The following is a 124,085-nucleotide window of genomic DNA, read 5'->3' on the forward strand; positions in this document are numbered from 1 at the left end:
GTCTTTGCGGGAGGTGGAATTGCCCTGCTCTTGTCGCTCCGGGCTAAGCAAGCTGCTTGGGTTTGCTCTCAGGAGCTTTTTTCCCTGCAACTTTTGGTACAGCTTTGGAGGATAAGAGTGAAAATGGCGGCCTCCCAAACTCTGCCCAGGAGGAGCTGAGAACTCGGGTCCCGCTCCTCAGTGTGCCCCTAGAGCAAAGCAGTCAGTCACTCCCGTCTCCCCGGTCTCGGGCCGCACTCCGTGCTCACCCGGCCTGTGACCGAGCATTCCTATCTCTGGCACCCGACCCGGTGTCGAGTCTCCAAACCCAGCAGATCCCTGTGGTGCGCTCCCGTGCCGTTCCTCCCGGGGGAGGGAGGGGAGTCTCCCCGGATCTGCCGCTTGTTGGGTCCCTGCTGGAGGAGTAGTGGCCCGACTGTGTCGTGGATAATGGTTTATGGCAACCCCGAGCTGAGAGCCCACTCGTGGGCTCCGTCTCTGCAGCTGGCTTCCCCGCTCCGATACCTGGGAGCTCTGCCGCACGCGGGCACCCCCGGTCTTTCTGTGACCCCAAGGGTCCTGAGACCACACTGTCCCACGAGGGTTCCACCTCCCGCTTAGCCACTGGAGGGACGTCCCTCAGCGGAGCCAACTTCTAAAAGTTCCGATTTTGTGCTCCGCGGCTCTAGCACTTGCCAGAAGCGGCCGACGGAGGCCCCCTCCCCCGCCGTCTATCCTCCTGAATATCGCCTCGGATTCACTTCTCCGCATGTCCTACCTTCCAGAAAGTGGTAGCTTTTCTGTTCAAAGATTTGCTGCTATTTTTTTCTTTGATCTCCTGTTGAGTTCGTAGGTGTTCAGAATGGTTTGATCCCTATTCAGCTGAATTCCTGAGACCAGACGAAATTTTGGTCTCCTACACCTCCGCCATCTTGCTCCTCTGTCCCCTAGCCCTCAATTTTTAAAAGACACATCATATTCTCCAGTTATTTTCACATGGACATTTGTTTCTGAACTCTTTAACTACATACACTTTTTCTCCCTCTTGGTTTTTCCTTTTCCATCCATCTCTCTTATTACACAGGATTTGAAAGCGTTTTCAACAAAAAAGGTAAGAAAGTATTTATGTAGGGCAAAGGACACTATGTGATCAAAATTTTGCTGAGTTTCCTGCTAGCTATAGCTTAAAGGAAATCCAGTAAGTTATTTAAATTTCATTATCAGAAAGGAGGAACCATACCAAAGCTTTCCCTGAACTCAAACCTAAAAAAAAGTTTTAATGTGGGGCATAATAGAGGATATTGTAAGTGACGTAACACTACATTCTTAACATGTTTATAGCATATATCAAATTACTTGTGGTTGTTTTTTGAGAAGGCCTCCAATAAAGCTGAAGGCAAAACAGTGACATAAAACTAGGGAAGATGATGCTTTAAAAATTTCACCTATAGTTCCCCGCAGAATTTTACACATTCTGTAGATGCTAAATAACGACTTGTTTGACCTCTTTAAGGGAACTTTCACAATACTGCTTCTTAAAACCTACTGATGGAAGTCTGTCATGTTTTTTTCCTTAGGGCACCTAAGTAATCAAGGAGAACTGGGGATGTAGAGAAAGCCAGCTCTCTAAATTCATAAAGTTTTAATCATTGGTTATGTATATGGTTTTATTTTTCCTCCACAAAAAAAAAAAAACAAAGTATCACATTTGGAATTCCCACTGACAGGAAACAAGAATTTGGTTCTTAGGGGAGCCTGGGTGGCTCAGTGGGTTAAGCGTCCGCCTTCAGCTCAGGTCATGATCCCTGGGTCCTGGGATTGAGCCCCACATCAGGCTCCTTGCTCCTCGGGAAGCCTGCTTCTCCCTCTGCCTGCTGCTCTCCCTGCTTGTGCTAGCTCTTTCTGTGTCAAAAATAAATAAAATCTTTAAAAAAAAAAAAGAATTTGGTTGTTAGGCTGAGAAGATACTGGTTACACTGCATTAGAAAAGATTTTGAGATCGATCCTGGCCTTTGGCAGACCTCTCAGTATGTTCAAGTACCAACCTAAGTCACTTTGGTTCCAAGGCCAAACAGCGTGGTTGAACCCCCCTCTTTTCACATATTTACTTAGACCAGGGTTTCTTAACCTCAGCACTATTGACATTTTGGGTCAGATAATTATTTTTGTTGGATATTTAGCAGCATCTCTGGTCTCTCCCCACTAAATGTCAATAATACCTCCACTTACCATTGTGATCGTTGGAAATATTTCCAAAAATATTTTGGTGGGCAAAATCACCCCATTTTGAAAATTATTGCTTTAGAATATGCTGAGACAGCTACCAGGTGGTACCAGCTAAGCCACTTTATGGCCAGATTTTAGTTGTTAGGATAAGTTTGTATTGTCATTTCTACACACTTGCCTTAAAATTCCTGTTTGTATTCCTTTTGAAAATTTAAGTTTGTCTTCATTGAACTAAAAAAAGGGAATTTCCTTGATTTAGGTGGGGACTTCAGCACTTCAACGGACAGTAAGAGTTACCACAGAGAAGAACCCAAGGTACAGAATAAGGAGATACAGGGAGAGCTGTAGATGCTGAAGTTCTCTCTTAAAAAACTCACTACTTTTTCTCCCTGAAATTTCATATGATAGTTATATTTTCTTTGAAGCCTCATATAAACTTTCTCTTGAGCTCCAGATTTGTACACCCAAATAATTACTGAACACAGCCTCTGAATTTTCAAGACCACTCAACATCAACATAGTGCCTTTGAGCCAAGTTGGGAAGCCTGGCTACAAATCACATGTGTCCTGTGAGCTTTAGGCTCACATGAGGTGATGTGCCCCAGAGGTATAACAAGACAGAAATAAAAATGAAAAGACAAAGATTGTTCAAGAGGTCCCGTGAATTCAGAGAAAGAGAAAGCTTAAAGGAAAGCACAAATATACTAGCTGAGATGGGACATTTTATTACTTTTTTAAAAAATTTATTAATTTATTTGAGAGAGAGGGAGAGAGTGAGAGAGGACACAAGCGGGGGCAGGGGCAGAGGGAGAGGGAGAACTAGGCTCCTGGCTGTGCAAGGAGCCCAACGCGGAAGTGATGCGGGGCTCTGCTCGATCCCAGGACCCTGAGATCATGACCAGAGCTGAAGGCAGTTGCTTAACCGACTGAGCCATCCAGGCGCCCCAAGAGATGGGACAGTTTAAAGATACTGAATGTATAGAATTCAAGTAAAGCTAGACAGGGACTATCAGTACAGAAGAAATCAGTAGTTGTTAGAAGTTTCAACAAGGAACACATGGTTCCACTTGGCTCTAATAAAAAATGAAATTACTTCTTCAAAGAAGCATACTAACCTTATGAGTTTGTGTTTGAAAAGTAACCAGTAACTGGAAAGAGAATAAGGAAAGGGACTTGTATTTAATTAATTTCACTATAATAGAGATCTTATTCATATACTGTGTATATCTCAAGTCGCTTATATGTTAATATGTTTAGATAAACTTGACAAGGCTTTGAACCTTTTTAGCATGCTATTATGGGGGATGCTAAAGGGGGATGCTACTATGAGGGAAGGTAAGTTTGATATTTGAAGCAGAAATGGAAATCTTCCTTCAGCTTCTTGATATTAAAGATGGTAGTACAAACATCACACCATGCTTTGTTTGCCTCTGCTTTGTAATAGAAGGATTGTCAAGAATATGACAATAACTAATGCTTGATCCTGAGTATGTAGAACATAATTTCATATCTCTTTGGCAATTCAGAAGGTCCTTGAGATTATGCAACATCTCAGATCTTTATAAACATCAATTATCTTGGTATACACTAAACATAAATTCCAGTTATTTGTGCTTCCAATTTTTTTAAGTTCCATAATTACAAGGAAGTGTGACATAGCAGGTGACTTCACCTCATCTCATGGCTGACATAAAAATCCTTCTAATAAAACTTTCAAAAAGTTCTTGGTAATTTTAAGTGTTAGTGTTTAGTCACAAGAATGATAGACAAAAAACAAGCAAGGAAACAAAACAAAACAAAAAAATGGAAGCTCAGAGGAGTTGCAAATTGGTAAAGGTACTGTGATGAAAAAATATAGAATAACATGACGCCTTCCCTTCTGTACAAACCCATAATGAAGTTCCCTCTGTTTGGTGTATGGTATCCTTTCTAAAAACTGAAGGATAGAAAAAAAAAAACAAAACAAACAAACCAGAAAATCATGCAGAATGATGGTTAAGTACCCAGAATTATTTTATTATTTTTTAGATTATTTATTTATTTGACAGAGAAAGAGAGAGAGCACAAGTAGGCAGAGGAAAAGGGAGAAGCAGGCTCCCTGCTGAGCAGAGAGCCCAATGCGGGGCTCGATCCCAGGACCCTGAGCCAAAGGCAGCCACTTAACCGACTGAGCCACCCAGGCACCCCAGAATTATTTTAAATAATACAATGCCTTCAATATACCTCAAAGAAAATATACACGTATTTTAATATACAAAGTACATTATAAGATATGTATCAAAATATGAGGTATAAGGAATGCAAATTTAAAAAGACAAAATATTCAGTGTATTACAAAAAGGTAACAAAATAAAAGTCATTCTCAAAATCTGACATTTTCCTCTAAGCACTTAATGTTGATTGATAGACAGTTTTTATGTTAGTAGAACATTTCATATTGTTGGTTATAAAAACACAACTAAAAATGGAAAAATATTCCTAAAACTAAAACAAGTTCAGTTTCAAATGTCAGTAAACATGATGAAATATAATCAGGAAGATCACACACAATTCCATGGTAACCAGTTTTTCAAATGACTTTCAAAGTTAGATTCTTGTTTAGTATACGTGCTGCCGAAGCGAGCACCAAAGTTAGATTCTTGATAATACTATTTGCCTTGTAGCCTACGGCCTGATGATTGGCCCTAACTGATGTTTTTCTAGAGGGCTGACCACAGCACTTTCTTGGTAAACTATAGTTATTTAAAAACTAAATGGAATAAGACTGGTGTCCTTTTGAGGATACATATACATTATTTCTATTATCTTATTTCTCTTGTTTCTCTTATTCTTTATCTGGGGAAAGATCCCCTAGATAGCCATTAACATGAATATTATGCCATATATAGATTATAAACCTAGTGTTATTAACAAATATTCACATTAAACTTCACGTTTGTAAATACCTTTTTCTTCATAACAATTGTATAAATGGAGATATAGCTGCATGATACTGGAAAGAACGAAGAACACTGGTATTTCCAGTTCACTAACTAGATTAGATTGGTTTCTCAGAAGCATAATCTAGATGAAAAGTCAATATATATATACTAAATCAAATTTGGTGTATATTCTGGTGTCCCTAGCTATCCTGCAAAATGTTAGGTCCTTGGAAACACGGAAATCCCAAATAGCCAAATCGATCTTGAAAAAAAGACCCACAAAGTCAGAGAACTCAGACTTCCATATTTTAAAATTTAACTGTAATAATCAAGACAACGTGGTACTGGCATAGAATAGACACATAGATGAACAAACGAGAGTTGAGAGTGCAGAAATAAGCCTTAACATTTATACTCCATTGACTTTTGACAAAGGAGCCAAGCCAGTTTTACGAGGAAAGAATGTTTTCAACAGATGATTCTGGGACAACTGGATTTCCACATGTAAAAGAGTGAATTTGGACCCCTTCCTCACACCACACATAAAAAGTAACTTACGGTGAATCATAGGCATAAGTACAAGAGCCAAAATGGTAAAACTCTTAGAAGAAAACACCCGAGTATATCTTTATGATCTTAGCTTAGGTAATGACTTCTTAGCTACACTGTCAAAATTACAAGTGATATTAGACTGATTAGGACATCATTAAAATTAAAAACATCTGTGGTTCAAAGGACACTATCAAGAAAGTGAAAAGACAATACACAGGATGGAAGGAAAATATTTGCAAATCATTTATCTGATAAGATTTATATCCAGAATATACAAAGAACTCTTAAAACTCAACAACAAAAAGACAAGCCAGTTTAAAAAAAAATGGGTAAAAAATCTGAATAGATATTTCTCCAAAGATACACAACTGGTCAATAAGCACAGGAAAAGATGCTCAACATCATTAGTCTTCATAGAAATGCAAATTAAAACCACAATGAACTCACACTTCACATCTACTAGGGTGGCTATAACCAAAAGGACATACAATGACAAGTGTTACTGTTATATTATTACTGTTTTTATGGTGTGGAGAAATTGGAACCTTGATTCTTTGTTGGTGGGAATGTAAAATGGTGCAGTTGCTGTGGTGGAAAGCAGCGTGGCAGTTTCTAAAAATGTTAAAATAGAGTTAGTATATGACCCAACAATTCCGCTCCTAGGTATGAAAACATATGCTCACACAAAAACTTGTACAGCAGCAGCATTATTTTGATAACCAAGAGATAGAAACAATCCAAATGCCTGTCAACTGACAAATTGATAAAATGTGGTATATCCATACAATGTGATATCATTCAGCCATAAAAAGAAATGAAGTACAGGTAGATGCTACAACATGGATAAATCTTGAAAACATGATGTGAAGTGAAAGAAGCCAGTCACAAAAGGCCTATGGTATGATCCTATTCACATGAAGTGTCTAGAATAGGCAAATCTATAGAGACAGAAAGTAGATTAATGGTTGCATAAGGGGGAAGGTAGGAGTTGGGGGGTTGGTGAGGAATGACTGCTGATGGGTACAATGTGCTCTTTGGGGAGTGATAAAAATGTTCTAAAATTCAATTATGGTGACTGCATAACCCTGTAAATACAGTAAAAGCCACTGATTACATACTTCAAATGGGCAAACTATGGTATGTAAATTATATATTGATAAGGCTTTACATTTTTTAAAAATGTTATGTTCTGTTTAGTAATAAGGAATTTTATATCAGATATAAAACATCACAGTTACCTTAACTCTTCCCCAGGATTCTGGTGGTAAATTTTTATATACAGTAAATATCATCAAAGGCAATCCCAAAACAATGATCAGTGCCAAAAAGAGGCCCCTTGTGTGTTCATCTGTCGTTGGTAGTGGAGTTAATTTTTAGTCTCTGGTTGGTCTCTTTGCATCCAGCATGCTTTAGTTTGCTGTTGGCTGCTTCCCAAAATGACCACCTTTTTACTGTCCTCCCCATTAAAAATAAAAGATCACATAATTATCTCTTCAATATGTTCATTTTATGCATTGGGATGAAAGTAAAGATCTATCCCATAGATTAGAGCTATTTATACATTACGTCATTACTTCTTAGTGATGGAGGCAAGCCATGTCTGAGGACCCAAATAGGGTCCCATGGGAAAAGTGAAGAGGGTCCTTGGCTTTGTGCAGGATAGAAATAAAACCCAAGCCAGGAAGACATGAAAGCAGAGTTTAATGAATAGCGTAAGTGATACCATATAGTAGATGGAGTGTCTGGGAGGCTCAGAAAAGGAGAAGTGAATTTCTCCATTGAGATTAGGGTTTTATACTGGAAAGGGGTCCAGGGTATGGTTCCTTCAGGAATTCAGGTTAGGCTCTCTTCCTCAGCGCTGCCTGAGGAGGCGGCAGCCATCTGTTACTGGGCATCATGGATGCCCTCAGACCTCTGGTGAAGCCCAAGATCATTAAAAAGAGGATCAAGAAGTTCATTTGGCACCAGTCAGACCGGTATGTCAAAATTAAGCACAACTGGTGGAAACCCAGAGGCAGTGATGATAGAGTGCATAGAAGATTCAAGGGCCAGATCTTGATACTCAACATTGGTTGTTGAGTTGCCCAGTGGCTTCTGGAAGTTTCTAGTCCACAGTGTCAAGGAGCTTGAAGTGCTGCTGATGTGCAACAAATCTTAGTGTGCAGAGATTGCTCACGATGTCTCCTCTGAGAACTGCAAAGCCACTGTGGAAAGAGCAGCCCAGCCGGCCACCAGAGCCACCAATCCCAATGCCAGGCTGCACAGTGAAGAAAATGAATAGACAGCTTATGTGCACCTCATATTTGTGTTAATAAAGCCATAAAACTACCACACACACAAAAAAAAGGAATCCAGGTTAGGGTCCCATCAAAGGTGAGTGTCCAATGAACAACAGGTATAACTCCGTAAATCACTGAAGAGGCTACTGGCACCAGCGTCCACTGCAGTTTGTTCTTAAGATGTTATAAGGTGTATGGGGGCCCCAGACAAAACTCAGAAAATGATCACCTTTCTTGCTTCCCACCCCTGGAGTGGGAACATAGCTTCTTCGGTTTACTCAGATGCAAGATGAAATATAGAACATGAGTAAATGGGGCCTAGCAGAGAAACAGCAGAGATAGAGCTTTTCTAAAATGGAGTCCCTTCAGTTTTCTATCTCATGAAAGTTACAAGTCTTAGCAGTAAGCTAGATGTGCAGATGGAAATGCAAACTTCTCGTAGCTTTGTACTTTTTATTATGGAATTCATCTAGACTTGTCCATAAGGGCTTTTTCTGTTTGTAGTATAGTGAGAAAAAGCTATGTAGGACTAAAAATGAAAGCTCTTTTATGGCGACTTAAAAAAACTTATTACCACCACTTACAGTACCTACAAGTTTTTGTCCAGAAAAGTATTTTGATTCACAATCAGTTTTTAATCTTGGGACAACTTGTTATCAATGTACTTCATGTGCCTGAAACATCGTCCTTTTAGCCAATATCACCCACATCATTCTAGGAAATGCAAAGTAGTTCAGGTTTAACCTGAACATAACATAATTTGGAATCAACCATTAAAATACATATTACTCATTTTGAAGAAAAATCACTTATATGCTTTTTAGGCTCTGGGTACATACACTTACCAGTATAACATATTTTAAAAGGTTACATTTTTTGCTCTACACATTCAAGTCTCTGTTCCTGTCATTTTCATTCAGTCCACATTTTTTTCCCCTTCCAAGAATCCAGGAATCTTTACAGAAAAGATTCCTGGATAAATCAATATCCAGGGTAGGAGACAGTGAAGGTAAGAGACCCTAAATTCTATGCCACCAACAGGCATTAAACATGCACAAACTTTTTAAGAGGTGCCAAAACTCAGCAGGAAGAAGAAAAAACTACAATGAAGTCTTTTGAGCAGTTTTTAAAAATTACTCTGTTTAAGAATACTACCTTGTGGGGCGTCTGGGTGGCTCAGTCGATAAGCGTCTGCCTTTGGCTCAGGTCATGATCCCAGGGTCCTGGAATCGAGCCCCGCTTCGGGCTCCCGGCTCTGCGGGAAGACTGCTTCTCCCTCTCCCACTCCCCCTGCTTGTGTTCCCTCTCTCGCTGTGTCTCTCTGTCACATAAATAAATAAAAATTTTAAAAAAAGAATACTACCTTGTAAGCCAATTTTAACGTTATCCAGAACACAGCATTTACATACTTTGAGATATGTTCTTTATCACAGCTTCAGAAATAACTACTACAAGTAATTTACAATTTCGTATCTGAAGACTTTTTGGCCTGGTATATCTCAGAATTCAGAACTTTTATTAGAAAGGTGTGCAGTCATATATTATGCAACACCTCCAGCAAGGGTTGGAGCTGCTCTGTAATTAAACACGTTAATAGTTCCGTAGAAAACTTACGACTATTCACACCAAGTGAATATCCGATTATACACGGCTTCAATTGCGTTCAGGTCAGATTTAACCAGTAAGGGAGTTAGGAAAGACAGATAAAGGACTGGGACCTGTAAAGACATGTTTATCTGAAATCCGGTTCTTTATAATTGATACCTGGTTCAGAGCCAGTGTAAACGATTGGTCTTTTCTTCCACAAAAAGGAAACAATGTATTTAAAATGAAAACCGAAACAGTATCTTTTGTTTCAAAAGGGAAATGTAAAATAGACTAGCCTGTGAAACTAAGTTAATTACATTATGATCCTCTTGAACTTGTCTAGCTCCACTTTGGTTAAAAACTCCCATTTTTTGGCACAATAGGAAAAGATTAACCCCAGGCTTGTAGGGTGAGCATCCCTCGGGGCTTCACGGAGCTTGGGATCAGGAAGAAGTGTAGAAGGGTAGGGAAGCCAGGCATGCTGCAGAGTGCTCCAGCATTATCTACGCTGGGCCAACTTCAGTCTCAGCTGGATAAAGGAAAAGAGAGTAAGTAGAGATCTTTGCGGTTACTGCTCTCTTGCCAGCAGGACACAGAGTGAACAAGATTCTCTTCAGAGGCATTAGTATAAATTCTTGCTTGGGGTTGCAAAAGAGTCTCACTGTTACGGGGGAGGAGCGACTGGTAAGCCAGAGCTTGGGGCTAGAAGAGGAAGGGAAACAGGGCGCCGGGTCTTGCACAAAGTGGGTGAAAACGAGTCTAAGCCACCAGTTCCTGAATCGGTCCCAGAGGTTTAAGTGTACCTGCGTGGGTGCAGCACTGCGGGACCCGAGTCTCCGCGGTATCCCCTGACCCGGCCTGGTGCTCCACCTGCAACAAGTAGTTAACTGCTACGCCGCAGGGCTTGGGCAGTTCCTCGCGCGTCCGGGAAGCCTTTCCCAGGCGCGCAGCCTATACCCGACCTCTCTGCGGAGGACGCCCACGGGAGGAGGGGCTGGGTCCTCCCAGACCGCAGGCCCGGCGGGTCCCCGGCTTCAACTACCGGGCGGGACCCTCGCGGCTTTCCATCCAATCGTCGTTCTCCGGTGACCGCGGGGCGGGACCCTCGCGGCTTTCCGTCCAATTCCCGCTCCTCAGCTAGCGGCTGTGGCGGAGTAGGTGGAGCGCAAGCGGCGAGGACCCGCAGGCCCAACGAGACAGCGCTCTCTTCCAACCCGAAACCTTGGGCATCGTGGGAGAAAGTTAGGTTGCTTAGAATAGAGTTAAATAGAGTACAACGGCGGAAGTGCCAGGGCTCGGCGGGAGCGTCGTGTTGTCAGGCATGTTGCCTGCGGGGGTCGGAGGTTGGGCCGCTGGGCTGGTCCGTAGCGCTGCTTATTTAGATTTCTCTCACTTGGCTTCTTGAGTGTCCAGAGCTGCTCTTGGTGTGGTGGGAGGAGGCTGAGCTCTCGTCGCACTCTGCACCCCCGTTTTCTCCAGCCGAGCTTTGAACTCCTTGTCGCCCTGAGACCGGGCACCGGGAGGCACTTTGTGTGATGAGAGTGTGGTTGTCCGAAGCCTGGTTAATCCTACAGTAATTGTTAGCCAGCTCTTTTTAGCAGATGAAGTTTGTACGTGTTTGCTGTGATTCCCAACAGTTTAAGTCTTGGGGTTCCCAGTCTCTAGATTTTTTGTCTTCCACCAGTTTTTGTTAAAATCCCCCGCACCCCCTGCAGTTGTCAAGCTTGTTTTTTCCTTTCCACGGTCACCAGCCTAGTTCAAACCCCTGTGTTCTCAAAACAGGATTGTTGCAGCAAGCTCCTGGCAGTCCTAAGCAGTTCATCTTGGTGTGACGGTATGTGACACTATGTTTTACTTACTTTCCTGATTCTGTTTTCCATTTTATTTTCATGGTTTACATTTTATTGCCCCGAGGAAGCCTACTGTAATTAATTCCAGTGGCATCATTTTCTTAATGCATATGTAGGTTCTTTTGGAATTATTTAATCTTCGTGGTAGAGAATTCAGAATAATCCTTCCTGAACGAATCAGGTAATTCACATTTTCAGTGTGTACCTTTTGGTGAGTTAAGACTAGTAAGCATGGGATTGGTAGTCTTGGTATCAGTTTTCTAGAGTCCATTAAGTAGTAGTAGTAGTAGGGAGGTATACAACGAATTAGGGTATCTTTTCTATATATATGTATTAGAATCTTGTTGCCAACGACAATTTATTACAAACTTAACAGTTCAAAAACAAAATCACAAATTGGTTATCTCACAGCTTCTATAGATCTGAGGTCCAGGTAGGTTTAGCTGTATACTCTGCTTAGCATCTCACAAAACTGAAATAAAGGTTTCTGTAGTTCCGGGTCCTTTTCTGGAGACTTTGGGAAAGAATCCACCTGTAGGCTAGTTGAGGTTGTTGGCAGAATTCATTTTCATGCAGTTGTAGGACCGAGGTCCCCATATCCTCACTGGCTTCCAGCTGGGGGCTTTCTCACGTCCGTAAGACCACTTGTATCTTCATATCCAGACAGTGCCTTCATTCCTTTTCGTGCTTTTAATCTCCCTGGCTCATCTACAGCCCGCTGCTGGAGAAAGCATTCTCCTCCTGAGGGCTCCAGTGATTAGACCCACCTGGATAATCTATTTAAGGTTACCTGTGCTGTATAAGACAACATGGTCACAATCATGAAGTGCTGATCTCCTTATAGTCACAGGTTCTGGGGAGTATAAGGGTGGAATCATGGGAGCCATTCCTGGAAATTTTGCCTAGCATAATATGGTTGTCTCAACTAGATTATTTTTATAATGTGTTTTTGTAGGCATTTAAAAATAGTCCTAATAACACCTCTTTCTGATTATATGATTATCCTCTCTACAGGTAAGGAAATTCAGTTAAAGTTAGTTGCCCAGAAGCTCATGGCTAGAGAGTGGTGGAGTTGGTATTTACCTGTATTTCCATTGGGTTTAAAACTAATATTTATGGATGGTCAAAATAAAGTACAGCCAAAGTCATTATATGGGAAGAAGCTGAGGAATTAGGAGATCTTTGTTGTGTCTTGCTTTTGGATTAAATCTTTATTTTAGTGTTATAGGTTAAATTCTTTTACCCTGACAATGAAAGCCCAAAATACAATGACATGAGTAAGTGTTTTATCATACATCTAGTGGGAGGAGGCTAGGGCTAGTAGGAAGATTCTGACAACCTCAATATGTGGCTTCCATAAACAGTTGCAAGGTGCTGCTTCAGTTGGTCCTACCTGTTAGGCAGTGAGGAGAGAAAACACAGGGAGAATACAAATGACCTGGCATGACCTGGAGGAGACACATTACAAAGTCCTGCTGAGCTCCAGGGCAGGGTAGAAAAGATAAAGCTGTGTGGCTTTAAAACCAGTTGGAACTCAGGATTCTGTTAAGAAAAAAAGGAGACAATTTATATTGACCAATAACAACCTCTGCCACACCCTAGCTTTTTTTTTTTTTTTTAAGATTTTATTTACTTATTTGACAGAGAGAGCACAAGTAGGCAGAGTGGCAGGCAGAGGGAGAGGGAGAAGCAGGCTCTCTGCTGAGCAGGGAGCCCGATGCGGGGCTCGATCCGAGGACCCCAGGATCATGACCCGAGCCGAAGGCAGCCGCCCAACTGAGCCACCCAGGCGCCCCACACCCTAGCTTTTGATAATGTTTTATTCCATAACCTTCTGTGAGTGGAATATTTTGTTTGGCTTTGCTATTAATTTAAAAAGTGGTATTTGAAAGGCAGGTAATGAGCCCAGCGCCGAATCCCCGCCCCGCGATGGGGCGCGGGAAATGTGGTGTTCGGAAGACCCACTCCCCGGCGCCGCTCGTGGGGGGCCCAAGTCCTTCTGATCGAGGGCCAGCCCGTGAAAGGCAGGTAATTCTTATTAATGTTCCTTGATTTCTCAATTACTATTATAATATATAACTTAATTTTTAAAGGCTTATTTGAGAAATCTCATTTTCCATTTAACATCTGTGTACCTCATTCACATTTTGGGTTAGTTTGATTTCTCTGAGGAAAATTAATAAATTTGTGGTAAATGTTTAAGATTGCTTTGGGATACTTGAAACTGTTCTGTGTAGGCCTCAAACCATCTGCATAAGTAGGCTACAGCAGCTTGTCATGATTTAGGAATTCTGTGATATTCTACAGCTGGAAGAGTCTTAAACTGCTCTTATTCTAGAGAGTTCTCTCTTTCCACCCATCATACTTTTCTTCACAACTGCACTCTACCTACCCATTTAGACCTACCGAGAGATTCCTCATCCACTCTCACTTAGCTTTAATGTTGGGCGAAGATTTTGATGAAAGAGATGTGGATTGGACCTTAGGAAAGTTGCTAATCTCTTGAGTTTTGATTTCTTCATATGCAGACTGGAGGTGACTGTCAAAAGGCAGGGATAATATGAAGATTAGATAAATATCTTCTCTCACACCTGTTGTACTACTTGGCAAATAGTGGGTGCTCAGTAAATCAAAACTACACTAGTTCCACTGATGACTCCTTGAATTCCAGCACTTGGAGTCAATGCTTTTTTTTTTTTTTAATTGATTTTCTCCGACAAGTTTCTTCCTCCAGGGCTAGGACCAAATTCTGGATATACTGTGGTCCCTAAATAATGATTTAGTGAATTAGAACTAGCATATATAAGAATATTTATGATATTAAAACTGTCAGGGCTTTTTTCTTTAGTCTTCCTGTTGTGCTTGCATCATGGAAAATCAGTTGGCTAAATCAACTGAAGAACGAACATTTCAGTACCAGGATTCTCTTCCATCTCTGCCTGTTCCTTCGCTTGAAGAATCATTAAAAAAATACCTTGAATCAGGTATGTTTGTAATCTTCTAGTATATAATAATATTATTAGCAACTTAGAAAACTGAAAGTATTAGAAGTAGATGAAGGTCTAATTGCTTTTTCCTTTAGGCTCATGATAATTAAAGTATCCTTAAAATGTCCAGAACTTGGAGCGCCTGGGTGGCTCTGTCGGTTGAGTGTCCAACTCTTGATTTTGTCTCAGGTCAGGATCTCAGGGTCCTGAGATCGAGCCCTGTGTTGGGCTCCGAGCTGGGCATGGATCCTGCTTAAGATTCTCTGTTCCTCTTCCCCTTCCCTCTGCCCCTCCATCCCCACCTGCTCGTGCTCTCTCTCTCAAAAAAACACCAAAAAAACAAAGGCATTTAAAAATGTCCAGGACTTTTCTGTCTTTATCTCTCAAGTTAATTTTTCCATAGTTTAAAAAGCCTATAAACCTGCTATTAGGTTTATAATAAAAAGTAGTAGGCCTCTGCCTTTTTTTCCACTCCCCACCCCAATCCTACTCCCTCAGACAAATGTTTTCTTTTTTTTTTGTGTATTGTTTATCTCCGGATTTGAAGTAAACTTTTATACTAGTATTTCTTAGGTTTTTTTAGTTGTGGCTATTATAAATTTGTTCCTAAGAAGATGTGGATTTAGCTCTTTCACACCTTTAACCTTCCCACTCTTCACACCCAACATATAGGCAATCCAACATACCCACATTTTCCTTTTCATTCTTTCAGTATAGTTGTACAAAATCACCATTTGGGTTAAATTAGTACTCACCTGATTTAATTCCAGGTTTCACCTGATTTAAATCAGTATGTACCTGAGCTAATTTACCTGACCATCTAGGGTTTATCGTTATGCAGTTATTCACAAGAGAGCCATTCAGTGTAGTTTGAATGCCTTTTTTTTTTTCTTTAAAGATTTTATTTATTTATTTGACAGAGAGAGACGGCGAGAGAGGGAACACAAGCAGGGGGAGTGGGAGAGGGAGAAGCAGGCTTCCCCCAGAGCAGGGAGCCCGATGCAGGGCTTGATCCCAGGACCCTGGGATCATGACCTGAGCCGAAGCTTAATGACTGAGCCACCCAGGCGCCCCTTGAATGCCTTTTTATGGCATTGTTTTGTTTTGCTCATTTTTCATTTGCTTATTTTGCTTTGTATCCTTAAGTAATTCACTCCCAAATACTTCAATACACTGAAAATTCCTGACTACATTATATACATGTTACATAATATGTATGTAGATAAGTACCTATACATTATATACATAAGCTATTCTCTCAGTTTCATTTCTTGGAGACATTCCTCCTGGAGCCCTCTCCCCTTTTGCTCCAATTAGTGTTTACTTTTCTTGAGTTGGCTGGACAGCTGTTACCTTGGAGCTTTCCTTCCCCCATCTCTGGCAGTTCTTTTTACTTCTCTCTCCTGTGTTGGATTCCCTGGTTCCTGTCTTTGTTTTTCTTCCTCTTTTCACTTTTTTTGTGAAGTGCATCTTCAGTAGCTACTTGAGAAAAAGTGTTTCTGGAAAGGAAAGAATGTAAGACTTAAAATTTTATTCTACCCCCATACTTGATTTTTTGGTTGAGTATAAAATATTCTGGGTTGGAAATGATTTTTCTTAAGAGTTTTGAAGGTACTGTTTGTTCCTCCTGAGATGCCATTTTGTTTGATCCTTTATTTGTGACTTGTTTTTTACACTCTGGATATATTTGGAAACCTTTTTCTTTATCCCTACCATTCTGAACTTCTTGATGTCCCTTAGTGTATAGATTTTTTCATTTATTTCTCTGAATATTCAGTAGATTCTTTGAAGTTTAAAAAAATTCATGTAATTTTAGGAAATTTTCAAAATACCTTTTCTTGGGTAGTTTTCTCCTCCTTTCTTTGCCCTCTCTTTCCGGAACTCCTGTTAATTGGATCTGGGGTGTTCTGGACTAAGCTTTTGATTAAAAAATTATTTCCCTCATTATTAGTGCCTTTTCCTTTCTGGTCTATTTACTGTTGGGTGTCACCAATCCTGTTTTTGCTTATTCTGCTCTTTGATTCTCATGTGAGAGGCTTTCCTCAAATATCTGACAATCATTAGTCATTCATTTTTAAAAGGCCCTAAAAAGCTGATTGAGAGTTCTGTGTGCATGGGTAGGGGCTTGGTGACCAGTGGGCCTTCTAGTGAGCCTTGTTGCAGAGATCTAGCAGTTCCACCGGAGCATGCCCAGATATCAGTCATACTTCTCTTGGACTGATCCATTTCCCCAGAGAAGAGTCCTCTTTTATTTAGAAGGTGTGACCCTGGTATCTAGTGTTTTGGAGCTAACTAGGGGAAGGAGGCTGGAAGGCTTATTGTTCTGGGTGTACACTTTGATTATAATCTCTCTTTTTTTCAATATGGGTTAGGATCTATTTATGCTGCTTCTCTGGTTCAATTTGTCCGAAGAGTAGAACTCTAGATTTCTACTCGTGTTGGTAGGAAGTTGCCTGGCTTTCCAGAGTGGAGAAAGATCTACAGGTGTGGGTGTGGGTGGGACTGTTGTCTGCTGCTTCTGAACACCTTTAAGCAACCCGTTTTCAGTCTCTCTTTGCCCCTTTGGAAGTCCATTTGCCTTGAATTTTTTAACCTTTCTGGGATTCTACTGCAGGCATTGGCTTGCTTCCTGGTTTGCACTTAACCCTACCTTGTCTTTTCTTACCTTCCACTCTCCAGGCTTTAGATATTAACTTTCTCCATTCTGCAAATTCAGTTACCGTTTTCTCATCTGTTTTCTAATGTGTGAAATGTTAGCTTAACTGGTCTGCTGCCCTCTCCTTTCACATTCTTTGTCCTTATAGATTTATGCCTTTTTAATTACTGTCATTTTAGTGAGCTTCTAGAAGGATTAGAGATAAATGTATGCATTTAGTTCACTTAGTTTAAATGAAAGTCCTCTGATATTTTTAAAATTTCTTCCTTTTTTTCCTCATTTACTTTTATCTGGGAATTCTAGTTTCTTTTTTAAAAACTTTACTGATTATTTGCTCTATTTTATTATTCATTTCGCTTGTAGTTTTTCTAAATACAGCTATTTAAATTGACTTTAAGACAGTACTTTGAAGAGACAAAATAAAGCAGAAGGAAGATATTAATGTACTTTGATTACTAATTGACTTTTGTCTGTAGCTTAATTTTCAGAACAGTTGGTTTTCATTTTCATGGACTAGAAACCCCTATCCCCTCCCTCCTTTTTTGGGGAAGGAAACCATTATTGATTCTGGACAGGCTTTATACTTAGATTTACATACGTATTGCATTTACATACATGATGTTCAAGGCTCTGCTTGAACATTAGTTGGAAACAAGCTCTAATTTCTCTTATTCATTGCTAAACAGGATTTACTTCTCTGTTGGACCAATAGCTAGAGGATAGTCCTGTCTTTATCATTTTAAATGTCATCATCCAGAATGATTTTAATGGTTATCAGATTACATAGTATCCACCGTTTAATTTTTTTTACAGCATTTTGCTAGGTTGCTTTTCAGTCATTTTCATGTTGTAAACTCTATGATTTATTGGACTGCTATGGTAATTAATGCATACATAATTGTTTTACATAATTGAGTCTACATTATTTGTGTAATAGTGGAGGTGAGTTTGTGGTACTTGATGTCTAAATATTTTAATGCATATTTTTTCCTTGTAGTAAAGCCGTTTGCAAATAAAGAAGAATACAAAAGAACTAAAGAAACTGTCCAAAAATTTCAAGATGGTATTGGAAGAAAACTGCACCAGAAATTACTTGAAAGGGCAAAAGGAAAAAGAAATTGGGTATTTATGTTATTGTACCTAGAATTAGAAAATTGATGATACCTAAAGAATGAAAAATAAAAATGTGAATAGCTTTTATTTTAAAATTATTAGTGTAAATGGCCTTTCAGTCATTGTTATAGTCATATAAAAGACTTAATGAATTGTTTAACTCTAGGGAGTTTTGAATGTTGTGTGTGAGCTCTTTTCTTATATGGGGAACTTGTCAAAATACAGGTTTCCTGGGATCAGTGATTCTGAATGGGGGCCCAGAAACCCTTATTTTAACAGCTGTCCCATGTAGTTCTGATGGAGGTAATCTGTAGACCTTGCTTATGAGAAACATTTTGTTCAGGTAATCCCAGCCTGAAAAAACTCCAGACACTAAAAATGGACCTACCACGTAGGTGGCATACAAATATTTAAACATCATATGGGAGAGAAAGGGCCATTACAAAATTGGAGTGGAGAATGGTTATGAGTATTATGTGTTTTAGTTAGATAGATTGAAGGGGAGATGTTGGTATAATAATTACTGAGGCACTCAATAATTTCCTACAGGGAATCTTTGACTTCTTCAGCTTAATTACTTCTGTAGTATGAACCAGAGGATAAGTTTTTGTAATTAAAAAACATTGCCTTAATCTAGAAATCAGGAGTAGCTATCTTTAAGTTTTTTTCTTTAAGTTTTAGAAATAAAAAGGAAGCTGATCTTTCCATTAGTCATTGATACCTATGATGGAATAATAAAATTTTATACTTCCAGATTCCCTTATTCTCAATCTTGAGACTTGAGTGATTTTAATTAAATCAGGGTAAAGGTAAAGAAGTCTGTATCCTTTTGCTTATTTCTTTTTCTGAACGATTGATTATAGTTTATAACATCAGTTTCTTAAAAAATAACTCCAGATAGTTTGATGAGATCTGCTTACTTACGCATGAAATTCAATTGCATGTTGTAAAAGAGGGACACATAAAGCTCTGGCTCTGAAAAATCTAAATTAGTTTTAAGTGTACTGAAAAGATTTTATATTTTTGATTTAGTATTTCAGTTTTTGCTTGGAAAAGGATAATTGCGAATGCCTTAATAGTTGTTAAAATTAAGTGAGGATTTGTTTTATATTTATTTACCCAAGGTGCTCTGGGAAAACACACCTAAGTACTTAGTTTGGTATTTGTGACTCCAGTATGATCCGTCTGAAAAGATACCTTTTCAGTGCTTTCTTTTTGCCTGTTTTTGATAGTGTAGTTAAGCCTGTTTTTGATAGTGTAGTTAAGCTACCTATTTAAGATCCTGTAGTTCCAAAAAAAAGAAATGATCACAATAGCATTTTTCAATATCTATGATGATTTAAAACAAGAAAACATGTTTTTATTTCTTAATTTTTTTGCTTTCAGAACAAACTTACTGAGGTAAGATTTATGTATAATAAAATCCGTTGTTAGTTTACAATGGATGTGGGTAAGAAAACGTTTTTAAGTGTTAAAGAGTAAAGAGAAAAGAACAAATACAGCTTTTTTTTCCTTGCAGTTACACATTCAAGTATTCTCAATAGCATTAGGTTGATATTCTTAATTTCTTTTAGCTGGAAGAATGGTGGCTGAATTGTGCCTATCTGGATGTTCGCTTACCATCGCAACTGAATGTCAATTTTGCTGGTCCTGCAACCCATATTGAACACTACTGGCCTCCAAAGGAAGGCACTCAGTTGGAAAGAGGAAGTATAAGTCTTTGGCATAACTTGAACTACTGGCAGCTATTAAGAAAGTAAGGACAGTTATGTGAATTTAGTAACAGATTCACCCAAAGTTTGAAGTGGCAACATGTTGAGAAGCTTAATTTATTTATGAGGATACTACAGTTGATACTACTTGGTTTATAAGTTTTATAATGACTTGATCAAAATACTTTTTTTTGTTTGTTTTAATAGAGAAAAAGTGCCTGTTGATAAATCTGGAAATAGTCCTCTGGATATGAATCAATTCCGAATGCTGTTTTCCACCTGCAGGATTCCAGGAATTACTAGAGATTCAATTACGAGTTATTTTAGGACTGGTAAGTAGAAAACATGGGTGTGGTGTTTTTTGTTTGTTTGTTTGTTTGTTTTGGTAAAGGCATTGGGATTTGGGTAGTTTTGCTGCAGTTTCTATGACACTATGGAACATACTATTTTGAATATTTCTTTACTGGATTTTGACTAATCAGGCTTTCTGTGAACCTTTTAGTCATTGTGATTAGTCAGAAATAATTTATGGGAATGGATTTTATAAACTGGTCTTAAATTATTCTGTACAAAACCTGATGCTTACCTTGTGTGATTTGAGAGTTTAAGTTCTAAAGAGCATTATTAATCAGTATTAGGAAATCTGGAGCATAGGATCTGGATTTGTCTGTCTTTGCCCTCTTTGAATTCTCTTTTTGAGTGTGCTTGTCTGTGCTTATCATGCCCCATTTCTCTTTGTGAGTATGCCCTCCCTTTCACCACCAGGCGTATGAGGTGAGAGCTTGCTATCAGTCTTCTTGAAGGCGTAGGAGTTCAGAATGACTCATCAAAATTCCTGTTTTTACTGTCAGCTTAATGACAAATTCTGCTTGGTGTACTAGCATATCTTAAAATGGAAAATTCTTTTGTAAGTACTGGTTTTCAGTTATTTCAGGATCTTTTTCTTTTTTATAAATTTAATAATGTAGTTTGTAGTTACTGTGGAATGTAATTAGGGAAAGATATTTTTCTTCATTTAAAAGTAAAATTTCTGTAGCCAGTTTTGCTTGTAGTGTGGGGAGTTTGAGTTTACTTTCATGTAGAACTCATCTTTGTAAACCTCATTAGATGCTTGAGATATTTAATGTCCTCAAGCCCACTCACATTTATCTTGATGTTGCAAGTGAAAGGCCTGCTTATTTATGGCATAAAGTTTAAAGCCCAAATATGAATGGAAAAAATGAACAGGAGAAAATGGAGAATAGCAGTTAGCAAAGAGAGAAAGATGCCTGTCATTTAGGATCTAATATCAATAGACCTGGTTTTCAGTTTAATCTTTATCACTTCATAGGTCCTTAGATAAGCTAATCCTTTATGTTACAGCGTGTAAAATGTAGATTCATTAATTTAATAATGTGTCTCCTAATGCAGTCCTTTAAGCTGGTTAGTATATTGGTTAGTCATGGTTAGTATGGTTAGTATATTCTTGTACTTAAGACCATGTGAAGAGGTGTAGATAGGGACAAAGCTGAGGGAATAAGTAAACAAAAAAATAACAGAGTTACTGATAAATACTGTATAGAGAATTCAAATAACACGAGTAACTGGATGGCTATTTTAGATTAGGTAGTCAGGGAAAACCTGAGGATGTGAATGATACGATGATCCAGCAGTTTTTTGGCTTTTTATTTTTGTTTTCGTTTAGTTCAGTTTGTTGTTTTATGTGTTGAGGGAATCCCCTAGGCATGAATAAACTTGGCATGTTTGCAGGGGAGTATGGATGGAGCAGAGCAGGCAGGAGACAGAGGGGACTCTTGGAGTGTTGCCTAGAGGCCAGATCATGTAGTATTTTGTAAGCCAACTAAGGTGTATGGCTTTTATTTAAAATGTGAATAGATAATGAGTTTTGAGAAAGAAAGTGGTGTGATCAGATTTATGTTTTAAAAAGATGATTCTATCTGCCATTTGAGGACTAAAATTTTTAGGAACATACCAGGGTAGAAGCAGGAATATCCGTTAGAAAATTGTTTCAGTAGTCCAAGAGAGCCATAATAATGACTCGTAACTAGGGTGATAGCATGAAGCTGGTAAAAAGTTGTTAGATTCTTTATATATTTTGGATTTGGATTTAGTAGAATTATTCATAGATTGGTTGTGAGATGAGAGAGAAAAAGGAGAATCAGAGATGACTTCAACATATTTGGCTTGAGTAATGGGATAGAGAGCTGTGTTGGTTCATGAGGTGGGAAACTTTGGGAGGAAATATTTAGGGAGGAAATTAAGAGGTCCCTTAGGCTATGTTGAATTTAAGATGCCTTTTAGACATCTGAAGTGGAAATGCAGGTAGGCAGTTGGGTACAAAGTTGGGAGTTCAGCAGAGATTTCAGTACTTCATATAGAGATTTAAGAATCACCATTAGTAGGCATAGAAAACATTTTTAAAGGCATAAGAGTAGCTAAAGTTACTTTTGTAACACATACAGTTGAAGATTATCAGGGGAACCAGTACCAAATCTTACCACAGTTAAATAGGGTATTTGGTGAATACCTCCTGAAGAGGAGAACACAGAAAAGAGACCAAGGTGGGAAGAAAGGAAGGGCAGTGGTCTCCCAGAAGCCAAGAGAAGGAAGTGTTGTGTCACATGTTCCAGAAGCCAAATCAGATAAAAATTAAAAGTGACCATTGTATTTATCGACATGATGTGGACAGAGCCTGCCCTGACAAGAGCAGTCTCAGTGCAAGTTGGGGAAGGGAGATCAACTGGAGGAGGTGAAAGCAAACCAACTAGTTAGTGACAACATTTGGAAATAATGCTTACGGAAAAAGTTTTGATGTGCAGGGGGAGGGACTTCATTTAATTAAAAAAAATGAGTGATACTATAACATAGGAATGACATAGGAGAGAAAGAAAAATAATCTTTCAGGGGAAAGAATAAACAGCCAAAGTCATTGAAAAGATAAGAGCTGAGAGGGTCAGGAGTAGAAACGGTGGAGGGCTGGTCTTTGACAGGAGCAAGGATGAGAAGGAATGCAGAAAGTGCATCTAGTTGCAAATCGATGGGCCAATTTTGTTGTGGGAAGGTGAGGAGGTCTATGTATTCTTTGTGTTTTCCTTGGTGAAATGAGAACTGAGGTCATTAGCTGGGGTAGAAGATTAGAGGAGAAAGAAGGTTTAAAATACTAGTCATTTTGGGAGGGTGCCTGGGTGGCTCCGTTGATTAAGCATCTGACTCTTGATTTCGGGCTCAGGTCATGATCAGGGTCGTGGGGTGGAGCCCCACATTGGGCTCCACGCTCAACATGGAGTCTGCTTGAGATTTTCTCTCTCTCCCTCTACCCTTCCCCGAGCTTGCTTTCTCTTTTTCTCTTTCAAAATAAATAAATAAGTAAAATCTTTTTTAAAAAAAATAAAATACTAGTCATTTTGGAAAGTGGGAGAAGCAGATGTGCTAGGGGAATGCAGGGTAGCTGATGAGTGTTGAGTGCCCATTTGAAATGGTGGGTTTATGAATTTAAAGTTAGATTAGACGGTATGTTGTTTTTTCCTTCAGCAACAATCAGGCAGGCATAGAGGGAGAGAGTGAAGGATTCAAGGGTTTTGCAAGGAAGAAATTAAAATGCTGGGCCATGGGATCTATCTTCGAACGGAGAAAATTGAAGAGATAATGCATGTGAAGGCAGCCTGTAAGCCTCTCTGGCTAAGAGGATAATGTCATTAAGGAGACAGTACTTAAAACTATTTTTATTTGACTTACCCACTTAGAGACCATTAAGACTAATTCAGTCCTGCCTTTTACCCTGTTAACCTCATTTTGCCTGAGCAGTTCAACCTCTCAGGTCCTCTCTCATCGTCTAGATTCAGGGATTTGTGCGTAGCCTAATTTGATCCAAGTTTCCCACTACTGTGACCCACCCCCCTCCGTTTCCCAGACTCTTCTGCTATAGTTTCTGGAGCTCATGGTCAGCAAAATCCTTTATATCCTCAACCTTTTCTCTGAGAGTTCCTGTTTCCCTCTTAAAGGTACTATTACTGAAGCTGGCTATTCTTTGAGCTTACTGCATTCCCTATAACCATCTGAAGTGGATATATTTTTTCTCATACTGTGGTACTAAAGGGTATGTAGGAGATGTTGGTGTCCTTTTTATTTCCGGTCGCCCTTGCCCCTTTCGTTTCTTCCTTACAGTTGGAGCTCTTGAAAAAAAGCTATCAGGTTATGTCACCAGTGCTTGTCTTTGTTGTAGTGGGGTTTTTTTCCTTTACTTCTTAAAAAAATTTTTTTTAATTGAAAATCAATTTAATTAACATATACTGTACTATTAGTTTCTGAGGTAGAATTCCCCCATTGCTTTATCACCAGTCTCACTATCTTTCTTTTCATCACTACCTCCTTCACATTCTTTTTTTTTTTTTTAAGATTTTATTTATTTATTTGACAGAGCGAGAGTGAGTGAGCACAAGCAGGGGGAGCAGCAGAGGGAGAGGGAGAAGCAGGCTCCCTGCCGAGCAGGGAGCCTGATGCAGGGCTCAATCCCAGGACCCTGGGATCATGATCTGAGCCTAAGGCATAGGCTTAACCAACTGAGTCACCCAGGCGGCCACCACCCACCCCCCATTCACATTCTCGATGACTTTAGCTTCCAGTTGTAGATGATCCATGACCTCTCCTTTCCTTCACTTTTTTCCTCTAGTAATCTGTACCTCCACTCCTTCTCAAGCAACCACACACTCCTGTGGTCATGCCCTAGAACTTGTTATTGTAAAAAACTCCATGTCCTCTAACATAGAAATTATAAGCATCTCATTCTGATCTCCACGTTCTCTTCATAACTCGCTTCCTTTAGTAGTCTACCTTAGCTATTTCTTTGAACACACTGTGACTTAAATTGAGTTCTTCACAGTTCCATTCCTCCCTCCTCCACCCCCAATCTGTACTTCTTTCTGTGCTCCTTCACTATCATCACTCCTTCGCATACACATTCAAATCTTTGCCCACTTGCTCCCTCATCACTCTATCCACACCTTATCATGGTTTAATTTTCATCTTCTCTCTTGCCTCTACATATTAAAGATACCTACCCTAGCAATTTTACTTGGCCTGAGAAAACCAGAAAACCTCATTTAGTTTTCTCAAACCTCAAATGGATCCACAGCATGACCTTGCCATATTGTTTTGTCATGTTATTCTCTCACTTTCAGAGATACTGTTTCATGCCTTTCTCCTTCCTTATTCTCAGCTAATGAACTCTTATTCTCAACAAATGTAAAGCATTCTTTCCATCACTAAATTTACTAGCCTATCTGTTAGGCGAAATAATGCCTCCCCACCCCCCAGAGATGTTCACTTTCTAATCCTTGGAACCTATTGAATGTTTTAGGTTACATGGTAAAGGGCAGTTAAGTTTGCAGATGAAATTAAGGCTGTTAACCAGTTGACCTAAACATGGGAAGATTATTCTGGGTTATTCATGTGGGTACAAAGTAATCATGAGGGTTCTTATAAGTGAAGAGAGAGGCATAGAGAGAACCAAATTAATGGCAGCAAATTGATGGAAAGTCGTGAACCTCCCTTGATGGCTTTCGAATGGAAGAGGAGAGTCCTGAGTTCAGGACTGTGGGTAGCCTCTAGAAGCTGGAAAAGTGAAGGAAATTGATTCTGCCCTAGAGCCTCCAGAAGGGACAGAGCTGCTGACACTTTCATTTTAGCCTACTGAGACACATTTCAGACTTCTGGTCACCAGACCTGTTAAGACCTGGTCAGTATAATGACAGCAAAAAGAAAAAAAAGTAGTAGTATTAAATGTAAAAAGATACGGAGGTTTTTGAAGGAGAAAGAGAAGAAATGTTTTGGAAATAGCCATGAAAGACAAGGAAAATACATACCACACCTCTTAGGACTTGAGGAGATAGGATATTAGAGGAAAAAAGTGCTGTCAGGAGATGGTGTTTCCTCATAGTTGATGGATTTTATGAGATAATGTGTGCAAAGCCTTTACCACAGTTCCTTGTACATGATATCAACCAGTAAATTTCCTTCCATTGGTAGTATATGTCTTCTCTTTTTCTTTTTTCTTAGAGGGAAGGAGCAGGGATCATATAGGAAGCCCTTTGTTAAAGGGAATAATAATTGAAAAATGAGGCTAAATCAGAATAGTCTGAGATTTACAGCAAAGTAGTAGTTCTTGGGGAGTTAAGGCATGCCCAAGAATCATAGAATAAGTTACCAGTGGCTTACCAGGTATCATTAGAGCCTTAAATAAAACGAGATTTCCTTGCCACTCATTCTCCTTGCCACTCAGGCAAACAGTGCCCTTTCTCAACTGAAAACTACCTTTTTTTTTTTAAAAAAAGATTTTATTTATTTGACAGAGAGCACAAGTAGGCAAAGTGGCAGGCAGAGGGAGAAGGAAAAGCAGGCTCTCCGCTGAGCAGGGAGCGCAGTGCGGGGCTCCATCCCAGGACCCTGGGATCATGACCTGAGCCAAAGGCAGCTGCTTAACCGACTGAGCAACCCAGGTGCCCCTCAAATGAAAACTATTTTATTTAGAAACCATCGCTAGATATTACTGCAGTTAAATTATCTGATGAACAGTCAACAATGAAATAAACCCAAAGAGAAACTTAGTAATTCAAAAAGCTCTTCTCCGGGATTCCTTGCTACCCTTTTCCCCTTGTCATTGCTATCCATGAATAAACTAGAAAGCCCTGCAGTAGTTTGGGATTTATAGGAGTCTCAAGGCATACAAATACTTGAAACTCCATGGATTTTGGATGTTTCACATGGACAGTTTTCAAGAGTGTATATTTATATCATAATTGAAAGTTTATGACCTTATTGTTCATAGGATATATTTGATGAGTATATGTCAAGTATTGCAGCAAGGATTATTTTCTTCTATTGGATGTAAATATGCAGTTTTACTCTTGTTTAACTTTGAGAGATTGAGTTTGTGTTTCTGTTTCTTTTTCCAGAGAGTGAAGGACATTCCCCAACTCACATTGCAGTGCTTTGTCGAGGCCGAGTTTTTGTCTTTGATGTAATACATGAAGGATGTTTGATCACCCCCCCGGAAATTTACAGGTTTTCAAACTACTTTCTTGAGTCTTGAGGTGTTAAGCCTTTGCTTGAGTTTAAAAAATAAATGTTAAGAATTTCCTTTTTCATAAGGTGAGAGTAAGCTAAATAAGAATTTTATGTATGCTGATTTTTAAGAAGTCTATTTTTATTTCATTTCATTTTATTTTATTTTTTAAAAGATTTTATTTATCTGAGAGCAAGCGAGCAAGAGAGAAAGCATGAGCAGGGGGAGGGGCAGAGGGAGAAGCAGACTCCCCTCTGAGCAGAGAGCCCGATGCGGGGCTCGATCCTAGGACCCTGGGATCATGACCTGAGCCGAAGGCAGACGCTTAACTGACTGAGCCACCCAGGCGCCCTTATTTTATTTCTAGTTTTAATTAATTTTTACTTTTACTAGATGTATATGAATATATTCTACTTGGAGAAAAAGGAAAACATTGCAAATAATACAATTTCCATTTCTTGCCCCAGAATTAATCACTCTTACTAGTTTGGTATATTCTGTCCTTCCATATCTGTTGTAATGGATTTATATGCACATAAAGATTTGTAAAACAAATAATGTATTTTTTTATAGCTAGTATGTATTTAAATACATAGTCTATGACTATCAGTCTATGGCTTTAAAATTTAAATTTGATGGTTATCTCACCTTTGGTTAAAATTCTTAAATGGTTCTTTGTGGTCTAGAATAAATCCCGGTTTCTTAGCAGTGGTCTAAATTTGACCTTTGCCTGTCTTTTCAGCCTTGTATTCTCTTCTTCTTCCTCGTGCAACTTCTATTCCTATCACATTTCTGTGTTAGCATTTCTTTCTTTTTTTTTTTTTTTACAGGAGGCAGTAACGTAATTTTACCTCAGCTGCTTACAGTCAAAACAATTTAAACAATATCTCATTTAATGTTTTATGAGTTATTCATTCATATAACTTAACAAATAAAAATTTATATGACAGTGGCAGAAAAGGGATCTGACATTTGCCTCCCATTGTGCAAACTGTTCATGTTTCTTGAAAAAGTCAAAAGATTGACAAATTCTACAGCAGACAGGGGCACCTGGGTGGCTCATTCGGTAGAGTATCTGCCTTCGGCTCGGGTCATGATCCCAGGGTTCTGGGATTGAACCCCACATCTGGGCTCCTTGCTCCTCGAGGAGCCTGCCTCTCCCTCTCCCCTGCCTTCCAGTTCCCCTGCTTGTGCTCTCTCGCACTCTCTCTCTGTCAAGTAAATAAAATCTTTAAAAAAAAATGCTACAGCAGACAGATACAATATGGTATTATAATTACCTATTTACAGAAAAAATGAAATATTTCAGATGTATGTAATTATGTTATAATTTCTATCATTACCTAATATTTTATCTATAAAACTGATTTCCTTAGCTTAAAACTTTTATTTTTTGAGGGTATGAACAAAGTTTTATTTACTTATTTTTTTAAATTTAAATTCAGTTAATTAACATTTAGTGTATTATTAGTTTCAGAGGTAGAGGTCAGTGATTCATCAGTCTTATGTAACACCCAGTGCTCATTATATCACGTGCCCTCCTTAATGCTCATCACCCAGTTACTCCATCCCCCCTCCCACCTCCTCTCTAGCAACCCTCAGTTTGTTTCCTATGATTAAGAGTCTCTTATGGTTTGTATCCCTCTCTGATTTCCTCTTGTTTTATTTTTCTCTCTTCCCCTGTGATCCTGTTCTGTTTCTTAAATTCCACTTATGAGTGAGATCATATGATAATTGCCTCTCTCTGATTGACTTATTTCATTTAGCATAATACCCTCTAGTTCAATCCACATTGTTGCAAATGACAAGATTTCATTTTTTTTAGATGGCTGAGTAATATTCCATTGTATATATTTTATATTCCATATCTTCTTTATCCATTCATCTGTTGTTGGACATCTGGACTCTTTCCATAGTTTGGCTATTGTGGACATTGCTGCTATAAACACGAGGGTGCAGGTGCCCCTTTGGATCACTCCATTTGTATCTTTGGGGTAAATCCCTGGTACTGCAATTGCTGGGTCATAGGGTAGCTCTATTTTCAACTTTTTGAGGAACCTCCATACTGTTTTTTAGAATGGCTGCACCGGCTTGCATTCCCACCACCAGTGTAGGAGGGTTCCCCTTTCTCCACATCCTCGCCAACATCTCTTATTTCCCAACTTGTTAATTTTAGCCATTCTGACTGGTGTGACGTGGTATCATTGTAGTTTTGATTTGTATTTCCCTGATGCCAAATGATGTGGCACTTCTTCATGCCATGATTTCATGGTTTATGGCAACCCTGAGCTGAAAGCCCACTCCTGGGCTAGCTGATTATAGCCGGCTTCCCCGCTCCGATACCTGGAAACTCTGCCGCACTCAGGCACCCCCGGTCTTCCTGTGACCCCAAGGGTCCCTGAGACCACACTGTCCCACCTAGGATTCCACCTTGCTTCGCCACCTCGGTGCCCTCACCAGAGCAGACTTCTAAAAGTTAGTGTTTTGTGCTCTGCTGCTGTATCACTTTCTGGTGTCGGCTGATGGAATCTTCGTCCTCCCATGGTTTATCTTCCTATGTATCTCCTTAGATTCAATTCTTCGCACCTCCTGCCTTGCAGAAAGTGGTTGCTTTTCTATTTGCAGAATTGCAGCAATTCTTTTCTTAGAGCTCCGGTCGAGTTCACAGGTGTTCGGAATGATTTGATAGCTATCTGGCTGAATTCCGGGGACCAGACGAAACTAAGGTCTCCTACTCCTCCGCCATCTTGGAAAGTCCTCTGTGTTAGCAATTCTTAAAGCACATTAGATTATCTGTAATCTTTGCATGTCCTCATGCTTTCTATTTGGAATGCCCTTTCTGCCTTGGCCACCTTTTGAATAAGCAAGCATTCTTTCTCATGCTTTATGTCTCTATTCATGTATCACCACAAAGTTAACTCTTTCCTAATTTCCTGTTCTCTTTCTGATAATAACCATCCAAATAGCTGTGAAGATTTCCTTCTTTTTTAAGGGTAAATAGTATTCCATTGTTGTGTGTGTGTGTGTGTGTGTGTGTGTGTGTGTGTGTGTGTCTGTGTGTCTTTAGTACACTTTGTTTACCCATTCATCTGTCAACAGATAGTTAAGTTGCTTCCACCTCTTGGCTATTGTGAATAATGCTGCGGTGAACATGGGAGTGCAGATGTCTCTTCAAGGTCCTGATTTCAATTCCTTTGGATATATACCCAGAATTGGGATTGCTGGATCATAAAGTAGTTCTATGTTTAATTTCTTGAGGAACCTCCGTATTTTCTATAGTGGCTGCATAAGTTTACACGCCCCTCAACAGTGCTCAGGCGTTCTTTTCTCCACAGCCTCACCAGCACTTATTTCTTATCTTTCTGGTAATAATCATCCAGATAGTTGTGAGGTGATATATTGTTGTGGTTTTGATTTACATTTCCCTGATGATTAGTCATATTGAGTACTTTTTCATGTATTTGCTGGCCATTTTTATGTCTTCTTTGAAGAAATGTCTGTTTAGTTCCTTTGCCTATTTCTTAATCAGATTATTTGGGTTTTTTTCCTATTGAGTTGTAGGGGTTCCTTAAATATTTTGGATATTCTTATCAGATAAATGGTTTGCGAATACTTTCTCATAATCTGTAGGTTGCCTTTTAATTTTGTTGTTAACTGGGTAGAAGCTTTTGGTTTGATGTCATCCCATTTGTCTTTTTTACTTATATTGTCTGTGCTTTTGTTGTTTTTGTGAAACCTGTGGATTTTTGTCCGATGGAAACGTATGTCTTTGTTGAAGAACGCTATTATTTACCTGTCATCTGTTTAAAGATACGTGAAACTCATCAGACTGGGAGAATAGAGTATTTTGGGAGAAAATGCTTTGTCTATATCTAATGGAGTCTTTAAAATATAACGATTATAAGTAACAGCAAATGTGAAAACATTTAAAACTGACTACATAGTACTTCTGTTTTTGGGGTTGCACACAAATATTAATCAGAGTGTAATTCCTTTGTTAAATATATAGGCACAGAGTTTTTAGTTAGATAAGATATGCATAATATTTGTAATATTATTTACCAGAATATTTTTCAAGTTCTCTATTATAAGGGGTATTTATGGTAAGGGGTATTTTTACTTGGACACCAGAAGTATGAGTATATTTTGAAAGTATAAATAATACTAGCCAAACAGCCAATTTATTTACTTAAATTATTGTCTAATATACTTTTGTGTTAATAGGCCACATACTCATTTTTTTTAAGAAAAGATGTGGTGTGGGAAATAAATCCATTGCTGTTGAGATCATCATACCTTTCTTTGGGTAATACATAAAAACATATAAGTACTGATAAATATTATGACCTATTAAAGGCTAAAAGTAGTTAGTAATCCTGCCTATGCTCTTTTTAAATACTCTTTTTTTAATCTTCCCTAAGGCAGTTGACCTACATTCACAAGAAGTGCCAGAGTGAACCTGATGGACCTGGGATAGCAGCATTGACTAGTGAGGAGCGAACTCAATGGGCTAAGGTTATATGGTTTCCTTTTGTTGTCGTTGTTTTAAGATTTTATCTATTTTTTTAGAGAGAGAAAGAGAGCACGAGTAGGCAGAGGGGCAGAAGGAGAAGGAGAGAGAGCATCTCAAGCCGACTCTGCACAGAGCCTGATGTGGGGCTCGATCCCATGACCCTGAGATCATGACGTGGGCCAAAATCAAGGGTTGGACACTCAACCAACTGAGCCACCTAGGCGCCCCTCTTTGTTTTTTTAATTGAGGTATACTTGACATAAAATTATATTAGTTTCAGCTTTACAACATAATGATTAGATATTTGTATATATATATTGCAGAATGATTACAATAAATCTAGTTAACATCCATCATCTCATATGATTACAAATTTTTTTCTTGTGATGAGAACTTTTAAGATGTATTTTAGGGGCACCTGGGTGTCTCAGGTCATGATCCCAGGGTTCTGGGATTGAGCCCCCATGTGGGGCTCCCTGCTCAGAGCAGTGGGGAGTCTGCTTCCACCTTTCCCTCTGTCCCTCCCCTGGCTCGTGCTCTCTGTCTCGCTCACTCTCTCTCAAATAAATAAATAAGTAAATCTTTTTTAAAAAAGATGTATTCTATTAACAGTTTTCAAATATGTAATACAACATTATTAACTTTAAAGGTGTCTGCCACATTTTGAAAGTTTGTGTTATGCCACTTCACTTTTCACAAAGGACCTACATTAGTACTTGTTTTTGCTCATTGAAAGAAACCCAAAGAGGATTTTTGCTTTTATGAAAAAAGGCAAAAAGCAAAAATAGTGTTCAGCATTTTTTTTTTTTTTTACTGCATGCTCCCTGAGGAGCAAGGGTGGCAGCACCAAGCTCCTTCCCCAGGAGCTACCCTCACTATCTCAGCATCAAGCTTTGAACATCTGTGCCTATGAACATCTGTGCTGTATCTCACTTTATTTGTACATCCTCTACCAAAATGTGTCCTACGTTATCAGTAAAGCCTCTAAGAGAGGTTATTTTTTGGGCCCAGGAATGTTTAAACATTTTTCCATATAAATTAATAGTAATTGCTTCTTTGCTTTATACCATTTTGGCTTAGGAATGCTCTACTTCCAGATAGCAGTTTACACTTTCCTTAATGAACCTTTTCCCTAACGAACTATTTTGAGATTTTCTGGATATACTTAATTTGTAACATTTAATCATTAACTCTTTGCCCATTAGGCACGAGAATATTTGATTAGTCTTGATCCAGAGAACTTGACTATATTAGAAAAAGTTCAGAGCAGTTTATTGGTATATACCATAGAGGATAGCAGTCCACATGTAACACCAGAAGATTATTCTCAGGTACGTAACTATCTTGCTCTGCTATTTCTCCTCACAAATTATTCTGGAAGACTCTTCTGTATACAGAAGATGAGAAGATTATTTGTTACATGTAGTCTCTTAAAATTTTTACATAGCTGTCATATATATGTACCAAATTGAAGCTTATACATAAATAATCCTTTGTAAATTCTGGCTTCATTGTTTAGGTAATGTAGATATATCTTGAACATTGTTTAAAGAAGTATGACTATTGTTTGCATGTACAGAAAATTTGCATAGGACACTGGGCTAAATGAACTTACCATGCCAAGGGTGGCATGAGAACCTTCCTGTAACCCACACCAGTGTGTCTTGACACCTTGGTTGGTGGGGTCTGTCCTAAAAATTATAGCACTCTTATAAGTTATTTATTTTAGCGTTTAGTTTTATTAACAAACAGACTTTAGTGAGTTTAAGAGTAAATGTGGCCTTACTTTGTTTCCCCTCCCCCACCCACCCTGGGTAATATTATCATTTCCTGGGAAATAATAAAAGGTAGTAGTCATATTTGTAGAAGTCTCTTAGTCTTTTGAAAACACTTATATTATTTCATAATTCATTCATCAATATTAAATGACAAATAATACAGGATTGAAAAATCTTATAGGTAGAAATAACTTTCCTTTATATAAACTTAGCTGTGTTTTTTTAGTAGGAGAGTTACCAAACTTCTGGAGGAAGAATATATTCTAATGTAGTGTTGTTTGAACTTTTACTGCTAGAATCTACTTAGACTTGTGTTGAGATTGCAGCCCACTACATACACACACACACGTAACAGAAGTTTCACAAAATAGTAATTACTTATAGTATCTGTGGTAGATTCTAATATTTGTATTCTCTTTTGTTCTTTTCTTTTGTAATGAATGTTTACTGTGATATACTAAATCGAGTGTGTGAGAAACAGGCTTAGTGGGATATGAATTTTTAAGATATCTTAATATTTAACATTAAAATATTAAATTAAAATATTATTAAAATATTTTCTTCATAAGTAGACTCTAATGACTAAACTTACCACAGCTTCTTAGATTATACAGGTTGCAAAAGCTTTGTCTTTTCCTTTGTAAGTTCTCTAAACCCCCATGACTATTGAACCAGCTTTCTGTTTTCTGGTAGGATTTCTTGAGATTTTGAGAAATATTTAAAGACAGGGCTGGAACTAGTATTATCTCGAGTGTAATTATTATCATCTTATTAAGTTTGGCTTACCTGAAGAGGAAAAGAGACGTGTGTGTGTGTGTACATTTATATAATATATACATACATATACATATAAGATATAAATACTTATAACCCTCTTAATATTAAAATTCTCTTAATTTTAAAATATATTTATTTTAGGCAACCACAATGACCCTTATAGGAGATCCAGCTGTACGCTGGGGAGACAAATCTTATAACTTGATTTCCTTTTCCAATGGAGTATTTGGCTGTAGTTGTGATGTAAGTAAACTTACTGAAGTTATTTTTCCTTTCAATTGTTCAGGTTAATTTAGTGGCACTAAACTAGCTAGGCTGTTCTGTGGTCATATAAATACATACTTTTGTAGCTCTGTGGCATTATAACTAAAAGGTTTTAGTTAATGAATTCTCAGTGAAAACAGTATAGGACAAGTTATTTTCATTTGTAGTATGGCTAATAGTTTGGTATGTATCTGCAAAGTGGAATTTGTGTGTATTTTATGTGGTTATGGATTTTAAAGAATTATGAAGCTCTTTAAAATGCACTGTTACCTATTTATGGAGAATTACAACCTATTTTTTTTGAAGATTTTATTTATTTTTGCGAGAGAGAGAGGGAGAAGACAGGAGGGAACATGAATCGGGGGGCAGGGCGCAGAGGGAGAAGCAGACTCCCCACTGAGCAGGGAGCCCAATGCAGGACTCCATCCCAGGACCCTGGGATCATGACCTGACCCAAAGGCAGATGCTTAGCTGACTGAGCCACCCAGGTGCCTGAATTACAACCTGTTTTAAAAGATACAGCATTATGTCTGTGTTCTTTGCACAGAGAAGTATAGGTGGATATATTTCTAGATTTTCCCAGTAATTTAACTATTTTCCTAAAATGGCACATGATCTTTGGATCATTTATTTACATTATAGATATTAAAGTGTCTGGTGCTTCTACCATTTTTTACCTTCTTGATAAAAAAAGAAAAAACTTGTTTCTCTTTTATTCTCCTGTGATCATCTTTATTAACTCTACCTTGCCATCTTCTGATGGACATTCAAGAAGTCTGTGAACCAAGAAAATTAAAAAATGAGAGGTTGCAATATACACTTATAATCTCTTTGTAAGATCTTTCATAAAATACGTAATTGGCTATAAAGTAGCATAAGGTAGTTTTTTTTGTTTTTGGTGGCCTTCCTCCGGAAGTATTTAGCAACTGTACAATACTAAAAAGACCTGTCATGTTGATCTGGGCTCAATAGTTGTATTAATCAGTATTTATTCAGTTTTAGGTGATAGAAACCTAAATTATACTGCCATTAGTTTAAGAAGGTATTTGTTGGCATAGGAGTACAGCTAAGTTTGGGTAAGACTGACTTCCAGTGGCTGAATGCTTTCATTAGAAATTTTTCTCTCCATTTTTTGGCACTACTTTCCTATGTTTGACTTCATCTTCAGGTAGAATGTCCCATGTGATTGTTGTGTCCACAATCTCATGTCTTCACAGCTCCTTTCGTAGATTAGTGTTCCCTTTGCAAATGGCCAGCTTACCACCGCCCCCCTCCCCTCCTTCCCCCCAGTGGTTCCAGCACGAGTCCTAGGAATGATACTCACTGGTTGTTATTGGCCTTTGTCTATCATGTGCCCATTCTGAGGAGTCAGGTGCTCTGATTCACCTGGCCTAGGTCACATGTTAAACCTTGCAGTCTAGGGGCTAGAATCATTCTCATCCAAACCATCACAGATGTGTGGTGATTGCCTACAGCAAAAGCTCAGAAGAAGGTGAAGTGGTTGATGAGCAGGTAATAAAACTAGATGTCTATTATAGTAACTCATCAGAGTGAAAGGTTGCTATGAGTCCTTTTAAAGATTTGTTGTCTTTCCTCTTGGAGTTCATTGTTGACAAAATGTTTCTTGTTAATTGCCTCAGTTTTCTTCTCTTGAGTTCTTTCTTTTATTCTTCTTGACTTTCTCAGTCTGGTTTATATCCTCACTATTTCCTGGAAAACTATCCTTTGTAAAGTAGCTAACTGCTTCCTAGCATCTTCCCTTATGTCTCTTCGACCTGTTGCTACAGTCAATTACCCTCCTCATACGTATTCCGACACTGCCTCCTTCTTAACGGTCTTTTCCTATCTACTGATTCTGACCTTAATGTTAGTCTCACTTTCTCCCTCCTGTGCATGTTCTCTTCCCTGGTTTAATAGTTTCATTTACCATTATTATATAGGTAGCTTGCAGTTAGTCTTTTTTTTTTTTTTTTAAGTTTTCGTTTAAATTCCAGTTAGTTAACATACAGGGTAATATTAGTTGCAAGTATACAGTATAGTGATTCAACAATTCCATACATCACCTAGTGCTCCTCACTACAAATGAACTCCTTAATCCCCGTCACCTATTTCGCCCACCCCACCCACCTCCCCTCTGACAACCATCTCTATGGTTAAGAGTCTTGTTTCTTTGTCTTTCTCTTTACTCTTCCCTTTGCTTATTTGTTTTGCTTGTTAAATTCCACATATGAGTGAAATCATATGGTATTTGTCTTTCTCTGACTCATTTAGCTTAGCATAATACTCTCTAGCTCCATTCATGTTGTTACAAATGGCAGAACTTTTTCCTTTTTTATGGCTGAATCATACTACATTGTATATGTATACCACATCTTCTTTATCCATTCATCAGTTGATGGAGCAGTTATTCTTCTCTAATTTTTACCTATTATTCTCATTTTGAGAATTTTGTTTCATTGTATATTGTTCAAAGTGGATGTTATATTGTTACATAAGGTTCAATTGTTCTCATCATCAAGAACTCATCATCTTACTTGCCTTCCTCACTTCCAGCCCTCAACCCCCACCCAAGAAAACCACATTGCACTACTTTGATTTTTATTAATAGTACTAAACTCTTGCTATTTGCTTAAATTCAGGATGCAAATAACTTTAATGATCTTTGTTATCTGTAAATAAAGAATATTGATCCCATAATGAACACATATCTCAGCACAAATGAGATCTTTCTTGTAGTAAGTGTATGGACATGTTTTATGTATATGTATTAACACCCATTTATTTATAAAATTGATTATCTCCCCTAGATAATCTGCTTTTAAAAATCCCATGTTGGTTTCCCTTGTAACGTATGTAAAACGTCATTAGTAAAGTGTATATTGTTGGCCTTTGAACAACGTGGGTTTGAACTGTGTGGGTCCACTTAAATACATGGATTTTTTTCAATAAATGCATATTTTATACTTTGATTGTAAAATGAGGTAGAAGTTGCCAAATGATTAAAAGTAAAGGCAAGGTGGCGGAGAAATGCTGAGAAGGCTGGAACAGCAGGCTCTCACCTGCTTGTGGCACTCCTCACCCCACTACCTGTGCAGAGCTTGGTTCCCTGAGATCTTGAACAAAAAGTTGCAAAGGAACTGACTCTAGAGAGGGATTCTCAGTGAGGTGCCAAGACCAGTCATTGTCCACAGTTGGCCAAGGACTGCAGAATGATAATCTGCATCCCCCCTCCACCCCCAGGGGTCCAGGAGAACACTCGGGGCAGGATAGCAGCAGGTAGTAATGTGGGCTGCAAAGCACAAGGCAGGAAGGAGCACTGCCTGAGGTGCTGAAAGTTCTCTAAAACGGAGAACTACTTCGGGGAGCAGCTTGCCAGCATTTCTCACAAGCAGAAACTGATTTAGAACCATGAGGAGGAGTCAGGTGGAGAAAGCAACCTAGAGAGAAGGATAACAGTGCTGTGCCTTCCCCAGTTCTCTGCCTTTCCCTGGACTCTGCTTGAAAATGAAGTTTCCCACATTCCTGGGTAACTTTGCTAACTTTGGGTGGGGATGAGGAGATGTGTGGTGCCTTATTCTACTCCTGTACTGTACAGTAAATGTATTTTCTCTTCCTTAAGATTTTCTTAATATTTTATTTTCTCTGTAAGAGAAAATTGTAAGAATACAGTGCATAATACTTATAACACAAAACATGTTAATTGACTGTTTTTGTTATTGGCAGATGTTATGTTCTGGTCAACAGTAGGCAATTAGTAATTAAGTTAGTTCTGGGGAGTGAAAAGTTTTATGTGGATTTTGATTGCATCGTAGGTCAGCATTGTTCAAGAGTGAGCTGTATACCGTATACTGTAAAAGTTGGTCTGTTCTAAATGCAGTGCCATGTTGCTGCTCTATTCCACTGGTGCTTAAATATGTACTTTGTGATTATGGTAGTAGTTAATTACATTTCCCTCTTGAGATTTAAAATCCTGGGGTCAGCTATTTTGTCTTATCCATCTAGGGTTTATCATTTGGCTTTGTGAAGGGCACATAGGAAGCATATAATAAACTTAAATAGTAACAGCAGTTACTGATTATTGCTGATTACCCACTTTCTGTAGGAAGCACTTTATAAGCATTATTAAAATCATTTTTCACACCAACTATATGATTATTACCCCCACTAACAGATGAGCCTGTTTACTTAAAGAATTAAGTAACTTCAACATTTACACAACTGGGAAATGGCAGAGTTTGGACACAGGATTGAAGCCCTCATTCCTAAAAAGTATGTTATACATATTGTCTCCATATAAATAAAAAAAAGAAAAACTATATGAACAAACAAAACATCAGGAAAGCATATGAAGTTTTCATATTTCCTAACATTTTTCTTTAAATTGATGACTAGCTTTCCACCATGAGATGGGTGGGTAGAATTACCACAGAGAGACTTTTGTTTTTCAGTTTTGCTCTTTCTTACTGGGTCCAGTAAAAGAGTTAACGATTAATTTTACGGGGTGCCTGGGTGGCTCAGTTGGTTAAGCGGCTGCCTTAGGCTCAGGTCATGATCCTGGGGTCCTGGGATCGAGCCCCACGTCCGGCTTCCTGCTCAGCGGAGAGCCTGCTTCTCCCTCTCCCTCTGCCACTCTGCCTACTTGTGCTCTCTATCTCTCAAATAAATAAAATCTTTAAAAAATTAATTTTGCCGTCTCAAATGAAACAATACGTGATATCTGTGCACATTCTTTGTAAAATTGTAAAGATGCAGTTAGAGAATGGGCTTGTCAATGACCTGTGAGTCTCATTATTATATCAAAGGAGAGATGGGGTGAGTTGCTCGTGCATCTTCTTCTGACCTCCCTCAAGAGTCTTTCCTGATGTTGTGGCTGTTATCTAGTTGGTAACAGTGTTCATACTATACTTCTAGGCTCCACTGGGCTGTGAGATAGGCCAACAGTACTCTGTAATGTTAGGATAATACTAAGACACCTAATTTACTCCTCTGAACGTGGACCCAAGTATGCTAGTCCGTATCTTAAGCCTCCCTTCTTTCTCTCCAGGGCTGGTAGTGCCACATTCAGTTCATGAATGGTAACTGTTTAATGTAAAGTGATAGCAGTAACATGGAGGAAAAAAACTGTCTGATGTAATTGTCACCAAAGGACATGGAGAAAAGAAGGCAAAAAGTTTGTCCTCCAGAATAAATGATGGAAAAATTCACTAGCTCCAGTTCCTTTCTCTCAGTATAGCTGTCAAACCTGTAATACTCCTGTAACTCAGACCATCTTTCCAGCATTCTTTAAACGTTGAGAATTATTTCTGCCGCATCTGAACACTCTTCTAGACAGAAACACAAACTGATTACTCACCTAGTGGCCTATGTGTTTACCGATAAAGTTCATATGAATGCTCAGTTTAGCCTTCAGAAAGTCTGTCATGCTCCTTTGCTTGTTGCACAGTGCTCTTAAAATTTCAGAACATCTTAGCACTGCATACATACACCTGCTTTCATTAGGTGCTTCCAACTTTAAGTATTTGTTCTTTTGCAGCAAATAAAATACATCAGTCACTTACTATGCTGCAGGATATCCGTGTTGTTGTCTTTAGGTGAGGCATTGTAATTCTGCACCTTAATATGTATTAAGATTGGAGCGGAGGGAAATTGAAAATAAAATATTGGGTCAAGTTTTAAGTTGACATAAAGCATTCAAAATCTTGTGTATTTTCATTTTAGCATGCTCCTTTTGATGCAATGGCTATGGTAAACATCAGCCATTATGTTGATGAGAAGGTTTTTGAGAATGAAGGAAGATGGAAGGTATGTTAGAAAAAATATTTCATTTTTTTCTTTTTTTTTTCACTCTTCAAAATTTATTTGGTCTTTTAGTTGGTATGACACTTAGGATAGTTGGTTGCATTGTCTTTACATTATATGGCCATGTATACTATATTCTGACATGTACACAAAATAAGATCCTTTAGAACAGTTACGCACAATTCATGCAATATTGAATTTATACATTGGATCCCAGGATGTGACTGACTGGAAAAGATGGACTAGGCATGTCGGTTGTTGGGGGAAGGAACCAGAAGTGACAGAACACACAGTAAATACACATCCGGTGTTCAGAGCAACCGCAGCTCTGGCAGTGGAGCCTCTCAGACGGTGGGGCTAACTTACATTAACCAATTTAGGGCTACAAAGCCAGGTATCATCCAGCATCAGGATACAGCTGCAGGGTTTGGTGAACCATTCCTATTTGGAACTTTAGGAAACGGATGTTTTTTCTTAGGCCATTTTAATATTACTTGAGTAACAGATCAGATAGTAAGGACAATATATACAACCTCCAACTAAAATCCTGCTGTAGTCTAGACAGTGAAGTGGTACATTAGAAAACTTTAAAACTGCAGCTCCTTTTGGATCCCCCAAAGTGTATCTGCACTCTTCTTCAAACGGGCCTCCTCCTCAGGAGTCAGAGTCACCTTCACAACATCTGAAATTCCATTCCGTCCCAAGAGGCAAGGAACACTAAGGAAGACATCACCTTTAATTCCATAGAGACCCTTAATCATGGTGGAAATTGGATGCACCCGCCTAAGATTCTTCATTATACTTTCTGCCAAATCTGCCACAGACAGTCCAATGGCCCAGGAAGTGTAGCCTTTCAATTTGATCACCTCATAGGCACTGTCAACCTCCTGTTCGTGAACCTCTTTCCACTGTTCCTTATCTGCATCAGTGCCTAAGTCAGGGTGCATATTCTTCAGAGAGACACCAGCAATGTTTACTCCACTGCATACAGGCACACTGGAGTCTCCATGGTCCCCAAGGACCCACCCATGACAGCTTAATGGGTGAACTCCCAGTCTTTCCCCCATTAGGTAACGGAACTGGGCTGAATCCAGATTGCAACCGCTTCCAATAACACGGTTTTTGGGAAAGCCACTTATCTTCCAAGCCACATAGGTCAAGATATCCCCTGGATTGGAAACGACAAGCAACTTGCAGTTTGGGCTGTATTTTACGATATTAGGAATGATGAACTTAAAGATGTTCATGTTACGCTGGACCAAATTAAGACAGCTTTCTCCCTCTTGCTGATGTGCCCTAGCTGTGATAATAACCAGCTTGGAGTTTGCAGTCACGTTATAATCTTTGCCAGAGACAATTTTTGGTGTTCTAAGCAAAAGGCTGCTATGCTGGAGATCCATCAGCTCTCCCTTCAGTTTGTCTTCCATGACATCAACAAGCGCAAGTTCATCTGCCAAGTCCTTCATTAAGATACTGATGGCACAAGCCATGCCAACAGCACCAACCTCAACAACTGTAATCTTATTCTGGGGGTTATGTTCTTCCTTAAGAAGATTTTGAATCAGCTGCTCTTTGAGAGTTGTCATTTTGGACTTAGAACCAAAAGGAATTGGGAGTGCATGTCCGGTGGGCGGGCCTCAGACTTGGCGGCAGCGGCTCCAACACCCATTTTTTTTTTTCTTAACAGTTTTTTGATTTAACATTTTTAAGTCTTTTCCCTGTTTTCAGGGTTCAGAAAAAGTACGGGATATATCACTTCCAGAGGAGCTTGTTTTCACTGTGGATGATAAAATACTAAACGACATTAATCAAGCTAAAGCCCGGTATCTCAAGCAGGTAGATTCTTTTACTTTTTTTCTTAGATACTAATGCTTTTTCTTTTAACTACCACATAAAAATTTTGGCTATCATCCAAGCATGATAACATAAAACATTTTACTTATTTATTTTTAAAGATTTATTTATTTTAGAGAGCACGAGCATGATGGGGGTGGGTGGTGGCAGAGGGAGAAGGGGGAGTAAGAATCTCAAGCAGACTCCCCGCTGAGCACGGACAGATATGGGGCTTGATCTCACGACCTTGATATCATGACCTGGGCTGAAATCAAGAGTCTGATGCTTAACTGACTGGGCTCAGGTGCCCAAACAACATTAAAATATTTTAAATTATAGCTTTGATACCTTTAATTTTTTTATATGTAATGATTAATGCAAATGATGATTTGGTTATCTTTGGGGTGTTCTTCTTGGCTGATTTTTCACTTTTCCCATTTAATTTTTTTTTTTGTTAGGCATCTGATCTGCAGGTTGTGGCGTATGCCTTTACATCTTTTGGCAAAAAGCTAACCAAGAAGAAGATGCTTCACCCTGATACATTTATTCAGCTTGGACTTCAGCTGGCCTATTATAGACTTTATGGACGGTGAGGACCATTCATTTTCCATTTTCAGAATCTTGAAGTCCAAGGGTATATCTTTAGCATAGCTATTCCATCCTCACTCCCCAGTCTTTTTCCTGACTTTTTTCCCAAGTGGCACCATGTCCTAATTTGGACTTCCATCTTCAGTGTATTAGATTTTTGATGTGTGACACTTTTACAGTCTTGTTTTTCATCACCTAAAGTGTCCGCTGTCTTCTAAGAGAGGTTTTACTGTTCTTTGGAATTCAAATCACTTGGTTTTCTTGTAGCCTCAGTTTCCTCATGGGTTCATGTTTTTATAGATTATCCAGTCTTTACTAATTTTTAGGATAGGAGAGATGGTATGTTGTGACTTTCTACATCCTAGGCAGAATTAGAGGCTCCATGATCTTGCTTTTTAAATATCCAGTCTGAGAATACGTGTCTTTAAATGGGATATTTAGGTCATTTGCATTTAATATAATTATCAGTAAAGTTGGGGTTAAGTCTACCGTATTGCTCTTTGTTTTCTTTTTACCCTATGTGATTTTTTTTTTTATCTTCTTTTGAACTCATAGTGTTGTTTTTTAATTGTTCCATTTTATCTCCATTGTCAGGTGTACTCTTTTGTTTCGTTTCGTTTTGTCTTTAGTAGTTGCACTGAGGATTATAAAATACATCTTTAACTTACCTGAGTCTACTGTCAAGTAACATCTTCCACTTGAAGTGTAACATAAGAACCTTAAAACAGAACGCTTCTCCTGTTTTTTGTGCTGTTGTTGTTGTATATTATACTTCTACATATGTAGTAAGCCTCACAATACACTGTTACTATTTGCATTAAGCAGTTGATTATCTTTTTTTTCTTGTAAAATATAAGTAAAAAAAAACTTTCCATTTTAGCCATTTTTAAGTATATAATCTAGTAGCACTAATTACATTCTCAGTGTTGTGCAACCATCACAACCGTCTATTTGCAAAATTTTTTCATTGCCCCATAGAGAAACTATATCCATTAAGCATATATAATTTCTTATTCCTCCTTTTGCCTCAGCCCGTGGTAATCTCTAATTTACTTTTACTGTCTCTGAACTTGCCTGTTCTAGGTATTTCCTCCAGGTGGGATCATGCAATATTTGTCTTTTTGTCTTTAATTTATTTAACTTAGGATAATGTTTCCAAGGTTCATCTATATTGTAGAATAAGAACTTCATCCTTTTTTATGGCTAAATATTCCACTATGTAGATGTACCACATTTTCTTTACCCATTCGTCTGTTGATAGACACTTGTTTTATTTCCACCTTTTGGCTCTTGTGAGTAATGCTGTTGTAAACATTCACATACAAGTATCTGAGTCCCTGTTTTAATTTCTTTTGAGTCTATACCTAGGAGTGGGATTGCTGGGTTGTGTGATAATTTTTTTTCACTCTTTGAGCACCTGCCAAACTATTTTCCACCATGGCTATACCATTTAACATTCCCACCAGCATTATACAAAGGTTCCAATTATTCCATATCCCTGCCAACACTAATTTTTTTCATTAAAAAAATTATAACTATTAGTTTTGAAGTAATATCTCCTTGTGGTTTTTATTTGCATTTCCCTATTGACTGAGGTTGTGTATCTTTTCATATGTTGATTGGCCATTTGTATATCTCCTTTGGCAAACTGTCTATAAAAGTTCTTTGTGCTTTTGGTAATTGGGTTGTCATTTTGTTGTTGAATTGTAAGAGTTTTTTATGTATTTTCGATATGAAACCCTTATCAGATATGTGATTGGCAAGTATTTTCTCCCATTCTGTAGGTTTTCTTTTCACTGTCTTGGTGGTATACTTTGCACAATGTTTTTAATTTTGAAGTAGTTTATCTATTTTGCTTTCATTTGTTGCCTGTGCTTTTGTTGTCATATTCAAGAAATCATTGCTAAATCCAATGTCATGAAGTTTTATTTTTATTTTTTTTAAGATTTTATTTATTTGACAGAGAGATTGGGAAAGCACAAGCAGGGGGAGTGGCAGAGGGAGAGGGAGAAGCAAGCTCCCTGCTGAGTGGGTAGCCTGATGCGGGGCTCAATCCCAGGACCCTGAGATCATGACCTGAGCTGAAGGCTTAACTGACTGAGCCACCCAAGCACCCCCCCCCCAGTGTCATGAAGTTTTACCCTTATATTATCTTCTAGGAGGTTTATAGTTTTAGCTCTTACTTTATATCTTTGGTGTGTTTTTTTTCTCTCTCTTTTAGAGAGAGAGCGAGAGTGCAAGCAGTGGGGGAGGTGGAGGAGCAGAGGGAGTGGAAGAGAGAGAATCTTAAGCAGACTCCATGCCTAGCATGGAGCCCAATGCGGGGCTTGATCTCATGACTCTGAGATCATGAGCTGAGCCAAAATCAGGAGTCGAACATTTAGCTGACTAAGCCACCCAGGCACCTGTCTTTGATACTATTTGAATTAATTTTTGTGTATAGTGTGTGGTAAGGGCCCAACTTCATTCTTTTGCTAGTGGATATCCAGTTATCCTGGCATCATTTTTTAAAAAAAATTTATTATGTTAATCACCATACATTACATCATTAGTTTTTGATGTAGTGTTCCATGATTCATTGTTTGCGTATAACACCCAGCGGTCCGTTCAATACATGCCCTCTTTAATACCCATCACCAGGCTAACCCTCCTGGCATTATTTTTTGAAGAGACTGTTCTTTGAATGGTCTAGATGTTCTTTAAAATCAGTTGATTAGAGATGTAAAGATTTATTTCTGGGCTTTCAATTCTATTCATTGGTCTATATGTCTCTTCTTCTGTCAGTACCATACTATTTTGATTATTGTAGCTTTGTAGTAAGTTTTGAAATCCAAAAGTGTGTGTCCTTCACCTGTGTTGTTCTTTTTAAGATTGTTTTGGCTATTTTTGAAATTTCATATGAATTTTAGGATGAGTTTTTCCATTTTTGCAGAAATGTTGGGGTTTTGAATCTCTAGACTGCTTTGGGTAACATTGTCACCTTAATGATAGATAGTCTCCAATCCAAGAACACAGAGCCCTGTTCCATTTATGTTTTTTAAAATTTCTTTAAGCAGTGTTTTGTAGTTTCCAGTGTATAGTGTTTTTGCTTCTTTGGTTAAGTTTAAGCTTGAGAATTTTATTCTTTTTTATGCTATTGTAAATGGAATTGTTTTCTTAATTTTCTTTTCAGGTCATTCATTGCTAGTGTATGGAAATGCAGCTGATTTTTGTATGTTGGTTTTGTGTCTTTAAGCTTTGTTGAATTTGTTTATTCTAATAGTGTTTTGTAGACTTGAGATCAAATCATCTGTCGATAGAGATAGTTTTGCTTTTTTCTTTCCAATTTGGATGCCCTTTATTTCTTTTGGCTTGAACACCCAATAGTACGCTGAATTATTCTTGTCATATTACTTACTTTAGGTGGAAAGTTTTTAGTCTTTTACAATTGAGTATGATGTTAGCTGTGAGTTTTTCATAAATATCCTTTATCATGTTGAGGAAGATTATTTCTATACTTAGTATATTGAGTGTTTTTATTATGGGGGAGTGTTGGATTTTATCAAATGCTTTCCTTTGTCAAGGAGTGTTACATTGATTTTCATTTGTTGAACTACCCTTGCATTCCTAGGATATATCCCCTTTGGGCGTGGTGTATTGTCCTTTTAATATCCTGCTGAATTTGGTTTGTTAGTAATTGGAAGATTTTTGTGTCTTTATTTATAAAGGGATATTGGTCTATTGTGTCTTCTTATAATGTCTATTTTTTAAAGCTTTTATTTAAATTCCAGTTAGTTAACACAGTGTGGTATTAGTTTTGGAATCAATTTAGTGATTCAGCACTTCCACACAACACCTGGTGCTCATCACAGCAAGTACACTCCTTAATCTCCATCACCTATTTGACCCATCCCCCAGGTACTTACCTTCTGGTAACCATCAGTTTGTTCTCTATAGTTAGAATCTGTTTCTTGGTTTGTCTCCTTCTCCCCTCCCACCCCCAACCCTTTGCTTGTTTGTTTTGTTTCTTAAATTCTACATATGAGTGAAGTCATATGGTATTTGTCTTTCTCTGACTGATTTAGCCTAATACTCTCTAGCTTCATCCAGGTTGTTGCAGATGGCAAGATTTCATTCTTTTTTATGGCTGAGTAATCTGTACATACCATATCTTCTTTATCCATTCATCAGCCAATGGACATTTGGTCTGTTTCCATCATTTGGCTTTTGTAGATAATGCTGTTGTAAACATTGGGGTGTATGTGCCCCTTCAAATCACTGTGTTTGTGTCCTTTGGATAAATACCCAGTTGTGTGATTGCTGGATGGTAGGGTAGTTCTATTTTTAACTTTTGAGCACCTCGATACTGTTTTCCAGAGTGGTTGCACCAGTTTGCATTCCCACCAACACTGCAAGAGGGTTCCCCTTCTCCACATCCTCATGATGATGAGTGATGAGCATCTTTTCATGTGTCTGTTGGCCATCTGTATGTCTTCTTTGGAAAAATGTGTGTCTTTGTTTTTGGTATCAGGGTAATGCTGGCCTCACTATGAGTTAGGAAATGTTCCGTCCTTTTCAGTTTTTTGGAGGAATTTGAAAAGGATTGGTGTTAATTTTTTGAGTCTTAGAATTCATCAATGAGGGGTGCCTGGGTGGCTCAGTTGGTTAAGCAACTGCCTTCGGCTCAGGTCATGATCCTGGAGTCCCCGGATTGAGTCCCGCATCGGGCTCCCTGCTCGGCAGGGAGTCTGCTTCTCTCTCTGACCCTCCCCCCTCTCATGTGCTCTCTCTCTCTCTCTCATTCTCTCTGTCTCAAATAAATAAATAAAATCTTTAAAAAAAAAAAGAATTCATCAATGAAGTCATGTGGTCCAGGACTTTTGTTTGTTGGGAGGTTTTTTATTACATTTTCATTTCCTTCCTTACAGTAAGTCCAGTCAGATTTCTGTTCTTTCTTGAGTCAGAATCGGTAGTTGGTGTGTTTTGTCAGAATATGTCTATTTCATCTAGATTATCCAGTTTATTGGTATATGGTTGTTCATAGTATTCTCGTACCCTTTTTATTTCTGTAAAGGCGGTAATGCCCTTTCTTTCATAACTAATTTTAGTAATTGGAGTTTTACCCCCTTTTTTTTCTTAATCATTGTAGCTAAATGTCAGTTTTGTTGATCTTGTCAAAGAACCAAGTTTAGTTAACTTTTAATTTCTATATTTTGGTTATCTCTAGTCTTAATTATTTTCTTCCTTTTGCTAGCTTTGGGTCTACTTTGCTCTCCTTTTTTCCAGTTCCTTAAGGTGTGCACTTAGTCTATTGATTTGTGATTTTTTTTTTCTAATGAGGGTATTTACAGCTATAAACTTCCTTTGAACACTTTTCATCCTATAAGGTTTGATAGGTTGCGTTTTCATTTTCATTCATCTCAGGGCATTTTCTAATTTCCCTTGTGATTTCTCCCTTGACCAATTGGTTGTTCGTGTGTTGTTGGATGTCTTCATATTTGTGAATCTTCCAGTTGTTCTTCTGTTACTGATTTCTGGCTTCATTCCATTGAAGAAGATACTTTGTATGATTTCAGTATTTTTAAATTTATTGAGACTTGTTTTGTGGCCTACTCAGTGGTCTTTCCTGGAAAGTGTTCCATGTGCACCTGAGAAGAATTTGTATTCTTTTATGAAGTGGCATGTTCTTTATATATCTGTTAGGTCTGGTTATTTATACTGTTGTTCAAGTGCTCTGTTTCTTTATTGATCCCCTGTCTACATGGGCTATATCTGTTATTATTATTTTTTAAATTTATTTATTTGACACAGAGAGACACAGTGAGAGAGGGAACACAAACAGGGGGAGTGGGAGAGGGAGAAGCAGGCTCCCCGCAGAGCAGGGAGCCCAATTAGGGGCTCGATCCCAGGATCCTGGGATCATGACCTGAGCCAAAGGCAGACGCTTAACCGACTGAGCCACCCAGGCTCCCCGGGCTATCTCCATTCTTGAAAGTTGGATACTAAAGTCTCCAACTGCCATTGGAGTGCTGTCTGGTTGTCTCTTTAATTCTGCCAGTACTTCCATCATGTGTTTTAGGGCTCTTTTTAGGTGCATATATTTTTATAATTGTTACATCTTCTTGATGAATTAAGCCTTTTATTAATATGTAATGTTCTGTTAGCCTCTTAATCCTATTGACTTAAAGTCTATTTTGTCTGATAACATAGCCACTCCAACTCTTGTACTTACTATTTTTATGGAGTATCTTTTTTCGTCCTTTTACTTTAAACCTCTTAATGTCTTTGTATCTATAGTGAATCTCTTGTAGATAGCACAAACATAGATTATGGGTTTTTTAATCCATCCTGTCAATCTCTGCCTTTGATTGAATAGTTTAATCTATTTACATTTAAAATAATTAGTGATAAAGAGATACTTAATTGTGCCACCTACCTATGTTTTCTTGTAGGTCTTATTTGGTTTTTGTTTCTAAATTCTTCCACCTTCTTTTTTTTTTAATTTGCTTGATTTTTTTAATAATGTACTATTTTGAGTTCCTTCTTTTTCTTCACATTTTTTATCTATTTTATTCATGATTACCTTGGAGAATACAATTCATATTTTATATTTATAACAACCTCATTTGAATAATAATAGCTTAGTAGTATACAAAACTCTGCTTCTGTACATCTCTGTACCCTCTTTATTTTGCCACAGATTACATCTTTATACATGGCCCACTGATAAAGTTTATATTATTGTTTTATGCATTTGCCTTCTAAGTCAAATAAAAATAACTATTAAACATGTTGCTCTGTCTCCCATGTTTCCTATAAGCTCAGAGTTAGATCTAGAGACTTGAGAGTAAGAACCAGTTATTTTTATTATTTTTTTTCAGCAGTAAGTCAAATAATTAATGTCATTTGTTTTCTGTTTCATCCTGTTGAGATTAAGAGTGGATTTGTTAGCCAATGTCCATTACAAAGTTTCCTCCCTGAGTTTTTTACCTAATGGTTTTAGTAAGCATTGGTGATCCTAACCAAGATATATTTCTTTATTAGAGGTTACAGAGCAGTGATATTTTTATTTACGGCTTTTATTTTTAATGTTTTTTTTTAAAGAATTTTAGTGTTAAGTTTTTATTTACACTTTCTCCTTCATACTTTAAAAGGATACTATTTCAGCTCAGGGAGACAGCCATATAGACACACTGGGCAGAAGAGGCTTAGTAATTCTGTTTGAGCCATCTTACTGCCCATGTTCGCATCTTTTCCTCTCATCCATTTGATCTCTTTAACTCTGAATGCCAACCACCAAGAATAAGAATGTTAAGTAAGAGAGCTCTATATCTAAAATTGTGTACATTGTTCTTTAATGCAGTCAGCACTCTGGGGAACTTCGTAGAGAATGCTTTTCCTTAATTCTGCCATCATTCATGTAGTATGTGAAGGAACTAAAGGCCAAGGACTCTGTGTCATCTACTGTAAGTGCGGAACACTTACCACAAACTTAGTGGCAGAAAACAATAGACGTTATTTCCTATTTTCTGTCTCACAGGAACCCAGGTGCAGGCTAGCTGGGTGCCCCTGACTTCAGGTCTCCTGAAGTCGTAGTTAGAGTGTCATTCAGCTCTTTTTCTCATTTGAAGGTGCTCCTCAGCGGGGATCTGCTTCCAAGCTCACCTGTGATTACTAGAAGAGATCAGTTCCCTTCAGGTTATTTTCCAGAGGCCTCCCTCAGTTTCTCACCATCCTGGCCTCTCTGTAGGGCACCTTCCAGCATGGCAGCTGGCTTTCCTCATGCTGAGGAAGTGAGACCAAGTAAGATCTCTCTTTGTAACCTAATTTCAGAAATGATATCCTATCACTTTTGTCCTGTTCTTTTCATTAGAAGCAAATCACAAGGTCCATCTCATACTCAAACTGAGGAGTTACACAGAGTATTACTACCAGGAGGCAAGGATCACTGGGGGTGCATCTTGGAGGCCACCTACCACAGACACACCGCCCTACAGAACCTGACCACAGCCAGGCTTTTGAAACAGCCCATATTGTACCAGGCCCTGTGGATAGAGTACTTTTTTACTCTTGAATTACTGAAAGTAGTCTCTTTGTTATTGAATGTCTAAACAGTGGTCTGTAGGGTAGAACTTAGTCTCTGACCAAAAGCCGGCTTTATTAGGTAAACTTTCTTTGTAATAATATTTGAGCATTTTCTTTCTTTTTTTTTTTTTTAAGATTTTGTTTATTTGAGAGAGAGAGAATGAGAGACAGAGAGCACGAGAGGGAAGAGGGTCAGAGCGAGAAGCAGACTCCCTGCTCAGCAGGGAACCCGATGCGGGACTCGATCCCGGGACTCCAGGATCACGACCCGAGCCGAAGGCAGTCGCTTAACCAACTGAGCCACCCAGGCGCCCTGAGGATTTTCTTTCTTATGACATGTTCTTTTATTTATTTTTTTTTTCTTGTAGCCCTGGCAGCTGCTATGAGACTGCTACAACAAGGTATTTCTACCATGGCCGAACAGAGACTATGCGCACGTGTACAGTAGAAGCTCTTGGGTGGTGCCAGTCCATGCAGGATCCGTCTACTGGTGTGAGTATTGAAAGGAAAAAAATGCACAGTAATTATTTACTTGTTTAAAGGAACCTTAGTCCTTGAATAACTAACTTCTCTGCTTCAGTTCCCCTGGATCAGTAAAATACTTGCAGATATTTGTCCCTCGAGTTTTCAAAGCATTCATTCATTTACCAGTGAAGTGTATACTTGGAAAGAATATGAAACAGGAAAGACATGAGAAGAAGCCCATTTGTGTCACTTTCTAGGCAAAGTATCTTTAATACCATGAATATTTTACTATTATTGATCTACCTTTAGAATAATACCAGTAAAGTGCAGACTGTCCCAAAGTGCCTTCAGAGGAAGTTTTTCTTGATATGGTTGAAAGTTTTTGAGATCACAGATTCTTGTTTTCATGTATTTAGAACCAGAACAGTTGTGTTTTGTTTTATACTTTTTTAAAGCAGTCTCTGTACCCAGTGTGGGGCTCAAACTCACAACCCTGGGATCAGAAGTTGCATCCCTTACCAACCAAGCCAGCCAGGTGCCCCTGTCCTTTTTTTTTTTAAACCATTTAAACAGGGTAGTTCCTTCCCACTGCTGTTTTGGTGTCATATTCTTTAGTTTTGATAGACACAGTTATACATAGGTTCATTTATTTTAATATCATAGAACTGTTTCATTATCATTTTTGAACAGCTCTGTGTTAGTTTTGAAATCCTAGTTGCTTCTGTTTTGACACTTAATGAATATTATTTCACTGCCACCCACAAGTTCCTATTTTCCTTTCCTGGAAAGAAATCATCAAGATGAAGGACAGTATAGGAAAGAAAAGGCAGTAGAAGTAAGGAAAATATAGAGAAGCATGTGTCTTTTTTTTTTTTTTAAAGATTTTATTTATTTATTTGACAGAGAGAGACACAGCAAGAGAGGGAACACAAGCAGGGGGAGTGGGAGAGGGAGAAGCCGGCTTCCCGCTGAGCAGGGAGCCCAATGCGGGGCTCGATCCCAGGACCCTGGGATCATGACCTGAGCCAAAGGCAGACACTTAATGACTGAGCCACCTAGGTGCCCTAGAAGCATGTGTCTTAACATCTTTCTAGAAATCTTTTCTCTCTCAGATTACCCAAATTATGTTCAATTACATTGAATTCAGGGTTTTTTAAATTTGGTTTCTTTATAGTTTACTGAAGTATGTCTTGATTTTTAACTCAGCTTCTTGAGCGGCAGCAGAAGATGTTACAAGCTTTTGCAAAACATAATAAAATGATGAAAGATTTTTCAGCTGGAAAAGGTACCTACATTGGAATTATTCTGACTTTAAAAAAATTGTCATGTTGAAAAATTTTTCATACCTTCATACTTGGGGTTTCATTGCAGGATTTGACCGTCATCTTTTAGGTCTTTTACTCATAGCAAAAGAGGAAGGTCTTCCTGTTCCAGAACTCTTTACAGACCCACTTTTCTCCAAAAGGTAATATAATGTAGTGTTTTGATCTATCAAATCCTTTTTTCTGATGGTTAAAAGCTCTTCAGAAGCAATGTAAGTTTCTGTCAGCCTAGTAAAATATCCTCTCTTTATGCCACACAGTGGAGGAGGTGGAAACTTTGTTCTCTCAACAAGTCTGATCGGTTATTTAAGAACCCTGGGAGTGGTGGTTCCCATGGTCCACAATGGCTATGGATTTTTCTACCAAATCAGAGATGACAGGTAAGGCTATTAGGTATTTAATGTGTGTTTGTTTCGCTGTCCTGTTTTTGGGACACTTGACGAAATCAGTCCTTTAGGCGTTTTGTGCAGAACACCATTTAAAGTTGCTCAGTGACATACCATCATCATCCTCAGAACCCAGTAGACATTTTAACATACTTGTTCTACCCGAGGTGTTTTATGCTAAGTTCAGATAAAATTTGATGGCCTATATATATGTGGTGGTTCGTGTAGTCATAGATAGTACTGATGTGACCAAGATAAGAGACTAAGTAAATTAATTTATGTTCAAAAAAAGAATGTTTTACCAATTTAGATGCACTTCATTTGTGTTGTATGAGGTTTGTGGAAAGAGAAAGAAAATACTATAACTTGGTAGGTGGAGAACAAGATAATATGAAATTGGTAGAAATGCTCGGGAGGTCCTCATTCATATAGTCCAGCCGTCTCTTCTCAGTGGTCTTTGAGAGCTTGGGAGATGGTAGAAGGCATGACCTGTCCCAAGAGAGTTTCTGTCTGGTTTTTCTAGAAACATCTTCTCTCTCCTCTTACCCTTTCTCTATTTTTTTCTTTTTTGAACTGTCTTCAAGTGCTGTATTCTTTTTTGTTGTTGTTGTTGTGTTAAGCACCATACATTACATCATTAGTTTTTTTCCTTTAATTTTTTATTGTTATGTTAATCACCATACATTACATCATTAGTTTTTGATGTAGTGTTCCATGATTCATTGTTTGTGCATAACACCCAGTGCTCCACGCAGAACGTGCCCTCTTTAATACCCATCATCAGGCTAACCTATCCCCCCACCCCCTCCCCTCTAGAACCCTCAGTTTGTTTTTCAGAGTCCATCGTCTCTCATGGTTTGTCTCCCCCTCCGACTTACTCCCCTTCATTCTTCCCCTCCTGCAATCTTCTCCTTTTTTTTTTCTTAACATATATTGCATTATTTGTTTCAGAGGTACAGATCTGTGATTCAACAGTCTTGCACAATTCACAGCACTCACCATAGCACATACCCTCCCCAGTGTCTGTCACCCAGCCACTCCATCCCTCCCACGCCCCAGCACTCCAGCAACCCTCAGTTTGTTTCCTGAGATTAAGAATTCCTCATATCAGTGAGGTCATATGATACATGTCTTTCTCTGATTGACTTATTTCACTCATCATAACACCCTCCAGTTCCATCCACGTCATTGCAAATGGCAAGATCGCATTCCTTTTGATGGCTGCATAATATTCCATTGTGTGTGTGTGTGTGTGTGTGTGTGTGTGTGTGTATACCACATCTTCTTTATCCATTCATCTGTCGATGGACATCTTGGCTCTTTCCACAGTTTGACTATTGTGGACCTTGCTGCTATACACATCGGGGTGCATGTACCCCTTCCGATCCCTACATTTGTATCTTTGGGGTAAATACCCAGTACTGCAATTGCTGGATCATATGGTAGCTCTATTTTCAACTTTTTGAGCAACCTCCATACTGTTTTCCAGAGTGGTTGCACCAGCTTGCATTCCCACCAACAGTGTAGGAGGGTTCCCCTTTCTCCACATCCCAGCCAACATCTGTTGTTTCCTGACTTGTTAATTTTAGCCATTCTGACTGGTGTGAGGTGGTATCTCATGGAGGTTTTGATTTGGATTTCCCTGATGCCGAGCGACGTTGAGCACTTTTTCATGTGTCTATTGGCCATTTCGATGTCTTCTTTGGAAAAATGTCTGTTCATGTCTTCTGCCCATTTCTTGATTGGATCATTCATTCTTTGGGTGTTGAGTTTGATAAGTTCTTTATAGATTTTGGATACTAGCCCTTTATCTGTCGTTTGCAAATATCTTCTTCCATTCTTTCGGTTGTCTTTTGGTTTTGTGGACTGTTTCTTTTGCTGTGCAAAAGCTTTTTATCTTGATGAAATCCCAATAGTTCTTTTAGCCCTTGCTTCCCTTGCCTTTGGCGATGTTTCTAGGAAGAAGTTGCTGCAGCTGAGGTCGAAGAGGTTGCTACCTGTGTTCTCCTTTAGGATTTTGATGGACTCCTGTCTCACGTTTAGGTCTTTCATCCACTTGGAGTCTGTTTTTGTGTGTGGTGTAAGGAAATGGTCCAGTTTCATTCTTCTGCATGTGGCTGTCCAATTTTCCCAACACCATTTGTTGAAGAGACTGTCTTTTTTTCCATTGGACATTCTTTCCTGCTTTGTCAAAGATTAGTTACATATCTCTTCTCCCGAGCTGCTTTCAGGATTTTCTCTTTGTCTCTGAGACTCATAAGTTTTACTATTAGATGTCAGGGTGTTGACCTATTTTTATTGATTTTGAGAGGGGTTCTCTGTGCCTCCTGGATTTTGATGCCTGTTTCCTTCCCCACATTAGGAAGTTCTCTGTTATAATTTGCTCCAATATACCTTCTGCCCCTCTCTCTCTTTCTTCTTCTTCTGGGATCCCAATTATTCTAATGTTGTTTCATCTTATGGTGTCGCTTATCTCTCGAATTCTGCCCTCGTGATGCTGTAGTTGTTTCTCTCTCTTTTTCTCAGCTTCTTTATTTTCCATCATTTGGTCCTCTATATCGCTGATTCTTCTGCCTCATTTATCCTAGCAGTTAGTGCCCCCATTTTTGATTGCACCTCATTAATAGCCTTTTTGATTTTGGCTTGGTTAGATTTTAGTTCTTTCATTTCTCCAGAAAGGGTTTCTCTAATAACTTCCACGCTTTTTTCAAGTCCAGCTAGTATCTTTAAAATCATGATTCTGAACTCTAGGTCCGACATTGTACTAATGTCCATATTGAGTAGGTCCCTGGCAGACGGTACTACCTCTTGTTCTTTTTGTTGAGGTGATTTTTTCCATCTTGTCATTTTGTCCAGAGGAGAATAGATGAATGAGAGAACAAAATGCTAACAGGGTAACAACATCCCCAGAAAATATACTCTACACAAATCAGAAAAGACCTGAAACCAGGGGAAAAGAAAGGGAAAGAAAGAAAAAAGAGAAAAAGAAAAAGAAAAACACAAACAAAAACAAAAACAGAACAAAGACAAAAAAAAAACCAGAGTATGATCAAGTATGATCAGGCTGGTGCATAGATCAGTGCCACACACTAGATTTTGGGTGTATTTTGGTCTGTTAGAAGAAAGTGCCTCCCAAAATTTTAAAGAAAGAAAGACTTGTATATGTACAAAATAAGAGTTGATACGATGAAGGGATGGAATATGACTGTAAAGATGAAAATTATAAAAAATTTTATAAAAGGAGTTGGTAAGAAGTTGTTTGAAAAAAGAAAGAAGAGGATTTAAAAAAAAAGAAAAAAGGTGAGAATGTGATCAGGCAGGAGACTAGAACAAAGCCATACACTAGAGATTTAGGGTATGTTTTGATCTGTTAGAAGAAACTGTATCTCATAATTTTAAAGAGGGAACAACTTATATATATATGCCAAAAATAAGGGTAACTACTATGAAGGGATAGAATATGACTCTCAAAATGAAAAATAAAAATGTTTTTTTTAAAAAGGGGATTGATAAGATGTTGGTTGAAAAAGGGAAAAAGAAAAATTCAAAAAAAAGTTAAAAAAAATTAACTTTGAAAGACTAAAGAATCATGGTAAAAAAGCCATGAATTCTATGTGCAGTATTCCTCTAGCGCTGGAGTTCTGCTGTTCTCATTGATCGGTAAACTTGGTCTTGGCTGGCTGTTCTTGCTGATCTTCTGGGGGAGGGGCCTGTTGCCCTGGTTCCCACATGTCTTTGCCGGAGGCAGAATTGCCCCACTCTTGTCGGTCCGGGCTAAGGAATCTGCTCCGGTTTGCTCTCGGGAGCTTTTGTTCCCTGCAAGCTTTCCGTACAGCTTTGGAGGATGAGAGTGAAAATGGTGGCCTCCCAATCTCCGCCCCGGAGGAGCCGAGAACTTGGGGCACTGCTCTTCAGTGTGCCCTCAAAGAAAAGCAGTCAGTCATTCCTGTCTCCCTGGTCTCCAGCCGCACTCCATGCTCACCCGGCCTGTGACCGAGCGTTTCTATCTCTGGCACCCGACCCCGTGTGGAGTCTCCAAACCCAGCAGATCCCTGCGGTGCGCTCCCGCGCCGCTCCTCCCGGGGAAAAAGGGGGCTCTCCCCGGATCTGCCTCTTGTTGGGTCCCTGCTTCCAGAAAGTGGTTACTCTTCTGTTCAGAGAGTTGCTGCTATTCTTTTCTTTGATCTCCTGTTGAGTTCGTAGGTGTTCAGAATGGTTTGATCCCTATTCAGCTGAATTCCTGAGACCAGACAAAATCCAGGTCTCCTACTCCTCCGCCATCTTGCTCCGCCCCCCACATCATTAGATTTTGATGGAGTGTTCAGTGATTCATTGTTTGAATATAACACCCAGTGCTCCATGCAGTATGTGCCCCCTTTAATACTCAACACCAGGCTAACCCATATCCCCACCCCCCTCCTCTCTAGAACCCTCAGTTTGTTTCTCAGAGTCCATAGTCTCTCATAGTTCATCTCCTTCTCTGATTTCCCCCTTCATTCTTTGCTTCCTGCTATCTTCTTTTTTTTTTAAACATATAATGTACTATTTGTTTCAGAGGTACAGGTCTGTGATTCAACAGTCTTACACAATTCACAGTATTCACCATAGCACATACCCTCCCCAGATAGTTCAAGTTTCAGTGCAAACAGTGGCATGAATTCACTCTCAAACTCATTACATTATGGAATGTTAGGAAGGTTTTTTTGTTCTTGTTTTTAGGAAGAGGTGGGTGAGTTGGTTGAACAGAGGAAGACCTTACTCCAAAGCACTCTTGAGCTCTGGCTAATTTTTTGTTCCTGTTGTCCTTAGTCTCCAGTCACACAGATTAGGTATTGCTAGCATTATGTATACATATGGTTTTACCTTCAGTTGTGTCCAGTTACATTTACCTGATGTAAGCAAGAATTCACACTTGATATGTGAATAGCTAGATGGAGTAAAGGTCATGGCTGTATTCATCACCACCATTTGGAGCCTCTTTGTGTTGTGATTTTTGCATAGTAGTTACTCATTTTTATTTGTGCTTCACAGGTTTGTTGTGGCCTGTTCAGCCTGGAAATCATGTCCAGAGACTGATGCGGAAAAGCTAGTTCTGCTGGTGTTTCAGGCTTTCAATGATATGATGCAGCTGATGAATACTGCTCATCTTTAGAGACTAATCATTTATTTAGCATTTATAAAAATATTAAACTGGGTGTGGAGAGTGGGTTGATGATGTGAGATATGAAGGAATATTTTAAGGAAACTTGTAATTAGTAGGTTAGTAGTAATTAGTAAATTAGTAGAATCATGCTCTAAATTTATTCTCACATAGGAAGATAAAAATAGGATTTTTAAGCTTCCTCTTTTGTAGTAGCAGTGGAAATTGGTATAATGAAATATAGAACTATGCAAAAGTTGAAGATAAGCCTCAACAATGCAAATGTACAAATTTTAATAATGCAAGTCTTACTCTAACTTAGAAGTATTTTTGTTGGTTACCTATATAGGTTATAAATCCTCTCTCTGAACATCATTGTGTAGGGTCTGTCAAGCACTTTAACATTTCCTAGTTGCCAAAGGGTATGGAATACATGATAAGATGTTAACTTCCCTGAAATCCTTGCCTTCCACATTCACCACAGGGATACAAACCTACTGTGTTTGATGGCAAAGACCACTACAATTTAATGGTCATCAAAAGTAGAGCTTCTCTTGGACAGAAGAATTAGAGGGAGGTTTATACTCTGAAGCACACACAGAAAAACCCTAACAAAATTCATTATAGTATATTGAACTTAGTTTTGTGAATGTAAAATTAAAGCACTTATTTTTAAAATTAAAGTTAGTGACTTGAAGATTGCTGAATCAAATTCTCAGGATTTTACAGGTTTTTTTCCTGCTGTTCAAAATAGAAAATAAAGTTCTCAGTCATGTAGCTTCTTATTTCGTGTTTGGATAACTAATCTACTCCTGTTTGACCTTATGCTTTCTGGTCTAAGTTGTGTATTACCCTGTATAAAAAAAACACCCAAAACTTACTGTCTTAAATCAATTTATTATTTCTCATGATTGTATCAGTTGATTGTGCCCAGTTGGATAGTTCTGGTCTTGCTGGAGTTTGTTTATGCAGCTGCATTCATCAGGGTGCTGGACCGAGGCTGTAAAGTTGAAGATGCCTCCCCTGCAGCCTGAGGACTTGGTACCTGGGACTCTGTCCATGTAGTCTGATTATTCAGTGTTCTAGCCTTGCCTTAGGTACTTGGCAGTGGGAGTGTTCTAAGAGAGAAAGGTAGCATCTGCAAGGCCTCTTGAGGCCTAGGCTGTGAAGTCACAGGATATTACTTACTTTGCATTTTAGTGGTGAAAAGTTGTAACAGCAGTCTAGATTCAAGGAGTGGGGGGGGGGGGAAGTGTCATCTCTTGATATGAGAAAACAGCAAAGTCATTTTATAAATGGACTTTTATAAAATATATATTTTTTTTATTTTAATAAAATAAATATTTTATAAAATATATAACGGCATTTACTGGGGGCCGTTTTTGTAGCAATGTTTTATATCAAGATTACAGTGTAGTTACTGGTTGTTTACATCCTTTAAATTTTCCTATCTTCTGAATTTGGTAAGACTGGTTTATTGTTTGTGAAAACATTGAGTTGGCTTCTGTGGCACTTGATATATCCCTAACAGATTTCTTCTTCCCATTCTATACTGTGGACCTTTTTCCTCACTAGTACAATTTTATATACTACACTGCGATGGCTTTTAGAATCATTCGGTTGTGGTTTTTAAATAATGTCTAAAGACGGGTATTTTAGAAAGTGTTCACTTCCTGCCAAGAAACCTCTTCTGTGATACTCTAACATGTTTCCCTAAACTGCCTGAAGTTAAAAATCACCTGGAATGCTTTTTACAAAAAGATTTCTGGGCCTCTACCCAAACCTGTAGAGTTAGTTCCAGAGGCTTTTGAGTCCCTGAGGTAATGTACCCCTTGTCCCATTCTTCTCTTGGTTAATATGAAATTTAGTCCACTATACACATGGTTTCATTTGAAAGCGTCTTTGGTAAGATGTGGTTTGTTACAGATAGAGGAACTTACTAGTTTGGGTAATTTACTGACCTTAAGAACCTGAGATAGTGCCAATTAATTCACTGCTTCAGCGAATTAATTATAAAGAAAACAAATGGAAACGTAAGGAAAAAGAGTGTGTGGTTAGCTTCTAAAGGTGGCCTGGATTTATGTTGTGTGTGCGTGTGTGCTCTGTCTACGCATATTATGGGCAAATTAGTGATAAAAAGCAATGGAGATGCTATAGAACCTCAGCATTTCATTGTTTTTGCCAGTGTTTCAAATTGCAGTTGCGATAATTGAAATTTTTATTGAGTTAAAATTTTCAGAGATATTCAGTGGTATGTGGTTGGTTGGTTTTTTTTTTTTTTCTCTTTTTGCTTTATGGAACAGATGTGTGTCTGTAAAGTTAGCCTAAGGGCTATCTCATTTCTCTTGGACTTTGATGATAAAGCTGGGGAATACATTTATTTCAAAAAAAAAAAAAAACCCTCCATTCCCAAAAGAATAATTTGGAAAGTCAGCAAGGGAGAGAGTAGGCATTGGAACAAAATATTTTTCGTTTGTTCTTGTGAAAATTATTCCCCAGCCATCCTGTCATCTACCCAACTGTTCAGGACCATAAGAAGTTTCCCTGGATCTGTGATTTCTGTAAGTTCTACGAGTTTCTATATCTGAACTTTGCTTTCTCTATATGTTTCTGGTAACTCAAGAGCTAGGCTGCTGTTTTTATACCTCATCAAGACAGGTTACCACTTTTTACTCTTAAATTTCAGATGCTATCATAACACCAAATGGGATGTTCTAAATTGATATGGAATAAGATATACCTGTATTTTATGATTTGTAAAAGATTTCTAGTTTAAGTCAGAAAAAGTTATAATTTGAATTTATTTTTAAGATCTAACAAGAGTTCATAAGTTCTGTGTCCCAGCCTGGACACTGACCATGGAAAAATAGATGCCTTTCTGAGCCAGCAACTGTTGATGCGTGCCATGCTCCTTGACCTTGCCATTCTGAAACACCACTATTAAGTCTGCGTTCTGGATGGTGGACAGGCGGTGAGCGATCACGATGCAGGTGCGGCCTTCTCTGGCTTTGTCCAGGGCTGCTTGGACACTCTAATGGTGAATCAGAACAGAAGTCTTAAACCTTTACCATCCCAGCAAAATGTTACCTTTTATTATGCATGTGTATTTTTACATAAATGGCATTATAGTCTAGTTAGTTCCTTTTTAGTCTAAAAACTAATTCTCACACTAAATCACAAGTATTTAAATTTTCTGTCCATGAATGTATCTTACTAGTTCCCTTGTATTATTTTATCTTCTAGTTTTTCATGATTAAGGTGCTAAAAATGTGAGGTAGGCAGTTTTCTTTTGAATGCTTTTCTTTTGGCTTATGAAATTAAGATCATTTTACAAAATTTGGAAACTACTGGAAGGAATAAGGTTGTTTTTTTTTTTTTTTACTTCAAAATATAACCAGTAAATTTCTATTTTTTTCATGACCAAAAAACTTCTACTGTACAAATGAAATGGAACTTGAGCAGAGAGGCCCCACCTTTTCACTTTCAGTATCCAGAGCTGATGTAGCTTCATCCAACAATAGGATTTGAGGTTGTCTGATGAGGGCTCGAGCAATAGCAATCCTCTGTTTTTGACCTCCTGAGAGCTGAGTTCCCTTATCTCCCACTCTTGTTTCATATTTCTGCAAGTTAGCCATTAGTAAAGTTAATCAAGTCCTAACCCAAAAAATTACTAATGGTATACTGCATAAACTTGTACTTCTTAATATTTGATAGTTCTACTTACACAGGAAAAAACATTTATAAACAAAAGTTGCTATAACAGCTACATAGTGATCCATTTAGTATTTTTCCCACTTAAGAGAATACTCATTTTCAGAGTCAAACTAGAAAACTAGTTACTTTAGTTCTTAGTGGTCTTCTGCAACCAGCAACTTGAGCACTGAATCCCCAAATTCCTACCATTCTCATAATGCCAATTGATCTTATGTGTTGGGTCCTAAAAAGATTAGAGATATTTAATGTGAAACATTCATATGACCCACATGGAGCCTAGTTTATTATTATACCAAAAACTTTAAGAAATACAAAAATTCCTACCCTGAAGGAATTTATAATGCGATGAGAAAAACTGAATGTATCACATTCAGTCTAAAGTCCAGTATGTACCAAATGAGAGGTATATGCAACATGCATATGAAAGATCAAAAGAAGCAAATAAAAATTATGGAGATAAGGGAGGAACAGAAGGGAGAAATGCATGAAGGAAAGACAGCTTTGTACATATGTTGGGAAGCTGGATCATGAGAAAGAACATTCTAGGCTGAAAACGTGTAGAATGAATAAAGAGCCAAAGAAGTACTGCAGCGCTTATGTAGTAATGTGAATTAATGTCCTAAAGTCCAGTATCAGCACAGTTTTTTTTTTAAAGATTTTATTTATTTATTTGAGAGAGAGCACGAGAGGGAAGAGGGTCAGAGGGAGAAGGAGACTCCCTGCTGAGCAGGGAGCCCGATGTGGGACTCGATCCAGGGACTCCAGGATCATGACCTGAGCCGAAGGCAGTCGCTTAACCAACTGAGCCACCCAGGCGCCCCTCAGCAAAGTTTTTCTATTAATCAAATCCTATCCTTGAAGTCCGTGACTACCTGTTAAGGGTAAGGCTAACTAACATGGAGGGTTTGAAAGGTTTGTTTTTCATTGAAGATTTCTTTCTTTGAGAGAGCACAAGCAGGAGGGGCAGAGGGAGAGGAACAGAGAGAATCTCAAGCAGGCTCTGCACAGAGCAGGAAGCCCGACATGTGGCTCCATCCCATAACCCTGAGATCATGACCTGAGCAGAAACCAAGAGTCGGACGCTTAACTGACTACACCACCCTGGTGTCCATAGGGTTTGAAAGTTTTTAAGTGTGATTGCTCATTACAGCAGAATACGAAGCTAGATCAGTACCACAAGATTAATGATCACTGCCATCACTTTTAGTGGCTTCAGATCATCTTTGCAGGAGTACTCACCTTTACCCATTACTGAAGAAAATCGTTTCACTGAACTTTTCCTTATTTTTCAAATCCATATTGACTTCACTGCACTTTGGCTACAGACAGAGCAGCTATAACAAGCTATCAGGGGAGAATTGGGACCATAACTGGAGAGTATATGTCCTCTCCAAAGGAATAAAATGCAACATGAAAGAAAAACCTTATACAGAAAAGAACTTAGAATGGATCATGGACTAAAATGTAAAATCATAAAACTTTAAAGGAAAAAAAAATGGAGAAATTCTTTAGGACCTAGAAGGCCTAGGCTAGGCAAGAGTTCTTATATTTGATACCAAAAGCACAATCGCAAAAGGAAAGATATTGGACCTTATCAAAATTAAATGGCTCTGCATATGACCCTGTTAAAGGATGAAAAAAGCTATCGACTGGGACAAAGTATTTGTAAACTATATATCTGACAAAGGACAGATATATATAAATTTCTCTCAAAACTCAACATGTAAAGAAAATTAGAAAATGGGCAAAAAACAATGCATTTCACCAAAAAGGAAATACAGATGACAAGTATATAAAAAGATGTCCCGGAGCTCCTGGGTGGCTCAGTCAAGCATCTGAGTCTGGATTTCGGCTCAGATCGTGGTCTCAGGGGCATAAGATTGATTCTTGCATCAGACTCCACGTGGGACACGGACCCTACTTAAGATTCCCTCTGCCCCTCCCCGTGCTAATAAAAAAAAATAAAGTCAACATCATTTGCCATTAGGAAATCCACCACAATGAGCTTTACTGCAGTCTATCAGAATTACAACAGCAAATGCTGGGGAAAAGGCAGAGAGTTTCATTCATACTTATTGGTAGGAAGGTGAAAGATGGCACAGCCACTCTGGGAACCAGGTGGGCAGCTTCTTAGAAAGCTAAACATGCAATTACCATATGGCCAGCAACTGAACTTGTGGGCATTTATCCCAAATAACTCAGGTTCACACTAAAACCTGTACAGAAATATTTACAGCAGCTTTACTTTTAATAGCCAGAACCTAGAAACCTAGATACATTTCAACAGGTGAATGGTTAACCAAACTGTGGTACAATCCATATCTATCTTACAATCCTAATCATCCTACTAAAAAGAATGCCACTAGGGGCGCCTGGGTGGCTCAGTTGGTTAAGCAACTGCCTTCGGCTCAGGTCATGATCCTGGAGTCCCGGGATCGAGTCCCACATCGGGCTCCCTGCTCAGCGGGGAGTCTGCTTCTCCCTCTGACCCTCTTCCCTCTCGTGCTCTCTATCTCTCATTCTCTCTCTCTCTCAAATAAAATCTTTAAAAAAAAAAAAGAATGCCACTAAAGAAGTAAAGAATGAACTGTAGATACAAGAACTTCAGGGAATTACACTGAGTGGAAAAAGCTAACCTCAAAACGTTATATATTGTATGTGTGCTTAATGACATTCTTAAAGTAAAAAATTACTGCAATGGAGAACAGTTAGTGGTTGCCAGAGGTTGGGTGGTGTGAGGACAAAAGGGAAGGGGGGGGTTGTGACTCTAACAGGGCATCATGAGGGATTGGAGTGGTGATGGAAATGTTCTCTATTTTTTTTAATAAGAATTATATTTATTTACAATGAGCTTGGTAAGTGCTAAGTAAATTCCATCTCCTGATAAGCTCATAGACTAACCCAAAGAACAACCTTGTGTAGAGGACCTGATAGGAGATACTTTTATTGCCTTGGAGAAACACTCAGAATACAACCTTGGGAGTATTAATCAGATTGTTCTAAGTTCCAGTAAGTCAGCAGTGGTCTCTCACAATTGTTTACACCGTTGCAAAATGGGGCCTGGCACAGAGTCAGCATTCAGTGTATTGGATGGATGATTTAATTTTATTTTTGCACTGCTAACAAGGAAATGTTCTGTATTGTGACTGGTTGTGGATACGTGAGTCTACACATGCAATAACACTGCACTGAACTAAATACAGATGCAAATGATTACAAGGAAAACTGGAGGTCTGAATAAGATCAGTGGATTAGATCAATATCAATATCCTGGTGGGGATATTGTATTACAGTTTGACAAGATGTCACTGAAGGAAACTAGGTAAAGAGTATATAAAATCTCTGTTCCTTACAACTGCATATGAATGTGTATCTCAGAATAAAAATAATTAAAAATCCAAGTACTATAAAGGATAAATCAAACATCACTGCTATCTGAATGCAGCCCCAACCACCAGTTTGCAACCAGAGATATGGTGCCTACAATTAATACCACTTCATTTGCCTCTCACTACATTTATCACATCTAGACCTGACACCTGATAATCTCAGTTGCCGATAAGGAACTTGGTATGCAGTTCAGTGTGTTGTTCAAGGTCCTAGTGCTACTACATGGAAAAGTTTTCTTGTAAGATTTTGTTTGTGTGCAACTAACTTTAGGAATGGTTTTCAGAATGAAAAGTTTGTAGTTCATTGTGATTTCATCGTAAGAAATTACCAGTTAACTTACATGGGGTAAGGTCTCAATGAAGGGATGTATGTTGGCTGCTTTGGCTGCATTCACAATTTCATCCTGTGATACAACCCGACTGTTGTCTCCGTAGGCAATATTCTCAGCAATGCTGCAGTCAAACAGGACGGGCTCCTGGGACACAATTCCAAGGTGGGCTCTGAGCCATTGGATGTTAAGTTTCTTTGCTTCTTGACCATCTAGGAGCTGAAAACCAAAGTCCACAAACTATAAGAAGGGCTTAAAAAGAAAAAAAATGCCCTAAATCATAAATTAACAGATTAACCATTTGGAGGATCGTGACATGGGGGCATCATTGGTTTGGGAAATACCAAGGCTCACAGCCTCTAAGCACTTACAGTGCTGGAGGCCAAAAAAAGGATTTTTATAGTGATTAGGCCATCCTTTCTTCATGAAATGATAGCCCATTTGGCCCTGTCTTTCCACATTCCTCTTTGTCCTTATTTACTCTCCGCCAGGCAATTATACCATCTTGCCTCTAAGAAGTCTGCAATTAGGTGTCCTACTCGTATCTGCTGTTCCCAGAATGATTCCAACATTTCAACTTGACTTTATTCCCCCCACCTCCAGGCAGCCAGATAAAAAAGCTCATCAGTAATATTGCCCCAGATTCTCCAAGCTGGTTACTTCCAGCCCTACCTCTACCACTCCTTCCCCTGAGAAGTACCAGCCTTAAACTTCTCCCATTTCTCTTTTTGACAGCACTGAGGACAAGAGTTCAATGGAAAGTGAACAAGCTCAAAGGACAGGGTCTTTGGGAACATAGTGGTGGTGGTGGTGGTCTTATTTTTTTTGTTTGCTTTAAGCAGGAGACATGTTGCTTCTAGAGGAGTCTTGGGATGTATCAGCTGAGAATGCAGCTTCCTTCTGGGTGAAGGAATAAAAACAAGTTCGGTTAGTCTTGATCTCTCCATAAAGAAAGAAATTCTAGCATGGTATCAGCACATCGTGTTGTCAAGCTGGTTTGCCTGTATTAATACCTGCAGAGTAGTTTTAATAGTGGAGGCATAAGATTTCCTGAAAAGAGCTAACTACACAAGGTTTAACACTTTGGTGACCGCCTAAATGGGGAGGGACTCCGAGGGCTTGGTGAGTGGGTGCCATCCCAAGGTAATGGGAGATGCAGGCGTTATCAGTAAAAGCCCAGAGTTCACTCATGGCAGAGAGCCAGAACCTAGATACTAGGAAATCACTGAGGAGAGCTAAGTATGAAAGGGCTGGAGATGAGGGTCCAAGTCAAAAAGCCTTGAGTTCCATGTTTGAAAGAGAGGGCAGAAGGAGGCAGGAGGGAGTAAGAAGGTACTAGCCTGTCTTGGGTGTCTGCCTAGAATTCTGGCCAGAGTTTGTGGCTCACCTTTACAAACCAGGACGTGAATATTTAGGAGGATCAGGCGGGCTCAAAAGGCCCAGGGCAGGGCAGAGGGTAGCTTCATATTGGGTATTTTTGGAACTGTACTAAACTCCAGCTGTTCTACCCTCTTGTCCCCATAACTTTGCCTGAGTATGGGTACCGGTTTGGTTTTTTTAGAATGTGGTCATTGCATCAACTAGGATTATAGGCCTTTATTTGTCCTAGAAGAATATTGGTTTATTAGCCATTTGAAATAAAACCTTGTATCAGGTGACTGACTTAAATCGTGCTCACCACTGTACCAGCCAGGGGGTCATAGAACCGCTCCAGGAGCTGGACCACCGTGCTCTTCCCACAGCCGCTGCTACCCACCAGAGCCAGCGTCTGGCCCTTCTTCACCTCGAGGCTCAGCCCCTGAAGCACCGGGATGTCTGGCCGAGTGGGATAGTTGAACACGACTTCGTTAAATGTCACGTTTCCTTCAAATTTATCCTAAAACAAAGTTTAATGTTGCTATTATGATTAGTCTGATAATAATTGGAAGAAGAAGGATTTCACAGAAACTTGACCAAAGAGTGTAGGAGAGGAACATAAAATTCACATTCAGTCTAAGTGTCGGTACAAGTAACTACTGAAAGCAAGCTGTTGTTCTATAAAATGAAGATGGGGGTAAAATTTAGACCAGACAGAGTCACATTAGAGAGAGATGTTATCCAAACTCAATTTCTGGTCTTTTAGACAAATATTTAGATTTCCCAAGTGATGGTTCTGAGGCTAGAGGGAAGCCAGTGGCCCAAGGCTCAAAGGCTTGGGAATTTGGCACAGCATCTACCTGAGGTCTCAGGGGACAGCCCTTATCTCAAACCCTGGCCACCTCTTTAGCTTATTCACAGGGCACAGGAATTTTCTCAGCACACGAAATCCACGATAAAGTCCCAGAAAAGCTGTCTACGTATCCCGCTGCTCATGCATTAATACGGGCAGCAGCTTGTGTCATACAAAGAACACTCAGATCTAAATTTGAGTTAACTTTGGAGATAGCATAGGATTATTACTCTTAATGTGAATAAAGTTGCTTTCTTACCATTTATAACTTGGTCATTACAAAATGTGATTAAAGCCACATTGCTATTTGCCTTTACATACAGAGTTACATGCATATACCTTCATGCAGCAATAATTAACATTTTTCATGGAAATTACTCAGTTCTAGTACATCTGGATTTTTTTTTTTAACTTTTCTTGAAGTTTATTATTACGGGGGCGCCTGGGTGGCTCAGTCTTTAAGCATCTGCCTTCAGCTCAGGTCGTGATCCCAGGGTCCTGGGATCGAGTTCCGTGTCAGGCTCCCTGCTCAGAAGCAGGGAGCCTGCTTCTTCCTCTCCCTCTGCCTGCCGCTTCCCCAGCTTGTGCTCTCTGTCAAATAAATAAAATCTTTAAAAAAAGTTTACTATTATGATTTTCATTCAATACACGTGGTTTTAGTTTTAAATTTAAAAAAAATTAGGTAATAAACTTTATGCCTAACGTGGGGCTTGACTCATGACCCAAGATCAAGAGTCACATGTTCAACTGACTGAGCCAGCCACATACCCCTTTCTTTACTTTTGATGTGCTCAACTTCAGAATCCTTGAAACCCCCTATGAAATTTTATTTTTTTAAGATATTTATTTTTATTTATTTATTTGACAGAGAGAAAGCACAAGCCAGGGGAGCAGGAGCAGGAGAAGCAGACTCCCTGTCGAGCAGGGAGCCTGACTCGGGGCTTGATCCTGGGGCTCCGGGATCATGACTTGAGCCGAAGGCAGACGCTTAACCCCCTGAGCTACCCAGGTGTCCCCCACCCCCCGCCCCCATATGAAATTTTAAAATGTTAAGAACGTTGGCCAAATATTAGGCCTATAAATATCACAGAGTAAGCTAAATATAGGTCAGTGTAATCATGACAATTTTTTCCTGTGGTGATCATGGAGCAGATAGCAAACCTTGAGGAAAAATTAACCAAGCATTCGTCAGGCGGCAGAACTCACAGGCCTCAGGCCTTCTTCACTGTAGCTGTCAATCAGAGGTGGTCTCTCCAGCAGCATGAATAAGTGGGCTGCCGACAGCTTGGCTTTAGCATAGTCTGGAGCAAAGGAGCTGGCGTGTCCTAGAGCCACTGCACCGAACACAATTGCTGAGAACACCCTGGACAGAAGTCGGGGAATTAACAACTTAGCTTCTATAATTAGCTCTGTGAGGTTCCAAAGTCCAAATACGAACCGCTTACCAGTGCCCATGTTCTCTACTCCCACAGGCACCCCTCCAATGACCCCCTGCCAAAACCACTACACACATTTCCATGAAATTCCATTAACCAAAGAAACCTAGAGGAGAGGCCAGAGTTCCTGCAACTTTCCACAGTTCTTGTCTTTCGGGAGGTGGCTGGTAACTAACTTGTGACCTCCAGCAATTTTAGTGACTGGTTCTATACTCTCTGGACTTGAGGGGACTGAAGCACAGAGTGCTGGAGGGCCCTCGTCAGCGTCGGACAAGGAGTGACGCTTCCTACTGCATCGCTGGCCCTGACTGCCAGTTCGTAGTTTCTCCTGTGCTCCCACACACCCAGTACTGCGCGCTGCAGTTACAGAACCTGCTTAGGGAAAATGAGCCTTTACTACAACCCGTTTTTCTCTTACAATTAAGGGAACGATTGGCGCTACACTGAGAAAAACATTCGTCCTCAGCTAAGGTTCTGTTTTCCAGTGATACGCTCTTTGAAGACTGGAAAGAGATAACATCTTTTAGGAAGGGCTTCAGATTCTGAGATCTCCATCTCCAGGAGGCTATTTACTCCTGAGACCTGAGCTCCCCGAGAACAAGGGGAGGGGAGGAAATTGTTTATCTAGTAATACTGGAGAACTTAAAGAAATGTTTCATTTCCCAAACTTCTAAATCGAAGATAATAAAATGTGTTTTAAGTACAGGGGAAGGGGGGCAGGAATGGTGGGTATAGTAAGGCTCTCCCTTAAATACTTGGTTAAGGTTGGTTACCAAAAATTAAATTTTAAAATAGTGATGAACAACCCACATGTTGCTTGCTGCCTAACTTTCTTATATAGCCTATCATCGAGATTTAACAAAGAAGACTAAAAAGTTGTCTTCCAATTATCTAGAACTTAATTTTTTAATGGTAGAAACAAAAAACAAAAAAAAGCAGGGCCCATTTCCTCAGTGATACTCTTCTAGACAATAGAAGTACTCTAAGCTGTAATGCCCGGAGCTGGATATTGCCATTTGTCCCTCCGAAACCACTCTCTGCTCCCTACCCACCTCTATCTTGTCCCACCCCACTCCCTGCCTGAGAGGCTGACCTTCCTGACCTTCCTGGACTGCATCAAAAGGTTTTTCCTGTCCCCTGGCTTCTGAAGGGGTTTGGCAATGACAGGCACCAGCCGGAGGTGAGGGCGTTTGTTGGCTTCTTTCTGGTTAGATTGTGCGGGTGGTGTCCCTGCCCCAAGGACCACAGAAGTCCCCTATGCTGGGTTCTGAAAATCCTTCCCTCCTCTTGCCCTTTAGGCTGAGGGTCTTACTGGTTTGTAGCTAGGAACTGCTTGGTAGTTGACAGCTCTCCTGGGTACTGCTCACCTTAACACTTCTCACACTTTTGTAAACAGACCCTTTAGCACTCTCCTTAGTTACCCCATCTGAAGGGATATTTGTTTCCTGCTGGGATACTGAATGATATGAAGATTATATATACTTTTTTAACAGTTATTTTCATTTTGGATGAAAACACTTTCCTTGTCCTCCCCCTGTTCAAAAAAGAGGCTGTCCACGACTACTTTAAGATCATTCCACCAGAGCAGAAATATGCCAAGCGGTCTTAAAAAGAATGGCTTCCCTTTCGCAAGACAGAAACACAACCTAACTGAATGTAGTTAGCATATTTTGAAAAGACGAATGCATCAATTAGAAAGACCACTGGTTAGCCTTGGAAACCAAGACAAAAGGAGAGGCTACTAACCCAAATGTTGGCAGGGTCATCTCAGGCCCAGTCAGGGGAAGAGGGCTTTGCCAGATTTCAGTCAAACATTCCCATCCCTTTATCAACACCATCTTGTGGTTGCAGATCAATAGTAAGCTATTTAACCCTCTGGTTTGAGTCCAAGGTAACTAGCAGTTTTCTCATTATGATTTATTTCAGCCTACACTGCACAAAGTTTGCTATCCTCCTGACTGGAGTACTATGCATTACTACAATTCTGGTTTATGATCTTTTTTTATGAACTTGGTTTAGTCCACTTGGATTATGCAACTGTACTTGTACTATTATTAAGATCAGATTTCTGTGGTAGATTCAACTCTGACCTCATTTTAGAACAAATGAGTCCCCCCCCAACTCTCCAATTTTGCATAGACCTACTAAAACCACATAGAATCTTTTATTTTTAAAATTACTTACAGAATAACATCTCTAAAGTGCATATGTCCATTCACAATGAGGTAGGCGCCAAATCGAAAACAACCAGCATAGGAAAAATACATAAATGCTTGTGAAATACTAAAAGTGATTCCATAGATGTGTGCCTTCTGCACAGAATTCCTGAAAGGCAAATTAGTATATTCATAATCATCTCTTTGGCCTCTCTTAGCACAGCTTCTAAGTGTGGTGGACCTGGGTATATATTCTGCCTCCCTTCTGTTAGTTTGAGTACATGACAACTTCTCTGTGTATCAGTTTTCTGATTTATATAATGGGGATAACCAATATGATGCAGAATTGAGAACTAAACAAACAATATAAATGTCTAGCATAGTGCCTCATATTGATTTTTCAATTGACAGTTGCTGATATTATTACATGTTAATATCTAGTCAATCAGAAATTCAACCCCTATGATATAAACATGACTGTTGAATAAAAAAATATGGAGGATGTCAAAGTGAGAACTAAAGTTTGAATTGTCTGAATGCGATTTCTTAGGTATTACCTTATCTTCTGTGACTAGTTATAGTCTCATGTCACAATTCATGTTTCAGATTCAGAAAAACAGGGTCACTGAGGTACATACAGACACACATGAGAAGTTCTTCCCTGAGCTAGATCCCACCAGTCCCAATACAGTTCATTTTGCAATATTTTCTAATTAGACCACATGCTATCCTTTATCAGTATAGCTACTTTATTATACTTTGTATTGTACATCCTCCAAGAGAACAGTGATTTATTTACTCCCAGATTAGAAGGAAGGCATTTGGAAAGACTTTGGAAAAATTCAAACTATTAACTGATTTGGATATTTTAATTTACATGCTGTGAGAATGGTCTTACCTTACTTAAAATTATTATTTTGCAGTGCTCTTCCATCTTTGAATTATAATCAAATTAAAAATTAGCTCTTCCTTAAGTCCCTTGAAGTTCAAATTAACCATAAGTCTTAGGTAATGGCACATATATATTTACATGATGCACATATATTTACATCAAATGGAGAGAAAAATGTACTTTCATTAAGTATATGTAACTAAGGAGATGGAATAAAGTGAAAATCTCACTTTTCCCTTCTCAAATTTGTAAGCATTCAAGCTACTGTTCTAGTCTGCAAAGCTGTATAGTCTAAGTTGTGTTCACTTTTGTTAGTGTTAAAATATATTCATTTATAAGAACAGGTCCTGGTTGGAAGCAAGTAGCCAATCATGCCACTGGGAGTTTCTTAAATTGCTCAATTATGAACCAGTGAAATAGACTAGGCATGGGTTTCATGAGGAGGTTGGATCTGGTCCTCATCCAGAGAAAAAAAGGGATACTCTAGCCAAATACTAAGTCTCATCCTTAGTTCAGTCTACACAATTCCAAGAAAATGCGAGTTTGAAGAATTCCCTGCAATATTTTCCATCGCCCAGAGAGGTTGTTGACGCTGCCTGCACCGAGGAGCACACACTGGCACAGTCGTCTGTACCTGTTCAGTCTCGGAGACCCCCCCCGCTCTGTTCTTTTCACAAGAGATGTAAAAATCTGGGAGGAGGAAAAGATGGCAGAGGAGTGGGGACCCTATTCCAACCAGTCCCCAGAATTGAGCTGGATATCTACCAAACCACTCTGAATACCCACGAGATCAGCCTGAGATATAAGAAGATAGATCTGGATCTCTAGAGAGTATCGCAGTTGGTTGGTTTTGAGCTATGAAGTGGGGAACCATGATTCTGTGGGCAGATATTGGAAGATAAATGGAAGGAGGGAGCTGTGGCGATCCTACACCACTGGTGAACACTAGCCTCCCGCAATGGGGATGGGGCACAGACTTGCAGACGGGTAGCGATGGGGAAAGGACTTTAGGGTAGTCCCCCGGACTGAAACCAGGAGCAGTGGGACCGCACATGTGAACTGAGGGCGGCTGGCAGTTTTAGAAGTACAAAGGGCGGAGACGTGCCCCAACCTGGAGGCGTTGGGGCGAGGACTGGGAGCACTGCTGAGGGGCGCACAACCCAGGACACTGCAGTTTATAGCAGCACAGACAGAAACGAAGGGATTGTGGCCTGGAGAGCTCACTGGAGAACAGACTGCGACCTCTCTGCTCTGAGGCAGAGGGTTGGAAACGGTCTCTTCTGCTCTCTCAGAAGAGACGCAGAAAACCGCCAGGGAAAGCTGCCAGAGAACAAAAGCCCCCTAAAAAGCGGTTTTCACTGAGCCCACCCCCCCCACAGGGGGCAGGGCAACTCCGCCCAAACAGGGTTGCTTGAGTAACAGCATGGCAGGCCCCTCCCCCAGAAGACAGGCTGGGAGAACAAGAGGCCAGCAACCCTAAGGTCCCTAAAAACAGGTGCATCTTGCTTGGGTTGTGTCAATAATTTGGACTCTGTACACTCCCTCAACCACCCCTCAACAGAATGACTAGGAGGAGGAACCCCCAAAATAGGAAAGACTCAGAGACTATGACTTCTGCCACAGATTTACAATGGAGACAGATATAACCAAGATGTCGGAGATGGAATTCAGGGTAGCAGTTGTGAAGACGATAGCTAGAATGGAGAAATTGATTAATGGCAACATAGAGTCTCTAAGGGCAGAAATGAAAGCTGAGCTGGCACAATTTAAAAATGCTGTCAATGAGATCCAATCTAATCTAGATAATCTAACAGCTAGGGTAAATGGGGCAGAAGAACGAATTAGTGATCTAAAAGAACGAATTAGTAATCTAGAAGAACAAATTAGTGATCTAGAAGACCAGTTGACAGAAAAGAAGGATAAAGAGGAGGCCAGGAGAAACAACACAAAATCCATGAAAATAGAATCAGAGAAATAAGTGACACCATGAAGCGTTCCAGTGTCAGAATTATTGGGATCCCTGAGGGGGTGGAGAGAGAGAGAGAGAGGACTAGAAGATGGTATTTGAGCAAATCGTAGCTGAGAACTTCCCTAATCTGGGGAATGAAACAAACATTCGTGTCTTAGAGGCAGAGAGGGCCCCTCCCAAAATCAAGGAAAACAGGTGAACACCCCGGCATGTTATAGTAAAACTTGCAAATCTTAGAACCAAGGAAACCATCTTAAGGGCAGTTAGGGGGAAGAGATTCCTTATGTACAGAGGGAGGAACATCAGAATAACATCAGACCTATCCACAGAGACCTGGCAAGCCAGAAAGGGCCGGCAACACATATTCAGGGTACTAAACGAGAGGAACATGCAGCCAAGAATACTTTATCTGGCAAGGCTGTCATTTAGAATGGATGGAGTGATGCAGAGCTTCCAAGACCGGCAGAAACTGAAAGAATATGTGACCACAAAGCCGGCCCTCCAAGAAATATTAAGGGGGGTTCTATAAAAGGAGAAAGACCCCAAGAGTGATGGAGAACAGAAATTTACAGAGACAACCTATAGAAACAAGGTCTTCACAGGCAACACGATGACAATAAATTCATATCTTCCAATAATCACTCTCAATGTGAATAGCCTAAATGCTCCCATAAAACGGCACAGGGTTGCAGACTGGATAAAAAGACAGGACCCGTCCATATGCTGTCTACAAGAGACTCATTTTGAACCTAAAGATACATCCAGACTGAACGTGAAGGGATGGAGATCCATCTTCCATGCCAGCAGACCTCAAAAGAAAGCTGGGGTAGCAATCCTTATATCAGACAAATTTGATTTTAAGTTAAAGACTGTAGTTAGAGACACAGAAGGACACTATATCATTCTTAAAGGGTCTATCCAACAAGAAGATCTAACAATTATAAATATCTACGCTCCCAACATGGTAGCAGCCATCTACATAAGCCAACTTATTGAATAATATGTCGATAATGTGTTAATGATTGATAATGATTCATAATATGTTAATTGTAGGAGACCTCAATACTCCACTCTCATCAATAGATCATCTAAGCAGAAAATCAACAAAGAAAAAAGAATTTTGAAGGACACACTGGACCAGATGGACAGAACATTCCACCCTAAAACAACAGAACACTCATTCTTCTCAAGCACACAGGGGACTTTTTCCATACTGGGTCACAAATCAGGTCTCAACCGATACCAAAGGATTGAGATTATTCCCTGCATATTCTCAGACCATCATGCTTTAAAACTGGAACTCAATCACAAGAAAAAATTTGGAAGAAATTCAAACACTTGGAAGCTAAAGACCACTCTGCCCAAGAATGTTTGGGCCAACCAGGAAATCAAAGAAGAACTTAAACAATTCATGGAAACCACTAAGAATGAAAACACATCAGTCCAAAACCTGTGGGATACTGCAAAGGCGGTCCTAAGGGGGAAATACATAGCCATCCAAGCCTCACTCAAAAAAAACCAGAAAAATCCCGAATTCATCAAATAACTCTACACCTTAAAGAACTAGAGAAAAAGCAACAAATGATGCCTAAGCCATGCATTAGAAGAGAAATAACTAAGATCAGAGCGGAGATCAATGAATTAGAAACCAGAAACACAGTAGATCAGATCAATGAAACTAGAAGCTGGTTCTTTGAAAGAATAAGATTGATAAACCACTGGCCAGACTTATCCAAAAGAGAAAGGACCCAAATTAATAAAATTATGAATGAAAAGGGAGAGATCATAGTAGAAACTAGAAGCCAGTTCTTTGAAAGAATTAACAAGATCGATAAACCACTGGCCAGACTTATCCAAAAAAAAGATAAAGGACCTAAATTAATAAAATGACTGAACGGGGAGTGATCATGACTAAAACCAAGGAAATAGAAACAATGATTAGAAATTATTATCACAACTATATGCCAATAAATTTAAAAAAAATTTTTTTATTTATTTGACAGAGAGAGACATAGAGCATGAACACAGGCAGGGGGAGAGGGAGAGGGAGAAGCAGGCTTCCTGCCAAGCAGGGAGCCCGATGCGGGGCTTGATCCCAGAACCCTGGGATCATGACCTGAGCCGAAGGCAGACGCTTAATGACTGAGCCACCCAGGTGCCCCCATAGGCCAATAAATTAAGCAACCTGGAAGAAATGGATGCCTGGAAACCTATAAACTGCCAAGACTGAAACAGGAAGAAATTGACAACCTGAATAGGCCAATAACCAGTAATGAGATTGAAGCAGTGATCAAAAACCTCCCAAAAAACAAAAGTCCAGGGCCTGATGGAGTCCCTGGGGAATTCTAACAAACATTCAAAGAAGGAATAATAGCTAGCCTCCTGAAGCTGTTTCAAAAAATAGAAACAGAAGGAAAGCTTCCAGATTCATCCTATGAGGCCAGCATTACCTTAATCCCCAAACCAGGCAAAGACCCCATCAAAAAGGAGAATTTCAAACCGGTATCCCTGATGAATATGGATTCCAAAATTCTCAACAAAAATCCTAGCTAATAGGATCCAACAATACATTAAAAGGATCATCCACCACGACCAAGTGAGATTTATCCCCGGGATACAAGGGTGGTTCAACATTCGCAAATCAATCAATGTGATAGAACACATTAATAATAGGAGAGAGACGAACCATATGGTTCTCTCAGTTGATGCAGAAAAAGCATTTGACAAAATACAGCATTCTTTCCTGATTAAAACTCTTCAGAGTATAGGGATAGAGAGAACATTCCTTTAGTTCATAAAATCCATCTATGAAAAACCCACAGCGAATATCCTCCTCAATGGGGAAAAGCCGAGAGCCTTTCCCTTAAGATCAGGAACACATCAAGGATGCCCACTCTCGCCACTATTGTTCAACATAGTACTAGAAGTCCTAGCAACAGCAATCAGACAACAAAAGGAAATAAAAGGTATTCAAATTAGCAAAGAAGAAGTCAAACTCTCTCTCTTCACAGATGACATGATACTTTATGTGGAAAATCCAAAAGACTCCACCCCCAAATTACTAGCACTCATACAGCAATTCAGTAATGTGGCAGGATACAAAATCAATGCACAGAAATCAGTTGCTTTTTATACACTAACAATGCAACTGTAGAAAGAGAAATTAGAGAAACGATTCCATTTACAATAGCACCAAAAACCATAACATATCTCGGAATAAACCTAACCAAAGAGGTAAAGGATCTATACTCTAGGAACTACAGAACACTCATGAAAGAAATTGAAGAAGACAAAAAAGATGAAAAAACATTCCATAAGCATGGATCAGAAGAATAAACATTTAAAAAGGTCTATGGTACCCAGAGCAATCTATACCTTCAATGCCATCCCGATCAAAATTCCAATGACATTTTTCAAAGTGTTGGAATAAACAATTCTAAAATTTGTATGGAATCAGAAAAGACCCTGAATCGCCAAGGAAATGTTGAAAAAGAAAAACAAAGCTGGGGGCATCACATTGTCTGATTTCAAGGTATATTACAAAGCAGTGATCACCAAGACAGCATGGTACTGGCACAAAAACAGACACACAGATCAATGGAACAGAATACAGAGCCCAGATATGGACCCTCAACTCTATGGTCAAATAATCTTCGACAAAGCAGGAAAGAATATGCAATGGAAAAAAGTCTCTTCAATAAATGGTGCTGGGACAATTGGACAGCTATATAGAGAAGAATGAAACTCGACCATTCTCTAACACCATACACAAAGATAAACTCAAAATGGATGAAAGACCTCAATGTGAGACAGGAATCCATCAAAATCCTAGAGAAGAACATAAGCAGTAACCTCTTTGACATCGGCCACAGCAACTTCTTTCAAGATACCTCTCCAAAGGCTAGTGAAGCAAAAGCAAAAATGAACTTTTGGGACTTCATCAAGATAAAACGCTTCTGCACAGCAAAGGAAACAGTCAACAAAACAAAGAGGCAACCCACAGAATGGGAGAAGATATTTGCAAATGACACTATAGACAAAGTGCTGATTTCTAAGATCTATACAGAACTTCTCAAACTCAACACCCAAAAAACAATTAAGTCAAAAAATGGGCAGAAGACATGAACAGACACTTCTCCAAAGAAGACATCCAAATGGCTAACAGACACATGAAACAATATTCATCCTCATTAGCCATCAGGGAAATTCAAATGAAAACCACATTAAGATACCACCTTACACCAGTTAGAATGGCAAAAACTGACAAGGCAAGAAACAACAAATGTTGGAGAGGTTGTGGAGAAAGAGGAACCCTCTTACACTGTTGGTGGGAATGCAAGTTGGTACAGCCACTTTGGAAAACGGTGTGGAGGTGCCTCAAAAAATTAAAACTAGAGCTACCCTATGACCCAGCTATTGGACTACTGGGTATTTACCACAAAGACACAGAGGTAGTGAAAAGAAGGGCCACATGCACCCCAATGTTCATAGCAGCAATGTCCACAATAGCCAAACTGTGGAAAGAGCCGAGACGCCCTTCCACAGACGAATGGATAAAGAAGATGTGGTCCATATATACAATGGAATATTACTCAGCCATCAGAAAGGATGAATACCCAACTTTTACATCAACATGGATGGGACTGGAGGAGATTACGCTAAGTGAAGTAAGCCAAGCAGAGAAAGTCAATTATCATATGGTTTCACTTATTTGTGGAACATAAGGAACAGCATGGAGGACATTAGGAGAAGGAAGGGAAAAACGAAGGGGGGGAAATTGGAGGGAGAGATGAGCCATGAGAGATGATGGACTCTGAGAAACAAACTGAGGGTTCTAGAGGGGAGGGGGAGTTGGGGGGATGGGTTAGCCTGGTGATGGGTATTAAAGAGGGCACGTTCTGCATGGAGCACTGGGTGTTATACGCAAACAGTGAATAGTGGATCAGCACATCAAAAACTAATGATGTAATGTATGGTGACTAACATAATAAAATAAAATTTAATTTAAAAAGAAGAGATGTAAAAATCCAATCCTATAGCCCAGTTGCATCAAAAAGCTACTTATTCTCAGTGAGCTATTGAAAAAATGTCATCCTTACAGGCTTTTTTTTTTTTTTTTGGAGAAGTTTTATTATCTTTTGGGAACAATTTTTAAGCCTCAGGAAAGCACTGGGTTCTTAGTAAAAGTCATTTATGTTCGTTACCTGTAAGCTCCATATAATTTTTCAACATACATCGATTCAAATTTTCTTTCCTGGGTTAAGGACACAACTGTCCTAATATTTTCTATTGCTTCTGTTGCAATCTGTAACGTAGAACAGATCTTGATTAGAAGTGGGGTTTTACTCCTGGATAATGAAAATTACAAACTTTGGTGGAATCCTGAAGTTTATGTTGACAGGTTTTTAATTCCTTCAATTTTGAAAGCAAAGGCATAACGTGTTTTCAAGATGAGCTCTATGACAGAACTGCCCATCTTAAAAGCAAATCTGGTTGTACCAGATATGGCAGGCGAGTCTTCATATGCCCGGGGAGACTGACAAGCTGAGACCAAGCATGGTGGTCTGGACACCAGAAACCGAATTTTATTCCCAGCCCTGCCACCAGTCGGTTACTTTAATTACTGGCTTTTGTCACAGCCTTTGGTGGCTTTGCTTTCTTCACAGGGTAGGGTCCTAAAAGAGGGCATTAGGCTACGTGATTTCTAAGGACCCATTGGAGGTGCCAGTCATTTCCCCCATGCATGTATCCCTCCTTAGAGACCGGTCAGTCACAGCTAGAACGAAGATCCCAACTATAAACAACATGACCCTGCCTTCAGTCTCCGCTTAAACCAGGGATGGACACCAGACTCATCCACTTCCTGGACTTGGATGGAGGCCACGGCTGGGACAGAGAGGTTGTGTGGATCCGGAGAGGAAGGTCTCCATTTGGGGAGCGCCACTGGGCATGTGGAGGCAGCTGGTCTGAATCCTTAGCAGGTGAGGAATGGAACAAAGGTGTAGAGAGACTCCGACACAGGGGAGCGTGTGGCTCTGAGAGCCTGCGACTTTACAGGGACATCCTCCATCTGTATTCCCTGCAGTTCTGTGCCTCCTTACCTCAAATCCCTTTTTACCCAAACTGGCCGGAGCAGTTCTCTGACTTTTCCGGCCAAACCACCCTGGACTCATGTTAATAGTCTGTGACTTAGCTATGAAGGTTAAAGCCTAGTTCTGCAGCTGACTTATCTAAATCCATGACCACAAAGAGCATCAGATTTTAGTTTTACGTTTTTGTTTTCTCTGCTTTCAGACTTTTTACCTCAGTTCTTTTGCAACCAGGTGAAGGCAAGATATTTGCTACCTCAGGCTGACTAACCTCTCTTTAGTTAGAAATGAAAAATCTAGCAGGAATGATGGCTGGACTGGGGCACACTAGTGAGTTTTTATTCTGTGCCAGGTGGTGGTACTTCCTGTCACTGACAGGCTCCCACTTCACCTCACACAACCCTGTGAGGTCAACAATATCCTCTTGTCACAGCTGAAGGAACTGAGACACGGATAAGTCAAATGACTTGCCTCAAGCCCTAGAGTTAATAAATTAAGTAGGCAAGGATTCCGTATCAGGCTATCTGATGCCAAGTCCTGTTCTTAACCCTTTATGCTTTTCTGCTTCCCCCTCTTTGTAATGTATACAGGGAGAAGCTAGTTGTTAATGACTTCACACTCAACTCGTGATTTTCTGGTCATGGATTAATTGCTCTGAGGCCTAGTCCTGGTTCGGCAGGGCTGTAATCTCAGTCATGAGGCAGGGCCTGAGTCAAGAGGGTTAAATGCAGACTCTCCCTACCTCCTTACCAGCCAGGGAGTCAACACCCTCATTACCAAGCCCTTTATGAAAAATGAAAATGGGAACGTATCCCAAATCCTGATGCAATTTAACCATGATTTATCTGCACCCGGGTTAGTAAGAGTTTTCTTTTTGAAAACAAGAACAAAAAACATAGGACAGTGAAGGGGGTGGGAGAATTCCAGGACCTTCTTTCTAACCCTCATTCTATGTTCTATCAAGAGTTGACTGAGTAAACAAAATTGAATTATGATTGATTGCTAACAATTAACATCTAAAATTTCTAATCTCTCACACTGTATTTTTAAAAAAGCCTTATTAGGTTTAAGTGGCTATTAAAAATAATTTTGGTCACTCTGAGTTATTCTGATTCCTAGAATAAGAGTATTAGCTGGGAGGAACACAGGACATTATCTGATACAGGTTCCCATTTCATTCAACTTTGAAGGGAGGATCAGAGAAGTTGGGGATCTTCTTCAGTATCCCACACCATGACTAGCAAGACCAAGACTAATAATCCAAGGCGCTAAGTTTAATTTGCCATAAGCTCATTACTCACTGCCCTACTCCTGCCAAAATTCTGATACCTTTCAGTGTTATTAGCCTTCTTTAATCTTAACTAGATTCAAGATTTTTTTTTTCATATAACTAGTCTAAGCAAACGTGATCTTCATTCTGTCTACTGACAGTGCTCCCTTCTGAAATGTGGAAGGACCAGGGTTGGGGGAGAAAGGAAATAAAAATCACAGTGTTTTTTCAGCAGTTAGTTGTGTCAAATAGAAGACCAGGAAACGATGCCCTCAATTATACACAGCCAGCAGCCAAGAGGATCTTCAAGCCCTGTGAACACCCAGGGCTTCTCAAGTCCCAGACCATCAAGTGGCCTACAGGCCTCTGGCTCCAAGGAGGGGGGGACACGAGCTGCACACCAGGAGTAAGCGGGGGACCGTGGCGGGGAGGGGACACCGACACCACACTGCGGCTGACGTGGGTTAGGAGACCAGGGGAAATGGCTTCACTGGACATAACTGGCTTAGTGCAAACACGCTTGGGTGGAATTTTCATCTCACTCCTGACAGGACACACTTCTGGAGCAAGTCACGGAAGCTCTGAATGCCATCTTCCATGGGCGGGGGGCCTCCTACCTGCCCCACCTCACATAACCATAGCGAAGGCCTGTTGCCCTCATGTGCAAAAGAGCTTTGCCTCGTGTGGTGCTGCAGAAACTCTATCCCAATTTTTATCACTGTCTGCTTCCTCTCCTAATGTGTCAATAAAGGATAATATTGACACAGGTAAAAATATTCCTGGCTGTAGTTTCAATAGTTAAATGCATGTACATGTAAATAAAATGTTTCTGTGTAGATTTAGATGAGCAAGAGACTGCAGAGTCAAGAGCTTTGAAATCAAACCAGAACTTGAATCCCGGCCATGCCTTTACCTAGTTCCTCATCTATAAAATTGGGATAACAGTAATAGCTGCCTCATGGGATTACAGTGAGGGAGTATACTTAACACAATAATGGGCACAGAGGAAGGCAAAGGAAATGTTTGCCCGATTGCCACGATAGTTGGAGCCACAGATCGAAGCATTTACTGCCATCTGGTGGCTACCCACTGTAATTGTAGAAATCACAGCCAAGAAGGAAAGATCTCCCAAAGTACCAGCAATTAAACAATTCACTTATAGTCTCTGTCCTAAGGACTACTCATGTAACAGAGGGGTGATATTTGTCTCAACAATGACACTGGGCTATTAAATGAAAGGTAAAATGTACTTCGGATATTCAGAAATTCTAAAAACCACACATAAAGTGCTGTTTGACAGGCTGAGAGTCTTCCATTAATTATCCCATCATCAAGTTACCGGCATTAATATAACAGTAAATATTCCATGCAGCGGTGACAGTTGTCAGCTGTAGGGAGCACATTTAGTTTATCCAAACACGCACTTTGGACGAAATCAACTAAAACACATGTCTAAAAACACTACTTATACCCACTGAAGCCTTATTTGACCCACCTTTCCAGCAGTCTCCAGTTCTTTTTTATCTCTTTTGGCATTTCCGGCCAACATTTTCATTTCAACAATTCCTGATACAGCAATGATGGGAACAACTGATAAAAGCAATAGGGTCAACTGCCAGCCATAGATAAAGGATATGATAATGCCAGTTCCAAGGTTAGCCGTGTTCTGTGCAATTAACGCCAACCTCATCCCAGTGGCCTGCAAGAGCAAAAGCAAAGGGGGAGCTGTGTTTTAAGTTGCAAATGCATAAGGTGCAGTCTGAGGCTTCTGGGTCAGGAGGAGGGGAGGGCTGTGGGCCCGGCTTATGTTTGCTTCCTTTCCTTGCAGTCAACCCAAGACACTCATGCCTCCCTCATGAGGCTCTGCAGGTTTTTCTTTGCTCATGCCCTGCAGTTCTCCTTCCTGGTCTGCCCACACCAATACAGCCTTGCAAAACCAGGTCAGTAGCTTGGGGAGAGGATGTGGGGCATAGGTACTTTGGCACAAAGGCAACATTTAACAGAAAACTAACCCTAGTATACTCTGGTCATTTTAAGAACCCTTTGCTGCACATGGCTAAGAGGGACATTTACACACCGGCAAGAGACCATCTGCTACAAAGCGCATCTATCTTAAGAGACCATCCACCACCAAGCATGCATGGAGCTGAATTACTGTTTGTAGGACTCAGAAAAGGAGGGCAGGTGCACTGGACACTGCGAGTGACTCTCCCACCACTTCTGCTTCTGGCTTGGGTGGAAGCTGGCAGCTTCAAAGTAACAGCCCTCAGCTCTAAGGCTGGGGACCTCAGCCAAGGAGAGCGCAGCTGTCCCCAGAAACAGTAAGCTGCTGAGGCTTGGACAGATGACCCAAAGTAGCCAAAAACTTAGATTTAAGGGAAGGTGGTGGTTTGTGGTTGAGATACGGATGGGTGTTTCCTCACTGGACTGTTCCATTTGCGGCTGGCAGCCATCCCGTGGCCGCGAGGCAAGGAGTATTAGGATGGAGCCCCCTCGGAGGACTCAAAGCCACTCAGAGCCACACACACACACACACACACACACACACACACACACACACACACACACACACACACACAGGAAACTTGTGTCCTTCATGACATTTTTGAGTCAATGAATCAATCAAGCCTGAAGTCCAGCCTTCCTCTTAATGTTTAGGTCCGTTTGAGTTTTTCTGTCATTTGCAGCCGAAAGCAGCTTAACTGACGCAGCTATGCTGTATGTTAATTCAAAACCACAATGAAGGGGCACCCGGGTGGCTCAGTTGGTTAAAGCGTCTGACTCTTGATTTTGGCTCAGGTCATGATCTCAGGGTTGGGGATCAAGCCCAAGCCCTGTGCCTGGAGGGCTCAGAGTTCAGCGAGGAGTCTGCTTGTCCCTCTCCCTCGGCACCCCCCCACCCCGGGGGCTTACTGACTCTCTCAAATGGATAAATAAAATCTTAAACACACACACACACACACACACACACACACATTAAAGAAAAACAGAACAAAGTCTACATACTCCTTGGACCCGGGAGGCATCCATTGCAAGTCTTGTAGAAAGCACACCAGTACTATTTTTATGATCATCAAACCAGCTCATGTCCTGTGGCACAAAACACACCTTTAAATGAGTTCAAAATTAAAACAAGCAAAGAAAAGTAGATGAAACCTCCACAACCTTCAGTGCTGGAAATATCTACACCTAACTTGGCCCTGGAGTTAGGGGAGAGGAGACGTGCAGTGCAGAGCCCTGGTCCCTGCCATGAGCAGGCACCCTTGGGGTCCACTAGGACCCCAGCTCCAGGCTGCTCTGCTGGGGGCCAGGGGACGGGGTAGGGCTTCTCTAGATTGCAGCTGTGCTCCACACCAGCTGCACCTGAGGTGGGGGGCACAGGCAGGCATGCCATCACCGAATCCTTACAACATACACTACGGACACTTCCTCCCTGATGGAGTAATGACCATCATAAAGGGGCTAGAGTTGTGCTCAACACAACTCTTGAAAATCTACGCATGAGAAAATCAGCCCTGGTTTTTCACTGTGTTTTATTTATTTTTTAAAACAAGAATTGAAAGGTGTATGTTAAAAATGATTTTAACTATAGGCTACTCATCCATAGCATCTTTTAGTTTCATAGAAAGTAATTGTCCCTACCTAGCGACACTTAAAAGATACTGGAAAAAAGTTTGTAAACTCAAACCTGCCCAAAATAGGATAACTGTTATGGGCTCTTTTGTGAACAGGAATATAATCAACTCCTGTGAGGGGCATAGATAATATTCTGGCCCTCTCTTAAGCCTCCTCTATAAAAACAGAGAATTGAAATTTGTACATTTTCCCACATGTTCCGCACTAGACTGTGGACTTCTCAATAGGGTAGATAATGCATTTTATAGTCCCAGCTACCAGCACACTAGTACATAGTTGGTAATGACTGAGTGAATTAACAAAGGAATTAATATGAAAACAGAGCTCAAATAAGACAAAACCAAAAGAGTTACCAACATTGGGGAAAATCATTAGCATAGTCAATCGTGAAGAGCACCTACCACCTTTTCCTTTGTTTAAAGGAATCCTGGAGTCTCAAATGCCTTGCTAGGGCCTGCATAGAATCCAGAGAAGAGCTACAGGTCCTTGAAAGGACAGTATCCACATGCACAGAAATAGTGGCAAAATAACCCCTCCAAGCTATCTCAATCAAGCCTACTCCCCTGAGATCCCTGAGAAGACTCTGGATGTTCCAGAGACTAGGACAGTGGGCCGGATGCTGGCCAGACCCTGCAGGAACGCATGGGTGCGGCAGGCAGGTACGAACATGAACTAGCACACCCAGAACAACAGAAACAGGCTTCAAGCGAAGGAAATCCAAACAGAAGGCATTCTCCAATGCGCACACCTACCTGTCTTAGCATTGCTCTAAACGCCAACGAGCGAAGCCTGGTAGTGAGGATCTCACCAGCTTTCCCAAACGTGAAGCCCTGGTTGGGGGGGGGGGGGGGGTGGGAAAAAGCTATTGTGCCTTTTTGATCATTAGTATTCTGACTGAAGCAGGTATATTCACATTGATTTTTACGTTACTTACATATTAATCTGCTATTCAGGTAACACAAGTCTACGACCACACGCTAATTCCAAGTCCCAACTTCAAATTCATGTACTGCCCGATCATTAGCATGCAGAAAGAATCCTAACACCAGAAACCTGACAGAAGTCCAGTTCTGGCTTTGGAAACATTCTAAATCTATTTCCTCTTCCAAACTTTCAAGGACAACATCTCAGTAAGAACAATACCATACGTAATTGTAACTCTCAGTGTGTTCCTGATACTTCAGGCAGTCGAAAACAGAAGGAACATAACTCTGTACAGGGATACATTTTGGCTCCCGCAGTGGAGAGGGGAGGGCAGAGGGAAGAGGATGCCTGTAGTAACAAGTTCCAAATGAGTTTGCTGGCTCTCTGTCACAGCTCCACCTACTCTCAGGTTGGGGAAAAATTAGGCTATTCTTTATCCCCAAGCATCCCTGCCAGAAAATTTCCCTCTTTCTAAGCTAAACCGTGTTCCAACTGAAGAGCAGCCCAGATGTCCACAGCTAGGCCTGCTTCCAGGGCCCCTGGGATGGGCGAGAACCTCCAGGCACACTGAGTGTTGGTGTAGGTATGGAGAGTGTGTTCTGGGGAGGACACATGAGGAGTCTTTATGAAACCAGGAGGACGGGTGCTCAGAGCCTGGGGAGGTGTCAGCCCCAGGTGCCAGAGACTGGCCTGACGCCTCTGGTCTCTTCCTTCCTTGGCGGGCACATCGCTCAAGGACCGTGTGGGCACCGCCGTCATATGGGTCATCCCACTGTTGTCCCAGCCTCCAAAACACATTTATAAATCCAGCTCCACTCCCTAAATACACCGAGGCCTGGGGCTGGACTGCAGCCCTGAGCTGCTACTAGTAAGGCAACGATTTCTGAATAAAATGCTTGCCTTGCTTTTACCATTGGTTCAACAATGACAGAAGACAAGCACGCTGGACGGGGCTAGGAAAGCTCATTTTGCTGACTTAACGGACGGGGTTAGAAAGGTCCGCGTGGTGCTGAGGTACAGAGACAGAAGAAATGTACTAGGAGTCTAGGTTGAAGAGGACAAACAGAGCAGGGCTGACTAGTTCACTCTGGCCAGGGCCACAATGTCTAAATGCAAGAGGACACATGTTTTTTCACAGACTTCATCCATCAAGCCTCCTTGATGAAATCAGAGAAGTTACTTCATATTGTATACAGAGTCACAGCAGAAAAGAGAATACTGTTGTACTGCCTTTTTTTTCTGGTTTATCATGAGTTTAACTGGAACTTCTGTTCTCCTATGAATTCAAGTCTCTTTTTTCCTTTGTAATCAATGTTTGCTGTGGGCAAACCTGGAATGTAATAGAATTTAGCACACAGGGAAGTCACAAATCCTTCCGCTTAGGGACACTGCTCTCTGAAAAGAGCCTCACACACTGCATTTGCAATTCATTTTTTTAAGCTTTTATTGGTCAGAGAGAGAGACAGAGAGCACAAGCAGGGGGAGCGGCAAGCAGAGGGAGAAGCAGACTCCCGACTAAGCAGGGAGCCCCGTGCGGGACTCGATCCCAGGACTCCGGGATCATGACCTTAGCTGAAGGCAGATGCTTAACCATCTGAGCCACCCAGGCATCCCTGCAATTCATTTCAATCTAAGACTTGCAAGCTCTGTTAGGTTTTGATTAACTGATAATTAATGTGTATTAATAAGTAATGAAAATCTAGCTAATAGATAATTTATATTCTCTAACAGAATGTAGACTTGATGAGAAAATGAAATCATAGGTACCTACCTGAAGGAAGAAAGTAAAAAAGGAAATAATTCCCAGACCTAAAAAAAGCAATGAGAACATGTTGCATTTCTGCTGCTTCACTTCATCATCCCCTGGTCCAAAAACCTACAAAAGAACATTAAAAATGCCTACTTGGATTATATGATCCTGTTCACTCTTCCCATAAAAAAATGGCTTGAGCATCACAGTTGAAACATGAGGCTTTGAACATGTGGGGGGGGGTTATTGTAATATATCTACAACAAAAAATTTACCATTGTAACCATTTTTAAGTATCCAATGCAGTGGCATGAAGTTCATTCACAATGTGGTGCAACCTTCACCACTCCCCACATCCAGAACTTTCACATCGTTTCTAGTAAGTTCCTATAAATATCCCCCATTGAAGTTAATAATTGGATAGTCTGAGTCTTCTAGGTCTCCGACTCCCCAGGCCTTGGAAGGATTGCTCAAGCAATGATGTACTTGCTATTGCTTTTTGAATACTTACTTCAAAGCAGACACTCTTAAATGCTTCACCTGAGAGTTATCTATATAATCTCCTTCCATCCTCAGCCATTCTGTGAGGTACGTTTATTTTAGAGATGAAGGAATGGAGGTACAAGGAGGGACAGCATCTAGCCCAAGTTTTGCACAGCTGGGAAGTGGCAGTCCAGCCTGTGCCGAGCACCTGGCCTCTCAGAGGCTGTGACTTGAGCCTGTCCTTCCTTCACCCCCCAGCCATGCTGTGAGCATGCATCTCGTCTCCACAGGTGGGAAGGGGATGATTGCCTGACCCCAGTTTCACCCCAATGAAGAGACATAATTAAATGCCTCCATCAGTGATTTTGACTTATAATATCATTAATATCCTAACTTGGAATGGGTTGAAAGGCTACTTTTTCTTTTGCCTCACAGCTTTCCTCACAAGGGAATTTAAAATTTTGGCGTACTTTAATATGAGGCTGCTTTACTTCAAAGTGGTGAGGGTGGGATGAGAACGGATTTAATTCAAGCTGCTAAGCGATGTCTGCAAACTTACCGCTACCATTTCTGAGAATATGATGGAGAACGCCGGCTGCAGCGCCCCATTAGCAATGGCACACAAAGTGCCGACCACAAAGTACGGCCATTCCGTCTTATTCAATTTCAAGACCTTCAGGAAAGACGCCGGTGGCACATTTTCTTCCTAGAGCACACACACACATGCACACAAATATACATGTATCAGGACCAACTGGTGATGACACAACAGTTACCAGAGTGTGCAGACAAAGACAGCATTGCCCTCAAGGAACTTGCAGGCGAGGTGCAGAGAATGACCTGTCTACGTCCAACTACTGAAGAGTGAGACATTCTGTTATAAAATCCTAACAAGGGCCACTGATTACTCGGCGTAAGCTGAGGGAGATTTGTTCACCCGAGAAGCAGTTTCCATGGTGTCATCGGCCCATCTCTGTTCCAGCTTCAGCAGAGGGAGGCGAGGCAGGACAAAACGCTCTGGGATTCAGGTCGCAACTCCACTCAGGGATGATGTTGGGGTCAAAGGAAACAATATCCATGAACAGATGGATAAAGGTCCTTACAAATGTGGGACACCATAATTAACCTGAGAACACGGGCCTGGTCTCCTCACCCCCAGAACCCCATCCAGTGCTACCCTTTTCTGGGACATGGTCCTCACTCACAAAATCAACTTAATTATGCCCATTTTCTTTTATCACTATTCCTTGGCAGGCTTCTCCTATTTCAAAGCTTAGCTCGTTTTGTGATTTTTTTTTCTTATGTATTTACATGCCTCCTTCTAAAATATGAGTTTTGTTCTTAAAGGTGAAGAGGGTATGTCTTTATATCCCTAGAAACTATCCCAAAACCTGGCACATACCAGATTCTCAGCAAATGTCGAACTCAATGTCTTCTCAAACATGAAGGATTTAAGTCACATAAACTACCTCTATAGTCAGAATATTCTCCTTTAGAATTAAACTAGATACAAAAAGTGCCTATGGAATCCCATAGCTTTACGGTCGTTTACAGAGATCACGTTTGGGTCTCTATGAAACAGAGCACATAGTGGTAGGTTCTTCTCAGCTCTTTTTTTTCAAGCCACCCATTTTCTTTGTATTTTCTCCTCTTCTCTTTTCTTTGTATTTTCCTTGTATTTTCTTTTCTTATTTTTTATTTTTCTTTCTTTTCTTTTCTTTCATTTTATTTTATTCCCTAGTTAGCGTTATCTTTAAGTCCTAGTCTCCAGCCTGATAAATGAACCTTTTCCTCAGACTACTCTCTTTAACACAAACAGGTCTCCCCAGGTCCCTCTCATCAGGCTTAATTTCTCCCTCTCCTTGGACACGTTGTCAAACCCTCTCTGATGGTACTTGGGACAATCTTGTTGATTGTGGCATTTTCTGCCTCCCCCTCTTCTCTGTGCAATTCTTCAAGAGAAGTGGTCCTCTCAAATGCCAGACCCTAAAGACTTAGCAGCATAGCTCTGAAGATAAACGAGAAAATAAAAAGTGGATACTTCCATGGCCCAAAGGGGGGTAGGTTGGAATTCTTTCTCTTAAGATAAAGTAACTTCACGATAGTGTAATTGCTGTCCTTCTTTCCATAAATATACCAAGATTAAGACCTCTAAGAGAGCCCTTGTAACTTCTACAGTAAATAATACTGTGGGCAGAGAAAAACAGATGCAATCAACTCTCAGCAGGATTAGTTTCTTCAGGCCAACACAGGAGTAAAAATAAACCACATTTATCAAGTAACATCCAAATGTGTTTTCAATTTCTTGAAATAAGAAAATACCTTCTCTTAGAATGGATTCCCTCACAATTATAAAAGTTTCTATTAACTTGAATTAATGATACCACAAGTCTTCAGATGGGAAGTGTTAAAGAACATACAATTTTGCTATTTTTGGACATTCTGCCCTTCTAAGAGAATTCCAATCTAATTCAGAGTGGCAATGCGTAGAGTAAAAAGATTAGATTTTTTTTTTACCCTCCCTTGTAGCTAGGTATGGCCATGGGATTAAGTTATGGCCAGTGACATGTAAGTAAAAGTATTGTCTGGGAACTTCTAGAAAATCTTTGTTTCTTCCTGCTGCTTGGACTGTGGATGTTATGGCTGGAGCTCCAGGAGCCCTTTTAGATCCTTGAGGATGGAGTCACAAGCAAGCATAGTGAAGATAAGAATGAAAGGAGCCTGAATCCAAGGGAACTGTGGAGACACCACCACACCAGCCTTGGGGGGCTTACCACTAAGGCTTTCTTAGGTGAAAGAGAAATAAAAACTCTTAATCTGTTTAAACTGATGTTTTTCTGGCTTTTCAGCATAGACCATCAGAGGTAATCCTTCCTAATAGAATGTAAATATCAGGACCTTTTACTGTAGCTTTATCTCTGGATCTCAAAGATGAATGGAATGTCTACTTTTTTTTTTGCCCAATAAAAGTTTTACTTCTTTTTAGTATTTTTTATGTTGTGTTAATCACCATACATCATTAGTTTTTGATGTAGTGTTCCATGATTCATTGTTTGCATATAACATCCAGTGCTCCATGCAGAACATGCCCTCTTTAATACCCATCACCAGGCTAACCCATCCCCCCACGCTTCTCCCCTCTAGAACTGAACCATGAGAGACTATGGACTCTGAAAAGCAAACTAGAAGTCTACTTTTAAGCATCTAAACACAAAGACTACATTTCTGGATCTATTCCTCCCCCACCCCTGGAAATCCACTTTTAATTGGAATTGATTTTAATTCATTGTCAATTGCATTTAAAAGTTGAAATTTCCTTTTTTCCAGAAAGGGTATCATTCAGAGTAGGAATTGTCTGTGCCTGCAATATATTTGCAAATGTAAGAATTTCAACAGCAAAACTCTACCATAAAAGATTTAAGTGAAAAACAACTTACAAGTTCTTCGGTTTCCACATCAAGGTCATTCTGATACTTCCGTGAATTCCTAAGGCTTTTATGAGTAGAATTCCTAAATATGCGAGATTTCCAGCCACTTGGAGCCATACCTGCTGCAGCGTTTTCATTATTTATTTCAAGGTCAAATTCTCCTGATTGGATCTGGTTTCCTGATGTCTGAAAGAAGAAAATGTTAAGTTGTGCACGTGTGTGTCTCTAGATGGATATAACCTCCAAGGTTAGACCCATAAAGCCATTTTGAATATCACATGTGCCATGGCTTGTCTTGTCGATTCCCTAACAGCTTCTCAATCAAGATTAGCTCGAACACTGTAAAGAAGTGTTTCAACACAGAGAAGCTGTGGTAAAGGTTAAAAAGAACATAAAGGTTAAATTTCATTTGAACCATATAAAATTTGGAGCATAAAAGTATTTCCTAAAAATTAAAAGGCAAATTTTCCATCATCTAACAGGTACATAGGAATTTTCTCTGCACTCGGGAATGCAGGAAACAAGTTCTAACCACCACCAGAGGGAAGAAGAATAAATAGAAGTATTACTGAGGGCTCATTTTTAAAGCTACAACCAAGGAAAAGCTGGTCACTCCCCATGGGAGGCAATTAAACTGCTTTCCTTGACTGGCCAAGTGCATTCATTTTCTTCCTTATATCCCGCTCAGACTCACCTCACCCCAGGTGACCCCTCCTGCAGGCTAAGCCTCATTGCCTGCATTGGGATCAATTCTCTCCTTAAAGGGGCCAGGGGAAGGGTGATTTTCCAACCTCTGGCTTAATGTCTGGTGAGGAACATCAAGCCAACGATGCTGGAGTCTAACTTTGAGTCTAAACCTCTTAATGGTTTATCTAGGACCTGAGTTACTGTAGTATTGTCACGTTTTTGCTCCTCTTCTTCAGGTCCTGTCCCCAAACCCAATGCTATGACAAGTGCCTTACTGCACCTACAGCGGCCTCTCCAGAGCTCTGTGTATCGTCCGATCCTAGCTTTCCAGCTGTGCTTTCAATACCCGACAAAACATCTCTCATGTGCCTTGAACTGTGGTTCAAGTGATATGTTCTGCGTGGTGGACTTCCCTGCTTGCTTCTCACTGGAACTATTTCATACCATCTCCCAACGCAACCCAACCTAAAGCCTTAGTCTTCTAACTGATCGCTGCATCCTCACTTCCAGCCATTCCCACACCGCTGCCAGATTAATTTTCCTAAAGGACAGTTCTGCTCAAATCACATCCCAGCTCAAAAAATCTTCCATAGGTCCCCACCACACACTCAAGCCTGGCTCCCCCAAACTCTAGCTCATGGCAAGTCAAACTGGACCACGTCTTTGAACACCTTTTCTCCTCCTTTCGTCATCTCCATGCTATCAAAGGGTGTCTCAACGGACAGTTCTCCCAGTAAGCCCGCTATGATTTTAGCCTTCTGTGACCAAATGAACAATTCCTTTCTCTCTCCCATATTTTTTTCTGTGCCTTACCTAAAGCCCTCACTTGGTGGGTGCTGAGGTCACTGAGCTCCAAAGTCAAGATGGCCACTTTAACAGGTGATGAAAAGTATTTATTTAAAACCAATAGCCCTTATTTCTTACACCTGAATATACCTCAGCTGGTCCAAATATTTAATTATAAAAAGTAAAACAAATCTTGAAAGAAAGTATGGGTGAATATCCTTTCTAAGAACAGCTCCACATCCTGAACACATGAAGGGAAAAAATAATATAATTACATACGATTTTAAAGTTTTATGGTAGCCAAACTGCAAAGCAAAATTAAAAGAACAAAGCAGGGGGGCACCAGCGTGGCTCAGTTAAGCGTCTGGCTCTTGATTTCTGCTCAGGTCATGATCTCAGGGTCGTGGGATAGAATTTGTGACAGGTTCCGCGCTCAGTGGGGAGTCTGAGATTCTGCCTCTCCCTCTGACCCTCACCCTCGAGTGTGCGCATGTGTGTGTACGCGCATGGGTGCTTTCTCTCTCCCCCTTCCCTCTTAAAAAAAAGAGAGAGAGAGAGAGAGAGAAAAGCAGGAAAAATATCTCCAATACATGCAAGAGTATATTTCCTTTTTATGCAAGGAGTTCTTATAAGTCAATATCATGAACAACCCAAGAGAAAAATGTCCTAAAATAGGAACAGATGCTTTAACAGAGGAAAAAATACAAATGGCCAATGAACACGTGAAAAGATGCTCAATCTCATGAATAATGAAAGAAATCTGGAAATACTGTTTAGCTCTTTTAGGCTAGCAAAGATGGAAAATAAATACCAAGTGTCTGTTAGTGGCTATCAACAGGGGTTTGGATTATGGGAATCTCTCAAATTTCTAAGATAGTCATGTTTGAGGTTTTTTTTTTTTAATGCTTGGATTTTTAAAAATCAGAATGCATGACATTTATAATCAGGAAAAAATTAAAATACATTTGAAAGCAACAACCAAGAGCCACCAGTCTACCTAATGAAAAAGCAAGGACCTTTCTACTTAGAAACAAAACCGAGACAAGGTTTTTTGACCATAGATTGGTTGGTCTTTGGAACTGGAAGAAAAAGCAGCACATTGGCATTAGCATTTAGTGAACACCCAGGCTCCCTGCGGCTCTTTCCTCCATCTCTGCACCAGCACCAACAAATAGGTGAGGCAAAGCCAAACCCAGAAGTGGGAAATGTGAGAGTGCCAAGGTGGAGAAGTTCAAGGGGACTAAGATTCATAGATTTTGCCAGAGCTGGTGGAAGCATGAGTGGTCATCTTGAGCTGAACAAGCGAAGACTCGCTGAAACCACGGATTAGTTGGTGACAAGCCTCATCTATCACAGGACACTGTTCAATCTTCAATTGTACGACTTTTCCTAGGAAAGAAGGGCTATGGAATACGATATAGAAAGGTCAGAGCTCTCCTTATCCCCCTTGGCGGCCTCCCAGCCTAAGTGCCAGTGGGAATGGAAGGTCATTCTTTATGGGGCACAGAAGCTGCCAGCCAGGGGAGAACATGGTTACCTCATTTGAGGTAGTCTTCATAGGCAAAACCACACAGCCATAGGAACCATTAATAAAATGAAAACTAAAACAGTTAAAGGAACATTATACTTATTTTTTTAAATGAGGGAAATGATAAAGATCCTGTGATGGCTAGGCCATATAGAAGCAACTAGTAAAAACACTATAATTACTCCCCTCCTCCCAGAAAACATTCTCTGGTAAATTGAAGCAAGAGTTACAAGATTTTCCATCATTTCATGTGGTAGTTTCACTCTGGGGACTTTGAAATTTTCAGTAACTAATTATGTATCATGCATCTATTTTGTGTCAGATGCTTTTTTTAAAAAAGATTTTATTTATTTATTTGAGAGAGAGAGAGAATGAGAGATAGAAAGCACGAGAGGGAAGAGGGTCAGAGGGAGAAGCAGCCTCCCTGCTGAGCAGGAAGCCTGATGTGGGACTCGATCCCAGGACTCCAGGATCATGACCTGAGCTGAAGGCAGTCGCTTAACCAACTGAGCCACCCAGGCACCCGTCAGATGCTTTTTTTAAAAAAATAAGTTTATTAAAACATTTCACATACCATAAAATTAACCCTTTTTTAAAGTGTTTTTTTTAAAGCATATTCAGATGCTTATTTCTTCACCTTATAACAAGCTTACATGGTAGATTTAGTGTTTTAAATGTGGACACTAAGGCTCAGAGAAGTTACTTGTCAGAAAACAAAGCCAAGTTTTGACTCAACTTTTTTGGAACCACATTTCCAAGGGGTAATATAAGTATTCCCTGCTTTTTTTGAAAGTTCACGTTATGCAGCTTTACTTTTACAAAAAACCTACATTAGTACCTATTTTCACTAACAAAAAGAAATCTGAAGAGGATTTTCAGTCTTACGAAAAAAGGCGAAGAGTGAAAATAGCGTTCAGCCTTAGTTCGGCCGCCAGAGAGGGCGCGTGCCTCGCGCATGCACGTGGAGAGCAGCACCGCCAAGCTCCTTCCCAGATGACACTTAGCATCTCAGCACCTGGCGGCCAGAGCTTTGCGCTGTGTCTCTGAGCCTCTGTGCTTTATGTCGATTTGTTTTGTGTACCTGTTAGCAAAATCTGTCCTACGGTATCAGAAAAGCCGGAGAGAAGTTATTTCTGGGGTCTGGGAATGCTCACAGTTTTTTTTCCATGTAAATTAATGGTAATTTCTTCTTTGCTTTACACAATTTTGGCCTATGAAAGGTTTTATAGGAGCATTCTACTTTTGGATAGCGGAGGAAACATATTTAAAATAGAGGAATAGGGGCGCCTGGTTGGCTCAGTTAAGTGTCCGACCCTTGATTTCAGCTCAGGTCATGATCCCCGGGTCATGAGATTGAGCCTGTGTGGGGCTCTGTGCTCAGCGGGGAGTCTGCTGGAGATTCTCTGCCCCTTCCTTTGCCCCCCCCCATGCTCGTGCTTGCACACGCACACTTTCTCTCTCTCTTCCTCAAATAAATAAATAAAATTTTAGAGAAATACTGGAAATAAACCAAGTATCCAACTTTAGAGATATCACTAAGCAATTTATTACACATTAATATAATGGACTGATGAGTACCCATTAAAATGTTAGCATCTGGGACGCCTGGGTGGCTCAGTTGTTAAGCGTCTGCCTTCGGCTCAGGTCATGATCTCAGGGTCCTGGGATCGAGCCCCACATTGGGCTCCCTGCTCGGCAGGAAGCCTGCGTCTCCCTCTCCCACTCCCCCCACTTATGTTCCCTCTCTTGCTGTCTCTAGCAAATAAATAAATAAACAAATCTTTTAAAAAATGAAATAAAATGTTAGCATCTGGATGATATATCTGAAATGTTAAGAAAACAAAATATCCATGTACATAATAGTTATATTTATAGATATATATACATTCGCTTTAAGAATCACGTTTATAGAAAAAATATTTCTAGGTTAATTATTCTGTAAAGTTGCACAAGTAAGCATATACAATAGTAATACAAACCAATAATTATCAATAGTAACCCTGTTTTAGGAACTAGAGTGAACGATTTTTTTTGAAAAAGAAGACCACACTATTCACTTCCTAAAGTCATGACTCTTGTTGCTGGTTTTGTTAGGATCATCTAAGAAGCGTTTTAAAATCACACAGGACCTCCTCCAACTACTCGAGATCCTGGCATTGCCCTTCTCCTCCTGCCACTTCTCTGACGGTCCCTAATCTCATAGTGGAAAGGACCTGCTAGCTTGAACACATTCCTCGGGGCAATTAAGGATCTCTGTCCGGAGGAATAAATTCGAAATGGTTTTGAGGTCTTCCTTTACTTTCCTCCTCCCTCACTTTTCTCTCTTTCAGGATTCTTTGGCCGATTCCGAATTCAAGTCTCAGATGTACATTTTCGGTATCTTCCTGAAGTTTTCTATTTCTCAGCATGGCATTAGCTGCCTGATGTTTTAATAATATAAAGAACACTCTATTGAGAAGCTGAAAACAAAATCCTGGGGCGCACATACCTGCATGTTAACAAGCCTGAAGTACACGCCTTCCTTCTTCATCAGCTCCCGGTGGCTTCCTTGCTCCACAATGACACCATCCTCAAACCCCGCGATTACGTCTGCATTTCGGATCGTGGACAGTCGATGGGCTATCACAATGGTGGTCCGGCCTTCTCTGGCCTGAAAGGGAGGACGGACGCGACGCAGCAGGGTTACAAGGTGCACGCACGGGTCAGCACGTGGATGCACGTGCTTGCAGCTGATGAGAGCAGGTTCCCCTGTGGGACGGGGACTCTCATCTATGGAAGGCTAAGGTAAGGCTTGAGTTCTGGACCAGAAAGGAGGCCAACCTCTCCAGTACGAGGATGGATAATTTGGGAGGCTCACGGTGGTGGAGGCTTACCCAAGAAAACCAAGAGAAGGTCTGACCCTTCTCAAGTGTTTTCATACTTGTCTGAGGAGCCTTCCTTGCCGGTTATATGGCAGGCTAGAGCTTCAGCAGTGATCTGTTAGTAGAACTGTTGTCAAGTGCAGCCTTCTCTGGGGCACTCCTGTAGGGTTTCTTTGGAGGAGCCTGATTTCAGCTGTAATTCTGATGGGCTGCACGCAGGCAGTTCAGATGAAAATGTACTTGGGGATCAGGATGGTTTAAATAATAGTTCAGGGACCATCTGCATCACTATCTCTGGAGTGGGGCCAATACGTTTGCTTTTTAACAAGTGCCCCAGGTGAGTTTTATGCCTGCTAAAATCTACAAATCATCCCGTTAGGTAGTTCTGTGAACTCACATGTTGGCTTGGTGGGTTTATCAATGGGCATTTAAACCCTGGAAAATGCTCATCAAATTATTTATATCATTAATAAAGGTTATTCTTTTTGATACTCATTGGCTCTCTTAGGCTATAGCTTTTTAAGAGCACTCCTATTCCAAGGCAATAAAACAATGTCATTAGGATGGTTATTAGAGGAGAGCTTAATTCCCCTAAGTAGTTAAAATGCAAATTAAAAATGACAGCTAGGATTCACAATAACCAAAAAGTGGGAACAATCCCCATGTTCATCAGTTAATCAAGGGATTAAACAAAATGAAGTACATCCATGCAACGGAATAAAAAGGAATGACATTCTCATGCATGCTTGAATATGGATGCACTTTGAAAACATTACACTAAATGAAAGAAACCAGTTACAGAAGACCATGCATTGTATGATTCCATTTATATGAAATTTCCAAAATAGGCAAACCCATAGAGACAGAAAGTAGATTAGTGACTGTCAAGGGCTGGGATGAGCATGGAATGGGGAGTGACCTGATAATGGGTACAAGGTTTCCTTTGGGAATGATGAAAATCTTCTGGAATTAGACAGCAGTAATTGTTGCAAAATCTTGTGAATATACTAAAAATCAGTGAATTGTACATTTCAAAAGGATGAACTTCACAGTATATGAATTATATCCCAATTTTTTTTAACAAAGAGCAGCCATGAAATTTCTGAAAAAGAAGTTAGCGAGAGGGGAAAACCTCCAACAGATATTATACATAAAATGCTACTTAAAATAGGAATTAAAATGGTAAAATCCAGGGGAAGCTGTCAATGAATAGGCAACTTGATCAATAAACTAAAATAGAGTCCAGAAATAGACATACAACATTTAAGAATTAGTATATGATAAATATGGCATTGTCTGCCAGTAGGAAAAAGGATAGATTGTACAATAAATGGTACAGGGCCAACTGTGTAGCCATTTGGAAAAAAATAATGTGGTCTTTCTCCGTCAGTCCTTACACTAACATTACCATCATCAACTGTGTTTAAGTATAAAAGTTAAACCACAGAAAAAGACAGAGACTAGAGCATTGCTCTATTGGGTAACATTTCAGACTGTTCAATTTTTAGTACCCAGGCCCCAAAGAAGCATTCATAAATATTTACAGATGTGAAAGTTGCATGGCTTGGTCCATGTATGGTAAGGCACGTAGGAAATAATTTGATCATTCTAATCATATTCGTGATACTAATAGTGATGAGTAAATTGTTAACAGTGACTATATTAACATTATGATAATCATAGGTTGATACTATGTCAACATTAAAAAAAAGCCCAGAGGAATTACAGTTAGACTTGTGAGTAAATGATTGATATGCAGGAGAAACAAAGGATGTATTGGTGAATTTAAAAGTTAGCAACTGTCACCCTTGACCAAGAAATTCTGGCCAGAGTAGTTATTTCAAATGAAGAGGTTTTTTTTGTTTGTTTCTTTGTTTGTTTTCAGAACTCTCCAATGTTCCAATGATGAAAAAATATTGGCAAATAAATATCCTACATTCAAGGACACCAGCTGTTAAGAATCTTAATGTGGATCTTCTGCGAATGTTGGATGTGCAGGGATAAAAGGCAGGTCCAAACAAAGGGAGTACTAATCCATTAGCCTTTCTGGAACTTCTGAGGGAAAGGGACAGGGGGGAGTATAAAATGAAACCTTTGGAATCATTTGATAAAATCACATGGAGGCTAGTTTTATTTTTCTCTTGCCCCTCCAGTATGGTAACACTGTGAGTAGGAGAGTCATATAGGTATGAAACTTTTTGATTATTGACTTTCTTTAAAAAATCAAAATAACAAATCTGCATTTGTATTTTTTAAGATCTTATATGGAAAAACCTATTGTTTGTTTTGACAAATATTTGCTATCTATTGAATCAACAGCTGATATGGTCCTTAAAAAATTTTTTTTATGTAGACATGTATTATTTCATTGAGCTGGACCATGGTAATCAATTCAGTAAATATTTATTTAGAATCTACTACATGCAAGGCACTGATTAAGTGTTAAAAAGATATAAACACAGGGGCACCTGGCTGGCTCAGTTGGTAGAGCACCTGACTCTTGATCTCAGGGTCCTGAGTTGAAGCCCCATGTTGGGCATAGAACGTACTTAAAAAAAAGATATAAACATGAACCATTTATTAATTCTGCCTCTTAGAGGATTTATCCTTTCTAGGAGAGAGGAGGCATATAAGTAAATAAATAACTATGACAAGTTGGTGTCACACGTGAGGTATTGATAAATGTATAAAGGATACACAAAAGAAAAATATTATTCTTACAGAATAGGTAATCAGGGAAGAACAACAATAGATATAATAGCACCATATCCTTATGCCTCTCAGAGGAAAAATAATAAATTACGAAATTCAACTTATCATTGTTAAAATATAGTTTGTTTGTACCTTAGAATGACTGGCCCAAGTGACTGACTAGTATCATTGAGGGAAGTGCAGTAATGGAGGATTTCCCTTTTAAAGATATGATTTATTGTCTGCAAAATAGATCAGCTTAGTTATCTTGCAAAGTATGGAGTTGATTATGTAGATTATAAAGTATTCACAGCAACCATGGTACATTAAACATGGCCACAAACACTCCCATCCAGAGGGGGAGTCTATTTCTCCAACTTCTCAGATCTGGGCAGGCCTTGTGACTTGTTTTGATCAAAAGAATGTGAAGGAATTGACACTTGGCAATTTCCAGAACCTGGGCTTCAAGAGGCCTTACATTTGTGAGTTTGCTACCTTGAAATCACAGTAAAAGGAAGCTTGTCTAATCTACTGGAAGATGAGAAGCCTCATGGGCAGAACTGAGCTTCCTCAGGCAACAGCCATTACCAATTGCCAGGCCCGAGAGTGAGGCCATCTTGAACGTTCCAGCCCAGCAGAGCCTGAGCTGAAAGTAGCTGCCGAAGGGAGACTAGGCAAACCAACAGAGGAACAACACCAGCCGTCTCGCCAAGTTTTGACTTAAAGCAACGGATGCAGAAATCTTGTTAGTGAAGACCGGAAGAAAAGTAAGGACTTTGCTACTGGTACCTGGAGAGAGGGTTGCCTGCATTATATTACCTTGGAATACCTGCAAAAGAGTGTGTTCTGCAGTCACTTGAAAGAAAGGTATTTAATCTACTGAACTTGTACATCAGGCTACGAAGATTCCAGAGATCTCTAAATAGAATGTTTAAAGTGCCAATGGGATTCCACTGGCTCTATGTTTCAAAGTACGGGAAGAGAATGGTGAGCTTAAGAAGGAGCTATTTGGCTCGCACGGTGAATCTAGAGGAAGCGTAGAAGACCCACTACCTGCTTGGTTGGGGAATGAATTGGTAGTCATCCAGTGACGTGAAGCCAAAGATTCAATCAGTGTGTGAGTAGAAGACTTTTTGGTTAAAATCTCTGAGACATTTAAGGCAGGTTCTCGTACACACCCACAGCTACATAAAAGGGCTTTGGAGACTCTTAAGTAAGGGTTTTCTCATGGGAGCTTGACACGTGGGCCAAAGTAGAGAGAGGTTCATTTTGGAAAAAACTTAGAGATGTAGCTTTTGGGGCTTGAGTGAGCCATGGTCGGATTCCACGCAAACTCACAGTCTTTAAGAATATCTACAAGCTTGGACTGAAAGAGACTGAGAAAATTCAAAATGTAAAGAGGTCTGCAGGTCTCAAATTTCTATGGACAGAAAGCATGCTGAGAAAGCTACTCAGCTGCAGACACAGGCCATTTCTTATTGCAAAGGAAAGACCTTCCAGAGAGAGGATCTAAGAGCCCAGGGGGTGGAGTCCAAACCCAAGGAGACCACTCCACTGTTGGAGGTGGGACTGGGCCTTAATCAAGGAACATTCCCTTTCCCTGGAGCGGTGGGGTAACTGGCTACATGCACCTGACTGCACTTCAGAATTGCTCTGGACCAGTAACTGCTCTGTGCTTCCTGTTCTAATATTTGAATGGGAGTGACTATTATTATCCTGTTCTTGCATCAACATTGCATGTTGGGGGTGTGTGTAGAAGACAACTTGTCTCTTGAGTTCACAGATCTCTGGACCAAGATGAGCATAACATGAAGAATCAATCCATATCTGGACCCCATACAGATCTTCAGGTACTGGACTTTGAACCTGATGTCATAGCTGCATGAAAATTTTGAGGGTATTGGGAAGAGGTGAACTTAACTTGCACATGGGAGAAGGGTGAGTAATTGTGAGAGAGAGTGTGTTGTGGAAGGTTAAATATGGTCACAGACACTTTACAGCTCACCCATTAAGAGGTGGACTCTGTCTCCTCACTCCTTCAGTCTGGGCTGCCTTGTGGCTTGCTGGGACCAACAGAATGTGATGAAAGTGACACTGTGTGAGTTCTGGAGTCTAAGCCTCTAGATGTCTTCTAGCTTCTGCCTCTGGGTACAAAGTTCTGAGAAGGCCGTGGAAGGTAGCCACACTAGCCTATTGTATGAGTACGAGTATGAGAATCCACATGAGATGCCCAGTCAACAGTCAGCATGGGAGTAAGGCCATCTTGGACTATTTTAGCTAAGTCAGCCCTCCAGGTAAAAGCATTCATATGCTCAGGTGAAAACAGCAGGAGATTCACCCAGCCAATCCACAGAATTATTGTTTTAAGTCCAAATTTGGGATGGTTATGCAGCAATAGGTAACCAATTCTGCAATTAGTACAATTAATAATCACGGTAATGGCAGTCACCATAATAATAGCATCGGTGTTCCCCAGTGTGCAAGGCATGTGCTAATAACTTTACATGTAGTACTCATTTAATCTTTTCAATCACCCTATGACATTATTTCTCCCCCTCTCCCCAGTTACTTATGCAGGATCTCAGGCTTAGAGAGAGGTTAATTTGCCCAAGATCATGCAGCTAGAAAGGGACAGAGCCAGGACTCTAGCCTCAGCCTGTCTAGCACCAAAGCCTATGCTCTTAACCCCTCTCCAAGATGCTGATGGCTTTTCTTAGAAATTAAAAAAAAATTATAAGTGATTCATCAGCTATTTTTAAAACCTAAAAGTTTATCAACTGGGAAGTGGGTCATAATCCTAGAGAACCCCAATTTCTAAAATTGAATGAAGTAACTTGTCTAACTATGAATTAAAACTTGCGAGACTACAATTTTTCTGATAGGATCCATATCACAAAAAAATAACATGTCCAATAATTCTGTTCTTTTAGCATATGAAGGGCTAATATATTGAGTATTTGTATCCTAGAAAGTATTGGGACCTAGGTTTTAGGGATGAATGGGACTTCCCCCCCATAAATATCTTTCTTATCCTACCTGACATCTCCTAAAAAAGTCTATGTCAACACACGAATCCCCATTTAAGTTAATTTTATGTTTTAATTTATGCATTTAATAAAATAATTTCCTGCTTTAAGTCATGCCTGATTAACCAACCAAATGCCAGTTTCCTGTGTATATATTTTGGTTCCTTAATCTTGAGACTTAACATACATAAAAGCAATAAAATTCGGTGCAAGAATTTGTGAGTAATAACTATCATCTCATTAATCATTATTAGATTAAATTACATAAAATAAGCCAAAATGTTCATCTGATGAACCGTGAAACATTGATTAACTACAGTTTATAGCACACACAGTGTTTACTTAGGATTCAGGTGTAAGTTTTCCTGAAAAAATAAGATTCATACAGCTTATCTCTAAAATTGCAAGAGGTAGTTTGGATAGAAGCTGTGAAGTCACTGGCACACTTGATTACTAAGCTTTCTGAAACCAAATACATTTGTGATATTTATGTTTTTGAGACCCACTGATACGGTGCCTCTGACTCTGCTTATTATCCTGGGTCGTTAGTACAGATGACATCAGCAGTGACCACAAGAGTGTCCCAACATAAGGTTCTTCCTGTGAAGTTTCAGCTTTGAAAACCAACAGTGAGAGATTCAGAAATACCAGAGCTGGGCATCTGAGCTCACATCCTTAAAATGTGTCACTTATTTACATGCTTAGACAAACACACAAATTGAACTTTACTTCCTTTTGCCTTCCTTTCGCCTTCATGAATAAAGATAATGGTACTGCCTACCCACAGAATAAGGCAAGTAGTTTGAGCTGTTTTTCCATTGGACCGGTGTCTGCGTAACCAGATTTTTCTTTGGACATTTTAACACGACTTTTTTTTTTTTTAACATGACTACTTTTGATCAAAGCAATAGCCTCTGAGCAAGAAGTAAACAGCGCTAAGTGGCTCTCTGCATATGCCTGATTTGAGCCCCGTGCACTTTCGTCAGAGCAAGCTGGTTAATGGGCCATCTACCTCTCTTTGCCTTGTGACCTGACAGAAAAGGGAAATCAATAAAGCCCCAGGAGAGAGCTTCACTTGCTCTCATGTTTATGTTTTTCAGTCTAGAGGCACAAAGCATCAGCAAGAATTTCCAATAAAGCTTCAGTGTGCTGGTCCTTCAGGTGTTTCGGGTTGACTGACCTTATCCAGGGCTGCCTGTACCTCTGCTTCGCTTTCAGTGTCCAGGGCTGATGTGGCCTCGTCCAGCAGGAGGATCTTGGGGTTGCGCACCAGGGCCCGAGCGATGGCGATTCTCTGCTTCTGTCCACCACTCAGCTGGGCCCCTCTGTCTCCAACCAGGGTGTCGAATTTCTACAACACAGAAAACATGAAGGAACGCCTGATAGAGTTTAAACAGAAAAGGCTCTGGAGTCTTGAAATTCATGAAGATGACGTGGAGCTTCATTTTACTATGGTAATGAGTCCTAAATTATAATAAAATCAATGAATACTGAATTCTAAAAAACTACTACCATGACTCCTGTACCAGGCCGAACTCCTTACAACTCCAACTGAATAATGCAAGGGACTTTGCCTAAGGAAAGTTGAACAACCTTGCATCTCAAACATTCTTAGCTTAAACTTTGAAGAAAGAACTTGCTCGCATGAAGTCAAATTCAAATTCCAAGGGCAACTATATTAACAGAGCCTTTACCTGTGGTAGTTTCATGATAAAGTCATAGGCATTGGCCTCTTTGACAGCTTTCTTTATCTCATCCATGGTGACGTTTCCACGGCCATAACGAATATTTTCAGCAATTGTGGTAGAAAATAACACTGGCTCCTGACTCACCACTCCAATGATTTCCCTGAGATACCTTACATTAAAGGTCCTAATATCCTGCCCATCAATGTTAATCTGAAAGAAAGAAATATTTCCATTAAATATTTTAAACCATCTGACATCTAAAGCATCAAGACTCTAATTTGATACAAAAAGTCTTAGCTAACATTTAGCTTATTAACTTATTTAACTTATTTTTGTGGCTACAAATGGTTAGAAATGAGAATTAGAAACAAACAGCAATGAGCAAGAATAGAAATGAAAAGCATATTTATTATCTTACACATAAGTTTTTTCATGGTTGGATTATTCTCCATAAGCGAAACTAGGTTATATATTTTTGGCATACTATTATTTTTTCCTTTTCACTATTTAAATTTGAATAAAAATGTCCATTTACCTACATAGTCTACATATCATTTTGATGGCATTGTGATTTTTTACTAGATGTAATATACCATAATTTATTTTAGCATTTCCCACCTGCTAGATATTTGACTTCTTTCAAGGAACTTGAAAGAATATCATTGTAAAAGTAGAGAGTTATCAGGTTGAAGAGTATGATTTCTTTTTATTTCCCTGATAACAATTGCTTACCTGTACAATGCCAGGTGGATGTTGGGTATTTATTATTTGCTGGATAAAGACTGAATAAACAATACTCTAAAAAGAGTTTAGTAATTTATAGTGTCAGCAAAAATAAATAAATGTATCTGCTTTTTTGCAATTTACCAGCTCTAGGTCTTACAATTTTAATTTGTTTTTTCTAATTAATAAGTGCAAACTGGTACCTTATATTTGCTTTGTTTTGTAAATATTTATAAATGAGGCTGAACATTTCTTGAAAATTTTTACAGATGCTTTTTTTTTAAGATTTTATTTATTTGACAGAGAGAGATACAGCAAGAGGGGGAACACAAGCAGGGGGAGTGGGAGAGGGAGAAGCAGGCCTCCCGCTGAGCAGGGAGCCTGATGCGGGGCTCGATCCCAGGACCCTGGGATCATGACCTGAGCCGAAGGCAGATACTTAACGACTGAGCCACCCAGGCACCCCCTACAGATGCATATTTATTCTCAAAAGATTTTCATGTTCATATCCTATTATAGATTCATATTAATTTCTCAAATATTAAATATAATAGTTTTTCCATATAGATCATAAATCATATTTCTATTTATTGCTTTCTTTTATTTTAGCTTCACTATGTTTAATTAAAGAGGAGTTTAAGGAAAAATTAAATAAATGAACTGTACCACTGAACATCTTTTAATATTTTAGTAAGAAAATTGCTAAATCATGATGTGAACAGTGAATATCTCTGAGTTATAGAATTTCTAAAGACTTTTATCCCTGTTGACATGTATATTTAAAAAATATGTATTACTCCAATAATTATTTTTTTCATTTTTAAAATTTTTCATAATTTTATAATTTTAATTTTTTTAACTTGACTCTATGCCCAATGTGGGGCTTGAACGCATGACCCTGAAATCAAGAGTTGCACGTTCCACTGGCTGAGTCAGCCAGGCACTCCTACTCCAATAATAATTTTAAAAATAAGATATTTTCAAAGGCATATTCTTAATGTTTAGTATTTTACTAGGTTCTTTTTTAAAAATAAAAATGTTTGCACTTGAACCAACCTACAGTTTGCTTTAATAAATGGGGATAGGATTGTGTTCCCCCCAATAATATCAGATGTTTCCAAAATGTGTATTTTATTAAGTTAATTAAATAAATAATTCATGTACCCTAGAACTCTGTATTCATTTCTGTAATCTCTGTTCTATCTCAATGCCTTTTAGTGTTTTTTGTTTTTCTTTGTAACTTGTAATCTTCTGTTTTCATAATTCTTGAATTATATTTTAGTATCAGGTAAACTCAGTGTCCTAAAGTTGGTACAACAATTCATAATTGTTGAATTATAATATATTTTAGTATCAGGTAAACTCAGTGTCCTAAAGTTGGTACAACTGAGGAAATCTGAATATATACTGTGGGCTGGTATTGTATTAAAATTAAATTTACTGATTTTGATCATTGTTTTGTGGTTATGTAAGAGAATGTCCTTCTTAGAAAATATATTCTGCAGTATGTAAGGGTCAAGGGACATGATGTCCTCAACTTAGTCTCAAAGGTTCAGGAAAAAATATGCCTCTGTGTGTGTGTATGCATGTGTGCATGTGTGTTTATTATATATATGGAGAGAGAGAGAAGACAATAAAGTAAATGGGTCAAAATATAAACAATTAGTAAATCTGGGTGGAGACTATATGTGTTTCCTGCTTGCGACTTTTCTTTAAGTCTCAATCTATAAGAAAGTTTTTTAAAAATTTTATTTATTTTTAGGTAGACTACATGCCAAGCGTGGAGCCCAATGTGGAGCTCAATCTCACTACCCTGAGATCAACACCTGAGCTGAGATCAAGAGTCAGATGCTTACCCAACTGAGCCACCCAGGCACCTCATGAGAAAAATTTTAAAAGGAAAAAAATATAGTCTGGGCTATTAATGTCTCGCAAGTCTCTGGAAGTTTTTTAAGAGACTATCCCACCTTCCCCTTCAGATTTTCTAACATTTAAGAAAACTCAACTGTCTTTGACGAATTTAATTACTGTCCTGAGATTTCTTGTGACCTTGATTATCAGGTTGTCAAAAATTGCTATGTGGAATATTTTCGACCAAACCCAATAATTTCTTGAAAATAACAGTCTCAGTGGTCTGGATGACTGTTTTCCAGTTGAGTTAGTGAGTTATGAAATGCTTAGTTAGAACAGAAGAGAGTGTTGTCTAGCCTCTTTGGCTTTTATCATCTTGAATATTTTTTAAACCCATCCAAGTGTTTGAATACATTACCTAGATGCACTGCAATTCTATAGCCTTTTTACCAAAATTGGATTCCCATGCAGATTTGCTACTGAAAAAACAATTTCGAAGGGCTAATGGGTACCCAGCTGGCCACTTTGAGAACTTGGTTCTTCCCACTTACCCTGCCCTCATCAGGGTCATAGAGCCTCTGCATCAGGTGCACTGTTGTGCTCTTCCCACAGCCGCTGTTCCCAACCAGCGCCACCGTCTGCCCACTCTCCACCTTCAGGTTGAGGCCCTTCAGGATCTGTGAGGGAAGGGAGAAAAGAAGAACACACTTCACAACAAAATCCTAAAAGGGGACTAATTTGATTCAGTTTCAATTGTGAAAAAATTCTCACATAAGGGAATAAAACCCCAAAAGGAAAAGGCATATAAATATCAAAACAATAGCAACTTTAGGTTCTTTATAATGATTAAACAATCAATCTGAGTTAGGAATTCTTATAAATATCACTTACAGTACCTTGACATTAGCTCGAGCTGGATAAGAAAAGTGAACATCATTGAACTCCAAATTCCCTTTGATGCTGTCGGGTTTGTGTCCTCTCTCTGAAAAACTGTCAATTTTAGGATTCTAAATAAAACAAAATTCAATGACTATTCCATCATAGGACAAACAACTGCACTTTTAAGGAATATGATGTAGCAAATTCCAAAAAGAGGACTTGGAATGGCATAACTTTCTTCCCATGAGACAGAACCTACTTGTAGATTTGTGTGTGTGTGTGTGTTTTCTGAAAAGTACATAGGAATATATTAATTTCGTTTCTTATAATATCTCCCTTTAAGTTTTTGGCATATCCCCATACATTTTCTAAATGGTCAGATAGGCATGCTTCTACAAGTGCGATAACAAGACATATTAGAATTGATATAGCCAGGTATTTCAGCATTTAGTGAAAATTAGTATTCCTCAACAGCAAATGAAGTGGATTTGGGTTGTGAAGACTGAACAATTGGTTAGGGCCAAGTTATTTAGGAGCAATGGAAACTATAAATATATTCAGAGGCTGAGCAATTTTCTCCTGACTTAGGTCAATGAAACAGTAGGATCTGCTTGCATTACATGACCATATTTCAGGCACCTACTTTGCATTTTATCTGTGTAAATGCAGTGACATGCTTCAATATGTGAACACTATATTCTTTATTTCACTGCACTCATTCAGTATGGTTGATTCAAAGTCATATGAATCATGCAGTGATTTTTTTTCTTCAAAGGGGGCAACCTGCAGCAAAATATACTGTCAATATGGGTCCCACCAATAATTTTTCCACCTACTTATTCTGTGTATAGAAATCATAATATTCCTAGCCTCACTACAACATGGAAGAGCAAAGGAGAAAAACTCAGAAGAGCAAACATCTTTGCTCTGCACTCTAATAATAACACATTGGTGCAGATGTACTTTTCCAAAATGAGATCAGTGTTATTATATTATTTCAAGATGAACTTTTAGAAGTATTAATAAGAGGCACTTTGTTTCACTCATTACTACGAAGAGGTCCCTTATTTTCACATTATTAATTTTCACATGATTTTTAACGCTAAAGCTCAGAGTTAAGTATGCAAGCCTCAAAGAATATTTTGACATGGAAATAATAAATGACTCACACTATCAATGATGTTGAAGATCGCATAGGCTGCTCCTCTTGCATTGGCAAAAGCATCAATGCATGGAGCAGCCTGTCCAACACTGAAGGCTCCAACCAGGATTGAAAAAAAGACCTGAGCAAAAGAACATGAGGAACAGTTATAAGCCCTCTTCTGCTGCCCATTATTATCTCAGATATGCTCTTTGAAATACATACTACACTAAGGATTAAGTTTAGGTTTATCCCTTTAAATCTTTTTTTTTAGCAAAAGGGCAAAATTTATAAGGTTAATATAGGATTTCATTGCACAATTGGCTTCTTCAACCTCAAAAATACTTGTCTAGCTTGCCGAACTATCTGTTCTCTTGAACTTAAAGAGTCAGAAAGATTTTTTCAGACCTATTTCCTTGACTCCGAAGCCAAGGGCCACTAGAACAAAACATTTCCCATCAGTATTGTTATTCAGGTTGTTATGACTTTCTCTACCTATGCGTGGAATTACACAGAATGTTCAAGATGAAACAGATTTGGGGCCCGTGGAATTTCCGTAAAAAAATAGCTTTTTACATACATATTTTGATAAGATTTTTAATATAAAAAGTAACAGTTCACACATTATAAATCACTAAATCACACCTGTGTGCACTGATTAATAATTCCTTTACATGATTATTCTATACTATGGCAAACAGAAATTAACACATTTCCCTTTACTATAGAAAAGCCAAGAATATAAGCTTCAGGAATGCATATGATTAGCAAAACTTAACTGAGGAAAACATAAATGTAGAGAAATTACTCCTTCCTCTCTGGGCATGATGAAACTTCTACATATAGCTTGACTTTTCTCTGAAGACAGTTACAATAATACTTCACATACCCAGAATTCAAATATCCCACAAATATCTATCCACTGCCTGCAATACAGATAAGAACCAGTAAGGAAGCAAAAAAAGTCTCTACCAAAGTAGATGTTATAAAGTTCATGCACCAGGGCTCTTGCTCTTTACACAGAGGGTGTGGCTGGGCTCTGTGCATTGTGGGTCCCCACTCTCCAGCCCTAGCTGGGAGATGTCACTGTCCACGTGGTACAGACACGGAGACTGGGCCAGAGAGAGGAGTCAGGGTTTTCTCTCTCTTCTTTACAAAATTTAGCAAGTGAGGAAATGAAGAAGGTGGAGAACTTCCAAGCTGACCACCAGAAAGGAGGCCAAAAGGAGAAAAAAATCAACTCCCCAGAAAAAGAAAAGGAAAAAAAAATCTACTCTAATTATAAAAGCTCATCGAGCAAGCAGCCCTCAACACCTAATGGAATCTGAAGAGACCGTTCTGGAAAACATTTCGAAATGATTAATTTTCATAATGGTCCTCATGCGTCACCAAAGAGCCAAACTGGGGTCATCAGCATCCTCTGTTTAGAAACATAGAGAAGTGTAGGTTTTAAAAGATTGCTCTTTGAATGGTTACATGTAGTTTTGATCATCATTGACACATAAAGATGGTCACAAAATATTGCTGGTTTATAAAAAAGGTTATAGGGGTGCCTGGTAGCTCAGTCAGTTAAGCAGCAGACTCTTGATTTCGGTTCAGGTCACGATCTTGAGGTCCTGGGATCAAGCCCCATGGCAGGCTCTGCACTTAGCAGGGAGTCTGCTTGAGGATTCTCTCCCTCTCCCTTTCCTTCCCCTTGCCCCTCCCCTTGCTTGTGCACTCTTTTTCTTTCTCTAAAATAAATAAATAAATCTTTTTAAAAAGTGGTTATAAAAAGATACACATAATACAATCCCAGTTTTGAAAGAAACACACACACACACACACACACACACACGGAGATCTATACCAAAACTTATCATTAAGTATATATGCATTATTAGATTCTAAGTAATTTGTAATTTTAAAAATTCTGTATTCTAGGGGCGCCTGGGTGGCTCAGTTGGTTAAGCAACTGCCTTCGGCTCAGGTCATGATCCTGGAGTCCCGGGATCGAGTCCCACATTGGGCTCCCTGCTCAGCAGGGAGTCTGCTTCTCCCTCTGACCCTCTTCCCTCTCGTGCTCTCTGTCTCTCATTCTCTCTCTCTCTCTCAAATAAATAAATTAAAAAAAAATTCTGTATTCTAATCCTTTGTGTAACTAGTAGATATTATTTTGAGAATCATAAAATAAACCTATGTTCATTCTGAAAAACAGAATAACTTTCCATCTTCTATTTTGGGTAGCTGATGTTTTATATTATGTAAACTTAGCATTCTTGCATACTATGACCTGTCTATAATCATGTTTACTTTCTTATATAATGAAAACTCAATGGCAGAAAGAGGATGCCTCCAATCCATATTTGTTCATTCGTAAATTCATTCAATCTTTACTTCCTTTTATATGATGTATAGCTTCTCAAGCGGTCTAACTACATGCTACTTTTTACCCCCAACTCATAATTGTGCCTTGTGTATTCTAGAAGGCGAGCTCTGCCCACAGGACAGAGCAAAGGTTCACCAAAAGAGAAAAGCCTATAATCAGGCTCATTCTTCGAAAAGGAGGAGTATGAAAGAAAACACAGGGTAGATGGATAAACAGTATTTTTGGTTTCTTCGAAAATATTAGGAAAACTACTTACTGTCATTGCATTTCCAACAGTATATTCTTTTGCTATAACCAAAGTGGATGCATACCAGAAGGCCAGTGCATATGATGCATATATTAAGAGGAAGGCGATGCCCATGGAAATGTTTGCTGAAATAGCTTTTTTAATTCCAATCTTTTTGGCATTTTCTAGGTGTTTCTCATACCTACCAGAAAATGAGGGGGAAATGTTGTAACAAGAAAACAATCCATAATCAGAGCCATGTTCACGTCCTGTGTAGTTGAAGGTTTAAGGAACAATGCCAACAAAGAAACGCCGCTGAAACCCAACTTCCTAGGAATTGAACCAATTCAGGATCAGCCAGGACTAGAACCCATCTGAGCCTTTTCTTTACTGGCCTGGACTCATCTCTCTTGGTCCCTTCCAATCTAACCAATCCTGAAGCTGTTCCCGGATTGAACTTCTACTGGGCTATGGAAGAGCTTCGCCATCACCTTCCCAGCCGGCATCACGAGCCACAGTTCGGGTGGGAGAAGAGAAACCAAGTCAAAGGAGAATGGCGCTAAAATGTAAATACGCTGTGGGATGCTTACAATTGATTCTTTACACAGCTCAATTTCTCTTCACTAGAGAAGAGAAAAACCTTCCTCTATTGCCCCTTTGGGTGAGGAACTGGAATTTTACACATTCTTATACTTAAACTTAGGCCTTTGCTTTTTGTTTTGTTTTGTTTTGTGTTTTTTGGTCAGGCTGATCTTCCACTTTCAAGCCAGGGCACAAGGTTCTAAAGTGGTCACTACGTACAGGGTTCTTCCTCAGTTTTTCTAGATTTTAGTTACATTATCTGTAAAATGGAGTTAATAATGCCTACCTTGCAAGATAATTCTGATACTGAAAGATAATTACAGAGAGTAGTTACCACAGGGCTGGCACACACCTGGCAAAACCTGGTGATTTCTATTCCTCTCATTATTCCTATTGTTGTTTTAGAATTTAATCTCCTCCTGAAGAGTGCTCATTCTATTACATTTTTGAGAAACAATTAAAATTCCTATTACTGGCTTCTAGGATTCGATACAAAGGGACAAATGTCTATAATGGGTCTGTTAAATTACAATTTCTGTTCACATCAGTTTAAATTAAATCTACTTTTCCACGCCAGGTACAGAAAGTGTGTATTTAATTTTGGCTTCCTAAAATTAGGAAAAAATACAGGACATATAAAATGAGACTGTGGGGGGTAATATCATATAAAATAGTGTGTTTCTAACAAAAACAGATATCTTTATTTTTTTTAGTTTAACCAAATGAGATGTCGAGGATTCACTGGTTTTTTTAAAAAATGCAGTTGCCACCAAAAAGTTTCTGTGTCTAATTACTTGAAGCAGCCTACTTTTCAGTGAGCTTCCCCCGCTTTCCTTCTGCAGAGCTGCGTCCCTGGGGAGCCTCCAGCCCTGTGATTAGTCTTGTGTGGCTGGGCCCCCGAGGCCCAGGGTGATTCAGGTCAGCCCCCGTGTGACACCAGGCTCCGGGGACAGTGGAGGACATGCTGTAATGACCTGCGCTGAGGCGGCTTGCTTACTGCAGCTAAGAGAGTGGTACTGATTACATGCCCATCCTGAGGTCCCAGGGAGGGTTAGGGTGCTGTGTGTGGGCCACTGGATATAGGAAGCAGCAGTGAGAAACAGGAAGAGATCAGAGAACCAGGAACATGGCGCTTTTGAAGGGGGCCCACAGAATGGAAAAATAGGGAAAGAAAATGGAGGGACTGGGGGCCAACTTGGCTTCTAAGGCAGGAGAATTTCCAGAGAATTTCTCTCGCAAAAAGTTGTGGGTATCAGAAGTCCCACGGAATGGCAAGAGAGAGTACTTGATGCAGAATCATAGTTTGACTGTATTAGGGCATGTTATTTAGAGAAAACTGGTTGGGGACATTAAAGAAAAGCAGACTAGCCTTTTTGTGGGCTTTGTTCTGGCATTTTGGTTTTTGCCTATCAGGTTCCTGTAGAGCAGGGCTACGGGGCCTGGGATCCATGGTCAAGGAATTTGAATGTGGAAACAATGATATAATTATTTTCACTAACCTGTATCTGAAATGTAGCATTTCCTTGGATTATCAGCATAGGCAACAAACCACTGCAGAATTAGCAGTAACTATGGCTTTGTTGCCAGGAGAGATCACAGATCATTTTTATATCATGGATCATTTTTATACCATGGTACACTTGAAACAAATATCTTGAAGTATCTTTTACCTGCATTTCTACCTCAGAGTTATAATAGTTACTGAACCCATAGTTTGCTCTTATTATTTAATACGTTAACAACACAGGCAGGTATTTACTGTATCACAATGTAAAAATATTTTGAAAACTGTACTTCACTATAATTGCTTTCCTTCGTAATCCTCTGTATTTTGTCTCAGGCATTTAAAATTACTATTCTAAGGAGGAAGTCCTTAGGCTTCATCAGACTGCCGAAGGAGTCCATGGAACTTAAAAAGGGTAAGAACCCTGCTTTAGAGGCTGACATTGAACTCCAGACATCAGCAGAATGTCCCTATATTTTGTGGGGGAGGGGTTAATATTAGGAAAAAGCAAGTAGTAAACACAACACACACCACAAAAGAGTGAGCAACAAAATGCAAAAGAGGGTTCTTTGAACTAGTGGACAAAGAACATTCCTGACCTCTCCAGCTCTTTGTTCTGGCCTCCAAACGCTATCACGGTCCTGATGGCCCCCAGAGCCTCTTCGGCTGCAGCGCCCGCTTTGGCATATGCAGCTAGTTCTTTGTCACTAAATGCAGAGAGTATCTGGACAGAGGAGACACATTCGTGACTTTCGTATGGGGAGAACATTTAAAAGGCAGTCTGGTCAACTCTTTAACTTGCTTTTTCTTCCCAAACCCTGTCCCTTCTCAGACACTGACATCATGAAGTAAACAACAGCCCGTGTGCCAGATCCAGTGGCTCCTTTCACCCTATACAAAGGCTAGATCTGATCCACCCTGGTGGTATGCTCCCCAAGAGTAGTCAGGAACAGAAAATCCACATATAATTCTCTACATAGTGTCTTGAGGAATAATGTCAAGTTCCACACCTACCATGTTTTCTTCTCTGCTAACTGCAAAATAAGCTAAACTAAAACCTTACTCCTTTGGAAAGTCACTATTCTTTCCTTTATTGTATCACAATTTTAATTACTATGAAAACAATACTTCCAGATCTGCTCGTGGGCATTCTGCTTAATAATAAGACAGCTAAACAAGATGTTGCAGGAGACAGGTAAAGGGATGATCAAAATAAAAGAGATATGAGTAATTCACTAAGCCAATCATCAACCTCCAGAAGAGCAAAATTGTCAGTAAAATTTCTCAACTCTGCAGTGTTGTCTGAAGTCGAACAGGTTATTTATTTATTTATTTATTTTAGGGAAAGGCCAAATTGTCAGAGTGCCACTTAACTGTCACAGATAACAATTAAAAATAAATAAAACAAATCCAAACTTTATTTTTTCTTATATTCATGCAATGGTTTGGAAGAATGTTGTTTTAAAACTGTGTTTCCTTAAATAGGGACATAACCATTTAAGTGGTTTAAACTACTATGCCAGAAGATTTACCCAAACAAATAATAGCAGTGCAAAAAATCTGTAAGTGAGGTAAAAACTGACATTTTAAATCATATTAAAAATCAATTTCTTTATTACGGCATTAACAACATGCTTTTAAATGTGGTTTCAACTGACATGTCACACAGATCTGGACAGCGACAAGAACCATAACCCTGCATGTTAAAAATAACTCTTGCACGTGTGGGCTAACCCACAGGAGAATGTCCCCGATTCACACACCTTTGCCCAGACAGCTGCCGAGAGTCCCAGGATAGGGCTGATGGCCATTATCACAAGGGTGAGCTTCCATCCTCTAACAAACCCTACTATGAATCCTGCAAAAAACGTGGCTACTGCTTGAAAGAACATTCCAACCTTGTCACCAATTCCTTCACTGATTTTGGAGATGTCACTAAAAAAGATCACACCTAAGTGGTTACGGGCAGGAGGTCTTCAATCAGAGAGCCGAAGCAGACATCTGACAAACATAGACAGGTAAATCTCGTTCACACTACTGCAAGTCTCATTCACAGTTAGCCTCTTGAATGGGATTTTTCCCCACCTAAATACTGTACAAAGGAAGAAATTCAGGTTCAGTTCATGCCTCTAAGAAGTTCGTATCATTAAAGTTGATGCTATTAAATTAGTTAATCCTATTCGAGAAGCATTAGCATTCTGAACGTATGAGTCCAGTTGTTTAAAAGCAGGAGTTAGGAAGGGCATTGCAACAGTAATAGGGAAGGGCTACTTGCTTCTACCCTAGGCCCTACTCTCAAGCCATTTTCTTCTCAAAATAGCAACCAGTGTGATCCTTTGAAAATGGAAGTCTGAACGTGTTACTCCTCAGATCAAACCTCCCAACAGCTGCCCATTTCACTATGAGTCAAAGCTGAAGTCCTTAGTGAAGCCAACCAGGTCCTAAATGCCTTGACCTTCCCTGATTTTTTAACTTCATTTGCTCAGGACTCTTGCTGGGAACTCCAGTTAAGACGAAGTTTGTCATCTATCTCCCCCTGCTGGAAAGTAAACAACAAGAGGACAGAGATCTTTGTCTTGTTCACTGGTATATCATAAATATCTAGAAGAGTGTGTGGCATATAACAGGCCCTCAAATATTTGTCGAATAAGTGAAGAGTCAACAATTACAAAGACAAGTCTTGCTGTGACTTCATGCACACACATACTCATTCATTCAACCATCTTAATTGAATGGATAACATCTGTCAGGCCCTGTAGCAAGCTCCACGGAGAGATAAATAAATGTAAGATGTGAGCTCAGTCTTCAAATTAACCTATTAAATCACTGAGAAGAACAAACTAACAGATAAGGAAAATGCATGGGAGCACAGCACATAAATGCTAGAAATGGCTGTCGGACAATCTAGTCCCCATACGTCTCAAACGTTTCATCTAGTAATTTTTTTAATTTAAAATCTAACCATGACACATTTTCACATAGTTAGTGGTTCATTTCGTTATGAAAGTGTGACATAAACAATACACTTACTCTGTTAACCGTGTATTGAGTTCTGTGGTGTCGCTGACATCAAACCAGCCTATTTCTTGTCGTAGAACAGCATGAAAAAACTCTTGCCTGATCTTCCTGACCTGTCGGCCAGCTGCCAAAGTCCAAAATGAAACTTGTATATAGGCAGCAACAAGAACTCCAGCACCTAACCCTGAGTAATAGTATGCATACCTGGAAAATAATTAGAAAGTTTCTTTTAAATACTCTTCTTTATTCATCTCTTTCAGGAAAAATCTTCAAAATTGGGAGTTAAGTTTACTGAAATCATATAGATCGTGTAGGACATCATAACAAAGACACATTAACATATTTTCTCTTCTCTTTCTTAAACTAGAAGAGGATGATGGCAAATCTATTGACTTGAATTACCAGAAAACAGATACATTTTGTGGTTAAGTGCAAAAAATAATGGTGTTATTGAATCATCTTAAAACTGATACTGACAATTTGTAGATACGGTGTGATTCTTCTTTCATAATTAAGATTCTAGACTTGCTTATCTTATTGTATTGAAAAAGTTCACTACTATTCACATATGGAATAGACAGATCGAGCATGTGAAATGGTACTTAGTGTAAGTTTTCTCATATTGTTTATAGCAAGACCCCCCAACCCCCGCCAAAAAACACAAAAACAAAAACCCTCTTGCTCTTCGGCAGAATTCAAAAATATTTTTTAGTAGTATGCTAAAAACATCATAAATTCAAACTAACTTTGAGTGAAGTCTTAACTAAATTAGAGGAAAGTTAGTATCTTTAAAAAGAACAAATTTGGGGCGGCTGGGTGGCTCAGTCAGTTAAGCGTCTGCCTTTGGCTCAGGTCATGATCCCAGGGTCCTAGATCAAGTCTCTCATCGGGCTCCCTATTCAGCAGAGAGTCTGCTTCTCCCTCTCCCTCTGCCCTCTGCCCTGCTCCTGCTCGCTCTCTCTCTCTCAAATAAATAGAATTTAAAAAAAGAACAAATTCAGTTTTGATACTTTCAAAGATACTTTTTATATAATTTTACAAACTGTTTCCAGATAGAAGCCTTTCAGGCCTGATACAGATAGAGCTCATTTAAATTAGCAACATTAATTGATAAGCAAACATACAAACATTATGTCACAGACTTTTGAGATTTCTATTAAGAAGGCTGAAGGAAGGGAAAACGCCATAAAGACATTATTGGATCAACTGACAAACTTGGAATACAGTTGGTGGATTAGATCAAAGTACTGTATCAATATTAAATTTACTGGAGTTGATAATTGTGCTATGGTTATGAAGAGAGTATCCTATGCTTAGGAACCACACTGAAGTATTTATGAGTAAGGGGCCATGATGATGTATGCAAGTTACTTCAGATAGTGGAGGTCAGGGGGTGGGTATAAATGATAACAATAATTCAGGGGTGCCTGGGTGGCTCGGTCAGTTAAGTTGTTGACTCTTGATTTCGGCTCAGGTCATGAGCTCAGGGTCCTGGAATGGGGCTCCACGTCAGGCTCCACTCTCAGCAGGGAGTCTGCTTGAGAATCTCTCTCCCTCTGCCCCTACCCAGCTCATGTTCTCTCTCTCTCTCTCTGTGTCCCTCTAAAATAAATAAATAAATCTCAAAAAAATGATAACAATAGGTCAAAGAATATAATAAAAAGTAAAGAGTATACAGACTCTGTATATTCTTATAATTCTCTGAAAGTTTGCAATTATCCTCAAATAAAACACTTCTTAAAAGTATATCATAAATATTTATATATATAAATATACATATTTATATATGGTACCTACATATATATAATGTATGCATTAGCCAATTACCTAGTCATTTCTTCTTCCAGAATTCTGCCTGGATTTAGCATTGACAATGAAAAATTCACTAAATAAAAACAAAACAAAACAAAAATAAGACATTTTTGAAAGGTTGAACTACTAATAGCTATTACTAGGTTTTAAAAATCTTTTTTTTCTTTTCAACCTCAGTGAATTCTTTTCACTTTGCTCAAATAAAGAGTCCAAGGATTTAGGTGCAAGACATCTAGGGCCCAGATGGGGAAAGATAGCCCTCCTAGGTTCGTCCCTGATCCTGGCGGTCTCAGGCCTTTAGCAAAAAGGGCTTCCTAAGGCAGCAGAGAGGAGCTGATGGAGGGCATGCAGAGCATATAGAAGGCAGAGGAGGAAAAAGAAATGGTCTCAAGAGAAAATACAGGATTTAAGGGGCATATTTTCTTAGGGGCTAAAAGCACTTTACAGATAATTGTTTCTGTTAGTTTTATTTTAATACATGTGTGTTTTCTCTTACATGCTTCCTTTTGACATAAGAAATACAAAGGCTGAATTACAGGGCGCCTGGGTGGCTCAGTCGTTAAGCGTCTGCCTTTGGCTCAGGTCATGATCCCAGGGTCCTGGGATCGAGTCCCACATCGGGCCCCCTGCTCCGCGGGAAGCCTGCTTCTCCCTCTCCCACTCCCCCTGCTTGTGTTCCTGCTCTCGCTATCTCTCTCTGTCAAATAAATAAAATCTTTAAAAAAAAAAAAAAGGCTGAATTACATGCATTGTAAAGGAGGGAAAATTAGAGACAAGGAAGATAAGTGAGTTGTCTAAAGATGAGACAGTGGATCACTGGGAATTGGTCATCATCCTGCATTCCCCATCCTGTTTGCTCGCAAAACTGTTTTCTGGTATTTTTAAAGTGCTATTAATTGGAAGGAAATACATTGTGTATTAATTTGAACTAATTTGATAAAAATGCCTATGTGCCATTCCTGTTTTAATAATAGCCAGCATGTATTGAGCCTTTATTATCTGCCAGGCTCTGTTCTGAACACTCTACATGTATTAATTCATTTAATTTTCACCACAACCCTATGAGGTAGGACTGTTTTGTGAATCCCCATCTCACAGATGAGGAAATTGAGGCACAGAGTGATAAAGTAACTTATCCAAAGTCGCACAGTTAGCAAGTAGGCTGAGAGTCCTCACTATACATATAGCTCCTAACTTTATACTACACTGATGGTTTCATGTGGTAATGACTTATTTTCACTTTTTAAAAAACACAAAGTGAGGGACACCTGGGGTGGCTCAGTCGGTTAAGCGTCTGCCTTTAGCTCAAGTCATGATCCTGGGGTCCTGGGAACGAGCCCCGCATTGGGCAACCCACTCAGTGGGGAGTCTGCTCCTCCCTCTCCCTTTGCCCCTCCCCCCTGACTCGTGCACTTGAGCTCTCTCTCTCTCTCTCTCAAATAAATGAAATCCTTTAAAAATTTTTTAAAAATACAAAATGAAAAGGTATAAAGGAAACAGACTATGTCAAAATAATAGGACAAAATATCGCCACAGCATTGTTGAGAAGACATACCAGAGTAAGTATTTCCCATTTACCATGATGTGAGGACAGAAACTAGTCTTTGTTTATTTATCATGTATAAATAACCCAGTAGTCATGTTTTCTGGTATCTTCCTCATCGTCTTCCAAAAGGGGCTAAGGTCAAAATGTATTTAAAAATCAAACTACTGTCAGGATCAAATACCAGGCATGCTTCCCTGACTATGGCATAATTTCTCCCTCAAAACTGTAACTTCTACTGATGTTCAGAGTAAAGTGTTTCCTCGTGTTAATCCAGCTCTCCATCAGCTGTCAGATCCGGGAGGAATGAGACCCTATTTTACTTCTGTTCTTATCAGTTCAGTTGTGTGTACTCATTTCCTCTATGAGTTCTTAAATATGGCAACTTTGAGACGCTCAGTTGGAACTGTATTTGGAATCAGAGGCAGACAAGCTACTTAAAACTTGGTAATGGTGGAAATCATTGTTCAAACCTTGGGAAAACTCCACATATATGTGTACAGGGTTAGTTTTTCCCCAGAACTTAAAAAATCATGTAGAATCTTAAATGAATTTTACTCTCCTCCAAATGCCTACCTCAAATGTTTACATTCTCTCAGTGAGGACAGTATAACTCAGACTGATTCTCCCTCCTAGGAAATAAAAATCTATGGACATTCAGAATTTGAAATGCTCCTTTTTCAGAGTCCAAGCCAAGAATGGCAATCTAGGCCTGGGCTAATAACCCTAGGAGTTTCTGCTGCCCGAGGACTAAGGTAAGGCAGATGTGTGTTGATGTGTTCCCAGGAAAGTCATGGGATTCTAGATCTGGAATTCTAGACCAGGGAATCTTATGGGACTCTAGATCTGAAATTCTAGATCAGAAAAAAAAATCTCATGGGATTCTAGATCTGGAATTCTAGACCAGGAAATCTCATGGGACTCTAGATCTGGGATTCTAGATGTGGAAATCTTCACAGGATTCTAGATCTAGACATCTCATGGGGCTCTAGATCTGGAATTCTAGATCTGGAAATCAAATGGGACTCTAGATTTGAAAGGGCTTAGGCCTGGTCTTCTCAGATGCTACCTGTTATACCTAAGTTTCATAAACAATCTCCAAGTCAACTGGTTCAGGGGTCCCCATGTTATGTGCCTGTTAGACTGACATGGAAGAGCTTAAAAATATACAGTTGCCCAGGCTCCTTGCAAGAACAGTTCAATCACAACCTCAGGCTGAGTCTAGAGCATCACATTTCTAAAAAGTATCCTCATTTGATTCTGGTGTGCTGGGATGGAGAACTCCCACTCTGTTCTACCTGAATGCCTCCCAGAACAAGGACATGAAGAATTCTTGAAGTTGCCCATTCATTTTAGAGAGGTCCCATAAAGTCCATTCATTTTATGGATGAAGAAACAGAATTTTAGAGTGGTCATTTCATTTCCAAGTTTTCACAGCAAGTTTTCCCCAATATTTATTGCTCATTTACTATCTTCCAGTGCTTTACAGAAATCATCTCATTTAATTCTATCAGTAGGTCTATGATAACCTTTCAAAGATGAGCACAGTAAGAATGACAAGGTTAAGTAACTTGCCCAAGGTCATACAGCTGGCAAGTGAAGGGTCTAAATAACTGCACATCTTAAGGATTACCTAGTGAGACATTACACAGAGTCCTGTCATGTTTAAGTCTCAAATCAATGTCTGCCTTCCTCAATTCTGCCTAGAACTTCTCTTATCATATGGAAATATTCAGCACAAAATAAAATGTTGGTGCACGTACCCAGGTGGTACATAGTTAGTTAAGGTAACTGGGGTCTCCAGTATGCCTTTTCCTCTCAACCACGCAGCAATGCAAAGGCATGCAGGGTGTACTGATTTCTCTACAGAATTTTCAAGATCATTACAGTCACACAGACCTGACATAAAATATATCAGGTTCCTAATACTCTGCATTAAAAATGTCTCCTCTCTGTCCTTGAGGTTTTGGATGCAGAATGTGCACAGTTTCTGCACAACTGAGTCATTGTGAGGGAACAAACCTTGTCACTGAGGAGCTTTATTCTGTTGACAGGATTCGCTCTCTTCACAATCATTCACTGTCAAACCCTCCTGTAATTTAAACCTTGTTTTCTTTTAACATTCCCTGCCTATTTGACTCCCATTAAGTCCAACTGTCCAAGAGTCCAACAATTCTAAAGAACAGACTTTTTTTAAAAAAGATTTTATTTATTTGAGAGAGAGATAGAGAGAGCACAGCAGAGGGAGAGGGAGAAGCAGGCTCCCCACTGAGCAGGGAGCCCTACTCAGGGCTCGATCCTAGGACCCTGGGATCATGACCTCAGCCACAGGCAGATGCTTAACTGACTGAGCCGCTCAGGTGTCCCAAAAGTGCCTTTTTAAAAAGATTTGTATTTATTTGAGAGAGAGAGAGAGAGAGAGAGAACAAGATGGGAGAGGGAGAGGGACAAGCAGATTCCATGCTGAGTGTGGAGACTGATGCAGGGCTGTTGGTTTGATGGTCACAGAGTTTCAGTTTTACAAGATGAAAAAATTCTGGAGATTAATTGTACAACAGTGTGAATATACTTAACACTACTGAACTGTATACATACAAATGGTTAAGATGGTAAATTTTGTTATGTATTTTATCTCAACTAAGTTTTTATTTTTTTAAATGAAGTACAGATGAGTTAGTGTTTGGCCCAATTTTATCAGTCCTGTTTTTGTTTTCACTAACACCAGAATACTTCCACAACTTTCTTATTTGGAACAGTTTGTTTGTCTTTTCACTTGTTTCTAATTATGCAAGCAAATAGCTTTGAAGCTGGTCATGGCAGATGGGTGCCATGTGCTGTGCCCAGGGCCAAACTGAAGGTCTCTCCGGGGAATGGCATGAACCAGTCACTTAAAAACCTGTGATTGCTGGGGTGATAAACTCCCCAGAGTTGCCAACTTACTTTCTATAGCTTCCAGATGAAACGCCTGTTGCTCTTCTATAGCCACATTAGGTTTATAGGCTGTCTTAGAGGATTTGCGATGGGAAGTCCCTCAAATGTTATTAATTTCCAATGTCCACTCTTTAGTAGTTTGTAAAGATAATATTGTCATTCCTTTTTGGAGAAAGCGAAATCTTTAAATTTCATACTCAGTCTAAATCCAGAGAGCTTGCCGGTATGTTGAGAGTTCTAGAGTTTAGCAGAAATCATGGAAGTTGAGAGAAGATCAGGTACTTAGCTGTACTTAGCCTTAGCAGAGCTCACTTACTCATCTCATAGAGATGATGTTCACTTAAGTCTATTCTTTAGGGGCACCTGGGTGGCTCAGTCAGTTAAGTGTCTGCCTTTGGCTCAGGTCATGATCCCAGGGTCTCCTCTGTGATCCCAGTCTCTCTCTCTCTAGCTGCTGCTTCCCCTACTTGGGCGTGCTCTCTTTCTCTCTCGCTGACAAATAAATACAATCTTTAAAAAAATAAATAAATAAAAATTAAAAAGGCGCTTTTACTAGATTTCTAAAAGATATTAATGTTTATGTAAACAGATCATATTGTATATATCAAGCAATCTTATTCTCTTATGTAATAACACTTAAGCTCTGCAATGCTAACCAAATACATAGTTCTGAATTGGCAAACACTGAAAACTCCTACCTGATCTGAATGACAGA

At 39.6% G+C, this 124,085-nt stretch overlaps 3 protein-coding genes and 1 long non-coding RNA gene across 11 annotated transcripts; 1 reads left to right on the plus strand and 3 right to left on the minus strand.

The window, feature by feature from the left end:
* Window positions 1-5,970: 5,970 nt before the first annotated feature.
* LOC141373848 (uncharacterized) lies at window positions 5,971-10,522 on the minus strand. The gene is made up of 3 exons (XR_012380195.1): window positions 10,348-10,522; window positions 9,113-9,278; window positions 5,971-7,935 (listed from the first exon to the last, which is right to left on the minus strand). It is a non-coding gene; the product is annotated as an uncharacterized lncRNA (long non-coding RNA).
* Window positions 10,523-10,547: 25 nt separating this feature from the next.
* CROT (carnitine O-octanoyltransferase) lies at window positions 10,548-58,880 on the plus strand. 2 transcript variants are annotated; one of them, XM_073898737.1, is made up of 18 exons: window positions 10,548-10,784; window positions 11,325-11,378; window positions 14,243-14,378; window positions 18,035-18,159; window positions 19,725-19,906; window positions 20,070-20,194; window positions 26,813-26,921; window positions 31,344-31,437; window positions 32,641-32,766; window positions 34,132-34,233; window positions 39,973-40,056; window positions 41,782-41,889; window positions 42,345-42,475; window positions 50,907-51,030; window positions 52,210-52,288; window positions 52,375-52,468; window positions 52,586-52,705; window positions 57,743-58,880. In XM_073898737.1, exons 3-18 carry the CDS (start codon window positions 14,264-14,266, stop codon window positions 57,861-57,863), a joined length of 1,839 nt encoding a protein of 612 aa, XP_073754838.1. In that variant the 5' UTR covers window positions 10,548-10,784; window positions 11,325-11,378; window positions 14,243-14,263; the 3' UTR covers window positions 57,864-58,880. The 2 variants fall into 2 exon arrangements, with proteins under 2 accessions (XP_073754838.1, XP_073754839.1); XM_073898738.1 differs by having other exon boundaries at window positions 10,777-10,863; window positions 11,327-11,378.
* On the minus strand, window positions 40,190-41,657 carry LOC112824853 (L-lactate dehydrogenase A chain-like). Of its 2 annotated transcripts, XM_073898552.1 has the most exons (2): window positions 40,953-41,639; window positions 40,190-40,683 (listed from the first exon to the last, which is right to left on the minus strand). In XM_073898552.1, the coding sequence occupies exons 1-2, from the start codon at window positions 41,637-41,639 to the stop codon at window positions 40,528-40,530; spliced, it is 843 nt and encodes a 280-aa protein (XP_073754653.1). In that variant the 3' UTR covers window positions 40,190-40,527. The 2 variants fall into 2 exon arrangements, with proteins under 2 accessions (XP_073754653.1, XP_073754651.1); XM_073898550.1 differs by having other exon boundaries at window positions 40,518-41,657.
* A 1,754-nt stretch (window positions 58,881-60,634) lies between the features above and the next one.
* LOC112824854 (phosphatidylcholine translocator ABCB4) lies at window positions 60,635-118,969 on the minus strand. Of its 6 annotated transcripts, XM_073898739.1 has the most exons (24): window positions 118,912-118,969; window positions 117,097-117,288; window positions 115,830-116,001; window positions 114,666-114,790; window positions 112,011-112,182; window positions 109,415-109,528; window positions 108,263-108,373; window positions 107,918-108,043; window positions 104,799-105,002; window positions 104,285-104,455; window positions 97,015-97,176; window positions 91,535-91,711; window positions 88,657-88,803; window positions 87,636-87,740; window positions 85,693-85,770; window positions 84,311-84,394; window positions 82,800-83,003; window positions 79,150-79,250; window positions 71,113-71,253; window positions 68,699-68,855; window positions 66,962-67,159; window positions 65,296-65,502; window positions 61,325-61,471; window positions 60,635-60,882 (listed from the first exon to the last, which is right to left on the minus strand). In XM_073898739.1, exons 1-24 carry the CDS (start codon window positions 118,950-118,952, stop codon window positions 60,676-60,678), a joined length of 3,543 nt encoding a protein of 1,180 aa, XP_073754840.1. In that variant the 5' UTR covers window positions 118,953-118,969; the 3' UTR covers window positions 60,635-60,675. The 6 variants fall into 6 exon arrangements, with proteins under 6 accessions (XP_073754840.1, XP_073754841.1, XP_073754842.1 ...); XM_073898740.1 differs by lacking the exon at window positions 85,693-85,770; XM_073898741.1 differs by lacking the exon at window positions 118,912-118,969 and having other exon boundaries at window positions 115,830-116,158; window positions 117,097-117,236.
* Window positions 118,970-124,085: the final 5,116 nt, after the last annotated feature.

This window comes from Callorhinus ursinus, unplaced genomic scaffold, assembly GCF_003265705.2.
Source record: "Callorhinus ursinus isolate GAN/ISIS: 27379988/994484 unplaced genomic scaffold, GSC_fseal_2.0 scaffold12, whole genome shotgun sequence".
Taxonomy (NCBI): Eukaryota; Metazoa; Chordata; class Mammalia; order Carnivora; family Otariidae; genus Callorhinus; species Callorhinus ursinus.

What these genes read in the sequence shown, in the direction of transcription:
- CROT (XM_073898737.1), top strand. Translation starts at nt 14,264, where the DNA reads ATGGAAAATCAGTTGGCTAAATCAACTGAAGAACGAACATTTCAGTAC. An exon ending in CAAAAGGAAAAAGAAATTGG is followed by an intron (nt 18,160 to 19,724) that starts GTATTTATGTTA and finishes AATTTCTTTTAG; the next exon opens with CTGGAAGAATGGTGGCTGAA. An exon ending in AGATTTTTCAGCTGGAAAAG is followed by an intron (nt 52,289 to 52,374) that starts GTACCTACATTG and finishes GTTTCATTGCAG; the next exon opens with GATTTGACCGTCATCTTTTA.
- LOC112824853 (XM_073898550.1), bottom strand. Translation starts at nt 41,639, where the DNA reads ATGACAACTCTCAAAGAGCAGCTGATTCAAAATCTTCTTAAGGAAGAA.
- LOC112824854 (XM_073898739.1), bottom strand. Translation starts at nt 118,952, where the DNA reads ATGCTAAATCCAGGCAGAATTCTGGAAGAAGAAATGACTAG. An exon ending in CTGTTGGAAATGCAATGACA is followed by an intron (nt 109,529 to 112,010) that starts GTAAGTAGTTTT and finishes TCTTTTGCTCAG; the next exon opens with GTCTTTTTTTCAATCCTGGT. An exon ending in TCAGGCTTGTTAACATGCAG is followed by an intron (nt 91,712 to 97,014) that starts GTATGTGCGCCC and finishes TTCTTCTTTCAG; the next exon opens with ACATCAGGAAACCAGATCCA.